The following is a 144,179-nucleotide window of genomic DNA, read 5'->3' on the forward strand; positions in this document are numbered from 1 at the left end:
TGTGGTATGGCTATTAGAGCCCTCCTGGTATATCATAAACTATTACTGTGATTTGTTTGGACATTAACAGTTATAGATGTTCCATGAGCTTGCCAGAGAGACTAGAAGCTGCATTGTTTGTAGTGAAGTGTAGTTTCTTTTACTTTATCAAGCCTAATCGGTCAGCATGTGCAGAACTTTCTAAAGTTTGACTTAAAACTATTGTATTTTAAACATTTCACAAATGTAATCTGCCTGTATCAGAGGGAAGATGTGGCTTAGTCTCTGTTGAGAGAGCTGATGTGGCCCATCAGACTGTGGGAGGAGGCATATTTTAAGTACATCATGGCAGCCTAGAGTAGGCATCTAAGCATAGTTCTGTGTGTGTGTGTGTGCGCATGTGTGTTATGTGTGAAGGTTTTGGGGGTACTGTCTATTTACAGCTCAGCCTGTGGGATATGTCCAAGTTCAACACAAAGGGCATGGGGGCATGGGAAGACCTTCTCTCTGCCTCATGTGTCATCCTCTTCTGTTGAGACTTTAAGCACTGCATGTAATGTTTGTGTGTATGTCCATGCACACACAGTGCTCCATAAGGGTTGAAAATAGTAGGAGAAATGACACTCTTGAATGCTCAGGCTCACACACAGTTGTTTCAAAAGTGAGTTGTCCAACAATCCTAATAAGGGAGAGCCTCAAGTACACTTGAAAACTTTCTTATTCATAGAAGTCCTGACTTCGAGGTTCAGCTAAAACAACAGCTGATGGTGATATTCACAGATATAGATGCACTACTGATGAAGGTTTAACCAGAATTACTGGGAAGCAAGAGTGGGTGCCCATTTCAGAATGCAAGGAAATACATCTTGGCATGGACTGTTGCTATCCTGCTGTGAGAAAGTTGGTGCCCAGCTGCTACTGAGTTCAGCCTCTTCTGTAATTATGAAATATGTTTAATATGTGACATTTTCAATTGAAAAGTACTGCAGTTAAGTAGAGGTAAAAATACATTTTTGTTGAGAAATTTTCCATTTCTCCTTCTCTCATGCACCTTCTTACACTGTTTTACTGGCCCCCACACTGTTTAGTGACCACATTTAAAGTTACATATAGAAATGTCTGTGTATTTTTTATTCTCTGCAATACTACATGTCATGCTATTATGGCATTGTAGCATTTAGCCAAATCAAGGAATTGTATTTATTTAGTTTTTTGTAATTTTCTGTTTGTCTCGGAATTTAATTATTCAGAAAGTTTTTTTTTACTTAAGATTATCTTTTAGATTAGAGGGTTTTGGCTAAGGACAAGAGGTCAGGCAATCAAATCCTATATACACATAACACCAGCTCCCTCCCTCTTTGCCTCCCACTCTCTCTCTCTCTCTCTCTCTCTCTCTCTCTCTCTTCCTCCATCTTTCCTTCTCTGCCCTCCTCCCTCCCTTTATTTGTTCTAGGGACAGAGCCCTAGTGTGAAGCTTCTTGTTCTTGTACTTTGCCGTGCGTTGCGGCTTTTCAGACATTCAGAATGAAATTGTTTATAGCAAATACCATGTCCATGCGACTTGGAAAAGCCTGGTTCGGTCCACTGTCTACTGCTGCTAAAAGCTCTCTAGGGTATATTTAGTTTTGGCCAGGCCACCCTGCTACTGCAACTATCATCAGCACCAGAAAGGATATCTGGGGAAGCTGTACCTAGCACCACCACCACACTTTCCTCTCTCTGCTGTTTCACTGTAAGTAAATCCTTTATAAAACAATGGTATTTCTGTTGAATTTAAGAGTGCTTTTGCCACTATAGAGGGAGCACAAAGGGATTAGTTGGGAGCAGTTACACTGCACTTGACATGCACTGAAGTACTAAAATTCTTGTAATCTTTTAGTGTGGTCCCACTTGAAATGTCCTCTCACTGGCAGCAGTGGTAAAAGTGAAGTTGACTATATGTTTCTGTGTATCAGAATGCCTTTAAATGGGTGCTTTTGTCTTTTTAATATTTGTTTTTGATATTGTGCTTCGCAGTGTGATTAAATAAGAATGCTACAGTTGGTACATATTTGTTTGCAGGGAAAACATTTATCTTATCCTTAGTTGCACAGGAAAGAGAGAAGGTTGGATTTGGACAACAGTTATGCTTGCATTTAACAGAGGAAGCAGGCAGGAAGACATGGAAAGTTTAAAACTGAGTCTTTCATCCCTGAAAATGGAAATTCAGAGAGTAGGCAGACATACAAAAAAAGAGAGACAGGATGGTGGGAACATCTGGAGAAACAAGACCAGTGCCAAACCCTGTGACAACATGAAGGGACTGGAAAGTCTCTGGAGATGGTCTTGTACATAGTCTTACAGAGTTACATACATGTGCACGTTGGAGATGATAAATCAGTGATTTTGCCACAGATTATGGAGATAAACTAAATGTGAGGTCAATGGAGTTCATCTGGGCTCTATTACATCACTGAATGCCCTTTTGTAGCACATATATATATATATATATAATTGTGTACTGGCCCCTTTTGGCTCAACAGACAGTTGCAGTGTGATTATGTATAAGTGGACTAATTGACGCAGTCGTCTGTATAGCTCACCTGTTCCAGGAAATTATATGGCTATATATTCTCTGTAAATGCTTTAAATCAAGTCTCATATGCTGTGGTTTTAAGCTCTAAAACTGCAGGGGGCTTCCTGTATGGCAACAACTGAACATATCATAAATTACCTCCGTTGCTGTGATTGCTTACCAATCTGTTACATTAATATTTTACTAAAATATTATTTGAAATGCTTACTTGATAAATATATTTTGTGCTAGAAGAGTTATTGGTTAGTTACAGCAGTCCATGCACCTAAGGAATAGATGTGCAATAGGTTGAGGTCCAAGGACTGAAAGACTGAGCTTTCTGACACCAGTTACCTGCATTGGAGAGTATGTGGTTGTGTGTGCATTTGTTACAGTCAATATGTCATCCTTCCTGTCCTTTACTGCAAGTGAAATAAAACTGCATGATTGGGTACTCCCACTTGCAGTATAACTCTCTTATTCTTCCTGTCTCTCCACTTTCACTTAGCCTAACTCCCACTTTTTCCTCTGCTCAAAGTCAGTCTTTTCCCTTCCTTGACTCTCCTGTACAGTCTTGCAAAATGTATGTGGATACTTCATTTCTACCTCAGCATCATGGTCTATTTCACAATGGAATATGTGAAATTCATTATGTTTCTGTCCTTTGCATCAAGAAGGAAATTTGTGGATTTCTGGTAATGTTTATTTTTAGGAGCGTTTGAGCAATCACTTAAGAGGTGGGTTACTACAGAATTAAAGCCTCTGTCTTGCTGTAGGTCTTGCTTGCTGTATTACTGCACAGTGTATAGGAAATAATGGAAAAAAACAGCTTGCCGTTTTCTTACACAAGTTTGAAGGAGTGAACGGAAAAATCCTGTTTGGTCAGTGGAAATAGCCCCTGAGAGGAAATAACTTGACCATGCTAATGCTGGGTTCAGAGACGAGTGTACCACGGCCATTAAAGTGCCAGGAGAGAGAGATACAATCAATGAACCCACGCACTCAATGCACCAAAGAACAGAGCAGGACTAAGCATAGTGAGGAGCTACCTTTGCTCACTGAGAGCTGCTGCTACACAGAAATTCAAGCACTCTGCCAATAGTCTTTGTTTCTGATGGGGTTGCAGGACTGGGACAATTTTGGCAGAGCATCACTACATTTAATCTGCCAAATCTTCCCAAAATAGTCTGCTGGCCCAATCTGGTTGTTGGGCTACTTAGTTTTATCATTGCTCTAAGTTAATTGATTGTATTGATTGTAGCTACAAGGAGGCATAAAATAACCGATGAATGGCATGGTGAAGAAAAAAGAGACTATGGAAAAGAACTTTAAGAACTTTATTCAACTTTCAAATATTTGCTATCATTGTACATGTACAACTACAAGGTCCCAATAGTTTAGATTTTATTGTTATATGTGCAATGTGAAATAAATAGTTACAGTACAGTTTTGGTTATTATCCACTAGGTTTATAAAATAATAAGAAAAATAGTGTGTAGCCGACCCAGTCTGGGTCACAGTAACTTAAGTAAAAGTTAAGTAAAACAGTTGTAACTACACAATCTTCTCAGTTTCAGTCCTAACTGTTTGAAGTACAAAAAATAAACTAAACGGAGCTAAACACAGTTTAATAGAAACCCAGCTGCCAACTTGCATTTTTTGGTTATAAATGCTCATGATGATGTGTAGGCAATGGTGGCAACAGATGCAACAGACAAAAGTCAAACATACGCATAGTAATTGGTGATTGGTCTCCACCACTGTGGATAGTTGAAGATTGGCTTGATTGCAAAATAAAGAAATTAACTCTGAAACTGGATGATCAGTTGTACTGTACTGTAGTCAATAGTGTTAATTTCATCAGTTAGGTACAGTAAATTTGGTTGTTTTGTATTTAGTTCAGTTTGTTGATCTACACCACGTCACACCAGTCACACCACGGTCCATCTTACCAGGCTACAAGCTATGTGATAGTGGGTTTTTAGGTGAGACAAGAGTGAGAGAAGCAATCTCTTTCCTCTTAAGGCAGAGGATGCATTAAATTGCCAGGATTTTCACAGTGGAGAGCACTCAGCTATATGTTGTATGCATTACCCATCATCTTATTATCATTACTGAGCACTATTCAGATCTGACAACAAATTAACAAGTAATTTATAAAATAAATGTATACTGTGGGGGGTCATCTGCTTGGGTCATCTTTCCAGTCACCCAATTAAGCAACAGCAATAGGGTTAATAAGAAATAGACACTTCGTACACACAGATGTGTACTTGATTTATATATTAACCGTTTGGAATTGCAGATTTAAGATTCTAGGCTACCACAAAATGCCATTGAGCATTAAGGCGATTGACACACCCCTAAACTTTTACTCCTTAACTCCACACAAAATTTCAAATGAATGCAAAACTGTTTTAGTAGTTGCTTGTGATGAACATCGTCTCCCATGATATGGGTAATTAGTTTTTTTTTAGTTAGGAACAGCTGATTTGTGCCTGCTGCAAAGCTGCCACAGCCACTGGAACTCTTTTCAGGTTTCTAAAAACATTGAAATAAAAAAATCACCTTTATTCAGTATCATTCTTCACCCATTTATCTTATGTCCATCCCTCTCTGTTTCTGCATTCATCCATTCCTTCCACTCTTTCATCTCTCATTTATTGATTCATCCACTAATCTAGTTCCCAATTTCTTTGCTTTCATGCTTACTTGCGTACAGTACATTATATGTGCAAATGCAATATGCAGTTTTTTGATGTGATCCTCTTTTTACTTTTTTCATCTTTAGTCTTCTCTCCCATCCTGTTGTGTTTGAACCTTTTCCTTCATGAATCACTGTGTGTGGAGCTTAAGATAAATCACCAAAATATACACCAAAAATCAAATGTATGTTACTTAAATTAGACAAAAGACCCCACCAGCTATTTCTAAATCTTTAGGTTTTCTGTGTATGATCTTATGGAGGTGATTATCAACCAAAAGTGTTTGTATTTTTTTTTATCAGTAAGACTGATCACTTTTATTTTGGATGACAGACTCAGTCAGTCTGACCGATCTGTCTGCTCTCATTTTTTTTGATGGACGCAGCAATGTCAGATGTTATTTATTAATGACTGCTACAGTGCTTTTTGTTAAGGATAGTATGCCCTCCAAAACACTACAGCAACTGTTATGGCTTAAATTCAATAGAGGTTCAAACTTCAGATATCTTATGTGTACAAATAGGTTCCTCAAAGCCATCTGGAAGTACTCGTAAAGGTTGTATGGATCATTTTAATCTGAGCTAATGTCTGAGCTGTGTACCTTTGTGGACCTTTGTAGTAGTCAGCTTCGTAGTCATAGGTTAAATGCTATATTGTTTTAGCTGCAGATGAAATCAGCCAATCTCTGATGGCTTATAGATTTGTCCCATTGCCCTACTCTATTATACGTTCAAGTTTACATCTACATCTACATCTTTATCCTTGCTATAAAGACAAACTTTGACCTTTACCCAAAACACAGGTACAGTGCAGTCCTTCATTGGTAGACACCATAACACAGTAATACTAGAGAGAAAAAGATCCTTGTTTTTGATGAAGCTGACAAGAATCCATGTTTGAAACACACATTTTCATTAAAATGTGAGAATATAGTTTTTACAGTAGTATTTGACAGGTAGCCTATAATTGCATCTTTAGATCTCAATGGTCCTTTTGTAAATACTGTTATATCATTGGTGTGGTTATGTAAGACATGAATCGCATGAATGGCTGGTTGATGACTGTGACTACTTAAGTTTAATCTAAAGATGGGAAGATACCAGCCAGCTTTCTTTCACAACCATGATTTTACTATGTGTAAAACATTTATTGTATAAACCATATAGCCAAAGGCATGCTCAGATGTTAGTCATTAATGTTTTATGTGAAAGGTCCGTATTACAAAGGCTTCTTGTCATGCAAAAAGCTGTAAATGAAAGACCCGGTTTGCTTTAGGTCAGACTTGCATTCTTTATAGTATATACTAACTGCTGCAAATCTCCCACACTGTACTTACTTACAGTGCTATGCTAAATATAGCCTTGATGAATGCCGATGAGCATTCTTTATTGGCATTACAGAGGGGTTGCTCATTGAGGTATGAAACGATGTTCAAGTTTCATGAGGTCATGAAAGAGATGTCACGCAAAAGCAAACCCATGGTATTTAAATGATTAATAATTTGATGGTGCTGTATCCATAATGCTGAGACTTAGGCGAGCTTTAAATTTAAGCAAAAGAGTCTTTACGTGTACTGCATGTGACATACTGAAAATTAAGAGCTCTATAGGGTGAGTAATTTTAAGTACATACATCTATGCACCAAACCATTATCATCATTTTCTAGTGTAAAATATAGGCACTATAGCAGTGGTGTGTAGTAGGTAGTGTGTTTGTGTGGTCAGTGTTCACTCAGCTGGTTTGGTCCCATTAAAATGAACTCTGATAGTTCTGTAGTGTGTGTTTGAATGCTGCACCGAAACGTTTATGACTCAAACTAGTGAATACTAAGCAATGCTACAGTAAAATAACGTTCTGCTTAATTTCAGGCTAAAGAAACATAACTGCTTCTTTGAAGAAACCCCAAAACACAAACCAAAGCAAACCAATCAAAGCACACACATAATTCCGTCATACTATTTCACATTTTTTTTGGCAGTTTCTATAGGAATTTCCTACATGTATTTATGTTTTCCATTTGTATCAGGTCAGTAGTCTGTATCGATCAATACACAAAGGCCGACCATTGCAATATGGAAAGAAAACATTGTATCAGAACGTAAATACTTAAAACGGGATTTCAAAGATTCCATATCGTGTATGTGTGTGTGTGTGTATTATAGGCTTGTGCAAAATCGTAATTAATCATCAGAAAAACTGTCACTGATTAATATTTGCCACTTATCGATTACGGCGATTAGTGCCTTGTCATGATGATGGTTTTAGCTTTCATTTTCCCTCTGATCTTTTTTCCCCTACACCATCTATTAAAATGGCTCTATACCGCCTCTCTTTAACCTACAACCACACCCACTTTTGTAGTGCTTAACCTTTTGTGTTTTACTGCCTAAATTGAACCGCAAGTGCAAAACATATGGAAGTGACGGTCATGAAGAACTTCACCAAAATACAGGGTGCCATAGGGTGGACCTGTACTGCTGTTGTGGGCTGGAGCCATCCACACTCCCTGTGGACACACAGACTTTTTCAACTATTTTCTGTGAAATGCCTGACATGTTGCAGACAAAAAAATTTGTGCAGATGTGCTTGAAACAGTAGATCACATTATGTGACTGTTTCATGTAATAAGATAAAACTGTGTTTTGAGGCTTGGACACATGCCATATGAGTCATGCTACATTTTCTTATGACTGTTGTCACAATTTGTTGCATGTATGTTGATGTTTGTAAACGTTTTAGTATGGCTAGACAATAATGAGCCAACAGTATGTGATTATGTCAAGGTTGGAGATATATTGCTGACTTTGATATCTAGTTTTAATGGTGTCATTATAGATTCATAACAGACATCTGTATCAGTTCATGGCATCGTTTTTGCTGCATCAGCAGTCTCATCAAAGTTCGGACTTCAACATTTTTCTATTTCCTTTCCTCCCTCTTCATTCTCCTCCTTTCCGATTTTAATTCTTATCTCATGATTGTCTTTCCTTTCTTTCCTCCCCCTCTTCATCTTTTTTTTCACTTCCCTCTTCCTCTAATCAGCCTGTCTTCTCACATCCTCTACCACATTGTCTTCCTTCTTCTTCTCTTTCTCCCTCTTCCCTCAGTTTGCTGCAGTGCATCACTAGCAGGCACATTAACATCTCATCTCCATTACCCAGCAATGCCCTGCCCTCTCCTTCTGCTTTTTAACTACCTTCCTTTTTCCCTTTCCATCCATCTGCACCATTCCTGCCTTTCTTTAATTTAAAAAATATCTCATGGTGTGTTTTTCTTTACACTATATGCTTTACTTTATCAACCTCTCCTCTCCTTTTTGTAGTGTCTCCTTTGTGAATGTTGTTTAAGGTTCCTCTTCTCTCTATTCTCCTCTCCTCTACTCTCCTCTACTCTCCTCTTCCTCTCCTGTGACGAGCTGTGCAGTAGAGTTTCAAGGGAGTGGATGCCCTTGGTGTGACCGTGAAAGAGATGGGCTAAAGCTCTGCAGCAGCAACCCAGTGAGAAAGCAAGTTGTTTTCACTGTGGAAAGAAGCACAGCTCGTGTGTGTGTGTGTATGTGTGCGCGGGTGAGTGTACGTGTCCTCAATAGCACCAGTCTGTGGTATTTGCGTAACTCAACCAGGAAACCTGGTTAACAGACAAGAAAACCTACCAATCCCAAAGGAGCCTCGTCTCTCCCCTTTCCTCCATCGCTCTTCATTACATGGGTCTTGGTTACCTAATCTGACTCTCCTCTTCTCTCTTGAAGGGAGTTAAAAGCTAATCTTGTTGCATTAGCAACATTTTTTCACTCATAGTGACAGATTCTTGTGTTGCTTATAAACACAGCAATTAAAGCATAATATAATGTTAAAATAACAGGCAGTAGATAGAAAAGAAGAACATTTTAGGCACTGAAAATGAGAATGCAGATTGTATATCAGGGACAGTCATTTGCAGCTCTTGTCTTTACATTCAAGTCTTCTCCTAAGGGCATCCATTGGAATAGAAATGGCTAATGACAGAGTGATAAATTTTATTACCTAAAAGGATTGGGGCTCTTGTCTGATTACTTCCTTGAAGGTGTCATTCAAGATTCTGTCTTTCTCCTTGTCCCTGTCTTCCTCTCTGCATGTCTCTCTTTCTCTCTCTCTTTTCTCAGTCTGTTCTGTACAGACTTGGGGTATAACTGAGTGACCATGAGGAACATTGAAAAGTGTGGTTATATATAAGTCAGTCTTGCCATAGCAAAATGTCACCTGATTTTGAACACCGACATTTTGTAAGAAAATACCAAACTTAATTGTAGTTATTAGTTGTTAGACACACAAAACTACACACACATGCAAAATGTAAACTGTACGATAAGAAAATATTTGCTACTATCATTTCTTAAAAGAAAACAAAGGCTAGTCCGAGAAGTACAGTGATGTACCAATTTGTATATCTGTACAATAGATTTTGGCCTGTCCTGTCTAAATGTTAAACCACCTAGCAGGAGAGAAAGAAAATAGCTGTGATGCAAAAGGCTTATTCAGTCAAAACGAATACAGATTAAAGATGTTTTATTCATACTGGCTTAATAGCCCAATCTTTCTAACAAGCACAGGATGTAGGTGTGTGTGTGTGTGTGTGTCGGTGTGTGAGCTAGCATTATTCTCAGTGCCAGGCGGATCAGTTGCATAGCAACAAGAAGTTTTTGAGGGCAGGAAATCTTTCACCAGTGGAATGTGTCAAGCACAAGAACAGTAAAAATGGAAAGAGAGAGATGCATACTGTACATACCCCAAAATTTCCATAAAGGTAATACAATGACTATTACAATACAATACAATGACAAGGTTTGTTGATGTCAAATGTCTGTAATCACATGACAGCTGTATTAATCACATGACAGCTGTATTATTAAGTAGAGCATAATACCTCACAAAAAACACAGTCGTGATTTTCATGATGCAGTGATTTTGTCACTGACTCCTGTTTTTTGAGAGCCCTGAAACAGATGTTAGTAAAACCATATTCTGTTGCAGCTCAAAGCTCATCCAGTGACTTTGTGTAAATGATTCAGCATACATAAGCTCTAACCTTAAAGGTGTAATGTATTGTACTTATAAATTGTTTTTTAGAAACAGAGGTTTAGTTGAGTTTTTTTTACAGACACAGACTCACTAGGAGAGAGAAATCAGGACACTGGTTAGGTAATCTCAATATTATAATTATTTTTTGTGTTATGGTGCAGTGATTGTGACATTTTAGAGTACATAAAACATTCATTAGGAAGAATTCAGTAATGGATGTAATGTGTCGGATTACTGTTCTTGATCAGATGTGAATGTATGCATGATCATGCACTAATAGGCTGCATTAATGTGATATTCTGTACTGTAAAGCTGGAGAGGCTGCAGTGAGAAGTGGTATTAATGACCGTGTAGAGTGCTTACCCAGCAGGACTTGTTTTTGCATTGTGTGTGTGTGTGTGTGTTGAATGGTGCCAGAGGTCAGAACAGAACTCAGTAAGACAACCTTGCTTGTTGCTGGAGATTATCCCCCTCCTTTCTGTACATCCCCTACTTATTTTCACCACTTTCTTTTCATTACTGAGACTGTGTGAGTTGTGAGTGAGGCTTGCTCTATCTTGGCTTCTTTGTATGTGTGGTTACTTTCTTCTTTTAAAAGAGAAATTGTAAGCATATTTTCTAATTAATATTGAGCAGAATGATTTATTTTGTTGAAACGAGTTAGTGATTTTACACACCTGACAGATTTGCATAATTTCATAACCTGACACCAGTTGATTGTCACAGTGTGACAGTGGATAGACAAGTGGGCTCACAATACACAATAAAGCCCCACAGACAGACAGTGGCTATGTTAGGTTTCTCAGTGCGGTCAGACAATCTATCTGCAGCTTATTTCCCCGTTTTAAACTTCACATCTCAGTTCATTATCATTAATTACAATGGCAACAACAGGAAAAGTGCCATTTTCTTTCGTGGTATGTATTTGGGATTTAAAAAGCAACAAAAGAAGAATTTGGATGCCAGCAGAAAGTAAAAAACTAGCTAATCCAATCACAACCTGTGTATGCAAAAAGACTTAACTGCGCTCTATGGAGAAAGTCAATTACCAATGTGGGAAGGAGGAAAAGTGAAAGCTCTGATGCAGGTGTCTCAGCAGTGAGCTGTAGACTTTCACCCCATAATTACTGTTCACCATAGTCCTCACAGCCTTCTAAAGACCAGTGTGTTTACGCTTGTTGTTTGGTGCTTAAAAATGGACCATTTAGTCATTAATATTCCAACATTGCTACAAATCCTGAGCCACTAACCTGTCTGTATACAGTGTCTTAGCCTGTTACCAGTTTGTTCAGATTTAGCAAGAGAGATTCTGGCAGAGAGTATCGAAGTTGCTATAACTTGTTTTCTCATTCAGTTACCAATTCTCTATCAACATCTTTGTGTGCTGGCTTTTGGCTGTCAAAATGTCTATGTGGAGCTGATGTTGTATCTGCACTTCTTTATACTGTTACATGTCATTCCCTCTACCTATGTTTTCTTTAGAGTATCCTTGAAGTGTCATCAGTACAAAGACAGATGAATACTTTTGGGACCTTCAATATCACAGAAAAACATTGTCACAGCCAACCCACCATGGGACACTGGAAAGAGCTATCAGGGAAATTGCTACAGATCATACAGTAAAGGATATGAACCTGGGATAATGTCCTTACATGACAGGCATTATAAATCTACACAGACACATTTAGAATTTATCATTATGGCAAAACTCCTGTATTAGGCATCAATGATGCAGCCTTAGTTTTAAAAGGTACAGTCAGTGTTTGCTGATGTTTTATGTACTGTCTTTTCTTTGTCATTGTGTCATGTCCTCTTCTCCTCTCTTTACCCTTGCCTCTGGGTTTGGTATGCATGAAGCTTAAGAGAATTTTAACTGAGTTCACCTCACTGTCGGACAACGTCTTCCTGTCTGCTGGCTCTGTTTGTGGGTGTGTGTACTTGGATGTAGGCATCTTGAGTTTTTCATCTGGTGTGTGTGTGTTTCCATTAGTCTTATGGCTTATACCTGTCCTTGGGGAGTTGGATGAAGCTCTCCGTCACTCTTGGAACAAGGGCTAAGACGAGAGAAAAGGGAATAATAACAGCAGAGAGAGGTATATGAGAGTAAAATGGGATAGTATGATGAGGTGCTAGCATTGCCTGTGACTTCACTTGTGGTATTTTGAGTCAGATTTGATAGTATTATTTACATTCACCAATTAAATACATTTGTTTTTAGTAAAAAAAAAAGTAGTAGCAAATATGAGTTGTCTTTTAAATCTGTCAATATGTATATTTGCTGCCTACCTAGTTTTAGTTAGAGTATGATGGTGCAGCATCTGGCGAAAGTCCTGTGAAACAGACTTTGGTGCACAATAAATATGCATAGACTATTACCTGACTATTCTCTGTGCAGTATATATAGTTCATCCTATGGCACAGTGAAGAATTGCTGACTGTGGAGCACAAATCAGATTAATGTCATCATGCAGGTTGGAGAAAATTGAACAGAAAATCTAATTAGATTGTTGATTTGCACAGTAGAGGTGCAATAAATCACATATGGAGACTTTACATCCTGATTGTTAGCTTGTGGGAATTCCTGGTGATAAACATAAGGACCAGTGGAGTTCTTTATGGGTATTAGCCAAGTTACTCAAATTATCTGTTTTTCTGACATACCATTGCTTCCTATGCCATGCTAAGCATTTACACTTCTGGGTCTTGTCACTAGGAAATATGGGCATGAGGTCTATGAGTAACATATTAGATAAGTGTGGTGGTGACCTCTCCTAGAGAAAGGTTAGAGACCTTTGGGAGTCATTTCATTAACTACATGCCTGTGTGCGTGCCCACACACATTGCATTGTCTTACTTTATTACAGCACTCAGGAGATGGTCGAAGGTTTCCACAATTAATAAGGCTAATGGTTATTGGCTGGTTGCTAGTGACGAGATAGGGGATTTGTGTGATTGACCTGAGGAAAACATTGCACTTTATGGGTTAACAGATCCCTTCTAGAAGGCTTTTATGGACGGAAGAGAAGACGCCGTTTATTGGGCATTATACTAATGTGTCTAATAGGTTTCTTGAATGACTGTCATTTAATTAGGATGCATAGCAAGATGCATGTTCCTCTTTAGCTAAATACATGTGTGTTTGCTTCACTGCGAAGGTGTGCCTGCAGCGTCTATTTATAATTGGCCCACCTGCAGTATTTGAGTGGGGGAGAAGCTAACTTCATGTTAATGAAGTGAGTGGTCATTTTCACTGGTTTAAGACATTGTGCTTTTTTAGCAAGAAGGTTATACCGTAGTAGAGAGTCTTTTTTTTATTATTCATAAATTGATTTTTACTCATGAAATGGAAGCAAGAAGTTTAGACAAGAGAATTTGCACAAAGTGTTATGATCCATGTGAATGGAGCAGGTTGGTGATATGTTGACTGTGCAGGACTCATACCTCCAGTTCTGGCCACCTGTGATGCTATAGTGCATCTCCCAAGTTCTCTGGTTTTGGTGCACTGCAGCCCTGAATTCTCTTAGACGTGCTGCATTGATATTCAGGGCCTGTTTCTGATCCCCATCACTGCCCTCTCTCTCTCTCTGTCTCTCCGCACTCCACTTCTTCTAAAGAATTAAAATCACCTTACAATGACTAATATAATCAGATTGAGTTAAAAGTTATCCACTTACAAAAAGCAAGGCCTGCTAAATTATATTCTGATCTATTCTTCATCTGCATCATGTTTTACTAATCCCTTCAGTCATTTTAGACACACCCATGCACCTCCCATTTACCTTATCTTCCCACCCACCTGAACACCTGTTCTTTCCCTCATCACCATGTCACTTTCTAGGTACTTCTTGTTTTTGTACAAATGCTGAAGCATATTAGTTTGCCTAAGTATGACCTGTACCTGGATCTATTTTGTTTTGTTCTATCATTTTGTTTCAGCTGGGCTGAGATTGTTTTAATTAGGATTAAGGCATAAATATGTTCACCTAAAGGATATATATATATTTAACTCAGAGGACATTCCAACATCAACAACAGGTAGGCTATTAATTCACAACTGTAGTCAGTTCGTAAGATGTGTCTTTATTGCCTGCAGTAAAGAGCCAGTGGTGTATTGGAACAGTATCATCAATAATGTGATATTTGCAGTTTTAGCTTTCTCAGAAATGTGGCGCTTATAGCTGAGATTAACTAAGGCAAAATCCATTCTTCTTTTGAACAGCAGTATTTCCCCCTTTTGCAAACATTGTGATTCATTTTCTCAAGAATGTACTCCTTCTCAAATGGACTGAGACATAATTGTGCAGAGGTATAATACACTCAAAACTGAGGCTGTAGGTATATCAGTACATTAAGTGTTTTGTATCTGTTGGATGTGCCAGGCTCAGCCCTGTTTTAGGATGCATTCATCCAAGAGGGAATATGCTGAAGTGGGGGAATGCTGTAAGCAACCTGTGCTGTCCGGCAGCTGATATTTACATAATATACAGACGGCAAAGCAGAGAGAGTGCGTGTTAGAGAAAAAAGACAGAAAAAAAACAGGGGATAAGCACGTGAAGACAAGGGGGGACACACCAGACTCCTCTCCTCCTCCCCTTTTCTTCCTGCATGGTGTGACAGGATGAGATGTGAGATAGTGATGTGACGGCAACATGACACAAAACTGTTATCCTCCCCTGTCATGGCTGGCTTGCTGAAAAACCAGATGACTGGTTGGAGCAGAGCAGGTGTCTTTGTATATGTACTGTATATGTACTGTATATGTGTGTCAGTAATGGCTGAGCGAGTCAGACACACACTCACAACTCATGATGTCCTGCAGCTGTCATGTCTACCGGGGTAAAGTTTGTATGTGTTTAATGGGATGTGCAGTTGACAAGCAGTAGCTCGAGAAAAATGCATGTCCTTGAAAGTTATCCGTCCCTCCGCTTCCTTATTTTTCTCTTCTCTCTTTTTTTTTGCTTGTGCCCTCACTTCTTTATTATCTACACACATTCTTTATTGTTTCTGCCTTTCAAGGTTTCTTCAGTCACCATTTTCTTCTCTGTTTTTACCTATTCCCTGTATTCCTCCCCTCCATTTCCTCTCATTCTTCAGTCATTTTTCAAATGAGGTTGCATGCATGCCTACATTAGACCTTCTGCTCTGCTTTGGGGAAAATATCAATGAGAGTGTGTAAGAGGGAGCCACAGAGATAGCAAATTTATTTTACAGTCATCTTTCCCTGTCAGCAAACCAACCTCTTCTTCCTTCTTTTACTCATCAATCCATCCATCGGTTTATCTTTTCATCTATCTTTTCCTCTATCCAGCCGTGTCAAGTGAAGAGCAGCCTTTCTGCTATGCAGCACTGTTCACACATACACACACAGATACACACGCCCACCCCTGCTGCCTGCTGACATGGTACAGGCTGTGCATTGAGACAGCCCCAGCTGAGGCAGTAGCAGTGAGAGTGCAGCTTAGCGAGTCTCCACACACACACGCACACCTACACTCACTCACCCACACACATACACATACACATACGCACACCGCTGTGGTGGCTAGTCCGCTGCTGCATGTGGCATCGCAATATTATTTTTAGGTGGGAGGATTTTCGTGTTATGGTGATGGTGGTGATAACCTTTCTGCCATGTAAGTATAGGTTGTTCTTACGTAAAATGTAAATGAATGAATAGCTCATTGGGGGCTTCGGGTTTCATTAGCTTCTGTCGGCATAAATTACCTGCATGTCGGGTGTCTGTGAAGCATGTATGTGTTTGTGGTATTTAGAACAAGTAAAATACTGTAATGTAACCAGCCTGGTTTTGGATTGATCTGTAAGAGATGAACAGGAGAGGTGAGGTGTCATGTTGGATGATCTGTTTGATGTGCATATGCATGATATACAGGTATGTAGTAAATCTACATCTAAAATACAGATGTATTATGCTAGTTGTGGGTTCATGCTCTGCGTTGAAGGAGAAATCTGATCTCCTTATCTTGTCATTTGTCTAGATGAAGATGTTTTATTGCACACCTCTTCTCTCTGGCCATCTGTTGGCAGCATGAAGTCTGCAGTATCTCTTCTCTGTCACACTTACTGACTGGTTCTGGCATAGCAGCAGGTTTCACTGCCGTAGCCGATCATGTGTGTTTGCTGTCTTATCTGCATTAGCCAACTGACTCTGGCATGGTGACTGAATTAATAGGGAACATTATCACCTCTCCTCCTTGATCTGTTCGCTGTCAGCTTTCTTTGCCTGGTTGGCTGGCTTTCTCTGTGGCTGATTATATTCAGTAGGTAGTGAATTGCTAATTTCACTGGCTGGTAAGTTGAATGTTGTCTTGCTTGTCAGATCAACTCACTGATCCTCACAGGAAGTGACTGACAGGGTCAATGGCTTGTTGTCTAGGTGGCTAACTTGTCAGTCACTTTAGTTAGTCAGTGTGTACATCCATATAAAAATGCTTTCAGGAAATTGACAGTCAAACAGCCGGTCAGCCATTTGCTTAGCCACCAAGCCATTCAGTCTTTAAGTCAGTTGTTCAGTCATTCAGCCACACTTGTACAGTAGACAGGCTGTCATAGAAAATTGATTGTGTCTCTCTTGGGGCTGGGATGACTGCGTGACCTCAACCATCAGCTCCACTGCACCAAGATAGCCAGGCAGCTCAGAGGCAGTGTCAGCCTTCTTTTAGCCCAGTTCTCTGTTCTTTTTCTCCCTCACTATTTCACTCACTTTTTCTTTTACATTTCCTTCTTAAGCACACACACATATGATGGGACGATGTAGAACACAGATTAAAAACTGATTGAGTGCCAGAGAGGGTAAAAATATATCTCCTCTTGGACTTCAGTTGTCACCTGAAACTGTATGCCTTTTTAAACACAAAAAACCTCTAAGCTTCTCTAGAATGTGTAGGATAACAGCAGCTGTGGCATATTCTGCCAATTTTACTTTAGGATTAAACATTACGTCTTTTACATGCAATTTGAAAATATCACTTTCCTTTTCCATGCTTGCACAAAATATGTTACACATTACATAATACAGTATTATATTTTAATGTTTTAACTATCACAAAGAAGAACAGATGTTTTTGATAAGGCAGACCACCCGAACCTTTCTCTACTCTCTCATATCTCATGTAGTCAAGAGTGGCGCACTGCATTAATTTTTGCTGTGTCATCATCACCTCTGTGTAGCATAGCGACAGACACAGTGTTACAGGAGCCTGACAGTCATTTTAACACAAAAAGAAATCTTACAGGTAAAACGGGAGGATGAATATAGGATTTAGTTGAGCGTGAATGTTAAATATCAGTCAGTAATCCTGTAGTGTTGTGGAAGAACATTTGCAAAGCTGTAAGGGTAGAAACAAGAGGGAAAAGAGGACATGTTAAAGGAGTGAATGTGTGAGGAAAATGACCCTGCAATGGTCCTCCGGAACAGAGGTTGTTTGTTCAGTGTGCTGGAGCTTGGATGTTGGGTTTATTGTGGTGTCTGTGCCCCTTTTTTAAACACCAATATAACTTTAATTGCTTGGATTTATAACTCTCTATCAAAGCCAAACTCAGGGATGATTTACTGGTGTCAGTTCTAAAGGTTTCTCAGAATTACATATATTGACCATAACCAGAAGTTCTTCATTGCCACTAACTTTGACGGCCACTAGCTTTCAGTGTATGTTAGTACTTCCAGCGTTTTTCAAACATATTTATCAGGTAAAAGATGTTGACCAGATCTGTTAAGGTAGGGTGGGAGATTTCATTCTGATGCACTTTTGTTAAATTAGTGTAACTTCTCTTTACAATCCGATAGCAACCAATTAGTTAGGCAGTTTCACCTTAAAACGAAGAATATGAATCATCTGTGGAAGCTATAAAATGCTAAAAACATCAGCCAATCCTCCGGGATGACCCTGCGCGGAGTATTGGCTGGTTGTCACTCTCTTCCTGCTCACAGTCACAGACCGCAGACCCTCGTCTTCAGGTAATGCGTGTCCATGTGATTGGGAGGCGTGGCTTTGGGGTGAGCTCCGAGAGAATGGGGCGTGTGTTTACTTTCGAAATCTGGCTGAATCTCACTGAGTTTTCAAAATCTCCTACCCTACCTTTAATGTCATTATATATTTGCTGTGGTGCCTATAGTGATTGGGTAAGATAAATGAGAAATTGTTTTCCATGTGTTGTTCCATTCATGTCTGTGACACTAGAAAATGCATTATAATCCATTCTTGTTAAATTCGCATTAGCTTTAATAATGGTTTAGGATTAGCAGTGTGCATTGTTTGTCAAAATGTCTTTTTTGATGCTACCACTGGGGGCACCGATTACAAAAACTGACAAAGCTTTACTCCCCACCAGGTTTCAGCATGTCATGTGTATGAAATATGTCTTTACTACATTAACTAAGTAGGTCAGTGCTGAGAAATAATAGAGTAACGTTGCTGTTGTGGTGGAGGTGGTGGTATTAGCAAAGATAGCATATCATCACCAGACTTTTATTGAACATTGAGTATATCAAATCAATATCTTTATCAATATTTTCTGATTTGATAAATCAATTAAACCTCTTTCTTACTCTTAAAATTCAAAGGCTGCTTTTCTTTAAATTTACCAGATGTTTCTAACATTGCAGATACAAGGCAGATATTAATCAGTTTGCCACGCTATCTTGCAAAATGATTATTGTATTAAGGAAAAGGAAAAGAAAAATACTAGTTGTCATCGTCTCTTTTCTTAAATTGTTTTTGTATGTTTCCTGCTCTCCTCTCCTCCCCTCTTCTCCGCCTTTAGTCTCCCTCTAGCACACTTAGCCTGCATGTGTTGAATTTAATTAGACCAATAACTCCCTTATGATTTCTACAGGCTCATCTGGAGCAAGGAAAGGGCCACAGCAGCCTTTTTTTTCTTTCTGTCTTCTTGTGACCTTGCAGTAGGAAGTTTGTGTGTGTGTGTGTGTGTTTGTGCATAGGAATTGGCACATAAAAGTGTATGTACATTGGAAATATAAGGTGTGTAATCTTGCTTGTTAAAAATAAAAAATGGCACTATGTATTCATAAATGAGCATTGGGCCATATTGTAGTATGATTATTGACCAACTTGGACTAATCTAAAAAAGGTACAGCTTTGGGGTTCTACTGGACAAAAAATGGTTACAGGTGAAGCTTTTCTAAGCAGGCTCCTTTGTTGCATACATACTGCAGCCAAAATTACACCATTTGAGTTCCTTATCTTCCTGTAGTCAGATGAATTTAAAGCCCTCGCTTTCTATTTCTAGTCTATCTTTCTAGGCCTCACGCCTGTTGTCCTAATTTTCAGTGAAACCTTGAACACCAATAGTCCTCCGTTTCTTCCTGTGCCTCAGCTGATGAGTTTTTTTTGTAAAACAATGATATAAATGTACAGTATCACCACATCCAGCTGTTGTCTTTGCTGTTGTTGTGGTTGCATGCAGTAGCCCTGCATGCTTGATGACATGATCAGACAGATTGTTTTGAGACAGTAAATTCTCACATGCAGTTGTCAGTCCCTGTCCAACATAGGTTGCTACCAGGCTCTAAAGGCTCCCCTGTAGGACTATTTACTATATAATAAACCACTGACAGGCAAAGGAGTAGTTCAGAGAATATACAGGCAGATGGACAGGCTGGTTTATTTAAATCCAACTGGGAAGCATGGTATATTATAAGAGAGGCATGTGGTTGTGCTGATCTGACATCACTCAAACTTTCTGATTTAGTGGCTGTCCCTCTAGAGTGAGTCAACACAAATCATGCAAATCATATTTGATATGTAAGACTACATCTAACCCTACTTTTGTTTATTACCAGTATTTAGATGAGACTGAGCGTCTATTATATTGAAATAGGATAAACCAACTTCTAAATTTGAAGAATAACAGCTTCCTATCAGTTGTACAATATTTAGTTTTATATGTTTTGGTAGCTTGTTAGTGGAAAGACTTACAAACCTAAAAAACAAATATGTAATCTGAGGTCAGGATTCTGACCCACAGGCTTTTAGGCAGGGCTTGAACTCTTTGAGTTTTTAACCACTGGAATTGATTAATAATTACTACGCACATATAGTGTAGGTGTTGTGACCAATTAAACTTAGATTCCCTGGTTGAAAACCACAAGTGTTTTTTCAGCTAGACTTAGCCTTAGCATTAGAAACTAAGAGCTAAAAAAATCCAGAATCTGTCTTAGGGCATGCTCATATGAATAGTGAGAGCCTTAGGTATATCCTTATTGTGTCAGACTTTTTCCCAAAACTAGACCCTGCAAGTTAAAATTCACAGCCTATGCCTTATGACACACAAGATTTGAGCATTCAAGTTTGAAAGTGAGGATGACTCAGTATTCTTTACGGGACCTTTCCAGGTTAGAAACCCTTCTGAGCAAGTGTAAGTCTCTTATTCTGTGAACCATAATACATATGGACTGCAGCATGTGTCATAATGTGGGGATTGGGAATCTCCTCATGAGCACATGTGTCATCTACTTGTTTAATGCATTATTCTCTAAAGGTACTGAATCTGAGGTTGTAGCAGATTAAAACACATTATTCTAGGTTTAACTGGGTTGAAGTGGGCAAGGTTATGCTAGCTGGATGTATGCCAGGCTCAGAGGGTGTGTAAATTCTAATCTGCATAAAAGACAAAAGTGGCTAAAAACTACTGGGCATTGTGGTGATGCCATTTTTCTGGAAATGTCTGTTAAGGCTGTTTTTGTTCTAATCAAATACCAGAGATATTGGCTATGCAGTGAACGTATAATTAGGAGAAAATAAAACCTTGGGTCTCCAGACAGCATGTTTTGAGCTAATTAGTTACCTCAGCAGACAGAAGTAACATGCATGTTATCATGCCAACGCTAATAAGAATGTTAGCAACATTTTTTGAACAAAACAACATTTTAACTCGAGGGCGGTGTTAGAGGATATGAGATCACAAACATTTCTGAACTCAATTGTCAACTAACAATTTCATAGCAATCTTTCAAATAATTGCTTGAAAACTTTTGTCCACATGGACACAACAAGCAATGACATCACCTGCTGGTTTACAGTAAAGCTGAAGCTAGTCTAAAGCTAAGTTGTATTTACTCATAAATGACTGGCAGCACTCTGCACAGGAGTGAAGCGCAGAATTTGACTTGAGACACATGTTTTTAAATAGATGGACACTCTAGAGCCTGTGTTTTCTTCAGTGATTTTCTTCATGCAGTTTTACCACCATGCTTTTTTTCTTAATTAAAAAATATCAAGTATCGATATTAGTTAAAAACAGAAGTGACACTTCACTCCCTCATTGTTTATAGTTTAACACAGCTCCACTCCCTTGAGTTTGTGCACATAATGATTGACATCTAGATGCCATGCTTGAGGGGAATCAGGCTGGGAGCCTAGTTTAATGAGAAAACTAATCAGTGGATAGGAAAATTGCACCTTATTTACAGAGGCTAAACCACATCTCGTTAAAGCATCACTGCCCTTAACACTGTTAAGGTAACACAGTACCATCATTTATTTTAATTATGTGCTGACACAGTTGGGTTGGCTAGTTTTCATTAAAAAATAATTCAGTAAAAATAATTTAGAATATAATATATAATATGATTTATAACATAATTGTATGTAGAATGACACTGCACACTCACCACACTTAGAACAAGTTATTAAGTTATTAGAACGGCCACAAAGTCAGCATTGGAGGCAAGGTGACATCTGACCAGCCAGAATTGAAGTGTTTGTTCTACAGAAGCTGAAAAGCAAAAGAGGCAGGTGGCAGTCAGGAGGCAAGTGATGGAGAGATGGAGTCGCCCACAGTGACACACCATTATACATTATTGAGGCACTACTTGTCCTTTTAAGGAGTTTTTTCATAGATGTGAAAGACGGGTTACATTAGGGCTTCTGTATTTGGACCAAAGGCTTATATCATTCAGTTCCTCATCCTCCGTCCTCTTACCCGGTCATCTCACAGCTATAGAATATTATCACCAGCTGTCACATTTTTGCTTCTTAATCTTCCTTTGCATTGACTCTCAACTTTCCCTGCAGCGATGGGAGTTGCCTAAAGAACTGGTTGAGTGAAGACAATAAATCAAGCACACATAGAAATATGCATTTAAACACATCCTACATTAGCTCCTACAGCTCCTACATTAATCACCAAAATAATCTTTTCCTTCAAAGGACTCTGTCTACGGCCCTTCGTTAGCCAGACAGCTGGTTTCAACCCAAAGACAAAGCACAGAGGGTGGCTGAGTGGAGACTTTCTGTGTGGCTGTTACATAACGTCAGCTAATGTGTCTTCCTCTCTTTTTGGTTGTGTGTCTATGATACAGGTATTGTCTGCTATATGTATTAGGGGACCCCCTGAACACTGTGCATATGCTGCTGCTGCTGAGTTTATTTAATTTGGTACATTGTTTCACTGCAGAAATAGCAACATCTATATTACTTTTTAGATGTCATGGAATTGTTTCATACGGCACTAAAATACTGTATATATGTGACTGCTTTCTGTTGAGTCATGCAAAAAATAGGGCTTAATACTGAGGATCTTTGCTGTCTGAAGTGTGACCGTACATCTGTGCAGTAACTAACTGACACAATGCTGTTATTGTTATAACATACAATGTAGAGCTTATAGTATTTTTAGGAATGTGTCAGCATTTGTAGTGTTGTGTTAATTGTGTCACAAATGTTTTGTGTAATTTGGTCCAACCCACGGAATGTGCTTATCATGGACATGCTTTGAACTAATGAGCATCTGTAAACCCATTATCTGAAAGTGCATTGTGCCATTTATGAGCATTCAAGACTCCAGATCAGTGAAGTCTCCTGCACTATTTTTTCTCACAGGCAGGGGGGGCTGTATGCCAGTGATGCTGGTGGTGATGATGCAGTGGGCACAGCTCATACTTTAGCTCTGCCTCACTGTGCTCAAGGACATTTAAAGACAGACACATGGAGAGTGTGCAAGGCTTCACTATGGAGGACAGCACACGACCCACAGCTTGTCAGGTCAGGAACTTTGCATCAAGGAGAAAGTAGCAATTATTAGAGCTCTCTTCATTATTAACACTTGTTGTGTTATAATTGTGGAGCAGAATTGAGAAACCCAGCAGACAAAACATGAAGCACAGTGTGCATAGAATGATTTAAAATGAAGTTCAGAATATAGTGTAGATTGGAATCATCTTCTCTAACACAAAGACTAACAATAACATGTAATCAAGATTCATCTCCATCACAGTGCAAGTGCTGAATAAGATTACTTGGGAGGACAAAAATACATATTACATATATAAATCCACATATATATATGTATGCTTCACTGACTGCACACTTGAAAAGTTATTGATTAAGGGTCCCACAGTGTGACTGTATCCTTCCTTTAAGTTCATGTATTAGAAACACAATTGCAGTTTAAGTTTAAGAAAGCAAGAAAGGATAATTTTGATCAGTAGGGCCTCAACTCAAAAATCCCCTCAACTTACAAATATGTCATAGCCATATATGTCATACCCTCATATAATACTAGTTTAATTGACTCTTCCCTGGTTTTTTCTTAACAGCTTGTTTTTCTCAGCTTTTTTAGCTTCCTCACTGTTTTTTCTGAAGGAATATAGTATAGCGGTCAGATGGTCTTAGCATCTGGTCCTGGAGCTTCACATTTGAATGCGGATGCCATATGGTGTTCAAGTTCATGAAGTCCCATTAAGTGTGTCTTGCACTTTAGGTAAAAGCTGTTTATTATTGTAGAATGTGCAATTCCTCCTTGAGTGTTTGATCAGATGTTACTCATTACTCACTGTCAAGTCATGGGGAGCATGCCAACAATTATGCAGATGAACTGGCATAATACTGTAAGGAGGGAGGTAGACGGAAGACTAGCACAGCAGGTTGTGTTTTAGTAAGGTACAGATAAGACAGGTACACAAGAAGACAACACAGATATTGTTCGACAGCACTCTACTGGTGGTAGTGATTAAGAAAAAAATAGAGCATAATGCTAACAAAATCCATAACATGTCAATTCAAAAACACATTAAGGACAAACCCGGTTATATCTGGGTTTCATCTGTGAAACTGTGAAACTGTGAAAAGAAAACAAATCAACTGACACATACTGTACATAATGTAACTGCATTGCATCTTTATGCAATACAGTATGCATCTTTACAAAAGTAGAGCATCATTTTATTTGTGCACCTCACCTCTGCGTTTTTTTTTTACCTTTGATTTTGTATTTCTCCTTCATGCCCTTCCTTCTGTCTCCACCTTCCACCATCTTTAAATTGTTGTTGCTCGCTTTCTTTATCCCCTATTCTCTTTCCGTCCGGCTTTGACACATCTCAATCTTTCTCACTCCTGCATGTTTTTTTTTTATTTAAAGATAGACAGCTGCACAGAAGCAGAAAACAACACCACCATAACCAACACCATCAGTCACTTACATCACCAACGTGATAATGTGGAGCTTAAAATGCACAGCCATACGTGGTTGGTAATGAGCAGATGTTGTGGGGTTGACCTGCACTGGCATTCTGTGTTAAATTAGTCATGTAATACTGCATCCACAATTATATTTCTTTATCTGTCTTTTAATATGCCTGATGGACAAAGTTTGCTTAAATAACTTCAGTTTGTAGTTTGTAGTTTCAGCTTTTATTACATGCTAAGATATTCAGGGACTACTGTCTAGGCAGATCCAGAATGATCGAGAACACTGTTATGAACCATTTTTCCCAGTTATCTGATTAATTGACTAATTAGTGGGGAATATACATAGAAAAGTTATATGATTCTAAGAACAGTACAGGTAAACTAGCATAAGTGGTGATAGTGACCGTGTCCCTGATTCTTCCAGGTGGTCCATCTGGTATAAAAAAACAAACTGTGTGATGTAGTTTGTCTGCTCAGCCAACTTGAAATACAATCACACAGAGACACATACACACACACCACATACACACACAATTTCCTGGGAGAGCATTTGTTTGCTTTCATTTGACGCTTTTGGAGGATCTGGTTGGCACAGATGTCTGCCTTGGCATGCAGAGTAGTACTGCCAACATTGATTGGACCTGATAGGCAGGCGAAGGACAGGGACAGCTTAAAAGGTTGGAGAAAAAACAGAGTAAAATTCAGTTCTGCTACGTGCTATATTTTATTGTTTAAGAAATGGATAAACTAGAATCCAGAATTATCCATCATGATTATAAAACAACAACAACAACTTAGTCCCTTTGTCACTTTATACAATGTCCAAGTGACATTGCCAGCTCTGTTTAACCTGGTAACTTTAGACCATGCTGGAGCTCATTAACAGGCAAGAGTGGATCCTGTGGAGTTACACAGCACCTCCATCCTACAGATGTGTATTCACATGTTGGCAGGGTCTCTCACCACCCTGCTGTGACAAGATTGTGCTCTGCTGTTTCTAAGCACTCAGTTGTGTCTGGTACTTGTCCCATCTGTGTCGTCACACTTGATATTTTTCACCGGACACCTTGCTGATTGTGTTTGTCTTGGCAATTTTAGCAGTGCATGCCACCTGTATTAAGTATTCATGAGTTGCTTTTATCTCCCCCTCTGTTAATTCACATTACTGTTTCCAAACTGGCAGCAAATGTGCAATTAAACTTGTAATGTGCTACCCTTTCTACTTATCTTTCAGTGTGCTAAGTATTCAAGTATCAGGGTGTCTTTTTTGATTCTGGGAATGGTCTTACAGAGAAATGTGCTGTGAGAGGCATAAATAATGCACTTTTGTTCATGATAGATGGGTAATTTATGACCTTTTTACTGCTTACCAACAACATTTTCTTTGAGATTAAAAGTACCAGCTTACTGTTCAGCAGAATTCACATATCCGTTTTAGGTTAACCAAAGCAATTAGTAGTAAGTAGTTCTTAGCTTTGCCTTGAGGTGGCTGATTTGATCTGCTTTCAGACATATCTGCATTGCTGCTATTGTGCAGTACAGATGATGAAGAGACATGGCATCATTTAGCTGAATACAAAACTACAGTGCTTTGATACCAGATCTCCCCCTGAGTGGGTGGGAGGTGATAAAGGGCAGTAAAGGTTTAATTTGGATAATAGTATTAATGATGAACCTTATTAGGTTTCATCCTAGGAGGTGTTCAATGCATGACTCATGATAAAAAAGAGTTACATGTAATCATTGGTTATTGATCAAAAGTATGGAAGCATGCATTGTATTATTATGTTACGCGCCGATAGTTCACTCTGTTTTGAACAAACTTCATGTGCCCCTGTTAACATTGGCCTTTTATTATTATTTTTTTTTAAACATTCCAACTGCACTGATGATGTGTTACTTCAATAAAACCAGCCTGGACACTGATGTTTCTTTTGAGTCCTGGTGCTGCAGACACTCGCCGGATGTCTTTTAAATCACACTGCTTTTTGGGTAACTTGCAAATAACTATATTGCCCCACTGCATTTAGGATACAACTAAACACAAATTTGAAATGTTTTCTTTAGTGCTGTAAATATTTAAGTTTTTAGTAGGAAGGATGGAATTGGGCTGAGTATGATAGATTAGCAGAGGCTAAATATTCAGCTTTTTCTGACACCATAAGGGAGTTGTTTTCTTAGAAATTTTCAATTTGAAAGACATTTGGCCAGCATATAAACTTACAAAAATTTCATTTTTCTTAATTCTGGAAATTACATTCTCAGTGAATCAAGTGTTGTGAGAGGGCAGGAGACAACAGATGGAGAGGAAAGTATCACTGAGATGGAATGACTGCTTGAAGAGGTCACTTACTGTAGAATGAGAAAGAATTAGTGATGAGATGGCAGCAGTAGCTCCACAGCTCAGCCCATCCTCCTAGTGACAGCGCAGCGTTACGTGCTGCCTCTCTGCTTTGTCGTCAGAGCAGCCCCAGCCTCCCCCCAGCATACAACTCCTCTCCGCTCTGCACCAGAAAGGAGCATTCTCTTCTCTCCCTCTCTCTTGTATCCTCCTCCTCGCTCTCTCTCTCTCTCTCTCTCTCTCTCTCTCTCTCTCCACCTCTCCCTCTCTCTCTGTCAGTTGGTGTGTCCTCAGAATGAGGTTAGCAGCACCAGTAGCAGCAGCATCAGCATCAGTAGATAGAGGCAGCAGAGAAACAGTTACTGCAGCAGTCAGGAGAGGCTGTCCTTCAGCTGTGCATCATCTACCGCTGCATTCACCCCTGCCCTGAGAACATAACGCTCAACCGTGTGCTCTTTTTCTGTGTCTCTCTTTTCCTGCTCCTCCCTCACCTTCTGTCTCCTTTGAATTCATCTCTTGAATTCACGCACCCCCCCCCTCTCTCTCTTGCTCTATCTCTCTCTTTCTCTCTCTCTATAGCATTGATGGGGAAGACCACCATGTAGAGACAGAGAGGCAGCGGAGGCAACAGCAGAATAGCAGCAATGGGAAGCCACACATGGAGCGGGTCTGGACTGCAGCCGTGGTGAGCCTGAGACCAACAGGACTTGCAACTACCGTCATTGCCCTTCTCAGGATCTGACCACTGGGGCTGTCCAACGCTTACCTGGATGCTCCCCACTTGTATTTTGTCATCCCCTCCTCTCCTTTTTCTCAGCTGCTCTCCGTCCTCTTCTTCTGTTTCTTCTCTTTGACGGTTTTTGATCTGCCGAAATCAGCCTCTACTGAAACAGAGAAGCTGCTCATCAGTTTATTACCTTGGATTTTTTTTCTCCCTCCTTAAGCTCTCTGTCTGCTTACTTTACCTACAAGAGGTATTGTTTCTTCCCCTTTCTTGGTTGGCGTTACCTGCTTGGTACCTATTTAGGATTTTTTTAATGAGACTGAGCTCCTGCAAGCTTTTTGTTTTACCTATAAGCAATAACAAACACTAATCTAACTGACTGAAATAGCCGACATCATGGGGGACATGTCCAATAGCGATTTTTATGCCAAGAACCAAAGAAATGAGGACAACCATGCGGCAGCTTTCGGCTGCTCGGTTATGGAGCTGCGCTCATTGATGGAGCTGCGTGGCACAGAGGCAGTGGTCAAGCTCCAGGAGGACTACGGGGGAGTAGAGGGACTGTGCAAACGACTGAAAACCTCACCCACAGAAGGTGAGTCCCCATGTTTGTCTATGAGTGTGTGCGTGGGTATCTATGTCAAACTGCATGCTCTGGTGTCAGGGACCTCAAAATGTGTCCTACTGAATGCACTTGATGATTTTACTGTACGCACCACCTGTTTTTATACTAAAATCTCTGGTCAAATTACACACATGCAGAAACCCTGTAAGGCACCTGGAGAAATGTGTAAGCACAAATGCACACAGAGGAGGGAGTCCCGTTTGAGGGGGACTAATGGAAATTCTTCTGAGCCAGTCAGTGTTAGACCTGTTTAGTATGCGCAGAAATCTCTCTGGACAGTTTAGCTGGCCTCACTCCCCCTCCCCTGCATAAAGCATCCCACCCTCCCTTGTCATCCTCCCATTCAGCCAATCAGCCATATCCTTATTAAGGAGCAGGTCGCTGAAGCAACACAGTAAAGGTTTTTGGCCATGTGGGATGTGCTGTGGTGTCTGCAAATGTAGACTGGGCATGGGGGGAATGAGAAAGTAGAAAATAATAATCAGACAGGTTTCCTATTCTTTATGGTCAGTTTAACAATTAGGGAAATATGTACACATGCTTCATACTGTGTAATGCCAATTATTAAGGTAGTATACTATATAAATTATAGCCCTATTTTCTTCTTCTTCTTCAGTCAAGAAATGCACAACAACATGGGTTTTTTCTCAAAATTAATTGTAAATGTAATGGAGTGAACCAGTAAACTTATTTAAATGTGCTACGTTCTCTACATATTGTATTAAGGCTTTTCTGTTCTGTCAGTTCCTGTGAGCATACAAAATGTATCTTTCTAATAGCTACACCTGTGTATTGAATATTTATAACACAGCTGTAATCATTCACCTCCACTGACGTTGGGATCGTTGATCAGTATTCATGTAGCGTCACCTCTGTGACATCAGACGTACCCAGTAACCTTATAGGTTGATAGTCAAACAAGATTGTGTTTCTTCTAATCCCCAGGTGTCTACTTCTAGGTCAATTTGTGGCAATGGTTACATCATAACAATGGCAGAATAAACTACATACAGCCTGTCACACATTCATATTACATAGTTATGTAAAGAGTCAATGGAAAAATAAATCTAAATGGGTTTGGAAAGACGAACACTGTTTTAGATATAAGACTGGTTCTTAGACTTCAGTTTTCTTGGTAGCCTCGTTCCATGTACCTTATACCTGTACTCAGGATGTAGTTACCTCTGTGCAGCCGTGTAGGTGACTGTGGGGTGAAGATCTAGCATTTCCCTCAGGCAGCCAGCAGGTGAATGGCATGAGTCATTCAGAGGCCAGATGGGTTGTCAGGCTGCAGCTTAGTTTCCAAGAAGGAATGGCATTGAGCTGCTTGGCAGATGACCTGCTTCTCTTTCAGATAAGAGAAAAAGAGTTGGTCACTGCCCACAGTACTACTATTTTGTCAAGAGGCAGCAGAGAGCTCCAACACATTTGAACTCTGGGTCCTTCTGGGCATGGAGCAAAGAACTGTAAGAGAGTGTTAAGGGAGGAAGACAGAAAGGGCAATCAGGGCTTTGATTAACTCTGACGCTGTGGCAAGTAGACAGATACATAAACAGTGTAAAAACCATGGAGGCTGACTTCTTTGGCCTTTAAGACATGACATGATGAAGTTTATATATTTATTTGTTTTTTTTATAATACTGGGAACAAAGCCTGTAATGTTATAACCTACTTATTTTAGCTGTAACTGCCAGGTACGACAAGCGGTGACCATTGCTCATCACCATATTTGGAGCATCAGTGCGAAACAATGCCTGCAGTGTTACAGCACTACTAAAATGAAACTGAATTTGAATTAGCAATTAAATTATCATAACAGACATAAAATTATAATTTAATTTCCCTATTCTTGTGTGCATACTGATTAGATACCAAACATTACAGTCTATCAGTGTGAAAAACACTAACCCAGGATCACAGCCTGCAGACATATAAAAATCAAACTTTTGTAATTATTAACATGCTTTCTGTCATGGATAATTGCAGTTCTTTAATCAAACATTTCACAATACCATCTTTATTGTCTTACCTATACTATATAACCTTAGTTAAGAGCAAAGTTCTTCTAATTTAGATAGAAAGTACACATATGTCCAAATGCTGTATCACGCTAGTAACCATAAAAAGAATAAAAATGGCTCTGAGGAGCAGTTTTGGTTCTGTTTAAAAGAGATGCTGCATTAATCAAAACACAAAAATCTCAAATGCCTTTCTATTAATTGTTGTCATTCTTGAATTTGATTAACAACAATACATGTGTGTATTTTGTGACTTAATCTATTAAACTATTGTCATAGAGGTGCTTTAGTATCATGTTTATTTTCAGTGGGTTAATCCATTTAACAGTTTATACAGTTGGAAAAAGTCTTGCACCTCTGGTAACTAGCATTATCCTTTTCCCCTTCCTACCCCGGGTAATAATAATCTTTTTTTTCACTGGTTCAGTTACTAAATGAAAACTGAGTATTCAGTATTCATTTGCATTAGTGATCCTAGCTGTTTCTATGTTTATGCAATGTGGGCCCCCCTGTGAGCAGTGTAAACGCTCTACAGAACATATGTTACCTCAGAAATATGATCGTGCAAATGATCCTTTAAGCTATTCTGTAATGTTTGCTGTCAGCATGTTGTGTGTGTGCTGCGCATGAGTCTCAGAGGCCTCCCCTTGATGCAAAGAGACCCAGACCATGCTTGACCTTTTAGCCCTGAAATGTATACTGTGTCCTAACCAGCCCTTTCACATGCGACTAGCACTTCATAAAGGGCCACAGAGCATGATGTAGCACAAAACCATAGTGGCTCTGTAAACATACAAATACAACGCAGAGGTTGCACTCTGACACAAATTCAGACCCTACAGGCACAGGGCTGCTACTACATCGTAGCTAGGGATCAGAAGAAAATGGCACAGATGGCTGCAGTTTGGTGTAGGACAACCTGGTAACTGTTATGTCTGATAAGAAATGCTTTTTTTACATTATTATATTTTAAAATATATAAGACGTTTATGGCTGCTGTAGGATACACAGGATAACATTTAACAATTGTGGATTCCCTGTCCCTCTCTTGTTCCATGTACTGTATATCTGCACCCAGGATGTAGTTACCTATGTGCTGCCTTGTAGGTGAACGTGGGGTGAAGAGCTAGCGTTTCCCTCAGGCAGCTAGCATGTGAATGTCATGAGTCATTCAGAGGCCAGATGGGTTGTCAGGCTACAACTTCTTTTCCGAGAAAGGTGGCACCAAGCTGCTCAGGATACAACCTGCTTCTGTTGAGATAGAAGTAAAGACGTTTGGCGGCTGTTGACACTGCAGCTATTTTCTCAAGAGACAGTTGAGAGCTGCAACACATTGGAAGCTTCTCCTGGGAGGGGAGTAAGGAATTGTGAGAGCGCGCTCAGCCATTCCTCGAGGGTTGAGAAGATGGAGTGGTGCTGAAGGTGTTTATAGTTTTTCATGTTGTGAGGGAGGGTATTTAGCTACATCTTTGCAGAAAATAAGGAGTAAATATAGATGTGTAGAACTTGCTTTATAAACAAGGAGTACAGTGGCGACATTTTCAGTCAATTTATTATTCAGGAATTGTCATTGCTGAGTATTACTGCTTTTTCATAATTTTCAGTGAAGTGCCTGCAGATCAGTATGATTTTACTCACCCAGACAATGGTGAGGGCTACAGTGTCTTATGCAGATGAGACCTGTCACGAAAAAGCTAATTAATATAGCAGAAATGTTGAAAAGGCAGGAGTTCAATCCAGATTTAAGTTTTCTATTTGAATACCCTGTATTATTACTAGTCTGCAGCTGAGCTATTTTATTTCAACCAAGATCGCTCAATTTTATATTCATTTTGTCACCCTTACCACTTTTTTCTTTCTTTGCCCTGTATAATTTCACTATCACGCCTCATTTCTTATTTCAGTATCCATACTACCCACATCTCTCCACCTGTCCTTGGCCTGCAGCTTGCCTAATGCGGCTATTTGCGTACACACACACACACACACACACACAAACACACACAGACACACACACACCTTCAACATTATCTCTCCTCAACCGCCGGAGATGGTTTTACTCCAGTTTTTCATGGAATCTAAACAGGATGCTTACCTTAACCGCAATGTAAATCTACACCTTATTCTCTCCTGATTGGTAATGATGTGTTGCTGGCAGACTAAAAATATTAACACCTCCACCTCATGTTTCCCATCATGTCTCTTTTTTCTCTTCTTCGCCTCACAGAACGTTAATAGAGCTATTTCAGGCTTGCTTGGGCAAGTGAAAATCTAATTTATTCTACATAGACAAATGGAGTTTTCAAACGAAGGCACAAAACCAGCTAATGGTTAACAGTCCAGTCAATAGTTAAGGACAGAAGTTGACTACATGTCACTGTCTCATTGCTTATAGCAATTGAGATGGAAAAGTAGGTTTCATGATTTCAGGTTTTGGATTGTGGCTCTGTTTGTGATCAGTTAAATGTTCTGTTTCCAGCTGCAACCACAAATCAGGACAAGGCAATGAACCTTTAACTCTAATGTAGGCGAGCATTTACAGTATTTGCCCCTTGAATACTTCCTAAATATAAATTTAGATTTTGAAAAATATTTACTCGACTTTGTAAACCTATCGTGGATGTCTCTTATTAAATGTTATTCTTGATTCTTTGTCCCTCCCCATGTCTTTTTTCCATCCCCTCCAGGCCTCCTCCTCATCAACCCTTCCACCTGTCCTTTATCTCTCTCCTCTTTCTTTCACCACTCTTTACCTCTCCTCCTTTCCTCTGCTCTCATTTCTATTTCAGTGTACTGGTCGGTCGCTGGTATCCCAGCGGGCCACTGTACAGCGTAGCCTAAATAGACCTGCTCTACATCTATAACCTTCATCATCATCTCTTCTTTTTCTTCTCTCACTTCTTTTTGTCAGTAACAATGCAATGGTGCTGGGAAAGTAGCACACCATTTTGTTTTTCTCTAAACTATTAAAAATTAAAAATTTAGTAGACTTTGATTTAAATTAATATGCCTAACAAAGATACTACTTTACTGTAGTTGGCTTTGAGCTGATTTGCCTGAATGAACACAGAACACAGTAAGCTTTGGTAAGAAGAAAAAAATGGCTTGCACAAATGCAGGTGACTAGTTGACTGAGGACAGATCCCAGAGGAGGAATGCTCGTGCACTGACTTGTGTGGCAGTGACATTGGTGGATGGCGACCAGATGACACATCGACTGTGGTGTGTTTGCCTGTATCATGTGCAGCGTTGGTTGATGGTTAGTGTGTACACACTCCAATCTCCAAGGTGAAAGCTCAGCATGTACTTTAAAACCATGCAGTACACACATCTCACATTAAATAATATAGGGGCTGTTAATAAGAATGTAAACTTGGTGGGACTGATATTGAAGTCATACCACTGTGATTGGCTAAAGTAATTTGTAGTTTGGCAGAAAATGTAGGGAAATAAAAAACCTGTGTCCTCAGTTCCTTTCTGGAAGTCTACAGGACCAAAGTGGGAACTAAGCCGTTTCCTGTTTCCCCTTCTTTCTTCCCCAGTCTCTTGCATTCACATCCCGATCTTTTTCATTCTAGTCTGTGTATTAGATTATAGAATATACAATAACATAATCCACATTTCTACACATTCCTTTTTTTCTTCTGTTCTTCTCATCTGTTTGTGCCACCTCTCCTCCTTGCTCCCTTTCTTTGCCATGGTCTCTCCATCCCTCCCTCCCTGATGATCATACTAATCACGTCCTCCAGTCGCAGCACCGTGAGCGCGTTCCCATCTGACGCAGTCTATTTAATCTCTGTCCCACAAGGGATCTCTCACATGGAACTGCCGTCTCTTTAATAAGGACAATTTCTCCTGCTCTGCAACTCCTCTGCTCCTCCTCTTGTATCTGCCCTCCCTTCTCATGCCCTCCCCTAGTGACTCTCTAAAAAGGCTAGAAGTGGTAGAAAGAGAGAAAATGAAATAGGAGGCAGTGAAGAGGAGAGAGAGAGAGAGAGAGAGAGAGAGATGGCTCTCAAAGGACAGATTATAAATGATACACAGCCATTTTGCTCTGTGAGGAAGCAAAACCAAACTGTGGGTTAGACACACACATGCATACACACCAATACTTGCACAGGTGTTCTTTTGCAGAATAGTGGCAGTGACCTTGAGGCAAACCGAAGCAGTATTGTAGGGCAGCAGTCAATCACAGCACTATATATGCAATATAAAGATGATTTAACATGGAAAGGAATGATCTGTCTGAAGGAGTCGTCCATGTCGTTGCTATGTCTTCAGAAAATATGTTATTTATGGTTAATAAACATGGAAGTAATGGATTGGCAGCCTCAAGTAAATGGGCACAAACCAGTTAGCCTAATTCAATGTAAGTTGAGTCTCCAACCTTGATATGTTGGTCTAACCTGAGAAGTCAGTGACTTACAAAAAAAGCAACCTACTTTACTATTAAAACCCATAAACCATTTTTGTGCGTTACAGCAAAAGCTGTGCAAAAGTTTTTGTTTGTGTAACAACATGAGCCAAGCCATGTGAATGTATCCGCTGGGATGTGTTGTAAAGTGCAATCACTTCCCCAATGCTTAGACTTTCATATGAGGCATTGGTTGCTGTCTCTAGAGAAGTACATTGTGGGCTGGTTTCCCTGGTAGGGATTAAGCAAGATCTCTGATTAAAACAAAATGTATGTCCATTAGACATCCCCTGGAAATCATACATATGATTTGTATTTGAGAAACTGACCTTGACTGTAGATGTCAGGAAGCCGTATTGCCAATATCCTGTATTAGAAAATAACAGAGTTAACAAAAGGAGTTATTTTGATGCTATTTCAGGCAATCACTTCAATGTGTGTGTTGTGCTTGTTTTGTGTTGATGTGTTTACAGTACAATACTGTGTACAGTAATAATGTGTACATATACACCAGTGTGGGCAGACACACAGATGCTGAACATGAACTGAGTGTACCAAGAGATGCTGACTGAATTAAGAGGACAGATGCCAAAAACCAGACTCTGGCCTGCTCCGTGTCTGTGTGAGTGTATACTGTAGTGTGCTGATTGTATAGACAGTAACAGTAACAGTATGACTGACAATATGCACTGTAGCATATTTTTATTTTTCAAAAATTAATAATGCATAAATACACATAATCTATTCATTTATTGTCTGACAAGTGGCTTTAAATTAAAGAGGGATCTTTAATTTCTAATCCTTACTTTTCATATGATATAGCGTTTAATACATTTAATCATTGCTTTTTTATTAAAGTACCAGAACCTCCCTTGATGCTTCTCTGTCGCAGGTTGCTGTCACATAATAACATCCAGTTGTCGTCCTCTGAAGAGTCCTGAATCTGAACTGGCTGGTGGGAGCCAGGAAGTATGGATAGTGAGTTGACAGGCGTGGTGATGCTTTTAGCTGTATATGCAGAGTCCTGGTCTATAACCGGCTTGTTTCTCTCCATGTCAGCTCTTTTCCTGAGTTGACCTCTCTCCTCTCTTTTCTCCTGCTGTGGGGCAGAATAAGGGTGTTGCTGTTGCTGCCAACACAGACAGAAAGGCATTTCCTTCTCAAGGGCACATAAACAGATACTGTCTTGAATCAGATCCAGCCCTGCCTTGCCCAAGGGTGCAGAACAGCTGTCTCTCAACTTTGAGTTTACACATGCTGTAGAGAGGAATAATCCATGACAAACCAGCCACACAGAATGAAACAAGGAACACTGACTCTATTTTTGGAGTTCTACTCCTTTTGCTTTGCTCATTGGCATTAAGGAACCAGAAGCCCTTTTAATCCCTGAGGGAAATAGTGATACTGCTACTGAGATACTCTCATTCACCTAAGGGCACAGGATCAAAGCACCACAATCAAACGATGCCTGATGTGCAAACACATAATTTCAGCTCCTTGTACTAATTTACCCCTCTTCTTGTGAAAGTGTCATTCAGCTCGTGTGGTTTTATCCTGTAAGTACATTCAAAGCAGGTCAGGAATCACTCTTTACTGAGGAATAATCTTTAAATAGTTACATAGCAATAATACACTACATCTTTATGTATCTAACCAAATTTACTATGGTTTGATTGCTCTGATTCTGATCCTAAATTGAGTATTGATGACTACTGGTGGTCAGACAATGCCGGATAACTTTGGGCCTGGGAATATGTGATGAGTATTTTTTTACTTTCAGGACATTTTACATTTGATAGAAACTATTTATTGAATAATCAAATACACATGCATTTCCCTGTATATAGTCTTCTAATTACTAATATTCTACTATTGATATCATAGCATTTTTCTATGCAATTACAGTAAATAAAAAAGGATTCTGTCATCAAAGAATTTGTTGTATGTGGAAAAATCAATGGGCTTAAGACAGTTTAAGAATATTTGTTTAACGTCAGGAGATGCATTCATTTTTGCATCAGATGTGTAGACGCAGAGTTTTTTGGATAGTCACAGTCACATTACAGTTCAGTCAAAACTCTAGGCAGAGATCAATATTGTTTCAACACTCTTGCCACAGAATTAGTCTTTGTCAGGTTTTATTGCATCAGTCTATTACGTTGAAATATTTTATTAGTATCTTTTTAATTTTATTAAGCTCAGCATTAAAAGCATTGTTTTGGTATGTATTGTTTTTAATTCAGGTTCTGTTTCCCCGTATATTATCACCAGCATCTAACCCAAACAGTGTTTCCCCCTGCAGTTCCAAGCAGACAGATAATGAGGGGCGCATTAGAGTGTGTTGATTTCCCTTACCTGTCATGACTATTTCATGACTCTCTCTGGTAGTTTGAATTTTAATGGCTGTCCCTATTGTGTCCGGAGCTTATCTGAGCCTCTGGGCGAAACCAGAGCCTGACACCCAGATGGGAGACAGCAGATAGACCACTGTCACTCTGCCTTTCAGCCTCTTGGCCCGGGATGCTCTCCCTTTTCACTCCCAGGGGGGCAGGATTGTTGACTTGTGTGAGTGTGCATGCACTGTGTTTGTATTAAATGTTTGTGTGTCTTTGTGTGTGTGCGCTTCATTTACCATGTTAGCTAAAAAAATATTTATATATATAATAATTGGCACAAAATTATAAATTGCATTTTTTTTCATCAGAATTAGAATCAGAATCAGAAATACTTTAATAATCCCAGAGAGAAATTGAAAGCTATAAAAGTCTACTGGGAAATATGTTTAAAATTTTAATTGAGATTTTGATGTGCAAAAATCTGCTTCTATTTCTGCAGTGATGCATACAACGGCTCATATATAACTGCACCAAAAGCCTGGTCACACATGAGAGGAGTAGAGAACAGATGTGTGTGTTCGTGTGTGTGTGTGTGTAAAAGAAAGTGAGAAACTCAGGGGGCTGGGTTGTTACAGTCAGCCACAGCTGTTTAATTTTTTTTTTCGAGTGTCGGTAGGTGAATAAGAATACTATAGCTATGGCAAGTATTAATACAAATTAAGCTTATGTTAACTTTAGCTCAGTTAGCTCAATATAATACAGTATATGGATTGTTGAATGAAAAGAGAATGATGGAGGGATGAACAAATAGGAAGGATGCAAAGATAGATTGCCTGATTGAATTAATGGTTGAACAGTCTGGAATTACAGGATAAAGTTACTGACCCTATTACTCTTTGCACCTTATGACTAAGCAGTTGTGTCTAAACGTGCTTGCATTCTCTCACTGCCTCTTTTTAGAACACACACACACATATCCTCACACACAGACTATAAACAGATGTCTCATTAATGTTGTGTCCATATCTCGGCATTTGAGTCTCAGAGTCTCAGATGGTGGAAAAGATTCACTAATTGAATTATTTTGTTTTTGATTGCCTGCTGTGGATTGAAAAAGAATGCCTACAGACACACTGAAGCTATAATTCTGGTCAGAGTTAGTTTTTTTTGTTTTTGTTACCATAAAACATACATCTTTCATGACCCCGGTTAAATTGCAGATAAGCTATAAGAAGAAATTTGAAGTCTGGTTTGATGGAGTGGATTTATCTACACAATCTAAACCTGTTACAATTATAACACCACAATGTGTATAGGATGATTAATCATGCAGACCTAGTGGGTCACAGGACCACACAGTCCCATAGATAGGCTACATGATGAAACCTCACCACAATAAATAATCATCTAATGAATTTTGAAAGGGACCATATGCACTGAAGCCTTGATCCCATATGAGTCACTGTCTGTTTCTGCTTTTTTTCCTCTCAATGCTGCTCTTGATAAAGATTTTCAAAGAGGTGTAAATTAAACCTTTGGGCATTCAATTTTTATAATATAAGCAGCTTAAGTACTAAAATATATGTGTTTTTTGTTTGGCTTGTACTATAGGTTTGTTTTTTCCCCTTTTTAACATTATGTAATTTGCTATTTCTCATTTTGAAATGAAAAGGAAGCTGTAAAAAGTTAATTGAAACATAAGAGCTTGTCTACTTTGGGTCAGAGGGTAATAGCTTTAAAATGAATGTGGGATGCATTATTTAGTCTTTCACACCTGAAGATTTTGTTCCTTCTTCATGTATTTGTCACTCTATGATTTTCTTTCTAAAATTTATGCTGATATATACTGAAAAGTAAGAATGCTGCTGTAAGTAATTATCAGTTATCCTACAAAGTGAGTTGTGTGTATGTGTTAGTGAGAGAGAGAGAGGCTGTGAGCTGTTAGCTGTGTTGTCTCACTCCACTCTGCCATTTCTCGCATGAGTCAGACTTATAGAGCACAGTGCCTGACAGCAAAACTCACCCACTTGTACAGCTGCCCCCACAGACACACACACAAACATGCACACACGCAAACACACTCGCACACAATTGCATATTTTATTTTCGGCATTACAACATACATTTATTTTGGTTGGAGATTGTTGGAAACGGTTAAAAACCGGCTCTGGAATTAGAGTCGTATTCTAGAAGCTGTTTCATCAGAGACTTAAAATGCAACATTTTTTTGTGCGTTTCTAATGAGAGATCAAGACGCTTTTAGCTCGTACCACTGTCACACTTACCGTTTCGGGGACATTTGGGAAAATACGGTAACTTAATAGAGTGTTTGTAAATAACTTTTATAGTAGACCTAGAATTTGTTAAAATAATAATTAAAAACAACATAAGAAGTATACAAGCAGATTTAAACTCATCCAACACTCACTCAATTCGCCTGATAGCTGGATCAGCTACATATTTACTGTAGAGATGTTTGTGTCATCAAAACAAGAAACACAAATGTTGTTACATTGCTTTTTCCTATAAATTACCTAAAATAATCACTGATCATATTTTTCCTCTAACATAAAAGGCTTTGTTGTACTATGGTATCATACACATACTGTGTAACCATGCACATGCTGACATACAGTACACTCTGATGGGAAAGGCATGGTGTTAGAAATTGCACTGTGTCACTTTCCACACCATTAACTTTTAGATGGGACTGTCCGTAGGGGAATGAATGATCTATGTGTTTGTGTGTGTGTCCGTGATCATGTATGTGTGTCCGTTTGACCCTGTGACTGTGCATGAAATCACAGTTGTTTGTTTACATACAGAACAGTATGTGTGTTTGCATGTTTGGCCTGTGAGAATGTGGCTGCTTAGTGGCCTGTGCATAACACATTGCATGCGTGTTGCTACACTGAAGACACGTCACATCAATTCCTTGCAGAGATAGCTTGCTGGCTGCCCTGGCCTCTTGTGCTCTGAATCATGACAGGGTGTATGCAGCACTCAGGAAATTGATGCACATAAAACCACATTGCAAACCCAGCATAAAGAGCCAAAATAACCCAAATAAGACAATGACCTAACCTCCCTGGACACATAAAAACATGTGTGTTTTGGCAGCAGCAAAGTGGCACAATCAGCCTGTTCAGAATTTGTTTCCACTGTGGTAAGGAACACTTGGGCTTAAGAGGTCACATAATAGAAAGCCTTGTTGAGTTTTGTCAATCTGCCTTGAGCCCCACTCCAGTTTTTAGGCTGCTCAGAAGTACCAACCCTAGTACTCTTTTCTCCCCTGAAAATAGCACCAAAAAGGATTATATAAAAAAAAAAGTTGGAAACAGTCATGATGTGTAGTCTCTAGGGTAAAAAAAAACAGTGGCTGGTTCCTTCTGTCCATCTAAGAGCTGCACCACTCAAAAACTTTCAATCACACCATGAAAACCCTTTTTAAATGAAGACATGTATTTTATTTATGTGTGTAATTCAGTCCAAATGAGCATCCAATGACATTAAAATTAATTTTGTGCTGTTGCTCTTTCCCCACCTATCACATGACTAAATCACATTTATTTGGATTTGTATCTGTATAGTATTCTACCATGATTTAGCCTGACTCCCCCTGTGTTTGGTGGAAGCAGAGGCAGTGGAGGGGAGTGCCATTTCTGGCATGGGTCAGCAAATCTAAATCCGTTTTTTACCTACTTCTGTCTCTTCACATTATAATTGCCGTGCTTTTTCTCTAAATGTTGTTTTCGTAACTGTTTGTAAAAACCTTGAAAGCATATTCAGAAGGTTGAATCAAGGCATCTGGACTTGCAAGATGCTTTGCTTCACCCTTCTGAATGAATATGACCTGGATGACTGAGAATCTTCATCCAACTTGAAAGCATATGCACTGCAAGAACTGTATCGCCTTGGCAACTGAACTTATATATATATTAAACAAAGTCAGTAAACCATGAACCATTTACATCACAGTTTGTACACACAGGAAAACTGAATCACAGTTCACTTGATTGAACACATACAGTAAATCAAGCATACGGGGTGCATTCTAAAAAAGATGATTATTAAGCTTTTTTCTGTGCTGTCCCACTCCCACCCGTTTGCATGATCCATAAATGTGGGCACCATACTTTTCAGTCTTTTTACATCCTCTCCTTTAAGCCATTTTGCTATTCTTCCTTTGTGGATATGGTAACAAGCCTCTCTTCTTTTATGGCATAAAATGGTGTCATTATTGTGGAGGTCATTCTCAAGGACGCTGTGACACATTTCTCCATCAATCCCTCTTCTAATAGGAGCATGATAATTACCCACCTTTTAGCCGCTGATGGGTTATTATTCATAGAGTTACTCCATATCCAGCCTACTCTCATTCTCTGTTTCAGTCCCCGTCTCTCTGTCTCTTCTTCACACTCTCTGGTGCTCTGTGAGTCACACTTCAACCTGCTCTCTCTCTCTCCCCTGCATCTTTCTAAAATGGTGAAAGCTGAGAACACATTTTCACTATTGATTTGCTGCAGGAAAAAGCATCAATATTTTGTGTCTTTATGATAATGATGATGATCGTTGCCGTAGAACCCTGTTGCCATGGCAACTTGTTTTGGACACTGAAGCACATAGTAATGTGAAGTGGAGAAAAAGTTGAGACAGATGGATGAAAAAAAAATCAAAGGGAGAGCCCAGAGAGATGCCTTTTAAAAAAATAGGCTAGATCAGTTCATTATTATAGTTATTATTTTTTTTTCATAAATGCAATTTATCTTCTACACTGCTGTGATGTGGTAATTTTACAAGGACATTTAGAGGTCATCACTTTATTTAATCTATAATGGACTTGTCTATGTTCTTATATGGATTTGCACACATACAAATGGATATACATGCATCTTCTTGGACAGAGAACACACACATATAGACACACACTTACTTATTCATATTCACACATTTTCTGAGGTTCAGAGTCACGGGTATTTCCACTCAGCGAGTGGGATGCATAGTGTTTCCATGGAGATCTATTTTAAGCTGCTGACAAAAAACTGCAACTGTTAAAATATGCCATCATGTCCCCCACCCCGACTAAAAAAAAAATCCTGTTTCATCTTGTGCAGAGAGGATGGCGTAACATTTTTTTTCTTTTCATGTTCCTCTCCTGTCTATTTGGAAACAGGATGTTAGGCAGGTACCATTTGTCAAAGCACATGTTGATCACAGATCCTGCTATTACCTGCATTACATACTATTAATAATAGAGTAACATCAGTGGGGTAGCAGAATTTCATGTTCATATTTTAAAGAATGTCTGTCAATGTTTGGTTGTAATATTATTTTGTAATCTAGTAAGGCACAGTTCAGCCAGGTCTTTTAGACAATCAAGCTTAGGCATTTAAAAGGACTACAGTGGCTGCATCTAACTACACACACACACACACATTTCAGTAACACACTAAATAGCTTTTACTTGAATTTGCAAAGTCACCATGATGCTCACTGTTTCTCTTACAGTATATGATGATGATCTAAAATTGATGTAATCTAATACTAAAAACAGTACATCATTTAATATATCATTTGTCATAGGTGGACTCATATTTCCTTTTGGAAAGCTTCTGAATTATTCCAACCTTAATTAAAACTATTACAAAGTGCTTTGCATTGAACAATTATAAATACTATTATACATACCCACAGACTGATCCTCTATATACTGTGCTATAAATACATGCAGAGGACATGAAGTTAGTTTCTGTGAGAGAAACAGGATGCCAAAGCTGGGTGAAACTAAACAACCACTCCAAAGAATAATGGCACAGCACAGGACAGTCACCTCCACAGAACAACTGTTCAGCTACACCTCAAAGAAAAGGACACTAATTTGAGGACAATAATGTTCACATTTTAGAGACATCATCTTTCTGCTACATAAAATGCAGTGCTTCCATCCATTCCCAGAAAAGTTTCACTCCAAGTCACGTGCCCAGCAAAAATACAACTTCAGATGTATCCCCTCTTTGCTGCAAAAAATGCAATCATCCAGGTTTGTATATCTGTGCAATAGACATCCAATTGAGTTGTTTTTTTGTGTCAGGTTTCACTACTAAGTAATGAACTCTCACACAAAGGCCTCTGTGCAATCAGCTTTAATCCTTCCTAAGAATGTTGTGACTCATCTGTTTATCACCATTCTTTCTGCATCTACCTCCTCAAAATCCAGTGCCAGAGTGGTTAGGTGGGCTGACAGTATTTAGCCTGCAATATTTCATAATCTGGCAAATGAATCTTTCTCAGTAAGCAGCACTGCAGTTAGAAAGGCTTGATAACGTAGCAGACGGTTTTCCAGGAAGCACTGAGCGTTTAAATGGTAGAGATTGATTACAGTGTAGCTCACATCTCAAGGGCATTTAAGGAGAATGTAGTTAAAATATTTAACAAGGTTAAATGTTATTCTCAACCTATCACATAGCAGTTAGCATAACAGCAAATGAGCTAAGATGCTGCACTGTATGTTTTATTGTAATGTGAAATGACTTCTACCCCTTTGTAGAATGGTGTATTTGCATACTATAACTAGCTCCTGAGCTCTGGACTGATGGATTCAAAATGTGGAATTTAAAATCAGCATATGTATCTGTTGCTTTATCCGCTGTGGAAAACAATTCTGAAGATGTGGTGTTGGAAGTAATATAAGTAAATGCATTGAAAGCAGTAGGGTTCCTGTGTTTGTGTATTCATGTGCAGCACTGAGGTATCTGTCTTTAAGGGGTGTTTGTGTCCACCCAACTGGAACTGGCTAAAGACCGATTATACAGTGTGAGCTCTAGTTATATCATGTGATTGTGCAAGCAACCACAGGCTTGCTTGGCCAGCCTTAGTACACACACACAAAATCATGCAGGCAGTCACGACTCACTAACCATGCGCACAGAATCATGTTTGTGTGGTATGCGAGGCAGGGTGCTGTGGAGATCAATGGGAGAGCATGCTAGGTCTTCTCACAGAGACAATTAAAAGAGAATGGATAATGAGGCTATTTATAGACTGATCTATTTGTAACCAGGGCATTCTCCAGCGTAGGAGCTGGGAATTGTTCTCTTTTAAGCCTGCCTTCCTTCTGTCCTCACCTTCTCTTGCAGTCACATCTGAAGCATTGTCATGCAGCAGTAATGTTATCAGGTGCAATCCAGGGCCACTCCTGGGAGACCCAGTGACGCACCACGCATGACATAATGCTGTGGTAATGTCTGCGGTTGTGAAGGAGAGAGAGAGACAGAGCGAGCAAATGTGAATGCACACTGCTTATGTGAGGAAACCGATAATGGCATGGCACCCAAATAGAATAATGTAGCTTGATGTTTTACGTGATGTTTCACGTACATATACTTTACATTTTTTGAAACCTAAATAATGAAGGTTATTATTGTAACTCTATTGCATTTTAGAATGAGGAGATCAGTTTATATAAAGTACTAGTTTGCTGATATATTCCTAAATAATTATTTATTTATATTTGTTTATTTATTTATTTGGGTGAGGACTTGAACACTTGATACAAATACAAAAGCATAAGGCATAAGATGGATGGATTTAGCTTGAAGCTAATTTCTATCCATAGTTCTATATAAGACCATTATGACAGACAAACAAAAAAGAGATATAGACTCAAGCACAGGGCAGTTATGTCTGATCCTTTGAACAAATCAATAAAATCTGTGCAGTGAACCTTTTTTTGCACAAAACAGAAGCACTGTCCTTCTAAAATGTGACTGTCACTATAGATTAATCATTTATTCAGACAAACAACAAGCAAAAATAAAATCAAGGTTATTTTTTCAACTATACAAATTCTGCTGGAACAAATAAATATGCTGCAATACAAAGAAAAATAGTTTAGTGAAATTGCCTCAAATATAAGCTTCTTCAACATAATGTTGTAGAGTATAGGTGTACTGGTAGACATACATTCTCCATAGATTCTCAGTACCCAACATTTTTTACCGTGTAAGATTTCCGTTTGATGTGCCCTGTGATCCAAACATTAACAGTGAGAGTCTATTTATGTCTGCTGTATGTTCTCACACTCCCGGAAAGGAAACTGTAGAGGATGAGACCCACCTGGAATGTTTTGGCAGTATACCAGTTGTTGTCAGTTTTTTGCATTCCATTAGGTTTATCCCATAAAGGTGTGAAGGCACAAGGCGTTTTTAATTATTCTTGTACAATGTGTTACCTCACAGCGCATGTTTTAATTGACCTTCCGGCACAGCAAGAACCTGCAGCCATGTCTCTGTTCTCATAGTTCACACTGACTGCAGCTCTCTAGGCTCTGGTAGACAGCATTTGAGTTACTTAACCATTCAAGGTGGCCATTTTCAAAATGCTTACACTGCTGTGTTGTAAAATACAGAGCCATGACCCAAAAACTGAGAAATAAAGTTATAAATGTTGTGTATTATTATTTCCTTTACTCTAGAAACAATATCAAGACAAACAGCCATGTCTCACACCAACTTAAATTACAGCCATTGTCAGGATAGCAGTGAGAAAAATGCATCATATACACAAAAATATGTACACACTGGATTATAAAACCGGAGGATAATTTTCAGGAGATCTAAAAGTAGTTGCTTTGAGCCTGTATGTTCCACATAAAAAGGTATTTATATATAATAGTTTGTGGTGGATGAGAAGGTGGATAAGGTCAAAGCACAAGGCCCTCATCTCTGAAGCAGAATTATATAAGGAATGCAGGACTGCAATGACTCAAGCTGGCAATTAGAGATTGTTACTGTGTGGTTTGAGAAAGAAGAAAGGCAGAAAAAAAGAAATTAAAAAAAAACATTTCAGCTGAGGTCTAAGCTCACTGTTTTGTAGGGGAAAATGTCAACATTAAAATTAAACAGATTAAGGTTTTGTGACATTAATTTTTAATAATTAGATGTTATATAAAGTGTCTTTGGTTTTTGATATGCTTTACTATAATTAACTCTCCATATAATGACTTTCCATGTCTTCCTCCCTTAGGTCTTGCAGGTGCCCTGCCTGATCTGGACAAGAGAAAAGACATATTTGGTAAAAACCTGATACCTCCAAAAAAGCCAAAAACCTTCCTGCAGCTGGTATGGGAGGCCCTGCAGGACGTCACCCTAATCATCCTAGAGATCGCTGCCCTGATCTCCCTGGGCCTCTCGTTCTACCATCCTCCTGGAGAGAGTGGCGGAGAGAGTAAGTGAACCAGCTGCCGTGATGTCACTTTCTGTAAAATCTTCTTTTTGTTATTCATTTCAAGGTCTTCAGATAGACAGAAAAACATGCACATGCGCATGCACACACACACACACACGTGCCAGTATCTTGTATATCTTTACTATTGCACAGAACAGCAGGAGCTGTAATTGTGTTGGCCTGCTGACATCACATCCTCTGACTGGCACTGACATAGTGTGTGTGCATACATGTAAGTGTAACCGGTCACACTCTGTAACTGATCGAGCACAGGGTCATTTTTTTGTGTGTGCGTTCCTGTGCCTTTGTGCTTATTATGGCTCAGTTAAATGTGCATATGAAAGGTACTGGGAAGGTTAATGAAGTGTTGAGTAGAGAAATAACCTTGAGATCTCAAGGCCCATACATCAGCCCTGCGAGCCGTGAAACAGGAAATGAAGACGGAGACCATAACGAGATGCTGAGTCAGCGACATCGCTCATTGCTCCCTGTGTTATCACAGTAATGGAATTCAGTTATCCTGCCAAAGGGACCAGTCATCAATTTAGGGGTTCTAAAAACTCATGAAGCCCAAAATACCAGAGAACAAAGAAAAAGTTGCCTCTGCTTCTGTAATATGCTTGACTTCGATAAAGAAAATTCGAGTTAATTATTATTAGGTGTTTGATTGTGATTTATAAGGTCAAGATGGAGTACAGTAATGAAGTAATGTAATCTTCCTCAGTTAAGCAATTTTTGCAGTAAACTTCATTAGAGTTTGTTCATCAATTATACCTACAGACATTGCATTTCTGCATTGCTTCATGAATGAGCTCTTTGAATCAGCAAGTCCAAATAAAGCAGGGAAAGCCAAAGGCACCAAAATGCTAATACCTATGTCTGCACAAACATAATCAAGCTTTCCTTTAACTTAAGGCAGAAAAGGTGCCAATAAGCAAGTTTATCTTTTCATATTTGTAATCATATGTATAATGTGTATTTATAATATGAATATCAATCAGAACATAAACTGCTGCAGATATGAATAGATATGAAGACCAAAGCAAATCAGAAAGATATAAATGCACAGCACTTTAAATCAGCATGTTATTTGGAAAAACATCAAATGGCTACATGCTTGGGTGTTGCAACAGAGAGATGGACTGCAGACGACAGGACATGGGACATGTGATGCAGAGTGGCATCCACAGACAAGGTCCCAACAAATACTGTACAAGCCGTTTGTGCACATTATGAAAACCACAAGTGAAGAGTGGTATTAAGAATAATATATCCAACTAAAGTAACAAATTATCACAAGCTGTTGGGATGACTTTATTCTTATTTAAATATTAGGGGGGTTTGCTGCAGTTGAAGGAGGAGGAGAACTGTAAAAATATAAGGATTTTTTTTTTCTCAGCTTGACTGTCTTGTTGGCACTTAAGCACCATGGACAGCTATGGACAAACTCTCTTTATGTGTGCATCTCTGTATGAGAAAGACATATGTCCAGTATGTTTGGACTGACACGTCTGGATGCCCAGAGCTGAACATTCAGGACCACGGACAGCTACTGCACTCACTGTATTATTATGCACAGGCACAGGCCTCAAGCTAGACAGGTTGGTGGTTTGGTTTAGTAGCTCTTTATTAGATAATATTTTTCTCATGCACTAGTATATACATTTATAAATGCATTAGTGCTACCACTCAACTAGTGTACATTCCAAATGTGGTGCATAAGCTCAACAACACATATTGATCAGAATCCCTCTGTAGTGTAACAGTAGGTCCAAATTGGTTCTTGAGAGACTAGTTCTTGGTTAAATCAGATCCTGCATCTGTGTTGTCAGTAATATGGGCGTCTGTGCCTGTTCCCTTGTGAGCTGAGCGCTTTACAGTCCAGAGCAAATCGCTCCACTCTGGGGTTTTTTGAAGTTGGTTAGCCAGGACTGTAGAGCCCAACGACTCCCTATGCATTACATGACAACAGCACAAGGTGGACTGGAATAGGCCTTGTTTAATTCCCATATATTACCAAGTCAAGCGCACAGCCAATATAATGCAGGGCCTCAAGTAGAGCAAATAAATGAAAGGATGAGGTGAAGTGAAATCTCATAAGGTCGTTCCAGCCAGAGAGTGTTTTTTTTACTTGTACTAGAGGGATGTGGTGGGTTTCTAGGCTCTAACTTTGTCCAACTTCAACTAGCAAACTTTGTCAACAAGATGTAAGGAATTACAGTACTTCCATACCTCAAAAAATAAGTTAATTCAGTGCCTACAGGTTGATGTTAAGGTCAGTTGTTATGTCAGCAAGCAGCAGCTTCAGTATAGTTTTTAGGTTAACAGTCTTCAGAAGCATTCAGCAACAGAATAAGCACTAATGGCTTGAATACAAAGAGTGTGGCTGCACTCAAGTGGTCTGTCTTACTGCAAGCTAAAGGGAACATGATTTGATAATTGCTCAGACTCAGGCTTCACTTCATGTATATACACTATAATTACATGCACAGTCACAGCTGTCTCTTTCTATAGCTTTTCAGTCCCCAGTGTGAGTGAGAGCTTTGATTACATCCATTTTACATCATCTTTTTTCATCACGGTCCATACTGTAATATAACTGTCTGTTGATTTGAAATAATAGAAGTGTGGCTATGCAACATTTTACTCTGTATGTAAATGTAAAACATTTATATAATTTTCCTCTGTCTGTTTTGAAGGCTGTGCCACAGCAGCAGGTGGAGTGGAGGATGAAGGTGAGGCAGATGCAGGCTGGATTGAGGGGGCCGCCATCTTGTTGTCTGTAGTGTGCGTGGTGCTGGTGACAGCCTTCAATGACTGGTCAAAGGAGAAGCAGTTTCGTGGACTGCAGAGCCGCATTGAGCAGGAGCAGAAATTCCAGGTGGTCCGTGGCAGCCAGGTCATACAGCTGCCGGTGTCTGACATAGTGGTTGGGGATATCGCACAGATCAAATACGGTAGGTGTTAGAAGACCAAAACTGACCAAACAAATATTTTGATAAGTTTGCCTGGGTCAGACTTGTAAACGTGCCTCAACTGGCTTGTCCATTGTTCTGTGTAAAGTAATTTCCATGGTGAGTGAGCTGAAAATAGACCACCACCTCATTTCCAAAGGGGGATTAAAGTTATGAAGTCCACCTTAAGCAATTAAATATATTTCAGCTTCAGTTGAGTAATTTAATTAGCTTTAGACAGGACCATACAGAGGGCCTCACATGCACATCCAGTCCATCATGTACCAAGTGGCTCTGTCTCATATGAGCTCTTGAATAAATTCAGCCATATATATGTTGGTGCAGGTGATCTTCTTCCTGCTGATGGCGTGTTGATCCAGGGCAACGACCTGAAGATCGATGAGTCATCACTGACCGGAGAGTCTGACCAGGTCAAGAAATCTGCAGACAAAGACCCCATGCTGTTGTCTGGTATGTTGCTCTCTCTCTCTCTCTCTCTCTCTCTCTCTCAGAATGTAGACAGTCCTGTTTTCCTGCTGGCTATGTTGTGAATTTTGAAGAGACAAAGGATTACAAAGCATAGAAAAATGCTTCGCAATCTAATGGCAGGGAAACCACTGGGCTGGCACAGATTTGTCATGCTGCACCTCTACTGAACATGAGTGAATACAATAGGTTAAACTTACTAGCCACAGCCTTTTATTTGCATCCTCTTTCTTCAGATATATCACGGAAACAAGCTTATAAAAATAAAGCAGCAAAATAATGTTGACAGTTATGATATAGTGAGCATTAAAATAATGAGTTCTGAGTTCTTTTTATCCTCACTATACTACATGGTAAGTTAAAAGGCTTGGTCTGATAGCACACTGGACACATTCAATCATGTCATTACTTCAGAGAGGAGGCAAAAGTCTATAATGTGAACATAAACACTGTTTTTAATCAAGCGTTTCTTTTCATTGGTTTGGTATTAACAGCCATCAGAGACATCAGAACTTGCAGTCGTAGGATTCTTGGAAATGAAGAAAATCACAGATAACAGAAATATGGGTTAATCTGATCGCACATCTTAATATTTTTTCCTGTGGTTAATTAGCTGTGTGCCTTTTTGCTGCCTTCCTTAATTAGCCTCGTATTCACCCATACTGCCTTACTCTCCCAAAGGTTAATGATTTTCTGTGTATACCATTCACATACAGAGGCACAGAAGTCTAATGTAGTAGACATGTGTACAGTGACACATTTTCACTTTGGTTTGAAATTAGACATTGAAAGAGGTTATATGCTATATAGGCTGAAATTCTAACAATGCTGAATGATTCCAAATGTAATCAATACATGAAGAACAGGATCAGCTGGTCAGCTTTTAGAGCAAACTGACAAGTTCTTGGGACTGTCATGTCATGTCATGTGTATTATTGCAGTAAGAACATGCTGATATTATATAGGGTGCTATCACTAAAAACTATTAGTCAGTGAATATATTTGTAGGTTATGTTGTTTCAACACTGCTGTGCTCTCCTCAGGGACCCATGTGATGGAGGGGTCAGGGCGTATGGTGGTGACTGCTGTCGGTGTCAACTCTCAGACTGGAATCATCTTCACCCTGCTGGGGGCTGGCGTAGAAGAGGAGGAGAAGAAAGAAAAGAAAGGTACAAACATATCCTCAAATAGTCAGCTTATATATAACCTGCTCTGTAGGATTTTTTTTCTGCACTTGCTTCAGGAGTACTAAGGTAATTTGTTTTTTGTCACTGTTGCCCAGCAACGTACCCTTGAAGACGAGCCCTTGTCATTTCATTACCTTATTGTATGTATGCTCACTGCATTATGCCAACATCCTCAAGGGTTCTAAACGTATATGTGAACAAGTATTCACCTGTTTAATTTGTGTAATTTGTATGAATATTTTTGTATTCATGTCTCATACAGTATGTGACACTAAGTTGAATGTGTATAAATGTTGTATGAGATAAGTATTGGTGATAGAGTTGTGAGCTGCAGTATCCAGCTCTTTGGGTTCGGGTGCATCATTGTCCTTACTCTCTTATTGTTCTAAATTTCCTCGAAGGAGAGGCAGTGGAAGACGGACACCAGAATACAGGTAGAGTATCACCTTTCTCTGACCACTCGGCGTGGTACCTGAGCCATGTGACCTTCAACCCCAAATGATTCCCAAGAAACCTTCTGTTCACCTCATTGTGTAGCCAAGCACTTGTGCCCTAGTTTAATACCTCACTTAAAAAGAGAAGCCTCATAATCACAACACTGCATCTTTTTAAGTGTTGACAGATGACATATTTCACAATGCATAATCCTTTCTCCTTATAACAGGCACTGCACTCATCAAACTAACTAGCTAGCATCCAACATCAGTCCTGTTTCATATACATGTTGAATGCCATAAATAAACAAAAGGCTCACAGACTCATCTCATTGCTGTGTTACAGAACAATGACATGAGAGCGACAGCCTTGTGGGTGTACAGCACATGTACCAGCAATAAAGTAATAATAAGCTTTTGTAAGATGTTATCTGTGTATCTTATGTATATAGCTAGCTATACAGATTTTAACATGAGTCGTGTTTTTGTTCCCTGAGCATAGTAGCTTGCATGGAAAACTGATTGTATGTTGTGAAGGATTTTACTTACACGCTGTTTCAAATTGTCACTTTACAACAGTAAAGACCTTCCTCTGATCTGAGCTAGAAAAATGCTGTATGTTGTCTTGGGTTTACAAATGCTGTAACTGTAGGGTTTGAACTTATTTCAACTTTTGGCTTTTACAGTACTAATGTAGTTATTTTTCATTCTTACAAGATTGATGTCTGATCAATCAATCCTAGCAGTACAATGCAACATCTAATCATTTTCAGATTTAGCTATCATTAACTGAAAAGCCTTTTGTGTTAATGTAAAGTAGTTATACATGATTTCTGATTAGTTGTTATTTTATTATTGTCACTCACTGGTAACAATGATATATTTATATATATATATATATATATATATATATATATATATATATATATAAATATTGAACTTTTGGATTAATTGGATAACTTTACTAATACAACATCTCTCATGATAACAAAAATGCATCACAAATTTAAAATCACCTACTTACTGTGCGACAAAGAAGAGCATTTGCTTCATAATTACATAATAACCAAAGTACAGCATTGAGATAAATCCTTAGAACATATGTGATAATCAAAAACCAAAAGGACACAAGAATATTCATTTCTGAATATCATTGCTGTCACAAGACATAAACAACTCTTAGCAAGATTAATTTCTTCACTGAACTGGTTGGCACATGTGTGTTTCCCTTGCTAATAAATGCGTCCCTCTTATGTTCTGTTTATACTGCACTGGGGAGTTTATTTTGAGAATTGGTTATGCAACACCTTTCAGCTTATTTCTTTCAGATTTTTGGCTCAAAATATGATTTGGTGGTGCTAAAAATATTACCTGAATAACATGGTTTAAATGAACTTCAAATTAAAACATTAATAAATAGTTTATATATAAATAATCAGACAGAGGTAAAGGATAGTCACTGCAAGAACAGAATATAGTCTTACACACAAACAGAGCTGACATTAGGCTTATCTTGTATTGTAGTAAATGTTTTCTACATGTTATGTTCAGATTTCATGTTTCATGTCTGTCCACTCTTACGCTTGTGTTTATTGACGACACTAGTAGATCACATTAGATAATAACAAAAATATTCACACCTGTATTTACACACTAGAGGCCCCTTTCACACATGCAGTGTGTGTCATGCAAATGTCCAACTCAGGTACATTAAGCAGTCTAAATCTGCTGGCTTCCTTGTACAAAGTCCAGCTAATGTCAGATTCAGTTCAAGCTTTGCAATCATGGATATGACAGTGGACAATGTTCTGACCTGATTCTCTGGACTTTACCCACAGTTCATGTGTGAAAAATGCTATACATACATACATCAGTTTATGTTTAATCAACACCGATCCCTCTCACGCACAGACACACACACACTCAGTCTACATATTTTGAATCTATTAAATGTGCTATAACCATGTTATTTCTGTTCACTGTTGTGTGTGTGTGTGCGTGCACGTGTGTGGGTGCATTTGTGTGTGGATGTGTGTTTTTGTTCATTTATGTTCGGCCTTCATTGTTACTGGCTAGACTGCTCCCATCCCCCCATCCACCCCATCGCAACTATAGCCACGGATGGGGCTGCAGGCATTAATGCCCCTGGCAGTGCCAGCCTAATTAATGGTAGGTTGACAAAAACCTCTGATCTCTGACCTCTTTTTGTTGTGACTTTTGATTCCTCCTACGTCTTCCATTCTCCAACTCCTACTGTGGGTGCTCACCTTCTGCTCTGCTCTGCCTTCTCTCTTAGTTGTTTTGGACCTATCCATGCTGTCAGTGCATGCCCTTTTTAGTTGTCGAAACGGTTTCTTGTTCTCTTCGTGCTGGCTTTTGTGTTGTAGAGCTTTTATTCTATAGTATGATACATAGCTCTCATAGAAACATGTTTTTCACATTATAGTGAAGTGTAGTGAAATCCCATAGACTCCCTTAGAGTCAACCATGATATAGTTTGACAAAAACTTCTGCAGAACAGTCAACATGCACATTCCCAAACTTTAAAACCTTCTTTTTCTCAAATATGGACTAGTAATTAATATTACTTTAGCTTTCTCACGTGATATGAGGTAAAAAGGAGGTGGGACAAAATCATACTGTAGAGGGCCATCTCATTTGGATGCGTGTCCTCTGAGACAAAGAAAAAGAATAAGTTTGTTCATTGCTCAGCTAGGTTCACTCTTATCTTTGTCTCCTTGGAGAGCCGCCCAAAAGTGTTTGTACTCAGGGAGGGGCAAGGTTTGTGCTATAATGGTGACCTTGTGCTGTCCTGGGCTGGAACAAAGCAATTTGTCATCTTCAGCTTTATTGTGACTCCAGGGAATTCACTATGGAATTGTAGGTGAAATGAGCCAGCACTGGTCTGCTGGTCCTCCAGCTCTGCGTTACCTGAATAATTTTATCAGTGACATTTGTGTACAAAGCGTTGAAAGATCGATTGTATAGAGTCTATGGTCTTCCTAGCGCTGACACAAAAGGGCTTGTCCTTAGACAGGGAATGGCATCAGCAGTGTGCTGTGTAATAATGTTTTATCCTAATAACTTTGTATGCATTTGGTTTGTGCAAAAATCTTATATATATATATTTGTGCTTCTAACATGGTTCGTAGCAATTATATAATGACTGCTGAAATTTGGAAAAAACATGTTTATGATTTGAAATGAAGATGAAATGCATATTTAAATTAACTTCACTCTATTGAGCAGAATACAGTGGCATAATACATTCCCTGTTCATGAACTTAGAGTTCTATTTTCCTCTAGTTGTTGTTATGTAACACCATGTGGGAGGCTTTTCCTTCAGGCCCTCTCTCTCGCTCTCTCTTTCTATATTGTTCATCTCCAGTCTGCTCCCTCTATGTGTGTGATCTTGCATGTGCTTTCTGAAATTTCTTCTTTTGCATGCGGTGTCATGTTTGTGTGTACTGTACTTGTGGCGTTCCCTCCCTCACTGTTGGTGTTCAGTGTAATGCTGTATCTGCTGTTTATCTCATTTTATAAGCTGACCATTTGACTCATATTGATAATAGCATATGTGGAATTACCTGTGCTCATAGTGTGAGTATGTTCAGATTCAGTATAAGAAATCAGCTGGAAGTCATATTTTTAAATACCTTTTTTGTAACTATGTAAATATTATTAGGTTAAAATACATTTTAAAAAAATGGAAGATCCTCACACTTATTTACAAGATCTGCACATTGCACCATATGTGTGATTTATTTTAAAGGGACAAAATATTTTTTTTAGTTTTACACCTTACCTGTATGGCATCATTTACATATCACAAGCTTTTCTATGTGACTGTCACAGAGATGTTGTATTAAAAGTCATTTTCCTGTCTCCCTGTTTGGTTCTCGCTGTTTGTGTTGTCTCTGTGGGGATAATTTGTTGACTTGTCTGCCTTGGTTATTTTTGTTGTTATTGTCTTGTATGTCTCCATCATAGGTAAAATGCAAGATGGCAATATGGAGAGCAACCAGATTAAAGGTAACCAAACCATATCTCACTCTCTCCTCCCCGTCTCCCTGTCTCTGCTTTTCTTCCTCTTCTCATTTCTTCCCTTTTATGGTGTGTGATGTAAGTTCTGGGTCAAATGCAGGTGGCAAATCCTACTTTACTGTATTTCAGCCTACACCATTCTTGTATTAATTCCGAATGGATTAAGGAAAAGACTAGAAGGAGTCAGACCCTTATTTGACCCAGGTTTTACCCACAGTCATGTTAGGTTAGAAAATCCCCCCTTTTCCACTTCCTCACTGTCTGTCACCGATGTGTCGTCCCTGGTCTGTTGTTCTGTTTTTGTTGTTGTTTTGTTTTTGACTCGTCTTGTTCCCTCTGAGTGAACAGCAACTTCCCTCAGTTATTGTGTGTCCGCCTCACTCGGGTTGCCTTTTCTCCAGAAACACTGTCCTCCTTGTAGTTTCCTACTTTTTATACCCTTTATTTTCCTGTTTTATGAAGTTTGCCTCACACAATTTCACATAAATTTGTGTGGGATTAAAGGGATACTGTGTTCTGTATGGGTAACTAATTCTTGTTGGTTTACACTTAAATACCTCGATAAGCAAAACCCTCAAGCATTTATATTCTCAAATTATAAATCAGAACAGGAAAACCAGTTTTCACATTTCAGAAATGTTGCACAAAAGAAAGGAGCAACGTGGTAATGAATGCCTCTTTACCTTATTTATTTATTTATTTATTATATATGAATCCAGATCAAGCACTTTAGTGTGTTTCATTTCCATGTGTTGCCCGTCTGCTGCATGCAGCCGGTTACAAATGATCCACTGTGTCTCAGATCATTTGTAGGGTAGAAAAAGCACAACCAAAGAGTATGACAGCTGAAGTGATATGTCTTTGCATTATAGGCAAGAAGCAGTGTGTGTCTGTCATGAAGAGTGGTGTCTTTGAGGACGGGTTTTACTGCATGATCACTTTTTACTGAAGACCTTATATTTGGTACTACACAAGAGTCCTTAATTTATAAAGCAGATAAAAGAGGAATATGTCTAAGTAACATAATCTGAAATGTTCTCTAACAGCCACTTAGGTTTGGATTCATCTTATTTCCAGTCATTTTTGTGTTTCAGGCTACTCTCTAATTAAAGGGTTTATTTAAGAAAAATGTTTTAACATTGTTACTGGATTAAATATTTTCCCACATTAGATTCTGAACTGTTTGGGCAGCAAATAAACTTTAAGCAACACTTTTACCTAGACCTGTTGTTTTGTTTATCACTTACTGGATTCAGACGATATGCATGCATTTTTTGGCATGAGTTAGAATATGAGTTCTTGTGGTCACTGGAAACTGGTCTGCAAAGTTCCTCAAAGTAAAAACTAATAAGATATGAGTACTTGAATGTGTTTTAATAGACAGACTTGAGACTTGGTAAAAAAACAAAAACATTTTCACTGTATCCCGTTTAATCTTTTTGTTTCTTTTCTGGTTGTTTTGTATTATTGTGAAAAGAACTTTTATTTTTCCTTGTGTGTATATTAGATGTGCTGTATGAAGTTTCATTTTTCTTGCCTTGCTCACAATGTTCAGTAGACTGTGAACTTACACACCTTTAGAATTGTGTGTTTTTACTTAAAACATTATAAGAATCAGAATATTTCTCTTTTACAGCAAAAGAAGTGCATAGTTTAATTTCCTTACTCTATGCAGCAAGTTGGTTCAAGGCCTAAATTATCTTACCAAGAAAAGCAACGCAGGGAGAAACATTTTTGATATGTGAAAGCTTTATACGCATGTTTTCTGCTTTTACATTCTATGTCACTGCTGAATATACTGGAACTACTTCACACAAGTGTCAAAGGGAGTCCCTCTTCTTCTCGTTCCCTTGTTCATATCTTTATTTCTAACACTAGCACTGCCTGTTTTGTTGTTGTGGTGTTTACAGTGAAAAAGCAGGATGGAGCAGCTGCCATGGAGATGCAACCTCTCAAGAGCGCAGAAGGCGGAGAGTCCGATGAGAAAGAGAAAAAGAAAGTATCAGTTCCAAAGAAGGAGAAGTCCGTGCTGCAAGGGAAGCTGACCAAACTGGCTGTCCAGATTGGCAAAGCAGGTACAGTCCATCACTCAGTCAGGCAAGATAAATCAGGAACAACAAGGCACTCAAGCATTATCCTGTCCGTTGAAGAAAGAGATGTTGCACTGATGAGGCCCACTTTTTAGTTGCTGGAAGCAATCAGTTAGGAAGAAGGCGTCTGAATTATAGATCTGCCTTTGGGGACTCTCTGAATCATCGTAGTGGGAACAACTTAGATTCCGTTAAGCAGCTTGTTCACTTTTGCGGTTGGTATCACAACTACTTGTTTGTAATACAATTTAAAGCTAGATAGGACACTGAGGTGATGTCACGCATGCTTGCAGCAGGTCTTTACACCTAGAAAACTGGACTAATCTGGATGATTTCTTGGCTTTAGGATGATTTCCTTGTAAGCTGTTTTGGGAGCTCAGGAAAGAACAGCCATTTGCTTTATTTTCACTATGTTAGACTGTTGGCCTGTGATGGAATGGGGACATGGTGTCAGAGTAATGGACTACTGTGGATGGAATAGCATACGAATAGCACTTTAAAGACATATGGCATTATGCTAAAAATGTTTGGACTTACCACCTTCCTGACAAAACTGCCCCTAATCTGGAGCTGGCTGACATTGTGGGTACCTTATATGGGCAGCAGTGGCTCAGTGGTATAGCAGGGTTGTCCAATAACCGGAAGGTTGGTGGTTTGATCCCAATTCCTCCCTAGTCAATGTTGCTTGTCCTTGGGCAAGGCACTTTACCTGCATAGCCTCATAGGCGCTCTTTGCTGGGCTGCCTTAAGCAATTTCCCCATTGTGGGACTAATAAAGGTTTCTTTCTTCTTCTTAGTTATTAAAGATGTAATAGTTCTTATTAAATTGGAACATAGTGTGGTTTGTGTGTTTGACAAGTTAGATTATCTGTTTTGTCAATATAGATCCATTTAAGCCATTTAGAGGTTATTACAACAGTTGCTCTCCAGCACCAGACGAATTACCCTACCCTGATACCTTTCCTACCATTCCCAGGTTTGCTTATGTCGGCCATCACAGTCATCATCCTGGTCCTGTATTTTGCCATTGACAACTTTGTGATACAGAAGCTCACTTGGATGCCAGAGTGCACGCCTATCTACGTCCAGTACTTTGTCAAGTTCTTCATCATTGGTGTGACTGTGTTGGTGGTGGCTGTGCCAGAAGGGCTGCCGCTGGCTGTCACCATCTCCCTTGCATACTCTGTCAAGGTACGAAAGAAAAAATAACATACAGTACATGTATTGCTGTTCATAACTTTTAACACAAAACATTACATGAACATTGGTTCCTGCAGTAAATAGTCTATTTTGAAATGATACTACATTTGTTCTACTGAAATTTAGGCTGATTCAGGCATTCATATGGCAGTTTAAATGTTTTTAAACAAAACACATTGTCTCCTACACACAGAAAATGATGAAGGACAACAACCTGGTGCGTCACCTGGATGCATGTGAAACGATGGGCAACGCCACGGCCATCTGCTCTGACAAAACAGGCACGCTAACCACCAACCGCATGACGGTCGTTCAGTGCTACGTTGGAGACGTACACTACAAAGAAATCCCAGATCCTGGAGTTCTGCCACCTAAATCACTGGACTTATTGATCAATGCCATCTCACTCAACAGCGCCTATACCACCAAGATTTTGGTAAGACACCGTGTCTATCGTTTATCACTTTATCACCCCAAATGCAGGCCTAATAATTTTATGGCATACATAAATGTTTGCACTATATGACAGCCATGTTTACAATATGTTACGTTAGCTGCATAGATTTCAGCTGTGTGACCGGTGAAACCATATGATGCCGAGCAGCTCTAAAGCAGTGAGACAGATCTGCAGCGCTTCATCTTGGCGAAGCAGGCAGTCCATGTCCTTGGCTGCTGCTTTAGATTCATCAGGCATTCACTCAACTTGTCACCTTGAGAATGGTTGTGTAATTTTGTCTTATCTGATATTCAGAGCGTAGCAGACTGTAATTGAATCCAATCTGTCTAAGTGCTGAGGATGGTCTCATGTTTACAGTGAATGCAGTGAAGAGAGATTTGCTCAAAGCCAATTACACCTGCATGCAAATACAAGTAGATCGATACATGAACATATGGGCTCAAACTCATGTTTTTGAGGCCGGTGTTGCATGGATATCTATTCGGGCCACAGGTTTAAAACATTATCTACCATAAAAAAGCACTCGGTCAAATATGCTAAAAGATTGCCAAGATCACAATGTCTTCAGCCTGTTAGAACAACATGCCTGAGTAATCCTTTTCCTGGCATGTATACCCACCTGTGTATGCACTCACACACTACACACACACACTGTTTGTACCTGTCTGTGTGTCACCATCCTTGTAAACTCCTGTAGAGTCTATTCATCTATGGCTGACCACCTGACAAATGCCCTTATGGAACATGCAAGGGAAATGAGCTGAGCAGGCAGGACATCTGCGATTGAAGGATCCCACAGATTTCGCTTCCTACCCCTCAAGGCACGATAACAGTTTTGATGAATACAGTGTGTTGGTCACTGGGTTTTTAAGATGAAGAGCCTGTTCAGGTCATCTTGGGTTCCTTGGACACAGTATAATGTAGATACGTTTTTGGTTACACCTGGTTTCTTTCAGATTGCACTGTGATTTGTTTTTCCTTTTAGTTTTTAGTTGCAGAGCCCCTATCTAAATATATAAAATGGCAACAAATTGATCCTCATAATACACCGTTTTTCTCATGATTCATTATACAAATGAAGGCCTCTTGCATCTTGCCTTAGTTAGGTTGAGAGCTCTATCACCTTGGGAGCAAAGAAGGATAGAAACAAACAGTAAAATGATAGACAAGACCAAGATATATTAAGTTAAGGTGTTAACACTGTAAAAAGTGTGAAAAGAAAAACAGAACCACAAACACTTGATATGTTTATATATTCTTATTTAAACTCTCAATTTCCATTTTACACTTTGTATTTTTCTAAACTATATTGACAAGATGTTATCCCCTTTGAAAAACCTGGAGAAATGCTGTGCTGAATTACATCAGACCATTGTGCCTCTATAGCTGCTTAGCTCAACGGAATTAAGCACCAGCAAAGCACAGCTTAGACTTTGTGGATTAAACAGCACATTTACGAGTTTTTAAAATCCCTTGATTCATTAGAAGAAGTTACCTCTTGCATCTAAGTAGAAATTAAACTTAGGTTAACCTTACCATGTGCAACCTTCAATCTGCTGTTTGCTAACCTTTCAGAAGCGTTGCATTCTTATGCATTCATTCTCATGTACCTACACCAGTTCATTCATATGTGCAGTCATATAAATATAGTACAGGATATACGTGAATGGTTGATAGTAGAATATATGTTGTGAGCATTTAATGAGAGATTTTATTGTGTTGAAGGAAGAAAAGGGGCATGTGTGATGAAGGGGAACAGATGAAATTAATAAATGAAGGGAATTTAGGAAGGAGGATGCAGAAGGGAGATTTCTGAGGAATATTTAGTGCATCCCTCTTTGCCTCCCCCAGCCGCCCTCACTCTCTCAGCGCCACTCTAGCCCTGCAGTATGCTTGCTGGTGTGTTCTTATATAAGAGGCCAATCCTGTGGGATGCCTGGATGGCTATGGAAGTCTTTGATGGCCACCACACAAAGACACAAAGGCAAAGAGGCAGGCTTTGATACCAATATCAGTCCCCCTACTGCCTCTCTGCCTTGATAATACAGCCAGTGGTATAGTTCTGCCTTTTCTGTCATGTCTGTCACATACAGACATACAGTACAAAGTGTAAAGAAGTGTCATCCTGGAGGGAGAAATTCACACAATGAAACCATGCACTCAAATGGTATGTTCACACTCATGCTGTGGAGTACATGCACATGCTCATGGATACTTATTCACAGAGTTTCAAAAGGACGCATGTACACATGCGCAGCTAGATAACACATTAGTTTGCCTTGCAGATAAGTCAAGCATGTACATACACTAACAGTTTGTGAACATCATATAGTGACGTCAGTATACTGATGTAATTTCAAAGCAATGTGCGTCAACCCTTGTCTAAATAGCCCTAAAAGATTAAGCTGTGCTTTTGTTGTCTTTTTCTTTCATCTTCATCTTTATCTAGTTTTTTTTTCATTATGTGCATCACACATAAAAAGATGAAGACTGTCGAAGATGCTTGGTGCACACACACACATATCACACACACATCTGTCAGCATGTCAGACACTGTAGGAAGTATTCGGATCATGGGTGCGTGTTCTCACAGGACAGTGGTGTGTGTTTAGCATGGCTATATGAGTGTCCTGGGAGCTCAGTTTCATGTGGCTTCAACCACCTGCTCAGGTCATTATTTCGGTCAGGGGACAAGAGAGACAGATAACACTCACATACACACAAACAGGTGAGTTCTGTTCCAAAATGTGCTTTTTTGAAAGGAAGCTCACTGTATGTGGTTTTAAAAACAATCAACAGAATGTGTCTGTTGGGTGGTAAATAGCACATGTTACCCTCGTCAGTCTACAATGAGTAGGATAGAGTTTGTAATTAAAATGAACTGCCGCACTTTTGTTCAGTAGCAAGTAGTAAGGTCTTGATATAATTAGCTGTTGCTCACAGTGCTGGTGTCATCTGGACATTGTGTGCTTGTTTGTTTAACATGGAAGGGTGTCTTGGATGTCTCCACTGAGAAACCCACAGCACAACTGTGTGCTTCTCTTCTCTTCTCTTCTCTTCTCTTCTCTTCTCTTCTCTTCTCTTCTCTTCTCTTCTCTTCTCTTCTCTTCTCTTCTCTTCTCTTCTCTTCTCTTCTCTTCTCTTCTCTTCTCTTCTCTGTGTTCAGCACTTGCTAACTGCTGAGCTGGCAGTGAAAGAGACGTTGTCCTCCTATTAGTATAACAGTGCTTTGATGTTTTTGAGACACCAAGCTTCAATGAGTTGCTAGCATTTCCTTCTTTCATGACATGATGGAGTTCATGATTGCAGACTTTAGTTGGTTGACATTGCCGGTAAATGTGAGGCACAAAACGTGATGGTGCATAAATGACAATTTCATGTTGTGGCGTTTGTATAGTATTTTTAGTGTTTGGGAGAGAGAATGATTAATAGTCCATATTTGGTGTACCACATTGCTATGATAAGTAAAAACAAGAGACACAAACCAACACAAATCAAAGTGTCTTTGTCCTTTGACTTTGGAAAGTCATATCAGATGATATAGCGAGGCAAATGACTAAATGGTTAAGCAGGTTTTGTAAAGAGGTAGAAGGAAGCTAAGTAAGGATTAGTGAGGAAAAAAGGAAGAAGAAAAGGAGACATGAGAGCAACCATACTCACATGACAGAGTGTCCCCATCATGGACTGGAAAACCATTGCTGTCCTCCAGCATGCCTCCAGGCCGTGGCCCAGTTGGCTGGTACAGTCCTGTGGAGAGCTAGAATATCATCTACATGTAAAGAAGGAAGGCTGTGGCATGGGAGGTGGAGCACCTCAGGGAAACTGAAAATCGAAAATGAAATGAGATTTGAAAGAAGATGATCAATGGACAGACAGTGAAAAGGTTGGGCTGCAGGGTGAGTAGTAGACAAATAAAGAAAAAAGTGAGGGAAGGAACAGGAGGGATGGATTAAGGAGAGCCCCGGGTGGAATAGGAAGTAAAGTTGCCAGCTCTCCCTCTGGCATATGTCCTTGCCTGCAGGAACACCCAAGGACCAGGGACCAGGGAGAGGGCAGCTGGTCCTTAGCCACGTCCAGACTAGCACTTGCCAACAGAAGGCTAGTTATGCCAACACTGGGCATCCCGTGCCAGCAACTGTCCTTGTGCGTAGAAAACCACGTCAAGCTAAACCTCTGCGGAATCTCTGAGAAAAAAGGGCAGCAGCATTTGTGTGTGCCCATTTATTATCAGTTTATTTATTGCTCTTCTTCCTGTCTTGTTTTTTTTTTACTGCAGCAGCTGTCGACCGCCTCTTTGACCCTTAAGTAATATTATTCCTTTGTGACAAAAGTTGTGCCACTAGCTAGGTTTAATTAACATGAGAAACTCTGTACTACAGTAATTTGTTTTTAATTCTGTCAGCAGTATGTCAGCTTTTATAAGAGACAGCAATGACTATTTATTTGCACTGCCATTACACTGAACTCAAATACAATAATGATTATATCTATTCTCCACTACGCTAACCAGCGAGACACCATCAGTCTAGTTTGTCTACAAATTATCATTTAAATCTATTATACTGGGTGTTCATTTACATTTTGGTGGTTTAACTTGATCTTGTCCTTTGGCTGTGAGCCTTTTCTCTCACGCACTTAGCAGACAGTGTAGATGAGGCCATTTGTTCCATCCTCTCATTAGCCAATGAAAGGCACTGTCTTCCTGATGTAATCATTGGTCATTAGGAAAAGGCATTAATTCTGTTATTTACCACAAACTCAGTATAAAGTATTTATACTCTTGTCTGTGTCTGCGAGATACACAGCTGGACAATAACCAGATATGTTCAATTACAAGGTGAAGATGGTTCAGTGCTTCTGATTGGGTTTTAGTGATTAATGAGATTTTAGATGAGTTTTTCTCTCAGCTAGATTCAGCGGTTCTCAGCAACAGCAGAGGGAGTCAAATATGTCTGATAGAGAATATATCAATATTCATGGATATTTAAGGAATATTGAGCCACTAGAGCAAACGTTGAAAGTAAATATTTTTAAAAAAATCAGATGAAATAAGCAAAGGTGTTTCACAGATTTCTTAAGAGTCTTTCCAGGGTATTTATTTCATTGTCATTCAATTGCATAGTCCCAACATCACTAATTTGCCTTAAAAGGCTTTATAATCTGTTCATCACAGTCTAGCTTTATATGAATGCTTAGAGCATTTGCTCAGATAAGGGACATTTGCCCCTAAATATAACTTGTAACTGAGGAAAAACAAAAGAAGTGGGAGGAGAATGGAGGAGAAGCAGAGAGGAGAGACATACCCCTCCCTCCCTCAGGACAGAAAGACCTGCAGTATACAGTGTGTGTGTTGCAGTCACTATTGTGAAATACTGGCAGTGTCAATAGTCCACTTCTATTAAATGTTCTTATTAAATCTTATCTGTCAACCTCCTTACAAAGGCACATTAACACTGTTTATTAGCATGTTAGCTTGTGGACAAGGGCAATCTTTAGATGGAGAATGTTGAGTGCATCAGTTCCAACAAGCTGTTAATGTGATTAACTATACTGCCAACACAGAGTCTTTCTCAACACATTGTGACAAGTGCTGAGTGAAGAAAAACAACAGCTGTAAAGTCAAATACAAGCTCTCCTTTTAAATCTAATCGTGGTTGGAGTTCAGACACAGAGCAGCAAGCCTGCAGTCAATCTATTTTGGGGCAAATAGCACAGACTGAAGGTGTCTGCTTAGCAGCAAGGTGGAAGCATTATGTTCAATGCGCTTTTGACATGCTGCTGCTGTGTGTGTGTGTGTGTGCGTGTAAGAGAAAGAGAGTGTACCTGACAAGCTGTTCTTTAGCTGTGAGTGTAGGTGTCAAGTGTACTGTAGGTACTTTGTAGCAAAACCCCAGGGACACTCGCTGTCAGCTCAGTGCCAGCTAATAGGGATCCAAATGAAGCAAATGTTACATGTTGTACAATCAAATAGGACTGAGTTCCATAATGTTGATTAACAGTAGTAATGATTTGTTTATTTAAAGAGTGAACATGAACAGACTTTTCTATCCTCAGTTTAAAATGAAAACTCAGCTTGAGAGCGTGTGATTATGTGAAAAGCCATGGTATGGATAATGACAGGAAGGACTGCACACTCCTTAGATCTGTCCAGAAGAATGAGCATCATTTCCACTGCAGTGGTCAGTGTGTGTGTAAGGTATTGACACAAATGACATTTGTTGTATCTCTTCCTAATTGTTTTTTTTTCTTGTATTTTTGTTTGTTAAATTTGGGCAAAAATAGTGTCTAAATGGAAACTGTATACTAATAAATATGTCCAGAGAAAAGGCAAGGAGGGTCAAACAAACACACACACAGACACACACAAATGGAGGATGTGTGAAATGAGATGAGTGAGAATTCTGTAACAGAATCACAGCCAGCGAGTAAGAATCCCCGAGTGGCGGCGAGCTCACCCTCTCTCTTTTTTCCCAAGTCTTTTCTTCCAAGTGTGCTTTGCCCGGCGTTGCCATGGCAACGGAGAGTCTTCGACAAGCTGACCACACACTTGCGCTCTCTCACAAATACTGTACAGCTAGTGTGTATGCAGTTGCACGCATGTGATGTAACACCTGACCGCAGATTTGAACAGATACTGTATTGCGTGCGCACAGATCCTCTTGATAAAAGTCTGTGCTGATAATCACACAGCAGCTGAGAGACAAAGAGAGAGGGAGCGCTGCTGATATCCGAACATTACCATATGACATTTCCTACTTGGATGTGAACACACACTGATTAATCCATTGTCAGCAATTTTATAGATTTTAGGTGTTCTTTAAGCAAAAAGTTTTTAAAAAGAATGTTTTTTGTAATTCTGATCAAAACTAGTGCATAATGACTGATGTCAGATTATAACACATACACTGTACTCCTAAAATATGTAGTAGTAATAAAAACACACACACACATCAGGTATTGTCATATAAAATCCTCTGACATGTTTATTGAACCAGAGAAATTCATGGTTCTAAGCATATAATTATAGCATGCAGAGGGGCTGAGCTGCACGCCTGAAATAAGAATGTCCAAATTTGATTCTGTCTCTCTCCCTCTCATCTCCTGCTCTCCCACACAGAGTAACCTTTCACCTGGTAGCTGGTTAATTATCACTAGCAGCTATTTCAAGTGTTACATTTGTCGCACTGCACTGAAGGAAGGAGAAGCTCATTCTCTGGGTGTAATTAATGACAGAACAGACACTTTGGATCATGTTTACTTAAAACATAACTGAAGACTTGAATCTACAAAGCTGGATTATTTTTATTTACTGTATAAGAAAACCCAAATATAGATAGATATAGATACTTCTTACTACTTAATGAGCCTCTACTGATAGAACAGAAGCATCATCTTAAATTATACTAAAGCATTTTCAGCTCCCTTAAAATATTTTCATCTTCCTCTTTACAGCCCCCAGATAAGGAAGGTGGTCTGCCGAAGCAAGTGGGCAACAAGACAGAGTGTGGCTTGCTGGGATTTGTTCTGGACCTGAAGCGGGATTACCAGCCAATAAGAAACCAGATCCCAGAGGAGAAGCTTTACAAAGTCTACACCTTCAACTCTGTCAGGAAGTCCATGAGCACTGTCATCAAACTGCCTGATGGGAGCTTCCGTATGTACAGCAAGGGAGCCTCTGAGATCATACTCAAAAAGTGAGTCTGATTTTGCGATTAAAATTACAGGATAATAATTAACAGTTGGACCGAATTTTATTCTGTGCTGTATTTTTACCAAATGTATAGCATCATTCTTTTGGCAGTTACATCATGTGTTTCACTGCCTATTGCACATTGTCTCTCCATAGAGTGTCCGTTAGAAGATCTCACAATGGAGTCATTTTACCATGCATGTGTTACCATAACAGTGCAATAATAAATAACTGAGAAAGGCATGATGAAGATTTTTTAAGCTTTCTCTCTCTCTCTCTCTCTCTCTCTCTCTCTCTCTCTCTATATATATATATATATATATATATATATATATATATATATATATATATATATATGTATACATTATCAACACATTTAACACTCAGATGTAACTAAATGTAGATTAACTTGTGGGTACAGAACATAACAAGCTAAATGCACCTTTTTTTCTGACCTGACAGAAGTCCTAAAATCAAATTTGCACATATTATACTTGATGTTGTACAGCTGTTGAATGTGTCTCTATTCCAGTACACATTTGTTTATCATTTGTATGTTAATTTAATTAGCTCATTAGAAATCCATTCACTGTTTGTCAGATGTGAGCACCTTTTGGCTGCAGCACTATATTAATTTAGACAATAATCTAACTAAATTTTTGTGCCGCTCTCCTGGCCGACCAGTCAGACACGTCCCCTGAAGTGTTTGACCACAACACGTGCCTCATTCCATTGTTTTCTGAAGTTACCATAGACCTCACTCACACACAATGCTTCATCTTCAGATGCAGCCATATCCTGAACGAGGTGGGTGAACCAAGGGTTTTCCGTCCACGGGACAAGGACGAGATGGTCAAGAAGGTGATCGAGCCCATGGCGTGTGATGGCCTGAGGACCATCTGCGTGGGGTACCGTGACTTTTCCAACAATCCTGAGCCCGCCTGGGATGATGAGAACAACATCCTTACTGACCTCACAGCCATCTGTGTTGTCGGAATAGAGGACCCTGTCAGGCCAGAGGTAGGACCATGCAAGATATTTGTGCTATCAGCAGTGTCACTTGATGTGCCCTCGATGTAACTTTGGAGTCCTTCTTTTCTATTTATATATATATCATATTTTTGCAGTTTTATGTGTTCCCATGTAGCATCACACGCAGAGATCTCAACATGTGGAGGTAAAATAACAAGACTGTAGTGACAGAAGCACCCTGCTCAGTAAGCTGACAGCAAAAGCTCATCTGTCATGTGAATGGCTTGGTGCTAGGGTGTGTGTATGATTGATTGCTTTGTTGATGAAAGCTTCACTAAATTATTATTGATTTATGAAATGTACATTTCAGACAAGGCCAATCAGCCTTAAGCCAACGTGAGAACTCTAGCATGCACTGCTCAGTTTTCATACATGGATAGCATTTTTAACATGTAGCTGCTGCTACATTGTGTTGCAGCTAATGTGGTACAATTAATAATAAATAATAATATATTGTGCCCTCTAATGTGTACAGTGCTTGATGGATACACATTTCTGTGCTCATGCTTAGTGACATTCTGCACTGTACTCGACACTGAGGCATGAATATTGAGTTTGTTCAATATTATTCATTGATGAGCTTTTAAATGCCACAGATGGTACAAATAGGGTACATATATTAGTGCCTCTATTTAACTCAATTTCTATTTTTAGTTTACAAAACTAGCAATCATTGCTTACTAAATGCATGGTTACATTTGTTATCGAATGAAGCTATTAAAAAATAAAATAACAAACCGAAGACCTCCTTTTTTTAGAGTTAAAGGTCCATCAGTCTAACCATTTCACAATAACACCATAGAAGAAACACACCTTAGTGCTTATGGATGTGTTTATGTTATGGCAATAATAAATTTTTTTTTGTGATTAGACTAGCAATATCTTGGAAGCTGTTGATGCCAGCGGCAAATAAAATTGGCAGGATTTCTTTATTATTTATCTCTTGTTTTAACTGAGCTTATTAGATGGGGAAAATCACTCAATCAAGAGTGTGCTGTGCTGTGCTGGGTCATAAGCAAAAGTATCATTTCCAGGAACAGATTTTGTGTGGAGTGGGCACAGTCGGATGTGTCAAAATGTCAAGTTTTCCAGTTAGAGACAGCTAAAAAATTCATTCCTACGCATCAAATGGAACTCTAAAAATCCACACATTTGGACACATGGTCTGAATTTTTGCACTCACAGTGGCAATGTGACGCAGAATTTCAAATCATAAACACTTAAAAAAATAGTCAAACTGTACTAACACCACATGACAACAATAGAAACTATGCATACATATTTTACAGAATCTCAAACAGCAACCATTATTAGAAATTCTTTTGATGCTGGGACAGTTGACTTATTTCCTTACAGATTCCAGCACTTAAATTGCTGCCAGAGCTTTAAGAGCTTTATATAGAATTCGATCCGTCTCTTTCATCATTTATCATGATTTTTTTTCTGTGGTAAAATCTTGATGAACCTCACATATTTAAAAGGAGTGTCATTATTGGAAGAGAGCGGTATCTGTGTACAGTTGGAAAGCTGACCTCACATGACAGCTCCGTTGCAGGTAGAGGGAAGCATGAAACTGTCTCCTGCATTATTCAGCTTCTTCCTTTCATCTTTTTCCATCCCCCTCCTCACTGTCTAACAGCGTATCTCATTCAGCCTTTCCCCAACTTTGTTTTCTGCTTTCCACCTCTCTCTCTGTGCATCATAAGGCCCAACTTTCACCTTACACTGCATGCTCTCTTGTTTCCTTTGACTTTCCTTGCACGTACTGTATTTTATCTCTCTTTATTGTGGCTTGCTCTCTCTTCCTGTCTGAAGCCAAGTTATGTAAGCATCTGAACAGACCTAGGATACAATGCATAGAAAATATAGAAACTCCAAAACAGCAAGGAATACAGGAAAAAGTAGAATATTGCATTTTAAACACAGTAAAATATATTTCTACAGATGCAGCATGATTTATGATCTATACTACTTCACCCTTTGAAGTAAAGTAAGCTGAATCCCACCCACCCCCCACCCCCATTTTCCACCCCAGAAATAACTTAGCATGTGACATTTTCAATAACCAGTGTGTGAAAGCTGTGCACAGAATACTGCTGTACCTCAGCAGCATCTTTCCTGGCCTCCTCCTAAGACTGGCTAATGTTGTAGATTAGATGGCTTTCCCCTCTGCTAAAAAGGTCACACACAGTGGTAAACATGTTTTTGGTTTGTTTATTAGTCTCTAATTTCTTCCTCCAGAATGCGATGTTCTTTTAATAACTGGCTGCTCTGTAGGGTTGCCTCCAGAGAGACAAGAGAGAGGAGAGGGAAACGGAGATAAAAGAGAGAGAGGACTGAGAAAGACAAACAGATTCAAAATCAGATTCATGTCAGAGGGATGACAGAATGCAGGAGGTGGACAAGGATGAGGAGGGTAAGGAGAGAAATGGAGGAAAACAAGAGCGTAACCAGATATATATTAGAGACACCAGAGGCTTGTTTTTCAGTCTCACCTACTAGCATCCTACCCTCTTCCTCTGCCTGGCCAGAGTGTATTTTTAATAAGCCTCCACTCTTCTCTTCACCTCCTCTTTTGGATGACCAGTCAACTAGAGCAGTGGGAATCTGAAGAACAAATACCAGGGATGACAGACAGGCAAACAGAAGCCTGATATCTTAATAACAATGACTCAGTGAGAAGAGATGAAGCAGAATGCAGTAATCTGCTCCACTTACCACAATATTAGTAGCCAGAGATGCAGTTATTGTCAGCAGATGTATGCACAAGTGCAACAATATCATTATCAGTTAGGAAATGTAACAAACTTATGTGCTCCAAAATAAACCTTCTCTTGTCTTACTGTCATTGTAGGTTTTTTATGAATTATCTTTCCATGGTCAGTATCTTGTCTTGAGCAAAAGTTTCTACAGTATGTAGGCTAATTAAAGGCTTGCACTCATTTACTGTATAGATTTTGCTTATAATCCGCTCTTTTTAGGTGAGTTAATTCCCATTTTATTGTACAATACTTACTACACATTGCAGTGGTGGATTCACATGCACGTGTGGGTATGTGGGTATCCCATGTGTTTATCGAGTGTCAAGTAGAAAGCATACATATTCCAGCCTCTGTGAGTGTGTGTGCTTGTCCCGAAGCAATATCTGTATTTGTTTGTATTTAAGAGCGAGAAACATGCAAGTACAGGACTGACCGTATGTGCAAATTGATGGGAGTTGTTACTGTATGCGCACACATTTGTTTATGTGTGGGTTTAGAGAGCAGAGCTCGCCCACACTGACCTTTGCCAGGAAGAAGATGTGTTTCTGAATTAATGTTCTGCTTTCACTAGCTGTCAACAGCACGGATCAATCTCCATATCTCACAGTTAATTTAACTAGACTACTCTCTAGAGGAGAAGTTAGATAAATGCTTCATTATGCATCTCATTAATGCAAAGGCAGCAAAATAGTGCTCTGATAAAATAAAAATAAGATATGTTTACCTCTTAGTTTTTTGTCAAAATATCCCCTTATGATTTCTTTTATGTGAAAGGGATCATTTAGAGGCCAGACTGCTTCTTTTGGTAATTAAGCACCAAAAACCCACTGTACTAACACCACCAAATGGGTGGTAGACACAACCAGTAATCCCCTCAAGAGATGCTGGAGACCAAATCTGAAAATGAGTGGTCTTAAATTAACCTTATTTGGCTCAGAATAAGAGATAATATCTATGTTTCTGCTGTTTTTTCCAACATTTAAGGTAATGATGTTTTTCTGCAAGCCCTAAATGGAGAAAATCCTCTGTTGTGTGTCTTTATAATTGGTGTTTTAGGTACCCGATGCCATTCGGAAGTGCCAGCGTGCAGGCATTACTGTGCGCATGGTGACAGGAGACAACATCAACACCGCCAGGGCTATAGCCATCAAGTGTGGCATCATTCACCCAGGAGAGGACTTCCTCTGCATTGATGGCAAAGAGTTCAACAGGAGGATCCGTAATGAGAAAGGAGAGGTACGGGAAATACTGTCAGAGTCAGAGGGAGGCAGAGAGTGACAGTGACAGAGGGATGTCTAGAAAAAAAAACAACCAAACTGCAACTGCTTGTCCTTCTATTTCCACTTATCCATCTGTCCAGGTGGAACAGGAGCGCATTGACAAGGTTTGGCCAAAACTCCGAGTCCTGGCTAGATCATCTCCAACCGACAAACACACACTTGTCAAAGGTGAATTTACATATTTATATAATATGTATTAACATGACACACACATGCAGAGATCCTATATGTTTGTGCTGTCCTTCCTAGTTTTGGATGCATTATTCAGCGTATATGCACTTCAGCATTTGCAGGTTTTGTTTATGTGTCTGTGTGTTTCTGACAGGCATTATTGACAGCACTATGGTAGACCAGAGGCAGGTGGTGGCCGTGACAGGAGATGGAACCAATGACGGACCTGCTCTAAAGAAAGCTGATGTTGGGTTTGCCATGGTAAGCGACCCTTCTGTTCTTTTCTCTTTTGTTTATATGTTTACCTCTCTCTCTGCTTGTTTTCTTGTGATCTCTGTCAACATCTGCAGATGTCTTCTTCACCTCTGCAGTATTTTAGGTTTCTTTTCTGGCAGTTTGCCCTGGATGTTTGAATTAGGAGCTCCCCCTAGTGGATTTCTGCTGTCATACAGTTTTCCTGCAAATCATTAGACCTTTTTCCCAGACGATAAACTCTTTAAAAATGAAAAGAAAAAAATATCCTCTAGTTAATCTCAAAACCGTTTCTTCTCTAAAACACATGATAATTTATTTGCTTTTTCTGTTGATGTTCTGTTTCCTTTAGCTATTTAGACTATGATTTAAAATACATGAAACCATTTATTCTCTGCTTTTATCTACACTATTTGACTCTCTTACTAATTGGCTGTTTTTGTAAGGCCTTTTTTAACCAGAATACTGTACTCCATGGGATCAAAATGCCCTCTTACCTTGATTTCTCATTGCAAATCTCTCACTTAAGATATAAACCGGTATTACTTTCCAGGTTTATATGGATGTAGATGGTATTTTCTTGGAGAACAATGCCTCAGGCTGATATATTAAAACAAATGGAACATTCTATATGCACATATTATAGGGATGTAGTTTCCTGTTTACACACTAATATGCACAAAAATGCAGCACACCCTGCCAACAAATAACAGAATATCAAGAGAAAGTTCTGCTATTCCCGTAAATATGGAAGCCTCTGTCTTCAAACCACCAACCCTGACTTCTTTGTTAGTCTTCATCATTATCAAACATCAGAGCTCGCTCATGTCCAGTTCTCTCAGCAGTTTGATGACATAAATGATCAGTAGACCTGTGAAACTGGGACCCTGCATAGGTGTCTGATCACAGTTTGTCATTTCTTTTCCAGGGTATCGCTGGAACTGATGTGGCCAAGGAAGCATCAGATATCATTCTTACTGATGATAACTTCAGCAGCATTGTGAAAGCAGTCATGTGGGGCCGAAACGTGTATGACAGCATCTCCAAGTTTCTTCAGTTCCAGCTTACCGTCAATGTTGTGGCCGTCATAGTGGCTTTTACTGGTGCCTGCATCACACAGGTCAGAAGGATTAAAACTCGGCAGCATGCTGTAATGGAACAATTCCCTATTGGGTTAACTTAACTGGCAGATGGTACTAAACTACTGTCATCCAAGCAAACCACTTCTTATCTTAGATGGTAAAGATGTTTGTTGTTTTAGTTAAAGCCATTACCTTGATTGCTGCATTCCTGCTTGTGCTAAATTTCTTAGAAAGTTCTGTTTCATTTTCCAGGACTCTCCCCTGAAAGCAGTGCAGATGTTGTGGGTGAACCTGATCATGGACACTTTTGCATCCCTGGCCCTAGCAACAGAACCTCCCACCGAGTCCCTGCTCAAGAGAAAACCATACGGTCGCAATAAGCCTCTGATCTCCAGCACCATGACAAAGAACATCTTAGGCCACGCTGTCTATCAGCTTGTGATCATCTTCACACTGCTCTTCGCTGGTACCTGTAGTCATTTTACTTTGTGATAATGATGTGAAGCAACACAGGTCCGAAATTAATCACATCATCTTTTTTTTTTCCATTCTAGGCGAGAAGATCTTTGACATTGACAGTGGCCGCAATGCTCCTCTCCATGCTCCTCCATCTGAACACTACACTATCATTTTCAATACTTTTGTCATGATGCAGCTGTTTAATGAGATAAATGCACGTAAAATCCATGGCGAGAGGAATGTCTTTGATGGGATCTTCAGGAACCCCATCTTCTGCTCTATTGTTTTTGGCACATTTGCTGTACAGGTAAGCAGATGCAGATTATTGTCTTTCCATAAATAGGTCAAAGTAATGTTTCTCATGATTTGTGTTTTGTTTTGTGTAGATTGTGATTGTGCAGTTTGGAGGGAAGCCATTTAGTTGTCAACCTCTGGATGTGGAAAAGTGGATGTGGTGTGTTTTCCTCGGATTGGGAGAGCTTGTCTGGGGACAGGTAACAAGCAAACTCATCTTTTTCTCAGTTTGTTTTTCTCACCCGGCTTCATTCCTTGTTTCTGTTATGATTTGCAGGCACACTGTCTGTGCTTCTTTACTGTTAGCATGCCAGGTTTCCTCTTGACTGTGTGCTCTGTCTCCTCTGTGGGTTAGGTGATAGCCACCATACCCAATAGCAGGTTGCGCTTCCTGCGGCGGGCAGGCCAGTTAACTCAGAAAGATGAGTTACCAGAAGAGGATGTAAATGAAGAAAATGAGGAGATCGACCACGCAGAGAGGGAGCTGAGAAGAGGACAGATCCTCTGGTTCAGAGGACTCAACCGTATCCAGACTCAGGTGAGGACATGTGACAGACACATTTGATTAAACAGATTTTAAATGGATTCATTTGACCTTATAGAAATTAAAATACTTTCTTTTGGTTCAGTAAAACAATAGTAATGTAAACTTCACTTTGATGCTCTGCGTACATTTACTCTATGTTTGTCTTTGTCCTCAGATCAATTTTATGTAAGAGACAAAACCTCAGACATGACCTGTAAAACTTACCCATAGAGCAAATGCTAGACTTTGTTATATGTTGTTTCTGTTAGTCGCAGCCTCAAAGTCATTTTGTCTCAAGATGACTTATTTAGGAACAGGAAGATGCAGCTTCCCTGACCGTCGACGACCACCGGTGTGGACTGCTCATTGAATTGTTGTCACTGAATTGTTGAACTCTGCAGACCGGTATCACTGTGATATTCCTGACAGTTTTGCCTGTGTGTTGGATCGGTTTCATCTTACCGATGTGTCACTGGGGGTCCTGGGTGAAGCTGTTCACGGCATGGTACTGTGGACACATGCAGACAAAACTGAATACTGCTGCAGTCAGAACTCTGCTCTGTTGGCAGAAAAAAAATAAATTAGCTTTGATAATAGTAACTCCAGGCAGTGCATATAACAACACTTTAAGCAATTAAATTGCTTAGTCCCACAACAATCCCTGGTTGTACCAAAACTTATCTCACTCTGTATCTGGCTGCCACAAATCAACATGCATTCGATAATTATGTTGCTGCACCTGTATATTTTCATTGTATATTTATTTTAAGTCCTCCATCTGCATTTTATTTTAAATTACAGACCACTAAACGGAAATCTAGCCATGCAGATAGCTCAGATTGATCCATTTTTACTTCAACCTTTGGTGGATGGTCAGCTCCCAGAATTGGGAGTGTGACATTGATGCTTCTGAGTGTGCATGTGATGTTAGCGTGCTAGTCATCAACTGTAGTGCAGTCTGACTTGAGTGGATAACAGCAACTAATGCTTTGAGTGCCTCCAGAGCAGGATGGAGGCTCAAATCTCAAAAACTGGACCTGAAGCTATATGGCTACCATTACAGGTAGAACATTTTACTTTATTAATTTGGCTTCACCAATCTTATAAGTAGGGTTCACCCTTATTGTTGTGGGGATACTATACTCTGAACTTTAGCCAACTCTCCCATCGTGTCATATCGGACACTGTACCGCCGAAGTCACCCAGCCAGCCAGCTTGTGTTGCCATTTGGTGTGTGTCACTCTGAGCAGCCATTTGTCCTCTCCTGTCCCGCTCTCCTCCCACAGATTGAAGTAGTCAACACCTTCAAGAGTGGCACCTCCTTTCAGGGGGCGGGAGCTCTGAGACGCCAATCATCCACCACCAGCCAGACCCAGGATGTAACCAATGTTTCTAGTCCTAGTCACGTGTCCTTGTCCAATGCCCTTTCCTCTCCTACAAGCACTACTGCTGCTACTGCTCCTCCCACTACTGGCCGTGAGTCAGAACTCTGTCAGTCTGCTTCTCTGCTCTCTTTGCTTCAGGGGTGCCATCCTGTTACGGACAAAACCTTTCTTTTAAAACAAATCACAATGTTTAGTTTGAGGTTGGCATCTCTGAAGGTTTGTCTTTTTCTTTCCTGCTATCTGCTTTTTTTCATTTCCTCTCTCTCTTTTGTCTTTTTTGCTGTTCATACTGGATTTCAAATTCATCTTGATATCTCCTCCCATGGTCGGGTGTACTGTCCTCTCATCGGTGAATGTGTGTTTGTTTCCCCAGAGTGCTAGGAGCGCAGGACTAAGGGTGATACCCACGGCGTGACATTTCAGGTTGTGAGTTTGTCTCCCTCTGCTCACCCCACCCACTCCCATCCATCATCCCATCCTTCAATCCTCTCACGTTGACGTTGTGACAAACACTAACGTGAACTAATTACAAGCAACTCAACAAGAGTCTGGGTGAACATTCAAGTATAAGCTGCCCTGTTGTCTCATTTTATATGCGAGTTTGCTGGCAGTCAGATCTTACCTGCTGTGTTATGTAATTTCTAGCGGACATAATATCTGAAATGAGGAAGCTGTGTATAAAACACCTTAAAGATTTCTGTGCTTGCCTGCTCTCAGTCAAGTTGTTTGGTCCAAAATGGTCCAATAATAAACTCAAGAGGGCACTGTTATTTCTCTCTTTCTCTCTCTCTCTCTCTCTCTCTCTCTCTCTCTTTCTGTCTTTATATAATCGATTCCTGCTTGATTAAAAAAAAATCTAAAGAATTGCTGTGTGTTAGATGTGTGGACTGGAAATGGGATGGGGATACAGGACAATCAACCTATAACCTAAGGCAGCACTGTACCAATAATCCATCCCGTCTTGTCGCTTCATACTGTCGGTGTAGTTGACTTGTCATGTTGCCATAGTTACGGACATAGATCTTCTGCAGCACCAGCAATGTAAATTCAACCCCCCACCCCTCTTCTGACACCCCATCAGTGTTACTTGTCAGACATTCTGTCACATGCACCCATCCAGACAGGCTCCTCTTATGATTCTGATTTTCTTTTTTTCTTTTTTTTTTTCTGATTTTTATCCGTTTTGTCTCCTTATACACTACTGCACAGGAACTATACCACTACTGCAAACATTTGTATTATGCAGTTGTCATTTTTAAAGCAAAACCCATGGAGCTAAAAGCTATAATAGTATTCAGTCGTTAATCAAAGTGTTAAGTGATGAACAAAAATATAAGATTAGGTTTATTAAAAACAAGATCAATTTCTAATAATTTATTATTTAAGTTTTGTGATTAGATTTTGATTTTGATTGAGACGTGAAACACTGCTGATATATACAGTTACTTTATGATGCTACCAATTTGTGTTTCACTATTTATTAGATGACATATTTTAGTAGCAATGAGACAAAATGTTGCTAAAATAATTAGATCATCAGATTTGTTTAGAAAAAAACAACAAGCACAGAACACTGCTTGCTTTTGATTCCTTTGTACAGTTTATACCGCAGGTTTGCTGACATGGTTCAGCTACTACCTTCAATATGCTGACAGAATTCTGATGTAAACAACACATACCTGAAGGGACTGATGCTGAGGTCGTAGTTTAGTCTTATAAAAAGGCTCAGTAGCTGTTTGGGACTTATACTTGAGTGTTTACTTAGAAGTGCATGGGGTTGAGAACGGGCTTCAGCTGTCAGACCTCTGACTATAAAACTTACTTCCATTATCCACCTTCACGTGTTTTGTGTCAGCAGTCTTTGTGCCTTCTCCGCCATCCTGTTGTCTTGTTGCATGTCTTTACCTCTTGTGTTCATAAAATTTTAACCTGCTGCTCGTTGTCTAATTGCCACTTTGTTTTTGTTTGTTTTTTTTGGGATGTGTTGTTCTGTTGTGAGTTTTACACTGCAATGCAGACTTGACTCCCTCCATTGCCCTGTATGGGACCATGCTTTATCCACCCTGTGCTATATTTGTGTGTTTGTGTGTCCCATTCAGAGTCTGTGGATATTGTCCCAGACGGTGTTCTGGTGCCTCCAGAAGTTTTTTAAACCACCTGATTGGATCTCTCAGATCTAACCTCCTTCCTTTTTACTGACCTCGTCCACCAGATTTTCTTCAAACTTGCATGTGATATTCTCCTTTAATTTTTTCTGTGAGCATTCCATTTATTAACGTGGCTTGTTTCTAGGTATACCGCACATTGGACTAAAGCGTATACTTACAACGAGCGTTTGTGTTGCTTTGGTATTCGTTTTTCTTGAAATGTATGATTTGGTTGTGTTTTTATGATTGTGTTCCTCACAGTTTTCCTTAGTGCACGCCAAACTTGAGTGACTTGTGAACTATAGTCATCATGTGAAAGCAGAACACAGACTGCAGTTGCCTCCTCTCTTGCTTCTCCTACTTTTTCACCTCTTTATCCTCATGTTAGAGGATCCCTCTCCTCCTCTGTGTCCCTCCTCTTCTTCCTTCTCTTGCCTCTTCCCCTGAGGGTCCCTCCACCCTTCTGTTTCTTCTCTGTCTTCACCTCTCATCATGTTTTTTTTCTTTTCTTTCGTCCCTTTCCACGGCAGATCCGAGTTGTGAATGCATTCCGTAGCTCCCTGTACGAAGGCCTGGAAAAACCAGACTCCAGAACATCCATCCACAACTTCATGACACACCCCGAGTTTAGGATAGAAGACTCAACGCCCAACATCCCCCTCATTGACGACACGGACGATGACTCTGCTCGGAGGAGGAGGAAGTACTCCAGCCAGCCCTCGTCCCCCAACAAGAATAACAACGCCATTGACAGTGGCATCAACCTCACCATCGACACCAGTAAATCAGCCGCTTCCTCCAGCCCCGCCAGCCCACTGCACAGCTTGGAAACCAGCCTCTAACCCTGATCCAGCTTTTAACCTTTAATGTCATTTCCTTGCAGTCTGGGTGGCACCTCCTCCAATTCCTCCAGACATCTAACTGTAAACATACACCCCAAAAATTCACATTCAATTCTTTCAGTTTAAAAAAAAACCATCGCCTACAGTACACAGAGCAGGTCTTGTTGGTAAAATGATCTCCCCAATCCTTGAGCCCCCTAACGCTCTGCACTCCTTTCAAAAATTTAATAAGGCAAAAAGAATAAACATACAATCAAAAAAGCTCAGAAGAAAGCCACAAAACCTACACAGCCATCCTGCTTTTGTGGTTGTATGTGTACGGTGGCAGCCGTGGTCAGTGTGTGTGTGTGTGTGTATGACCACATGCTTGTACTGGTTAGCATGTACTGTATAAGCGTGCGGCTGACTGCACACATTTATGAACTGTGTCTTCAGTGGCACTAGGGGGAGGAGGAGGACGATGAGGAGGGAGACTGCAAAACCAGGACAGACTTTTAACTCCCCTTACACTCTCCCCTCTCCTCAGCAGCATTGTTAATACTGATAATAGTTTAAATTAAATTGAAAAACATTGTTATTATTCTAATTCTGATTCTGATTATTATTGTTATTATTATTGTTGCTCCTGCATGAATGTACATTACCCAAGTTTTATTTAAAAGGGTTTTAATTTTATTGGAGTTCTTTGGTTCTGATGGGCTAGGCCTGCGCAGCGGACTGCTAATTTTAAAGACAGCTTCTCTCAGTTCCTGGCCTGCAAAGTTCCCTCTTTTGTGTGGCATGAACATGTACCCAACTGTAAAAATTTCTTTCATCCATAAATGGAAAATGTGTATCGAGGTGGTAGGGCTCAACTTGCACAGTAGTTTTGCACCTGTCGGAAAAAAGAGGAATGCAAAAATAATAATAATGATGATAGCATTTATGGGATATATTCTATAAATACATATAAATATATTTAGAGAGAGTTTATCTTTGTTTGTTGGCATGTTGCCTTGTTCCTGCTTCAATGGCTCAAATTTCTTTTGACTTATTTATGTCATGAAGAGAATGTAATTTGTTTACAACCTCGTAGAGATAAACTTCCTGGTTTCTAGAAGGAGGGAGATGAAGGCGAAGCTCAGTCGGTGTGTTATTACTAAAAGAAAAAACGAAACAAACAAAAAAAAAAACGTGTGCTGGAATTTGCCTGCTATCTTGTCAAATAATGTAGATATTTTTAGAGGATTAACAACGAAAAGAAACCAAAATATAACGGGATACATAGTAAATGTGGAATCTTAGTATTAACTCTGTATGATTGTTGGGATCAAGTTGGAGTGGCTTGCCTTTTCTGAACGGAGGCCTCCTTTTATGTGACAGAGGGGGATATTTAATTATTTTTTTCACTTATTCTTCTTCTTTCTTTTTTTAATTATGTTATTTTCCTGCTCTGGCCTGGGGTCAGGGCTCGAGTTAAAAAAAAAGAGGCTGATATCAGGACCTTTATAGTGAACTGTCTTCTAGATAAACCTGCTTATTGGAAGGACTTGATGTTTTAAAAATATGTGTGACCATCAAATGGCTGCACCTCGATCATAATAGAAAGTTATATTTGGCTTCTCTTTACCGCACGGAAATTCAATTTTATTTATTTTTCTTTTATTGAAAGGATTTTTTTTCAGACACACACAGCCCCACGAAGCTGTTGGCATTTTCAACATCTAAAAAAAAAGGAAAAACTGACAAAAAATAACAACTTAATTACAACAAAAATGGAATGTTGCTTTGAATCTTTTTCTATATATATATATATATGAAGAAAAAAAAGATTTTCTGCACTATCTGGTTATGAATGAAAATTTCTGTGGTGTAATTCTAGATGTGCTTTTGTGTGTTTTAACCAAGCTTGTCTTCCTGCCGTCACAGAATATACAGTACTCTAAGCATCTCAACTGTACTCACTAGTTGTAAACTATTTATTGTGCTTTGACCAATCAGACAGAGAGAAGTTACGTACAGAAGGCACATTTACCCAGACTTATTGCACTCAGAGGGATGAGGCCACCTAACTAAGCCTGTACTATCGTTATTTCTTATTACTAACCGAAGACATTGGCAAAGCATGGCGTGATAGGCTCATTATGCAACTTGAGAAGAGTTTTTCTACTTTAAAAGAAATCCTATACACTACTACAGTATATACAATCATTTATCCTAGCAGTCCTGTCTGTTTTATATCTTTTTATTTTATTTTATTTAAATTGTCCTCCTCTGTCATTTCCCCTGCCGATCCGTCCATCTGGAGAGGGTGCACAAGCTTTACCAGTCAGCTCAGGCGTGTTGAGAATGGTTCATTTGAATAAATCTGTCTTATTTAAGTTGAAGGAAAAAAAGAAAAAAAAACACAGTCTGGATTCTGATATTCTGCTTAGAAGCTGTTGATTTATTTTGTTTCCTTTCTGATGTTTAAACTTGACAATTTATTTGTTTATTTGTCTGTAAAAAAATTAAAAACAATAAACAAGACAAAAACATCATAGCATTTTCAATAATAATAATAATTGAAAAAAAAAAATGACTTAAGCCAACATTCTCCAAACCACTTTTACATCCAGGAGGACATTTCAGCTTTAAGAAGAGTTTAAAAATAACCTTTGTAAATACAGCAATGAAGTCCACTGAGGACAGAATGTGGACTGGTGTATAAAAGAACAACAAAAACAAACAGGAACTTCCTGATTACATCTACCATCATGCACCACGACGAGTCATACTGCCGACGCAGCTGATTGGCTGTATGTAATCAATCACTGCTCCTGTCAGAAACTTCGTGATTACATCTGAATCAATAACATGTGTTGTAACAACCAATAATTATTATGTTGATCACGACAGCGGTGATGATGATGAAAATGATGATGATGATGATAACTTCTTGCAATATACTCTCACCTGCCTCGATGTACTGTATTTAGCAGCATGCAGTTTGTGGAACAAAGAAAAAGAGAAATGCCAACAGATAACTTTTTGGCATACTTAGCCATTCATGGGTAAGTGATTTAAGTGTTCATCTTGTTTTTATGATATTTTTTTTATCTCTACAATAATTGTAAATAAAGAACTCAATGTCTTTGTTCATTTAATACTATGCAAAAAGTCATGCTTTTTCTGATTGTTACCCACCCTTAATCCTAGAGTGTGTTGCTGGAATGTTTGTGGTCTCAAGTCAGTAAAAACAATGTGATGTAAATTATTTTCTAGCCTGAGGAAAAATGAAATTATTATTATTAATTATACCATGAGGAGGATGGAAATTCTGGTGGTGATGATGATGATGATGATGTTGATGATGAACTGTGACTCTTGCTGCTTTACTGTCCCATTTACCACACTCCTGACAGGAGCGCAAGTGAAAAACATAATAAAAACGGAAAAAAAGAAACAAAACAAAACAAAAAAAAGGAAAAATCACTAAATAAATCTCCCAGAGCAGCATGACCCAGCATGGTGTGTCCTGGCCCCGTGTCACATGTCCTGTTCTGATTCATTGTGCTTTGCCTTTTTATGTTTATTATGATTGTTTGATTGTTTTAAAGGTTTTGATTATGACAAATGTCTTGGGTAACCAGCTCTCGGTGTGATTTCCCTCCATCTTTGACCTCTTTCAGTGAGGCAGCGCTGCAGCATCAAAGCTGATGGTCTTCTTAATTTTTCACTCGATCTCCATCGCTTCTTCTCCACCTATTCCTCTCTGCCTGAATACTGTTAAACGCTGGAGTTCAACTCAAAAAAAGAAGTGTCCTTTGTTTGAATAAACAGTTGGTTTGCTTAGTAATTAGTTCAAAATCAGATTATCAGGGGTATTAATGAGCAGAAATGGCATATTTGTGTGTATTAGTGTGATTAATGAATTAGTGAATTATGTTTTGTAAGCTTAAAATGATGCCTCCCTGTTCAGCAGAAGGTGTCACGTTGGTCCAGTATGTTTTCTACAGTAGCCTAGAGTGGACATATGACCGTACAGTCTTTCATGTTTTTTCTTGTTGGCAGCCACTGTAGATTTCAGTACTTGGTTCATAAATGGATGCAATGAGGAAGGGGTACTACACTGTCTGCCATAAATCCTGCCCACTGGTCTTTTAAAGGTGTCTTATGGAGTTTTCTTTACTCTTACACAGCCATGAATGCTTGATTCTGATTGGTCATTTGAAACATCCTGCAGTCAGTTATTTCTATAGAACAAACTGTTGCTGAGCAGAGCTGGCTGTTGCTATGGATGCTGATCTGACCACTGGGGGTACCGTGCTCAATCTGCTATATACAACATGTCATCATACATAAAAATGAGTTGATAGTCAGTCACTCCTAAATGACCTATATGAGTGTTTGCAGATTTGCTGATGATTGCCTCAGTATACAGAGCAGCGTGCTGGCATGTAGGAGGAATGTAGAAGGCAGAAGGTAAGTACAATGCTAACGCATTTTCTAATGTTAAAATATTCATGTGGGTCTAAAAGTCTGTTTACTAACAGGAGAAGAAGGTGGACATCTTTTTGAACTATTGCAAAAACTAACCACAAGGTAGCGCTGCAGCACCTTCACACTGACTAAAGCCCCTTTGACTAACAATGTGTAAGGCACCTTCTGAATAACTGCTGTCATTTGCAGTCACACTGGGTTCTGTTTCTTTGATATTCAAAGATGGCAGACTGTCTGCTGAGTCTGTATAAGTATGTATAAGTGTATAAGCCTATAAGTATAAGTAACATTTTTCAGCCCTTGAACTATCAATCAATTTACTGTTTTCTTGTGAGGTCAGGCTACCTAAATAAGTGTTTTAAATCATCATTTTGTATAAAATTATTCATTTGTTTCTGATAAAATGTGTTCATAATGTTTACAGGAGCTGATATCAGAAGTCTGGTGAGGATGAAACATTGCAGCTGCATTAGGTGATGTACAGGACTGCTCTTATCCAGGTGTGAGGTGAGTCAGAAGAACATCAGAAAGCACATTTAATCCTACTTTACACTAATCATGTAAATGGTCCTCTGGCTGTCAGTGTCTGTATGATCCTGGATAGTGACAAAGTGGACCTGGCTGGATATTTGATGTATAGTAGACAGGTAATGTTTAATGCTTATCTGATAATCTGTGACCACTGGGGGGCACTATTTCACCAGAGATTACAGAGGACACTGTCACATTCTTGTTTGTCTTTTGAGCACCAGTGTTCTTTCACTATATCTGTAAGAAGACATCCTTAAGTTCTTATGAGAGGTTCAAAGGAGAACTGTCAGAACCTCTGTTTAACATGATTCACTCACATATGCAGCTTTAACCTTGGTACACACTCTAAGATGAAGTAAGGAGTAAAACAATTTGTTTCTTTTGATGTTGACACAATTTGAAAAGGTCAAACCTACATTAGGAGAATATTTGATCACTAGGGAGCAAAGCTTCTATTTATGTCATTTTTAGGGTTAAAACATTCACAATAACTTCAAATGTCAACAGATTGTGAAAAAATAAACAGCTATGACAAAGACATCTAAGGACATAGGACATAGGACAACATAGCTATCCTATAATGCCTTGGTCCTCACCTTCAGCCACAATCACTCAGGCCCCTGTTGAGGGTGGTGGGCCTCTACCCTCACTTATGGCCACGAGAGAAGATCAGGAGATCCTCCATGCTGGTGGAGCCAGTCGAGGTGATTGGTGCTCCTGCTTCAGAACCAAGATGTGCTGAAGAAATTTGATCTCTTGGTCTGGGTCAGTTTCCTCCTGGATGAGCCAGTAGCTGGGTAGAGGAAGGTCTACCCAGAAATGAATGGATGGAGAGATGGTTGTCCCCAGTGGCAGTCGCCCGGGGCGGCATCACACAGGGGGCGGCACAAGCAGTTGGAAAAAATCATCTGCGCTGCGGTTTTCTTATGTGTATTGTGAGTTGTATTATGTGTAGATCACTGTGTGAAAAATTGGCAAATTAGCGCCCCCTGCAGCTGCAGGCGCCCCTGATGCTGAGAAGCTGCCGTACAGAAGCTGTGAGAGGAGGAAAGGGGGCGCAGGGGACAGCTCACCTCTGGGTCTCCAAACGGAACAACAGGGAGTGAAGGAGAGAGGTCTCACTCTGTCCTGATAGCATGCGTCACTGCGTGTTTGTGTATAGTGTGAATAGCGTGAATTATCCGAAGGAGTGAGAGGTCTTACCGTTAAGATAGAACAGCAACATTATTCCATCATGTAAAACTACTGTTTGCTCTTCAGGAACCAGACACCGACGGCAAACATGATCAAATATTTATACAAAGGAGGGACACCTCTGTATTTACTGTTGTAAACCACAAAGGTATCAGAATACTTAGAGCAATCAAGACGATTAAAATAGCTCAGTTCCAAGCTTCTGATGTGTTATTCCAAAATTCCTTGTGATGTTCCTCTTCAAACACAACTGCAACATTATTTCATAATAATGCCACGCCAAGCCTGAACATACAGCTGGAGTCAAAGTTATTAACTCCATAGAAAATATCATTCTTTTTCTGATTAGTCCCCTATTCTGTTGAACAAGTGTTTGTTTGTTTGAAGTTTCAAGAACTGAGAGGCATCATCAAGAGGTTTAAACAGAGCAGAACACTTTGAGAGGCTCCTAGGAAAACTAGTGAAGGACAACAGCTAAGATACTTGTGAACAGTTTAGAAAAGTCTGGAACTGAAGTAAACTGAACTCTGGAGTCCTGCAAAGGAACGGAAGATGTCTGTTTGAACAGGAGAAGGAACTGGTGAAAGACAAATATATCATTGGGTGTTTCTGTCAACAGCTTCAGATTTCATATGTAAGGTATTAAAAAAACATGTGTCCACTTTCCTGGCATACGTGTCAGTATTGCAGTGGTTATTTATGATTATTTGATGTGCGTCCTGCTGTCTCAGCCTATAAAAGTAGTAATACCATGACATCAAAGCATTGGAACAAACTGAGTTATATTATTAGTAAACTGAGTTATATTATTAGTAATAAGTAATATATTATTTATATTCTGTTTAACAAGTGTCTGTTAGTTTCAAGAACTGAGAGGCATCATCAAGAGGTTTAAACAGAGCAGAACACTTTGAGAGGCTCCTAAGGGAAAACTAGTGAAGGACAACAGCTAAGATACTTGTGAACAATTTAGAAAAGTCTGGAACTGAAGTAAACTGAACTGTGGAGTCCTGCACAGAAAACCCCAAAACTCCACTTCTGCAGAAAAGACAGAGTGAAGAGTGCTAGGACTTGGAGAAAGATTACACATACTGGAAGAGTGTCATTTAGTCAGATCTGAACAAGCTCTGGTCTGCATCTGTGGAGAAGTGATTTCATGATCTGTGGATCATGAAAGTCTTTAATTTATGATAAAAAATAACAGTAATGTGACAACACTTTAAATGATGTCTGAACAGGAAAAGAAACTCATGAAAGACAAATACATCACTGGGTGTTTCTGTCAACAGCTGCAGATTTCACATGTAAGGTATACGTGTGAGTATTGCAGGGTTTATATAACCCTATAAAAGCAGTAATACCATGACAGGCGGGCAGACGCAAGGTGACCGTGAGCTGAAGTTTTAGAAGAAGTGATTTCAGGTGAGTTCAGATCAGGAGACATCACACTTAAGAGAAAGAATATTTACTATTTAACTACTTTATGTTACCTTACTTAATTCTCCTAATATCAAATATTCAAATATTCTCCTAATGTAGGTTTGACCTTTTCAAATTGTGTCAACATCAAAAGAAACAAATTGTTTTACTCCTTACTTCATCTTAGAGTGTGTACCAAGGTTAAAGCTGCATATGTGAGTGAATCATGTTAAACAGAGGTTCTGACAGTTCTCCTTTGAACCTCTCATAAGAACTTTAGGATGTCTTCTTACAGATATAGAGTTGGCTGGTTGGCTGCTCTCTTCCTGCTCTGCGCGCACCAGAGGTACGTGCATGATGGTCGAAGTCACAGACTGGTTGGGAGGCGTGGCTTCGGGGTGAGCTCCAAGAGAAAGGGGCGTGTGTTTACTTTTGAAATCTGGCTGACTCTCACTGAGTTTTCAAAATCTCCTACCCTACCTTTAACATGAATATATAGATATTCAAAATGAAAAAGTACACGCTTCATGACCTGAAAATACTTTTCTTTTTATGTTCTTATCTCTTAGAGTGTTAATCCCTGGAGACAATGACGGTACACACACACACACACACACACACATTTGTGAACTTCAGCACATGTGTCCCGGCAAAACTGAGCATCTGTTGCACTGCAGCTGTTGTTTGTCATCATCCTCATCATGGATCCATTGCTGAGCAGTGGCAAGCCGATTGCGGTGACATCTACCAGCAAGACAAAAGCAAACCCAGCGGAGTGTACACCATCCATCCCACGGGAGAGAGGTCTGCTGTCCAGGTACACTCTGGGACACAGGCTCTGATGACATCAAAGCATTGGAACAAACTGAGTTATATTTCCACCAAGGTAGGTGTACTGTGACATGGTTACAGCAGGAGGACGCTGGACGGTGAGCCTGTGTCGAGTGACTTTTTTAACTTGATACAAAACAATCCTGTTACAAAACAAACAGATGTATTGAGTCCGTCTGTCCTCCTGCAGGTGATCCAGAGGAGGATGGATGGATCAGTGAACTTCTACAGACCCTGGGATTTCTACAAGATGGGCTTTGGTAGTGCAGCTGGAGAGTACTGGCTCGGTGAGTGTGTTTCACTCATTGATCAACAGCTGCCTACAAAACAGTTCCTGTCTCTGACAGTTCTGTCTGTGTGTAACATGTAACTCATTTACCAACCCTCTGCCTGGAGATGGAAAGCGTACGACTGAAATCCACAAACACAAATACCTCTTCTCCAAGCTATGGAGGACGCATGTGGAGATATGGCAGCTGATGCTTTTCATGGCTGGATTCGCCATGCTAAGTGATAGTTCCCCTGCTGCTTGGCCAGGGAAAACATTTCTTGTGATGTGGATGAGGTGCTGTGGCCAGACCGCAACAGAAGGGAGGATGCAGCATAGTTTTTGCTGCAGCTGCTGTAGCCTCAGTTGCCTTCCCAGGTATGTGAAGGTCCGTACCCAAACTAACTCAACAAAAGCCCTAACAGAGTCTTACCTTATGCTCAGAGTACACCTTTATACTCCTCCTAAAATTTAATATAAAAAAGACTGTAAAAGCAAAATAGTGTGACTACACCTTTATGCTACTAGGTGCAGTTTTTACAGGAAGACAGACGGTCTAATTATACCAGGCCAAGGTGTTAATGGCTCACAGACTCCATGCCTCGGTGCATACAGAACTCCTGGTATGGCTAACTGCTAGCTGCTGAAGGGTGAAAGTATTTACTTTGCACTGTGTTACCATGTAGCGTGTGTTCACATATATTGAAGTTTGTTCCTATTCATTTTTATACATATACATTTATATTTGTAAGTGTTTATTATTCAATAATGTGTTTTTTATTAGTTTTCATGTTAGGAACTTTTATAGAAAATGAAAGTAAGTATACTGAATGTATTAAGTGTGGAATGTTATTCTTCTCATATAACTTAGATTTGTAGCTGACTCTCTCTGTCTCTCTTGTTTTTCTGCTCTCTGGAGAGAGCTCTGGTTGGTACGAGATGGTCATAAATTCAGGCCACGGACAGCAGTACCTTTGACCTGATAAAAGCTAGATTCTAAAGGAATGTGTTTTTCTCCTGAGTGCCCCATGCTATGGTCATCCCTACATCAGCCTCACAACCTATGAGATTTAAGGAATTGAAGTTTTACCTTATTTGCCAGTAAACACTAATAGTCTATTCGCTGTATGAACCAGGGTCTGCAGGGGGATAGTAGATGCCCCTGTGGGCCGGCAGGCGGGAACGCCCATGGGGTATATCAATGTGTGAATTCCATGTCCAGTGGTGGTTGATGAGTTGTTCTTGGTTGTTCTTGCCTTATTCTTTGTATCTCAACAACCCAGAGCTCTGCGACTCAGAATTTGCCTCAAACTAATTCAGGGGGTGAGCAGAAGGAAACAAGGGGATTTTCACCCCGACAATTTGGCACCCGAACAGGGACTTGAAGGAGTGTGGGTCAAATGACATCTTGCCTGACTGAGTGATCACAAAATATACAAAGACAAAAAAAGGATCATGAGAAAAGAGAAGAAAATATATAGCCTATTGTTTAAGTTGTGTTTTATGTATTGAAAATTGTGGTAAACTGTTTTGACCTTGCGCCGTCGAGGAAAGGTGTTTACTCCGCACCGTCGGAGAAGTGAGTGTGTGTGTGTAGGCCTAAGTGTGTGTGTTGCAGGTGGAATGAGTGTCTGTGTGTGTATGAGAGTGTGTCTCTGTGCTGTCAGAGTCAGATTGAGGAATAGAAGAAGGCACATATAGGAAGGTACATTTTTAACATACAGCAGGTACGCAAGAAGGATTTGGTAAGTGGTAATCATGTCTATGTGGAGGACAATTGACGAGCAGATGAGTAAGATGTTGAGCCGTTGTCACAGACAGGCAGGTCCGGACAACAAGAAGAGAGCAGCTGCTGACATGCAGGCTGCGGTGTGTGCAGCTTTGATAGAGCAAGGAGTGAAAGGAGATGATAGGAAGCCGCTGAAGAGCGTAATCGCAACAGCGGAGAATAACATTAAATTAAAGCGAGATAAAAAATGAGGAGAAGCGTAGGACAGTGAGTGTGTTGGAGAAAGTTAAGTGGAAGAAGGCAGTGAAGGCAGATGAGGAGAAATGTAAAATTCTATACCAGGCATATTTGTGTTGTCTTCATGAGGACTGTAAGGAGTTGGACACTACAACTGACACCAAGCAGGAAGTAGAGAGCGAGGGAACTCAGGGGGCGGAGATACCGCCTCCCTATTCGCCCGCTTCTATGGTAGCCGCTGCCCCACCTCAACCCCCACCTCAGGCCCCATCTCTGGGGATGTACCCTATTATAACTATTACTGATGGGAGGGTGGAAGTAACAGACAGACAGACAGGCCAATCCCTTTTAGGCTCAGTGCAAAGGCCTGGTGGTAATCCCCAGGCCTCACCCATACAGCTTTCATCCACTCCCCTTCCAGAAGATGCATTTCTATGGAGAAACCTTCAGGAGGCAGGATCTCCAAAACCTGTTACGCCCCAGCATTCTGAACACACCACAAGAGCTAGCTCTCCAGATCTTTCTTGTGGATCATACACCTCTCTGCCACAGACTTCATCCACCAAAAACAAAACAGGAAGAGGAAGGCAGGTGGTAGTGACTTCTCAGTTAGCAGGAGAGGTGGTAGATACAGATGATGATGATAATGTTGACATAGTAAATGGTAATAGTAGTACTCACACCAACACAACTGATCTGCTGCAACAGATAGACCAAACCATAGTAGAGGTGCAGCGCCAGATGAGTAAGTCTGATTTGCCACGGCGACATACCATGTCACTTAGATCTCACACACAGCAAGATAAGCAAACCCATCCGGCTGAGTCTGTTTTTCAGTTTCCATTAGTACAGGCAGGCTCATTTCTGCGCTATAAGCCATACTCAGTAGGAGATGTTAACACACTGGTGGAAAAAATGCCGCCCCCTAGTGAGGGTGGAGGTTTATAGATGGATAAATTGGCTGAGATGACAGCTGGACAGACCCTAGCTCTAGGAGATTTCAGGGCTATTGCTTCTAGGATGATGTTACGCAGTGAGCTGCATGAGATAGCGACACAGTCAGGTACAGTTGGGCATGGTGATAATGAGACATTTACTACATACAGTACCTGTATAGGGTTCGCTATGCGTGAATTGTTTCCATTGCCAGTGTCCAAAAGTCCAAGGTCCAAAGTGTCAGGGTGTCCAACAGCAGTGGTTCAGGAAGGCAGTAGAGGAGGGCCTCCCAGTCTCTGTCCAACAAGCTTTGAATAATAACCCAGATCTGCCTGGAAGTGCGTCCAATGTGTGGGAGCGACATGTTACACATCACATGGAACAACACAAAATAAAAACAGACCAAGAGAATGTTGAATTAAAAGGGATTCAGGCTCAGTTATTGAAATTCTACATTATCATCTACTGGGCAAGACTACTGCCTGAATCTTCTGCAGGGGGCGGTCTCTTGAGTTTGTTTCACCTGTGGAAGCCTTGGATAATGTCTCTTCGACCAGAAGAAAGTGTGCCCCATGTTTCATTAGCCCTTCATCCAAAACATCAAGCTAAAGAGTTGGGCCCAATGGTTAAGAAATGTAAAGCAGCTTCTGATTGGCAGCCATCCAGATTTCCAGGTGTCCAGTATTCATCATCACTTAAGGCTTACCAGATTACCATCAACACTACTGATAGCTCTGCTTTGGAACATGAACAGCTAGACAGATGGCATGGTAGGGAAATGACTGACCATGATAAGGCTCAGGAAATGTTAGCCACATTGCCTCACCACTTATGGTCTTCCTCCCCCACAGATGTAGGTTTTTGTGACACCAGTATCATTCACAGTCTCCACATCTATACCCATTTGGAGGCCTCAGTATTCTCATAAGCCACAAGCTGAAGCAGGGATAGCAGACACTATTGAGGGTCTACTCCAAAAGGGGGTGTTAGAACCCTCCTACAGTAGTTGGAACACTCCCATCCTCCCAATACAGAAGCAGGGGACTGATAAGTATCGTATGGCTTAAGGTGTGTTAATGCCATAGTGACTACTGCTACACTTCCTGTTCCTAACCCATACACCGCACTGTCCAATCTCACTATTGAACAGAATTGGTATACATGCATTGATTTGGCTAATGCTTTCTTTTGCATTCCACTACATCACAGTTGCAGAAATATCTTTTCATTCACATACAAAGGCCAGCAACTGCGCTACACGAGGCTCCCACAAGGTTTCAGCCTGTCTCCGGGTCTGTTTAACCATGTGCTTAAAGACATGTTGACTGGGTGTGCTCTCCCTCCTGATACAACTGTAGTACAGTATGTGGATGACATTCTTATTGCAGCAACATCTGCAGAGAATTGTTTAGTTGCAACCCATTCTGTTCTGACTAGGTTGGCTGAGAAAGGGTTTAAAGTGAGTAGAGAGAAGCTGCAAGTGGCCAGACGACATGTGTAATTTCTGGGCCGTACTCTGTCAGGGAAAGGATCAGGCGTGTCCCCATTACATAAAGAAAACATTTTACACCATCCACGTCCAGGTACTGTCAAGGAAATGTTGACATTTTTAGGGTTGACTGGTTACAGTAGACATTACATTCCAAACTATGTAACTTTGACTGCGCCTCTTAGAGGGATGGTTAATGCCAAAGGTATGAGAAACCTGTCTGCTTCTCTGGAGTGGACAGCGGCTTCGGAACAGTCATTCATTGATCTTAAAGCAACTCTGGCGAGAGCAGTTGAGTTGGCTCTTCCTGATTACTCAGTTCCGTTTCACCTTGATGTTTCTGAAACAGGTGGAGTTGTGAATGGTGTTCTGTTTCAGAAAAAAGGGGGTAAGAGACAGGTGTTAATGTATCTGAGTTTTCATTTGGATGCAATGGAGAAAAGACAACCAGAGTGCATCAGACATGCAGCAGGAGTGGCTGAAATGGTGCAGAAAACAGCTCATTTAGTGATGGGACATCCTCAATCTCACCTTCACTCATGAGGGCATCAACATGGCAGATCAGATGGGAAAAGGAGAGCCACACACATGTCAAGCTAAGATTGAGGTTGAGATTAAAGCCAGACCAGACCTACAGACAGAGCCCCTCCCACAGGCTGAGGATGTGTTTACAGATGGCTGTTGCTTCAGGAAACCCAACAATGAGCTACAGGCAGGCTATGCGGTCGTTAGAGAACAGGGTTCCTGACTGCAGATGAGAAGCCCATAAAACATGAACAGGAGATGAGAGAGCTGTTAGAGGCTCTGCAAGAACCACAGGCAGTGGCCATTATTAAGTGTAGAGGTCATAGTGGAGACAACACTTTGATAGGCCGAGTAAATGAGGCTGCAGATCAGGCAGCAAAAAGAGCAGCAGGATATGTAAGTACTCTTCAAATGGTAACCACAGAAAAGATACTGCCAGAACTCCTCCCTAGACTTTCTATAGATGTGATATCAGATGACCAGAATAAAGCATCACCACAGGAAAAGACAGTCTGGGTGCAGAGGGGGGCAGTAAAAGGCCAAGATGTATGGCGGTCCCCACAAGGAAAGCCTGTGCTTCCACCAGGGCTCAGGAAAAGCATTTTAAGCGAGGGCCTGGTCATGTGGGACACAAACAGATGTTGAGGAACTTGGTACACTGGTGGCATCCATTTATGCCAGAGATGACCAAGAACTGGGTAAAAGAGTGCAAGATATGCACAGAGTATAATCCCAAACCCAAAGTGAAGCCAGACATGGGAAGTTTTCCACTTCCAGTTGTCCCTGGACAAGAAATAGTCATTGACTATACAGACATGGTGGAAAAGCACCAGGGATGTCAGTATCTCCTGGTGGCAGTAGAGTCATTCACAGGGTGGCCAGAAGCGTGGCCTGCAAAGAAGGAGGACAGTGCTACAGTGATAAAGTGTTTGATTAACTATTACATTCCACAGCATGGATTCCCAGAGCGGATCAGATCAGACAATGGATCTCATTTTAAGAGTTCAGACCTGGAAAAGGTGGAGCAGGCTTTAGGCCTAAAACACAGGTATGGTACAGTATATCACCCACAGTCACAGGGAAAAGTGGAAAGGATGAATCAAAATTTAAAACAAAAATTGGCTAAAATCTGTGCACAGACCAAATTAACATGGGTTCAAGCACTGCCTATTGCTCTAATGACTGTCAGATGTTCTGTTAATGCTGTCACACAGTTTACACCCTATGAGCTTCTTACAGGTCGACCACAGTCATCAGTAAGGTCAGCTGTTGAGAGGAAGGTCTCAGGAGCAGAGGTTTTGGTTCCTGTAACAAGAAGACTCCGGCTGACAAGATGGGACTGTGGGGTAACTGGAGGGTGTTGGGAGCTTGTGTTTTCATGTCTGTAGTTATTGTATCTTTGACTTTATTTTTGTGTGAACATAATTATTTTGTAGGTCTTCCAGGATCCAATGGTATGTCAAATCCAGGGCCCAGCACACGCAGGGTGAGAGCACCAGGGACAGGAGGAGATGCATGTGTGAGAAACGGAGGAGGTATAGAGTTAGATTACTATAAGGGTTCAGAGTCCTCTTTTATCTTTGATTTGTGCACAGTAATCAACTGCGGGGGATATAATGCGTCGTGGAGACAGTATGGTGTCTATGTTTGTGGATTGGGGTGGCCAGGGGCCTGGAGATGGTGTTCTTCATGGGAACATGTATGGCAGCACACAAATTGGGCACCTAAAACAGCTAAAACCACCTCAGGTTCCGTATACAAAGAGATTGGAGCTGCACGCAGAATCCCATTATGTTATCAATTATTGGCCTGGACCACAACCCTTATGTTAAACCTTCCGGAGTGCCTGGCCAATGTTGGGACACCAAGCCCGATAATTTTTATATTGTCATGGGAGTAGACGTGAAAGGCAGGGATCCCGTAGGATTAATTAAGATTAATTTGCTAGATAAACCCACATTGATTAACCCATCGCCGACCCCTCCTTTTCAGAAGGATATTGTAGTCCATGATTACACTAAGCTCACCCCGTTCGATTCATTAGCATTATCTACCGGTTATGAGGATGATAATATTTGGCTCAGATGGATGGTAAAACAGGTGAGGGAGCAAAATATGTCAGATTGTGTTGCTTGTGCATCAGCGAGGCCCCACCTGTACACTGAACCTGCCCCATTATATCCAGACGATGCATGGGGATTTGGTTGTATTATGGCCATGACACGTGAAGTCTCCCCACCAAATTGTACTACGTTGTCCTCCTTATTTCCGCCAATTAGTGAGCAAACCAAAACTGGACCCTTCAAGTCATGGAAGGGTACTGGTTGTACATGTTTCAACATGACGGGCACAGGAATGGTTAATAATGGGAATATTAACATATCATGGTGTGAGACGGTGTTGCAGCGTAATACTTCGGTTTTAGGATCAAAGGCTAGAGCAGATTTATATTATTATTGTGGGGGGCCTCATTTGTTTATTTCTCTGCAACTAGACGAAAAGGGTTTATGCTATATGGTTAGATTGATGTCTCCCTTGCAGATAGTAGGTGAGAAAGCTACCAAGGTGCCATCCCAACAAGGAGGAAACGCTGACTCGCAGACGGCGGCGACATGTCATCATGAAGCGTTACACAAGTCACTTTGACTTATCTTTAGGCAGCCCCACCTACATAGATGCAATAGGGGTGCCCAGAGGCGTTCCCGATGAATTTAAATTGGCTGACCAGGTTGCAGCAGGGTTTGAGAACATTCCTATTATCTCTGCTTTATTTCCAGTAACTCCTAAAAAAAATGTCGATAGAATTAATTATGTGCATTATAATGTCCTCAGGTTGGCTAATTTAACTTTAGAAGGTTTGAGGACTCTTTCCAGTACGTTACATGAGCACTCAGGGATAGATAACCCTGCATGTGGTTGTTGTTGTGTTCCTTGTGTGCGCAGCTTATGTAACAGGTTAATTGTGTCAGCAATTGGAAAGAAGGATTCAGATTTTCATCCTCCTTCATACCAGATGCCTCTGCTGGCAGCAGAGGTGCCCGTGCCAGATGATGATGAGGAAGCTTCGTTGTGAGCTCTTAAAAGAGCTCAAAAGAGGGAGTTGAAGGGTGAAAGTATTTACTTTGCACTGTGTTACCATGTAGCGCAGCGGTCCCCAACCTTTTTTGCACCACGGACCGGTATCATGTAAAACAATACTTTCACGGACCGGCACAGAAAAAAAAAAAAAACAAAAAAAAAAAAACAAAGTGCATAAACAGACTCTTACTCTTATGCTTAATTAGTGGGAGCCTTTGAGCTTTCTCAGCAATGAGGCGGTCCCATCTGGGGATAATGGGAGACATGACACCCGAAGTGTGTTTCTTATGTCCAGTCCACTCCGTAATTTTGTTTTGGCCGTCATTAATTGCTTCAGTCGTTCTTGTTCATGTTTTCTTCCATGGCTCGTCTTTTAATGCAGGGTGCTCGGTCTCGCAGTTTTGAAGGCTTCGTTGCCTCATTTGCAAGTCTGTCGCCACATATCATTCAGAGCGGACTTGGTGTGTGAGAATCACCTGTTGCAATAAATCCGTATTTTAAATAGGACTCCTGATATAGTATTTTAAATGCGGGTTTCTTTTTCTTTGAAGGGGTAGGCTCCTCTTCTTCTGTCTCCTCGTTAGGCCTTTTCCCCTTTCCGAAGAAGCTCTCCAAAGACGTTTGTTTTTTATTCATTTTTGCTGCTTGTGGGCTTAATTTTGGGGTTCCATATCCCGTGACCGAGACAAGCGTCTGGGCAGGTGCTTAAAGGCACAGGCGGATGAATCTGATCGATTTATAAATGAAACAGCTGTCAGACTCAGATAATGAATAATATATGTTTTGCTCAGTCTTTCTGTGCGGCCCGGTACCAAATGACCCACGGACCGGTACCGGTCCCCGGCCCGGTGGTTGGGGACCACTGATGTAGCGTGTGTTCACATATATTGAAGTTTGTTCCTATTCATTTTTATACATACATATACATTTATATTTGTAAGTGTTTATTATTCAATAATGTGTTTTTTATTAGTTTTCATGTTAGGAACTTTTATAGAAAATGAAAGTAAGCATACTGAATGTATTAAGAAGTGTGGAATGTTATTCTTCTCATATAACTTAGATTTGTAGCTGACTCTCTCTGTCTCTCTTGTTTTTCTGCTCTCTGGAGAGAGCTCTGGTTGGTACGAGATGGTCATAAATTCAGGCCAAGGACAGCAGTACCTTTGACCTGATAAAAGCTAGATTCTAAAGGAATGTGTTTTTCTCCTGAGTGCCCCATGCTATGGTCATCCCTACATCAGCCTCACAACCTATGAGATTTAAGGAATTGAAGTTTTACCTTATTATATATTTGGCAGTAAACACTAATGTGGTGGTTGATGAGTTGTTCTTTGTTGTTCATGGTTGTTCTTGCTAACCCAGAGCTCTGCGACTCAGAATTTGCCTCATTGTTTAATAAATCATAATTTTGAGACCAGAATTTATCCGCTCCTTCCTTACAAATTCAGGGGGTGAGCAGAAGGAAACAAGGGGATTTTCACCCCGACACTGCCAATGTCAGAGCCTTGTGATTTCCAGTTAGACATTAACAAAGAGGAGATACATCAGTGCAAAACTTGGATGCAACATCCTTTTTCCTTCGTCAAACCTGAACAGTTCTCCACATTGCTGACATCACATGCTCCATTGTCATGTCACATTTCCCTCTTAAAAGATCCACCTGCACAACCCCAAAATCTATCAGCCAATAATGAGTGCCTAGAAGTGACCGTGACAACTTAAAGATCAGTGGGGTGTGTAGTTTTTCCCACAACTGCACAGTTTATTCTTAGATCATTCTGTACTTTTGGCCACTTTCTTTTGTTTTGGTAGTTTTAAGTTCTATAAACTGTGTTACCCTTTTCTCCACTTCATTTTTAATGATTAATTTTTGACTGCTTTTTCACTTTAAGGAATAGAGAGGCCAGTTTTGTAATGAACTTGTGTCTTTAAAACATCTGGATGTTGTGTTGGAGTATCCTGTTTGTTTCAGTATTTTCATGTTCATGGTATTTGTTGTTTTTGTTGTTGAGATAAATCTGCCAACATGTTAGAAATTCACTAATACTATATCACTACTAAACTGTAGTCTGCCTATTAAAGGCGACCTGCTAAAATGAAAATAGAAACTTTTTTTAATTGAAGAAATCTCCTGTTTACAGTCAAACATGACAAAACCAGTTGGTCTTTCTGTGACATTACACAGATTTAAAAGCTCCACTTCTTTTATTTGTCTTGAAATGTTTTTGAACTTTTATGATTTGACGACACATGCTGACACCTGAGCTGTGAACATGCCAAAGCAGAGACAGTATTAAAGTGTGTGAAGCATTTATTTTTTTATACCACGAAAAGGAAGATTTCATATCCAGACACTGTTTGTATAGAGGTGTGTTAAAATTCTCTCCATTGCTGTAATTGACCTGGAAACATATGCAAATCTGTAATGAGCAGAGAGAATTGTGGGTATTCTTGAGGGTTTTCATGTCATAAAGGGGAAACTTCTTTGCTTAATCGTCTTGTTTCATGATCCATAATTTCCCCAAAAATAAACACAATAAACCCTAAACTCTACCATGTTGTTTGTTTTTGTTCATTATATAATAAAGTATGTTTAATTTGACAACTAATGCAAGTAAACATGCAGTTCCCTTATTGGCTACTGCTGTCACTATTAACAGGTGTTTAAATGAATGACAATAAAAGTTTATCAACACCTATAAATGATTTCAGAAATGTGAGTGTTTAACAGCAACATTATTCCATCATGTAAAACCGACGGCAAACATGATCAAATATTTATACAAAGGAGGGACACCTCTGTATTTACTGTTGTAAACCACAAAGGTATCAGAATACTTAGAGCAATCAAGACGATTAAAATAGCTCAGTTCCAAGCTTCTGATGTGTTATTCCAAAGTTCCTTGTGATGTTCCTCTTCAAACACAACTGCAACATTATTTCATAATAATGCCACGCCAAGCCTGAACATACAGCTGGAGTCAAAGTTATTAACTCCATAGAAAATATCATTCTTTTTCTGATTAGTCCCCTATTCTGTTGAACAAGTGTTTGTTTGTTTGAAGTTTCAAGAACTGAGAGGCATCATCAAGAGGTTTAAACAGAGCAGAACACTTTGAGAGGCTCCTAGGAAAACTAGTGAAGGACAACAGCTAAGATACTTGTGAACAGTTTAGAAAAGTCTGGAACTGAAGTAAACTGAACTCTGGAGTCCTGCAAAGGAACGGAAGATGTCTGTTTGAACAGGAGAAGGAACTGGTGAAAGACAAATATATCATTGGGTGTTTCTGTCAACAGCTTCAGATTTCATATGTAAGGTATTAAAAAAACATGTGTCCACTTTCCTGGCATACGTGTCAGTATTGCAGTGGTTATTTATGATTATTTGATGTGCGTCCTGCTGTCTCAGCCTATAAAAGTAGTAATACCATGACAGGCGGGCAGACGCAAGGTGACCGTGAGCTGAAGTTTTAGAAGAAGTGATTTCAGGTGAGTTCAGATCAGGAGACATCACACTTAAGAGAAAGAATATTTACTATGTAACTACTTTATGTTACCTTACTTAATTTATGAACAGATTATGGTTTGGATTGAAAAATGTATTTTACATCTCTCACCATTATCAAATTTTTCGTTTTCTTTTTATGTTCTTATCATTCAGGGTGTTAATCCCAGCAGACAATGAAGGTACACAGACACACACATCAGTGAAAATCCAGACTAACTTCCACATCAATGTGTCCTGGCAAAACATGTCATCTGTTGCATTGCAGCTCTTGTTTGTCTTCATCCTCATCATGGCTCCATTGATGAGCAGTTGCAACAACCTCAACCAGCCGCTGGACTGCAGCGACATCTACCAGCAAGACAAAAGCAAACCCAGCGGAGTGTACACCATCTATCCCATGGGAGGGAGGTCTGCTGTCCAGGTACACTCTGGGACACAGGCTCTGATGACATCAAAGCATTGGAACAAACTGAGTTATATTTCCATCAAATGGTTAATATGATGTTGGTCAAGATGTGTGTGTGTGTGTGTGTAGGTGTACTGTGACATGGCTACGGCAGGAGGACGCTGGACGGTGAGCCTGTGTCGACTGACTTTTTTTAACTTGATCTCCTCCTGTTACAAAACAAACAGATGTATTGAGTCCGTCTGTCCTCCTGCAGGTGATCCAGAGGAGGATAGATGGATCAGTGAACTTCTACAGACCCTGGGATTTCTACAAGATGGGCTTTGGTAGTGCAGCTGGAGAGTACTGGCTCGGTGAGTGTGTTTCACTCATTGATCAATAGCTGCCTACAAAACAGTTCCTGTCTCTTCATCATCACTGTGTGTGTGTGTAGGTCTTGACAACATGCACTACCTGACGAACAAACAACAAAAATATGAATTGCTGGTTGACATGGAGGACTTTGAAGGGAAGAAAGTGTTTGCTCGCTACTCTTCGTTCAAGGTTGGCGCTGAGTGTGGTGGATACATACTGCAGGTATCTGGATTCACCGATGGAGGGGCAGGTGAGTTAATAACAACGTATACTGAGACTACATTTAATGCCATTGTACAAACTCTGTGTGTTGTTTCTGCAGGAGACTCTTTAATTTATCACAATGGGATGAAGTTCAGCACTTTTGACAAAGACCAGGATCTCTGGCCTGAAAACTGTGCCAGAAAATTCATGGGGGCGTTCTGGTACAATACCTGTCATTATGCCAACCCCAATGGTGTTTATCGCTGGGGGGCTGACAACTCCCTCTTTGCTGTGGGAGTGGTCTGGCACCACTGGAAGGGATACGACTACTCCCTGAAGACCATCAGCATGAAAATCCGGCCTGTGCAATGAAAGTAGAGCAGAACATCAGATGTCTGTCATTCTCTGCTCTCTTTTCTCACTCCTGTCAGTTGTTGATTGTGAGCAGCCTGATGACATTTGATGGAGGTTTCTGATATCTATCATTATCTGTTGACAATAAATGGGAAGCAAACAAAAATGCTGTGATGTCACTGTGTCTTTAGCAGCTACTACATGGGATGGTGTGGTCTGTATTAGACTACTATGATTCAATTTAATTCAATTTTATGTCTATAGGGCATTTTACAACTCAGACTCAGACTGCAGGTCAGCATGCAGGTCTGGAGACCTGCAAAGAGTATGACAGTACATTCAGAGCATCAGCGGCAGCCACCACTAATACAAGCAAGACTGCATGACTTAAGAGGTCCACTTTAGTCAGCCAACTGTCTTTATGTGAACACATACACATGCATACACTACCAGCCACTGATGGTGCAATTCAATATTGCAGGTAACCACCAGGTGTTACCAACCCCTAGTTGGTCTTTGAGGCTTTGTAACTTCACCAGACAACCAGGAGGAGGCTGCAAAGCTTAACCTAGAATCTTAATGTTCAGACACAGAAAAAACAAATCATAAGCACACGTAACTTTGCTGCTGGACTAAATAAATAAAGTAACACAAACAAGGAAAGAGTGCAATCAGGCAACAGCATAGACTGGCCAAGCCTTCCTGATCAAGGCGTCACGGAAAACAGAAAAAGATGATCTGATCAGGAGGGCTGGCTCTGCCATTGGCTACAGACAAGGGGTATCTGAAGCAGTGGTGGAGAGGAGGACACTGAACAAACTGTTATCCATCATGGATAACCCCGATCACCCTCTCCTCCCTGTACTGGACAGACAACGGAGCGCCTTTTCCAAAAGGCTCAGATAGCTTCGTTGTCATACAGACCGCTACAGGAAATCTCTCCTACCTCGTGCAATACAACTGTACAAAACATCATCTCTGTGACAGAGATAACACAGACTCACTGCTTTAATGGACAGATTTTGCACAAGGTTTAGGTTTCAACTTTCAAATTGCACACTTGTTTTTGTACTTATATCTTCATACCAAATTGCATCTGTTTACTTATATTTATACCCATTTCGAATTGCAGACTTCTGCACCTATGTTTATTTTTTATTTTGCAGTAAATAATGTATATACTGTATTTTTACCATTAGAGGTATATTTTTTGTATGCCTGTGTGCCTGTATACTACTGATGTTTCCCAGCTTGGGATAAATAAAGTATTCTATTCTATTCTATTCTATTCTATTCCACCAATGGCCAATAAACCACCTTTAAATGTACCAATTTGCTGCAACTGGAAAAGAACCTTTCTTCTAGCTTTACTGTGTGGCCATTACCAGGTACATCATCAAAGGGGAACGGCGTATGTCATATAGCCACCTATAGACACCTTTGTGTCAGATTTCTGTGCATCTTGAGGATTGGTCTTTATCCCTCACAGCTGTTCAGTGAATGTTACTTCAAACTGAAGAGTTACTTTCTTCACTAGAAAGTTTTATTAACTAGTAGGAGCACTTTTTTCATTTTTACACCATGGTGTAATACATTTTAGAAAACAAGTCATACAGACATAAAGGTCTGTATAAATAAGCCAGCAGTTTACTTAATAATAGGAATTATCAAATGAATTAATAGATGTTCAATAAATAGTTCAACAATGTATCAATAAATAGTGTAATGAAAGTATGAATAAACAGATCAATAAATATTTACGTTACACAATGTGCAATAAACTGTATTAAATATTCTGTGGGTTTAGTTCTTTCTTATTTAAACTGGTTTAAATAGATTTAATTATCGGTTTTGCTCTAGTTAGGTTTGTTTGTCTTAGACCGGCCTTTTATATTCTAAGTAATGGCTAATTTTAGAAACAGCTGCTTTAGTTATTTTCCACCAGTTTATCTTCATTTGCTTCTATGTTTCCTTTGAGTTAACTCTTTTCCTTCAGAACAGGCAAGTATATAGGTGTGCTTAAGTTAGGGTGGTTGTTTAACTTTAACAGGAAAATATAGAAGAAAAATAAATACATTAACCATATCACACATCATACTTTTACCCATTCACACTTCAACAACTTCAAAGTCTTAAAGAATTGTGTTGAATATCAGTTCAGCCTGATTCGATGAATAGCTCGGTTCAATGTGTTCAGGTCAAATTGTGTTTCAGTCTTTGCAGGTTCGATTTCCTTAGGTAGGCTCGCCATCTAGTGTTGACTTTGGGTGTTTTCACACCTGGTCCCTTTTAAAAGAACCGAACTCAGTCCTCATTCAAGTGTATCAACATAAAAACAACTTAGTTTATTACAAAGAGGTTCTCTTTTTGGTCCAGTTCAGAGCCTCAGTCCTCTTTCTGTTCAAACCCCCACTGCACTGAACACACTTGTTTTACTTTGTCATTATGAGGTGGTGTGTGTAGAATTGTGATATAAAAAATGAATTTTGAAAAATTCAGTTCACTTTTTGAAAAATGAAAATTGTTTAAATGAATTTAATAAATTTTGGAATAAATGTGTAAAAAAAAAAAGCACAGCACTGTGAACACTTTCTGGATGCACTGTGATGTACGTGTGAACAATGGCAGCAGTGGTGTGCTGCTTAGCACTGTTGCCACTTAGCAAGAGCATTCTCTGGTCAAAATCTGTTTAGGGATCTCCCCATGCTTATGTGGGTACTCCAGCTTCCTCCCACATGTCAAAGGTGTACCCTGCCTATCACCCATTGACAGTTGGGATAGGCTCCGTTGTGACTAAGGACAAAGTGTGTAAAAAAATTTGGATGTTTGGAGACAAGAAGACAAATAGATCTTTGGGTGGTTTCCATCCATCTTCCATTAACCCGCAAACCTCCCAACACTACTTCCCAGGTATGTAAAGGACCCAAACTAACAACAACTAACTCATTTTGTCATAATTTGTACGTTAGCTGTAAGTTTGAATTTATATATTTTTGTTTTCTAGTTTTATGTTTACAACACATGTTTCTATTTTTACGCAGACTATCCCCAATACACTTTCATAGTCAACCCCACAGTCCCCTATGATAGCTCATCACCTTAATGGCTCCCAGACTCAGTGCCACAGTGCATACAGAACTCCCGGTGTGGCTAACTGCTAGCTTCTAGCTGCCAATGTCAGAGCCTTGTGATTTCCAGTTAGACATTAACAAAGAGGAGATATATCAGTGCAAAACTTGGATGCATCATCCTTTTTCCTTCATCAAACGTGAACAGTTCTCCACATTGCTGACATCACATGCTCCATTGTCATGTCACATTTCCCTTAGAGGATCCGCCTAGAAATGACCGTGACAACTTAAAGATCAGTGGGGTTTGTAGTTTTTCTCACAACTGCACAGTTTATTCTTAGATCATTCTGTACTTTTGGCCAATTTTTGGTTTTTAGTTCTATAAACTGTGTCACCCTTTTTGTCCCCTTCATTTTTAATGATTAATTTTTGACTGCTTTTTCACTTTAAGGAATAGAGAGGCCAGTTTTGTAATGAACTTGTGTCTTTAAAACATCTGGATGTTGTGTTGGAGTATCCTGTTTGTTTCAGTATTTTCATGTTCATGGTATTTGTTGTTGTTGTTGAGATAAATCTGCCAACATGTTAGAAATTCACTACTACTATATCACTACTAAACTGTAGTCTGCCTATAGGCGACCTGCTGAAATGAAAATAGAAACTTTTTTTAATTGAAGAAATCTCCTGTTCAAAGTCAAACATGACAAAACCAGTTGGTCTTTCTGTGACATTACATAGATGTAAAGCTCCACTTCTTATATTTATCTTGAAATGTTTTTGAACTTTTACATTTGACGACACATGAGCTGTGAACATGCCAAAGCAGAGATAGTATTAAAGTGTGTGAACAGTGGCGGTTTTGGGCACGGGCAGACCGGGCAGTCGCCCGGGGCGGCATCACACAGGGGGCGGCACAAGCAGTTGGAAAAAATCATCTGCGCTGCGGTTTTCTTATGTGTATTATAGATCAGCGGTCCCCAACTTTTTTTGCACCATGGACCGGTATCATGTAAAACAATATTTTTACGGACTGGCACAGAAAAAAAAATAAAAATAAAAACAAAGTGCATAAAAAAACAACTTACTGTTATGCTTAATTAGTGGGAGCCTTTTTCTTTGAAGGGGTAGGCTCCTCTTCTCTCTCCTCGTTAGGCCTTTTCCTCTTTCCGAAGAAGCTCTCCAAAGACGTTTGTTTTTTTATTCATTTTTGCTAGCTTGTGGGCTTTATTTTGGGGTGCCGTGTACCATGACCGAGACAAGCGTCTCGGCAGGTGCCTAAAGGCACAGGCGGATGAATCTGATCGATTTATAAAATGAAACAGCATTCAGACTCAGATAATGAATAATATATTTTTTGCTCAGTCTTTCTGTGCGGCCCGGTACCAAATGACCCACGGACCGGTACCCGCCCCCTTGGCCCGGTGGTTGGGGACCACTGTTATAGATCACTGTGTGAAAAATTGGCAAATTAGCGCCCCCTGCAGCTGCAGGCGCCCCTGATGCTGAGAAGCTGCCGTACAGAAGCTGTGAGAGGAGGAAAGGGGGCGCGGGGGACAGCTCACCTCTGGGTCTCCAAACGGAACGACAGGGAGTGATGGAGAGAGGTCTCACTCTGTCCTGATAGCATGCGTCACTGCGTGTTTGTGTATAGTGTGAATAGCGTGAATTATCCGAAGGAGTGAGAGGTCTTACCGTTAAGATCATTAAACAACACGGAAGTTTTGGGGCCATGACAACAAACCGGACAGACAGCAGAGCTGCAGGCAGAGACAGAGCACTGTAGCCTGATGCTGGACCGAGAGTTTGATGCTGCGCGTCCATCCATGATGCGCTGCTCTGGCTTGTCGGTTAGCTAACAAGTTAGCTACTGTCTGCTAACATAAGTCCGTCCATCAATGACGAGCTGATTAACGATAAACTAAAGTAAGAATACTGCTACTGTCAGCGTGTTTATGAGTTAAATACAGGGTAAAAAGTGGGAATGATTATTTTTCATCCATATTTATCATCCATATTTATCATCCATATTTATCATCCATTCAGCCTCTCTTCACTCGATGCCCACAGCCTGGACCATCACACAGGTATCAAAATGACTAGTTGCCCAAAGTGTGTACACATTACAACCTTTATGCTGCTTACTGAAATCTGAAACCACTCATCATTGCTAACAAAGAATTATATTTAAATGCAGTCCTGTTTTAGTACAGTGAAATATTTTTGTTTTGTCTGAATAAGCAAGGACATATGTTTGATTAATTACAGCTGTAGTGCTCTAGTGTACATGCCTTAGTAAATATTAGTTTAATTTTAAAAAATATAGAAAATGGGGAATTTTTTATACCATTTTTATCATATTATTCATTTTGCAACCTGTCATGTTGGTTCCTCTGTCTCGCCTTCACCCTCTCTGTCCTGTCTCCCTCTTCTTCTCCTCTCCCCGGCCGACTGTCAGCAGGAAGGTTCTTCCTTATGAACCGGGTCCTGCTCAAGGTTTCTTCCTGTTAAGAAGGAGTTTTTCCTGACACAGAGGGGGATTGGCGGTCTCGCCCGGGAAGTAATTCAATGTAGAACCGCCACTGGGTATCCCTCTCAAAGCTTCTCTACACACACACATACACACACATACACACGCACACACTGGCTACCCAGAGACAATCACAGTCAATTTAGTGCTGGCAGCGGATGGACAGGTCTGTGATTACCGTCCCACCTCTAAACCTCACAGGTATAATGGCTCCACTCCTCCTTTCATTGTGTCGATACCGAGATGTCAGGCGGCGATGGGGGGGGGGGGGGGGGGGGTTGGGGGTCTCGCCCGGGGAGTAATTCAATGTAGAACCGCCACTGGGTATCCCTCTCAAAGCTTCTCTACATTCACCATTTGTCTGTCTGTTGCTCACCATGTTCTGTTCTTCAGTACAGCTGTGAGTGAAGCAGAGAAAAGCGATAAGTAAAGATAGAAAACTAAAACAAATAGCTGAAAAATACTAAAATGGGAAACTTTGCATTAGTGTGTGATGCTCATTTGACAATCTCATGTATAGATGAATGTACAGGTGTTAGTTACCTCAGCCCATTAGCTGTGGGCCTGATGAATCAAGTTGTGCCATAATTGAGATGCAGGCTTTGATCCTTTGAAAATAAGATGTGGATTATTAATTGACTGCTGCCAGGTTAAAATCATGGCGAGCAGAAATCGATCCAGGCTCAGAACATTGTTAATGAGGCGATGAGAGCAGGGTCAGTGTGTAATGATAACGAATTCCGTTTTTTTCTACAGATCAATAGATGGAGATGGAGATGACTGTCATCCTTCACAGCATTAACCTCCACCAAAAATAGTGAGTGACCTGGACCTATATGTGTGCTCACATGAGTGTGTAGTCCGGTCCACTCTGTTGCTCCAAAAAAACATATTTAATTTGAATCATTTTATAGTCACTTCTAAGATAAGTTCATGGGCTCTTTAAAGTTTAACAGATATAAACCTGTTATGTAAGACATGTCGACAGACAAATACAAATGTATTAGCGTTAACCCTGTGTTTGCCATAGCATTAGCTCTACGGTGTGTGTCGTAGCATCAGCATGCATGGCTGTGCCTGCTCGCGTGGTACAGGCTGTGAATATAGAGTGGGCTCCCACAGCTCAGAAGATTAGCGTCGGAGTGCATTCAGGTCCATGTGCAAGGGCCGATTTCCCGGAAGAATAGCCCTTTATTGGGCCCCAAGTTGAATCCTGCTGCTTCCCTTTGGCCCAATAGAAGGCTGCAGTAACTGACAGTCCTTTACAATCAGCCAACACTGGTGGAGGTTTGGGGCTCTCATTCTTTTTCACTCTTTTTCTCCAAAAGGATTGATTTTGAAATTACTCTTTCTCTGCCCAGTGTGTGTGTGTGTGTGTGTGTGTGTGTGTGTGTGTGTGTGTGTGTGTGTGTGTGTGTGTGTGTGGCTGTAAAACGGTTGGTATATTTGTGTGCATTCGTCCGTATATGTGTGTATGTGGGGATGCACACACACACACACGCGCGCACACCTTTGAATGCCAGTCTTGGCAATTGTCTTAATGGGATAAGGGGAGACTATGGTTCCTGTTGGGGGGATGGGACTGTGGGAATGACATGGGAAAACACACACACATTGCACAACAGATAGGTTGTTGGCTGATTCAAATCAGTAAATGATCTGCACACCTTTTGGCAGGACTGAAACTTTTAACCTGTAAAAACACGACAACAGAATCAAGAGTTTTACAGTTTTGTGTCATTTTGGTGTTACTAATTATTTCACACTTGCAAAACTAAAGGTCATTTAAGGAGAATGAAAGAAATGACATCAACACATCACTGAAAGGAAGTTTAGTTGTTAGTGTTAGGGCTGCAGTGTGGCGTTCTGACCAGTAGGGGTCATCTGTGGCACAATGTTACATTTGCTATTGGCAGAAGAAGTATTGAGATAATCTACTAAAAGAGCACAGCCTTGCTGTTTGCTCCACATGTACTCTAAAGCACTTTAGATTCCTCTATACTCGTAAATACTGACTAATGCCCCTTTGACTAACAATGTATTCTCATCAAGAGGCTGATATGTGCACAGTCATGTCCTATGATACTCCTCTGTGGATGGGGATGCTCAATCAATAGTGTTAGTCACAAAATATCATTAAATTGTGGCGGCCTGTAAATAACTGAAAAATGAGCAAATAAATAAAGAGGTCTTGATTTACTTATAATTATTAAGTATTTGTCAGGGCATTAAAAAGGACAGAAATTGTATGATAATGGCCTTTAGTCGAGACAATGGTGACAGTGCTGTAAAATGTGTTTCTAACCCCCCTCTTTTAATGCCTATCCACAACTAGTAGTTTTTTTATAATGCTAAATCTAGCCACTGTTAAAAATGATACGTAACATGGGCAAAAACAAAACAGCTGCCAGAGTCAGGGGGTCTCATCCACAGAGTCCTGAGTGAAAGTCCACTGTGTGGCATCATCCCCAACCTACCTCTGTAGTGTAACTTTTGCGGTTGTATACTTCCCATAATGAAGTTGAGCAATATGATCATATGTTCTGTTCGCATTAACGTAACCATTTTTGTTTAAGTGTTAAACGACACTTCTGAGCAGACCTGATGGAATTAATTAGTTAAAAGGAAGTGAAACAATTGATTTAATCACACAGCAGACAGCAGTAGAAATAATAAAAACGTCACATTTCTGCCCTTACACACACACATACACACACACGTTGGCTACCCAGAGACAATCACAGTCAATTTAGTGCTGGCAGCGGATGGACAGGTCTGTGATTACCGTCCCACCTCTAAACCTCACAGGTATAATGACTCCACTCCTCCTTTCATTGTGTCGATACCAAGATGTCAGGCGCCGATAAGTGAAATGACAAATTCAGAGGAAGATGTGGGGGCGTCATATTTCCCAGACTGATGAACATTTCATCTTGATGTAGGGATGAAGTGAAGAGGAGGAGGATGACGAATGAGAGTGATAGACAGTGGTGGAGAGAAAGAGACCAACAACATCCATCATGCGTATGATGTTCAGTTCAGTTCAGCGAGGTTCCGTTTGTCTTCATTACCCACGGTCCACTGCACTCTGGGATACCTTGTGCATCAAAAAAAGGTTTTCTGGCAGGTGAGCAGGGAGGCAGACTGAACTAAGAATAGCTGAATGTATAATTGCACATCAGGTTTGATATCACCGGTCGCCCAGGAGAAATCTGCAGGGCTTTAGTGGAATTATTACTGTGCTCATCAAACCTGTAAAAAAGAGTTATCAGTACTGACACATTAGTCTACATGACGTTTCTGAGGACAACAATACCCTCATTTTCAGTGAAATATGTTAGCCGGGGCTAAAGAAGTTGACATGCTGCTACCTCGCTGTTTTAATAGTAAAAATACATGTGTCTCCAAACAGCAACTTCCATGGTGGAAACTGTCAAAACCTGCAATGCCCTACTACAGCCACTGGAGGCTGGTTCCGAAAGTGAATCAATCCCCACAGACCTCGCTGTTTAAATGTCCGACCTCACAGCAGAAATAACCATATTTACACTGTTGGTGAGTTATTTTACATGACTACTGTATGCAAATGTTTATATAACTCAGACCTAAAATCTAAGTGATTTGAGTGACAGGTGGGTGGGTCCCACCTTAGCATCATTCATGCTCCACCTTTTTGCCCTCCTGACTGTGACACTGCTCCTCTTGTCAGAACGCTCTGGGTAACGTGACAGACATCACCTATAATTATTTACAGTCTATGGTTTGAATCGTCACGCACTGCCAAAATGGCCGCCGCCGACACCACCACTACACTAACCCTCAAAACTGCTGCACAGAGGGGAATGTCGTCATCCATTTGTAACACAACTCCATGCAACTTCAGTGTATCACTAACTGTTAAAGACACATGACAGAAAAGTGAAACTTCTGCATCATTTATGACATTTTTAAAAATCTAACCAGCACTCTTGTGTCCTGTGTGTATTTTACTAGTTTGTGGAGCAACTCCAGAAATGCCCCGTACATCACTGTGATCCCAAGAGATGGAAACATAAGCGCTCATCATTAAAAGCACAGTAATTATCCTTAAATATTCAGCATACAAATATCAACTTCCTCAGCTCCACGGGCCAGAGCCTGGGGTGCAGCTGGCAGGTCTCTCTCTCTCACTACTGGGTGGCCTGGTTGGTAGCTGCTCAGCGCTTCTTTCTTGCCAAGCATAGAAGAAGGCTGTTGGACTCTCAGCCGGGTGGTGTCAGAGTGTGTGTGTGTGTGTGTACTGGTGAGTGTGTGTAGCTGAATTATCACATGCTCATTGTTGTCCTACTGATACTGCTTGTCTGTCACACTGTTGTTGAATGTAAATATTACCTTGTGTTGGACACCAGACTCATTGTTGCACAGGGATGAGAGGGAGACGTGGGCTGAATAGTCACCGTGGATTGGCTGCAGTCAGTTTGTTGAACCTGAGTTTGGGGTCTGTTGCACTGGGCTCTTTGTCTTGCGTTTTCCCCGGCTTCCTTTTCTCGACGCTTTCCCTCGCTGTTTCTTTTTGTTGTTGGTGAAAATTGTGGATCAATGCAGTCTAAAGCTTTCTCAGTGAAGTGACCCGTGTTTAAATGTTCTGGGGGCGTCTTGTTGAATTGCTCAAACAAATTGCTGTTGATATGAAGATGTGGGGTGGTGTCTCCATTCAGACGGAGGGTTATACACTTGGCGAGGTTTTGGCATTGCAGGGCTGCTGAGTGGCAGATCTGGCTGAAGTTATGACTTTGTCTTTTGTCAGTCAGGCGAGTGAACTCAATCCTGAACATGGAGGACAAAACAAATGCAAATGTTTAGAGGAATTCCATTCAAATTTCTCTTCTAGAATAATACTTAAATGATTCAAACTATCTATAGGTGTGTTTTGACCCAAGGAAGGTTAAGCTCAAGGTGATGCAAGGAATCGCAAACACTTCCCTGGTCAGCACATTCTGTGTTTGTTTGTGTTTCCACTGCAGTGAAAGATCAACTGGGCTCACGAGGTGCCGTGATTCATCACTAAATCGACATCTCTTGACTAATAATTGTCGCATCAAGCTAACAAAGCCCTTGTTTATCAAGTTTCAGTTCTGCAGGATCTTTGTGTTGTCAAACAGAAAAAACAAACCGAACTGGATCGGATGTGTTGGGGAAATGTCTGGTGGTGTAACCAAGGCTCAACAGTCTCTGTGGTTGAAACACACCTGACATCTGGCATTAAAGAAGCAGAACCAGAGTCCACACACCACTGTCTGCCATCTATTCCACCTCTTCTGTTTATATCATTGATTATAATATATATATCCAAATATATAAATAAACACAAACTTCCTGTAACATCACCCAGAGGACCCTGAGGGGGAGGATCTTGTAACATAGAATCTAGGGATTGACTCACTTTTGGATCAGCTCCAGAGGCTGTAACTGCAGCTTTTGACACTTAGTTCACAAATAGCACATCTTTTTCTTGGAAATACTTCCTCCTCAGTGTCCACAAGATGCTACATTGGCTCACTAGTCTACATGAGAGTGTGGTCCACAGCTAGCTGGTTTGCAGGCTCGATGTCATTGGTGTATCTGCATTACGTTCCCCCTTTTTAAAAGCATACTTCCAAATTATTTAATAAAATTCACCCTGGAGCCACATGCGATGGATTTGGATATCAACCTTTACTGACTTCAGGATAAGTAAAAAAAAAAGTGTACTGTCTCCTTTTTGTCAGCTGATCGTTCGGCCTTACAGTCCAAACAGATGACCATTTAAAACCACACAGAGCTGCTGAAGTTGTTGTGAAATTGGTCGAAAATAAAACTTTGCATGAGAAGACATTTGCTCCAGAAACAAACGGAGCACCAAAAAGCAAGAAAAAAAAACAGTTACATAACATCATGTGAGAGGAGAGAGATGCAGGGCGACAGCTTTAACCACTTTCCTGTCTCATTTTTCATTCTGCTTCCCTCCACTCTATCTTGTCCTCTTTTTTTCCTTCCAGCTCTGCCTCTTACACACTACAGCTCTATTTTCTTTGCTTACTTTCACTTGCAGCACCTTGTAAAAGACTGATGATAGGTATCCTAGCAACAAGTCTTTTCTTCCCCCTCCCGCTACTGTCCTAAATGGACAGCAAAGTGACTCTGTCCTTCGTGACTCCAACAACCAATGAACAACAACTCTGTATGGCTCTTCTGGAGTGGAGCAGCCAATCAGTGTAGCATCTTGCCTGTTTTGGAGTCAGTGGGCCAGAGGGATAATGGTGAAGTAGAATGACCTGCAGCTGTCTTCTGTCTGCATTTCGTTTTGTCTTTTCCTATGATGCAGAGTCATTTGACTGCAGCGACATGCAGCCGCTAATCCAACCAAGAAAACAGAAACCTGAGTCAGCATGAGACCATTTCGTACATTTTCCGAGTTTCATCCTTAAGAATTCACCTTGTGATAATGTTGTGCAGGGAAACATCAATAAAGGACTTGACTCTGGCCTGAAAAGCCCAGTGAGCATTTGCCAGCCGCTTTGGGTGGCCATACTTTTTATGCAGGGCACTTCCTTTAAGCTTCTAATGACGGGTGACCCTTGCGTGAAGGGATTCTTAGAGACTAGGTCAGGCTTTTAGAGTCGGGGGAGTTCCTAGTGCAACGAGTCTATCACGCCTGGAAACCAGGCAATCAACGACCCCGACAAGCTTTAAGCCCGTGAAGAAACAACTTGTTTCTCAAGCAGCATGGGTTATTAAGACTTTATGACAGGCTGATCGTTTATCATCAGCTGCTGTTTTTTTTGTTGTTTGTGTTTTTTTTTAATGAGGAAATGCATTGGTGCCCTCTGCTCGAGTGCAGAATGACTTCCAGAGGGGGACAAAGAGGTGTGAGTTGGTATGCGAGAGAGCGGAGGCGCTGCAGGAGCAACAAAAGGAAACCAGACTGTTGACATCAATTCATAAATCAAATGGGGTCACTGCCTCTTTAAGAGATGAGGGTTTGACTTCCCACAAGTCAACAAACATCTCAGGTAAAAGAAGTGTGGAGCCCTGTTTATGTACACGTCTGATAAAGATGTATTAAGAATCATTTTATTGATGCAGCAGCTTTATAAACAGAGTTTGTAAAGAGCTTTAAAAAGCAATCCAAGAGCAGAGAGGAAAACAAGAGAACAGTTCAAGTTAAAGAAAGGCTTGTTTGATTTGCACAAAACTGCAAAGGGGTGATTAAATGAATACAAATAATCAAAGAGCTGATGACAAAGGTGTGGTCGCCACCTTTCAATGTAAGCCTTGAAAGGTGGCGACAGCACAAGTTGAACACCTTACAAAACTTCGAATATTATTTTCACACCACATAAGCTGCAAACATGACCCAGTAATTAAACAGGATGCAAACACTGACAAATACTGAGAATAAAACGTGTGATTCTGTGAGATTAGGCAGGAGTAAAAATGGCAACAGGATGTTAAAAATAACAAAAAACTGTGCACATTTCAGCTCATGTCCAACAGCACTAAAAAGCCTCACAAGTCACACAGCATTAATGATTGCTGCAGATTTCATATTTAGGATGAAAGAACACATTTTATTTTGATGCGAAACTAAATGTTGTATATGTGCCAAGTATCCCAGGAGTGAATGTGCTGCTTTATCTTAACACACAGGTGCTGGTTTATCTGATGGGTTTTACTGCAGACTTGGTCCTGGTCTTAAAAAAAAAAATCATGTTGTGATGGGTCCATTGTAGTAATGGATTTGCGTCATGGATTCAAATGTGCCTTAATAATACATAACTTCAGTGTCTAAACTCACATCTCCCTGACTTTTTTCTCGTGTTTCGCCGTCTCCCCACGCCACCCTTGCTCTCTCTGCGCCGTGGTAACGCAGCTGTGAGAGCTAGATTGGTTACCACATGGCTTTTATCCAAGTAGAGGCGCTTGAGAGTAGACCGCTTGGAGAGTGGGAGCGCAGTCGCAGGTTATCCATCGCCTGGTGCAAGTACAACTACCGTCACTGTGCCACGTCTGGGATCTTCCTTTATATATAGACTCGAATAAAAACCACCGCACTTCAACGCGGATCCAGATTGTTTTTCTTTTTCCTCCTTTCCCCCCTCTTTTTCTCTCTCTCTCCTCTGCTCACCCCCCTGATTCAGGCTTAACCGTCCTGCGTTTTGTAAAAGGCAATTGTTAGTGCGCATCATCGCGGGAGCCAAAAGGAGGTTCGCCACTGTTCCATAGGACACTGGTGAGTAGAGCGTTGTGGTTACTTATTCTAACACATTTTCATGTCATTTTACATGTGATTAAAACTTCTTTTTAGACTTCTAACTTTTATTTAGAACAACAACTCAGGTCATTTTTATGTGTCTTATTTCGTTTGTGGCTCCTGTCAGGGACTTGTTGATCGTCCCTTCTTATTGAGTGGATTAAAGGGTCATTCCGCTGCATAATCAGCAAAAAATTCTTTCACTTAATTTGAACCTTCACACACTGCACTCATTGATGGGCGTGGTTTTGCATTAATTGGACAAACATTCACATTCAATTGTTCCAGTGAAGATAAGTGAATCCATTTAAAGTTATGAAGTGACCTTAAAGAAGAATCTTTTGTCTTTGTGTTGTTTGTCCTCCCTCAGCGGGCTGCTGGGGCGTCATGACAGCTGAGAAGAGTGGGCCCGTTATAAACGGTAAACCAGAGGATGGCAGAGACCCGGAAGGGTCCAACTCCAGCCTGGAAAACGGGGAGTACAATGAGCGAGGCCACTGGAACAACAAGATTGAGTTTATCCTGTCTGTGGCTGGAGAGATCATCGGCCTGGGCAACGTGTGGAGGTTTCCTTACCTCTGCTACAAGAATGGAGGAGGCAAGGAAGTTTTCCTTTATCCCTAGAAACAGATTGAGACACCTCACTGAGTGTATTTTTTATGAAAATTAGATAATAAGATGTCCTTTAGTGCATCATTCATTATGTACAGGGATGTCAATATAAGAGGAAGGTTACCTCGTTAGACCGCACAGCATGGATCCAGCTCATGATCTGTAAAGGTCATCCTTCAGTGCAAAGTGCAGCGTCATAATTCATAATTTCATTTAAATTTGCTTGATTATTTAAAGTTTAATGCAGGTAATTAAGAAGACAATCGTGATCCGTGTGTTTGTTTTTGTGTCATAAAGGAGCTTTCTTCGTCCCATACGTCATCTTCTTCGTGTGCTGCGGTATCCCTGTGTTTTTCCTGGAAACCGCTCTGGGTCAGTTCACCAGTGAGGGAGGCATCACCTGCTGGAGAAAGATCTGCCCACTGTTTGAAGGTGAGAAGACACATACTTTATACGTACACCACCTACACAACAAGACACGATTACTTGAAATGTTCAGGTGGTGCACTTGTTGTGAATGTTGCCCTTCTTCTTCTGTGACTCTTTCCAGGCATTGGCTATGCGACGCAGGTGATTGAAGCTCATCTAAACGTGTACTACATAGTGATCCTCTCCTGGGCCATTTTCTACCTCTTCAACTGCTTCACCACTGAGCTGCCGTGGGCCGGCTGTGGGCACTACTGGAACACAGGTAGGAGGAGAAAGGAGCACTGGATAAGAAACTGAATTCTTCTTCTTCAAACATCTGAGCCAGACCTGCACTTATGCCTGCTGCTGCTGATATTATAATACATATATTTACAGAAAACTGTGTTGACTATTATGGAGAAAACGCCACCAACATCACAAACCCTAACGCAACCTCTCCAGTCATTGAGTTCTGGGAGTGAGTACACCGTCTTTTCTATTCTTTTCTATTTCACCTTCACACTGTGTGTGCAAAGCCACATTACAGAACCTACCATAACCATGCTGTTTCATCTCTGTGGGTTTTTAAAATATTTATGCAATCACTGAAGCAGCTTTTTCTGTTCAGGCGGTCGTCAACACTTAATGTTGCCATATTGTTGAATAGCTGACAGCTCCACACTGTTTCACTGACCCCTCTGTCCAACCTTACCCCCAATAATTAGTCAGCCCTTTTCATATTTGTGTGTCAGCAGGCCCTGGTAGGCCAGCTGTCTCCCAGCTAGAGCCATGTGTGTGGCAGCAGATCAGGCTTTGTCAGTGTGTAATGCTGACCACACTTCCTGTCTCACTGCCAGTAGCTGTGGTTACACTACCCGGTCAAAATCTGATATTCAACCTATCTGTGAACCTTTTAATACTTAATATTTAAAGTATTAAGACAACAAAAATACTTACACATACTATCCAATACAAATACAAAACTAAATAGAGAAATACTTACTTAAATAATGTGGATTACAATATCCACAATCAGGAGGGATGAACTCTTGTTTGTAGTGACACCTGTGGCCATTAAGAGATCTGCAGTCAGTGTTGTATATAGAAAACTTTAGTCTGCTGGCAGTAATAAATCTACATACCTGCATTTATCTAGTGTTTCTAGATAACTTGCAAACTTGCAAAATTACAAATGTCATAGAGTGGTTTTGCAATTATCCACTCAAACAGGATTTTGTTAACAATAAACAACAAATCTTAGCCAGCTATCTATAATGTAGCAACACTGCAATTAGCTGATAAAGTAATTTGATAACCACAAGCTAACACATATAGTGGTAAAATCAGCCCTAGAGACACTTCTATCCATTCAGTATTAACCTAATTTAGCTACCAAAAAATAGTCTGGTTAGCATCACTAAAATCATTTAAAATGTTAAGAAGCATTAATGAACAATGTCCTTGTGGACATATGCTGCACCAACCACTCATTCACATCCAGGCATATTTACACCTATTAGTGTTCACATCGTGCCCTTTTGGGTGACCATGGAAGGACCATGGTCAGGGGGGTCCTGTGTTGGACCTAGCCTATGGCCCTCCACCAAGAACATGTCATGATGATCAATGGCTGGTCAGGAGCCCTGGGGGTGAACTTGGTGGCAAAGATTTGGCAGCACCATGTGGCTCTGTGGCTCTGACCTCCGCTTCTCATCCTCCATCAATGCTGTTGCCTGGCTGTGTTTTAACAAACAGGAAATGCACTGTAGCCTCACTGCTATGAGGTCGTTGCTAATAAAAGGCCTCATATTTTACACTTTTAGACACAATATATAGAGCCAATTACACACAAAAGTGTTGATCTGGATCTGGTTATCTGTAGTACCCAGATTTGTAAATGGCCATGACAATACTGAGTGCAGGCTGGTTGGCTAATTTGGTATCTAATGCTGTCAAGAAACCTGGATGTTGTTCATAGTGTCATGGTTAATAGTGACCACCACAGATGTTTCAGAAGTCTGTTGAGATGTTGAATGACATGCACCACATTCAACCCAGTTTCCAGATGCCTACTTTTCTGGATCTGGTATTGTCACCCAAAAGACTAGGGTGTGCTCAGATGTGGAAATCATATTTTTAATTTTTTTATAGACTTTATTCTTTTGTCTTTACTCTCTGCTTACTTTGGCTTTCTGCCTTCACTTATTCGCTGGTTAGAAGTGATTTCACGACTTCAGTTGTGTTTCATTGTGAATTATGCTGATAAAAAACAGATGAATGGTTTGACCAGATCCATGAGCTGTGTGTACCTGAGACACTGAGCAGTTATATTGGAAATCCAACAAGCAGTAAAGTACAAAAAAGAGGCTGTGCCGCTTGGATGCTTAGCCACTTAACCCTGGGCTCGACAGTGAAGTGCTTCATGTAAATGAGGATACATTTGTGGATTTAGTTTACCAGCAGCAGAAATGACATTACTGTTTATCCTGGGCCACCTCTCACTCCTCTCTCTGTGTTGTAACTTATTTATTCCAGAGTTTGCACTTAATCACTTCGAGTTAAGAGCAATGCAACAGCAAGTCTGTGGAGGTTTCACCTTAGAAACCACCATGAGTATGAACGTAATCAGTAATTGTATGTGTTCTGTGGGCCCAATCAGACGCCGGGTACTGAAGATATCAGATGGTATCGAGCACATGGGGGGCATGCGCTGGGAGCTGGCCATGTGTCTGGCTTTGGCCTGGTTCATCTGCTACTTCTGCATCTGGAAGGGACCCAAGTCAACTGGCAAGGTGAGGCCGAGTAATGCATGTTGTGTGTCTGAATGTTTTCACATGGTAAATTGTATGCATAATGAATGTGGAATATGACCTTGTTTACCACCGGTGTTAATTAGTGCTGTTTTAACTTCACACTCACGCAGCTTCCTTTGCATGCTGGCTGCCTGCACCATGCACTTCTTCTACCTTTCCTCCAAGCACACTCTTCATTCCGTATGGCTCTTGTGGGAGTCTGGGGGGGGGGGGGGGGGGGCAGTAAGGACTCTGCACCTTGCTTTGTGCATTCAGCAGCCCTTAAAAAACCCCCTCACAGATTCAATGAGCCAGAATGAGTAGGGAGATAGAGTGAGAAAAAGAGAGGAGAAAGAGAGTAAAGAGAAAAGAGGAGAGGTGTGTGTGTGAGGAAAAATTAATGGGTTCACATTCTACATGACGTGGAAAAAACTACTAGGAGGCAATGCCTATATCTCCATGAAGTGTCTTTTGTTTGCCTGTGAAGTAAGAGGAGAGAATGCTTCTTCATGGCTGGGCTTTAGCAGCCGGTCCAAGATTGATTCCTGTATTCAGTGCAGGAAAGGAGAGCGTTCATGAGGAGCATGCAGAGTGTATCCTCAGCCTCCATCTCTGCTATGTCTCTCTCTCTCTCTCTCTCTCTCTCTCTCTCTCTCTCTTCCACTCTCTCCTGCTATGACAAATTAACCACAGCTCTCTCGTTGCAAGAGAGAGGTGCTTTCTTTTCCACAGCCCCTGCAGACCATTCAGTTCCGACTCTGCTAAGCTGTTTGCTTTTGTTGGCCCTGTTTGCCAGCCATTCTCACATTTAAGCCCTCCTGTTAGATTTACGGCAATGCAGGGGCAAATTTGACCAGTAAATTTGTGGTGGCTTAAATGTTTACCCCGCGGTGAAGCTGGAAGGAGCATGTGGAGCATCAAAAGTTCATGGAGAGATTGAATATTGTCCTTTTCATCTCCAGAGAGATGCAGAGAGAAGGTTTAGGATGTGTAATCGTTTTACTTGACAAAAATAAATGGAGGGATCTGCCGGGGAAGAGACAAGTTTTCCCACACTTTTCCCTGTAGGCCACAGTGGGATTAACAGAGCTTAAAGTGGACAGCATAATTAGGAGTCATGCATGTTTACTGTTTACACAACCCTTTGGATTTTTGTGTTTCTACACCTTTTGATTCAGGTTTTTAATGCTAAGGATGTTCAGGATGTCTGTACAAGTGTGTCAAATACACACCCAGTGTCCATTCATGACTCCTCGCAGCAGCACAGTAATGTGAGGTGTGTTTTTTAAAGCCAGGATATGTGAATGGTCCATTTTATCTGTGTCTGTAGTATGTGCACACCCTACTCTGTGTTGTGAATGAACTTGTGTGTGGGTGTGTGTTCGTTTATGTGTGTGTGTGTGTACTCTTACACTTCTGTGCGGGCTTCAAAGAGAAGCACATTTTCCCACACTGCCAGCATCACTCCTCTGGGCTTCTCCTGTTTAGGAGACAGGGCCAGAGGAGCCCTCTTTTTCTTTTCAGTCTCCTGGCCCGGCTCTGTTCTGCCCTGTTCTGTCCTCAATTGGACTTTGACTGAGTGCCAGAAAGCCAGGGGATGTATGTTGCCCGCCTTTGCCTTCCAAGAGGCCAGAGTCTTTGTTCAGTGGGTTTCTAAGAGTCTTGAGATGTTGAGCACAAACCTAAAAGAGAAAGAGAGAGAGAGAGAGCTGGTTTAATGGTTAGCAAGTTAGCTACTGTGTAGAAAGTACTCCTAGGCGTGTATATCTCTGTAATTTATATGATGGCCAAAAGAAGGAAATGTTTGTTTTTTGGAGGGAGGATGTCACAAACCTGACAGACAGATAACACAAACTGTTAAACATGTTTTATGAGTTTCCATGACAGCTACCATGGATGCTTTTTAGATACTCATTGTTATTATAATGTGTCTGAGAAGGCAGCATAAAGATGAAGCCAATGTGGAAGTGCAACAGGCTGCAGTCCTTCAAAGGACCACTAGAGGCCAGTCCAAAAAGTGAATCAATCCCCAAAGACCTGCTAAAAATTAACCCATTCTATTACAAGTGTATTTAACTCACCAAGATAACTTACCTATTTAAATGGTATTATGGTTTAACTAGGCATAATTAAGTGCAAGGCAGCCAACCCTGTTAGTGGTTACCCTGTTAGTGATGTCACTGAGGATTCATCTGTCTTTGTATACAGGTGTATAGTCTTTTCAAGAAGGTCTTGGCATCATCCATTTTAAAAAAATAAATGGAATTATATAAAAAAATGTAGTAAATTCCCAACAGAAGTACAGTGTGCTACATTGTGCTACATTGTGAGAACCAAGACTTGGTTCTCACAATGTAGCACACTGTGTCTGTGTGGTGACAAAGGTGTGACTTGCAGTGCTACACAAAGAATATTGTTTGTCTGGTTACATTACTGTTTCAGTGGGTTTGGGTCTTCACAATCATGTCTTATTTTTGTACCAATAGCACAAAACTACCAGCTTCATGGTTCTTTCAACTTTGTGTCTCTCTGATGTTGGTTTGGCTTCACGTTATGTAAAGACATTACTTTAAGTTGTTATTTTTACAGTATTTTTCTGTACATAATTTAACATGTACATGTGTATATGCTTGCGCCTGTAGGTGGTGTACGTGACAGCCACCTTTCCATACTTCATGTTGTTGATCCTGCTGATTAGAGGAGTGACGCTGCCCGGAGCGTTTGATGGCATCAAGTTCTACCTCTACCCAGACATTTCACGTCTCTCTGACCCTCAGGTAGGCCTGGATCTTTAATCAACACACTGGGTGTTGTCTCTGCTGAGATTTATGTTATTTTTCTCCCCTCCGTGTATTGATTGGAATTGCCTTAATGCCAGATTAATGCAGCATCATGTTCACTGTGTTCAAACTGTGAAGGTTTAGTCAGAAGGTACAAAAGTAAAGCAGGAGAAGCTAAAGACACTGATGGGCATGAATTTATACCCCACCTCACACCCACCTGTTTGGAGCTGAGTAGCTGCCAGAGGGACAGGTGGTGTTGTTGTGACAGTAAATGCAATGGGAACACAGAGCATATTTATACCTATCACCATCTATGTACTAAAGTCTACCAAAAGCTTCATTCAGAATACATGATCATACATCTTATATGATCATTTAAACAACATTAAAAGTGGCCATACAACCACTTGGCTTCATTTACAGAACCCACTGTGGTGGCATTGATTCCACTTTGGCTTAATGTGGGCTGACACCTCCTGCTGGTGATGACATGATCAGGGGTCAGAAAAACACTGAGCTGTGAGAACCTGCAGGGTTGAAGGATCAGGGATTAGATGCTAATAGGGGAGGTGCAATAACATAGAATTCATACCGACAGTTACACACACACACACACACACACACACACACACACAAACAGAGACATCTTGACCTTGTCTGGAAAAAGCAGACAGCTCAGGTCGCTAGGCAACAGAGCACTAGAAACTGTAAGTGGATGGGGTGTCATGACAACATGAAATTTGAAAGATGAAAAGTTTGAGTGAAAAAGAGACAGACAGACAGATAGATAGATAGATAGATAGATAGATAGATAGATAGATAGATAGATAGATAGATAGATAGATAGATAGATAGATAGATCTACAAGCTTGCTGAAACTACAGTAAAAATCTTCTTCAACATTTGCAGACATATTGCTACATTTCATGATATTTATTGCAGCAATGTGATCCTTTCCTCTCCTATCTATATGCCTGTTTAACACTCTTCATGGCAACAGCCGGTCCATGAGGAAGGATGCTCTGAAATGTGATAACAAGGAAACTTTGTTGCCCCCATAATTAACTAGAAATTCTCTAAGTGTAGAGACAGACGGGCCAGTCTGTTTCACACAACTTGCCAGGGAGGAAAGGTGTTAAGAACATACAGTATTATTGCATAATCATCAGATGCTGTTGGATATAAAGGCTCTCCAAAACCTAAAGCTCACACAAGGTTTAATTATTATTTTGGCTTCCTGTTTAATAGTCCTTTATAAGTGTTTAGGCTTCTCCAGCTGCGGTCATAAGGTCTGTGAATTTAGTAAAGCTGCCGTCACCGTGAGGGGAAAAAAAGGGCCAAACACACAAACAGCAGCACAGACGGACTAAAGGAGAGTAATAAAGCAGCACTGCTGTTTGGCAGAGGACAATACTTCTGACACCACTGTTAAATTAGCTTCCTCAGGGACAATCAGGGCTCTGTTCTCTTCACCAGGCTGTGTAGAGAGTGTGTATGTGGCTTGGTGTTGTCCTCTCTTTTCACACCATTGAACTTTATCACGCCTTCACTATTCTCGTCCTTCCTTTCTCCTGTGGCTGTCCTCCTCTCCGTCACCCTGCACTCAGCCCCGTGGATCACTTTGCCTCGTCGCACACTTTTCTTTTCAGATGGTGCAACTGGCAATGTCTGTTTAATAATGTAACACAGCTCTTCTCATACCAAGACTTGTTGTCATAACTTTTTTCTACTTGGTATGCTCAGCCAGCCTCACTCTGCCCTCTGGCCCCTGTTTTCTTGTTATTAAATAGGTTTTCAGGGTAATCTTTGACAGCAGTGCATGTCCGTTTAAGACCCTGACATATCAGGATGCTTATTGGATGAAGATAAAATTACATTCACTGATGCTCTGTGAATTAGTTAGCACATTAATTGCCACTAATTTGAGTCCAGTACATATAGATCTCATTCATAAATAGAGCTGGACGTGAGGAGCACTGAGAGTGGAACATTTACATTACAAGAACACTATCTTACAGCCAGTGTGATCCAGCTTTCACACAGTAGAAAAGTTTCCTGGAGCCACAGTCCCAACATAACTAAACACAAGCCGACCAAATTAGGCACAACATCAACAAGTGATTCTCTCCGAGCTTGGGCCCTGTGCTGTGCGGCCATCAGGCGAGGGTGAACTAAAGGGAACATTAATGAACATTAGGAGAGAAAGGCCTGTTCTTCCCCAGGAACAGTCCTGTGTTTGTGAGGTCACAGAAGTTACCGTGGTTACTCCCAGGAGGGAGCGAAGACCTTGCGTTTGTTAATTGTTTTTCGGTGGGGAAATGAGATTAGTGGCTGAATGGTGATGTGAGAGAGTTTTCAAAGAGCCATGCTGCATTAAGTTTGAATTCGCTAGCACCCCATGCTATCCTGTGGGTACTGGGATCCTGTGTTGCGCTACAAACTCGTTTCAGAATGCACGTTTTACTGCTGTAAGGAATGCTACAAGAGTGCGACACATAAGGAGCTAAATAACATAATCCGCTGTGGGACGGAAGGAATTGTATTACGGTAATCTCTTTGCAATATTTACCACTAAATATTTCCTGACAATGTCCTAACTTTAGTGTTGTTTATTCAGTATATATATGAACATTAATAAATACACAAATGTATTTATAAAAAGGGAATTAGCTGTAGAGTAACACCTCAACTTATTTAAATTATTATTGAGTTGGATTTACAGTAGTAGTAGTAGAAAAACAGCCTTTAAAAGGCACACATTGACACACATCCTGTCTTCTACCAATATACACAAATGCATGTTTAGCTCTAAATTTGCCTCTTTGCTCTAAAACTTCAGATAAACATAAATGAGAAGCTGTAATGGTTCTCTGGAAGAAGTGCCTCTAAGAGGCAGCTGGTGACATGTTAATGTACACTGACAGGAGAGCCACACTAATGAAGGTTAATATTTCTAATATGAGTCTTCTGATGTAGTCCAACAGCTCAGTGTTTACAGTCCGGCATGGTCTGTGAGAATGATGTAGTTGGCACATGATGTATGATCAGACGGTTTACCCTCAGTTAAATGGCTTTATTTGAGAGTGATCTCTTCACTAATCAGACAACCAAAGTCCACTGAAATGTGATTTGCTGAACATGGCACAAAACCCAGAAGCACTTCTGGCTCTAAAATCAACTATTAAAGATTTTTTATAGCTGTTAATTACAGATACAGATACAGATACATTTGCTTTTATAATAAGTCCAAGGTCGGTAAATCTGGAAAACTGAGAACATTTTAAAGTAGCACCTCCTCAGGGCTTTCTCCAAACTTCCCCTCTCCCATCAGGAAAGGTTACAAAGCTACATGAGCACGCATGTACACTGTTGCATGGAAACCTCATATTCACAATTACATGTCTCACAGTGGGCAGGCTGTACTCTGTTGTTGGGTGTGGATACTGATCAATCAGGGCCTCGAAGCAATAGGTAGCCATTGTTACAGGATTACAGCAGCTACTGTCGTGGCCTTCCCTGGTCACCCCGGATTGTCAGATTCCGTCTCCTGTATTCAGAACATTGAGTGAAAGAAAATACCCTGGGTTTTGTAGTTTCGCCTTTTGCAAAAGGGAGAACACAGTGAACACAGGCCTTTCAGTCTGCTTCACTCCCGTCCAAACATGTTCTGCCCTTCCCCTGGACACAGGCTTGTTTTATTGAAAGTTGAGGTACATTTGCATAATAGATAAACAGTTCTTCAAGACCCTCGTTGGTATTCCCATATTGGGACATGTTGCCCCTTTATCTCCACCTACTAATTATCATAATTGGTCTAACATATTTATGACTATGAAACCCTTTGTCCCTTCTATGTTGGATGATTTATCTTAGTCCATGCCTCCTAGTGCTTCGGCCTTCACCGCATCAAAGAGTTCCTCCCTAACTCTCTGTAAGAGTTATAGATGTGTTTTTCTCTAAGTGTAAGCTTATATAATCAAATACATACATGGTCTGTATCATGTCATTGCGTAAATAACCTTGTATACTTCACAATTCACATGCTTGTGTTATTTTTGGTGCCATGTCTTAGCCTTACTTTAGTTTTAGCCTTACTTTAGTTTATTTACTTAATTTTAGCCTTACTTTAGTTTATTTACTTAATTTTATTTTAGTTTTTATCTTATTGCATGTTAATTATTATATGTTCTTTGTATGCACCAATCACTAAGGCAAATTCCTAGTAATGTGAACCCCCTTCACTTACATGGCAATAAACATGATTCTGATTCTGATTCTGATTCTGATTCTGATTCTGATTCTGATGTCAGGGACTATGGGAAATAGTGGCTACTAGATAAAACTGCTAATCTTAGCTTTAAAGGCTCCAGCCTAATGCAATGGATGACGATATTCAATGGAACTACCTTCCATCAAAGAAACAGTCCCTATTAAAAGAAAAAACTTTCTCAGTGTGTTCTATGGGGCAAAACTTGAAGTTTTTAAATTAGAATTTTTAGTGGTTTGGCCTCAAAACTCTTTTCACCTCCATTTATTGTACTGTCACTACAGTTTATGTCAGAATGATAGGAAAAATGTTTAATTAAACTTTGATCTCCATCTTTAATCCAACCAAACCGTATTTGAAGAGAGTTAGTGAAGCGTAATTTAAATATTTAGCCAGTAGAAGACTTTGTAGCTACTTTTAGGATTTTAATCCATGATTCATGCAGCTCCACTGTGTGAAGGGAAAGAAGACAGCTGAGCCATAGTTTCATTACAAACTGGGATGATTATAAACAATAAAAAAAAGGTGAGGTGTAACAAAGGAGAGGTGGGATTTCATTAGAGAAGATAAAGTCACCTCTTGGCATATGGTAATCTCTTGTAAATGGAAAAGCACATTCTATCCATTTTAATTCTGTGGTTTAATTAATTCAGTCAAAAATAAACATTCATGATGATGTGATTAAGCTGGATCAGAAACATGAGGATCAGAGCAGAGGTTTGTGAAAGTTTAAACTGTGGATGAGTTTGTAAAGTGTAAACACAGTTTCTTCTCATCGGGGGAAATGACTGCAGTGACTGATGTTTCCTCATGTTTTTTCATTAAAATAACTGAAAGTAAAATCTTTCACAAAATAATACAGATGTTTATTGCAGTTGGGAAAAGTTTGCAGTGTGTTTTTCCTAAAAACAAGGGGCATGATCTCAGGTTTCTGAATGTCTGCAATTAGTTAGTTTAATATGACTAGTTCAGTCCACCTCCACCACTTTTTACACTAGACTTTAGGAACTTGATGTAAGTGATGAACACCAATAGTGACCTAAAAGTGAAAAATATAGTTTGGTTCATAAAAACATTAAATTCAAGTTCCAGTTCATTCAAAATTATGTCTACATAGGTTGGACTTAATCCTCTGTAATTTTGTTTCCCTTAATTAGAATGAAATTAAACCTGGCAGAGATAATGCCCACAAGCTTAGCTACAGCTTGATATAATGTTGATGCTGCAACTGCATCATTTCAAGAAGATATTCATTGTAAAAGTGAATTGTTCAAAAATTGTTCATTTTTGCTTTGTGACATCTTAATTTACACAGAGACAGAGGCATACAAACTAATATTACACAGCTGAGCAAATCTCCCAGGTGTTCCCTTTATTATGACACGGAACTTATTTAAATACACCTTGTGGTTGCAGAGATACATTCTCTATATATATTTTTATATTAATTATTTGAGATGCCATTTTCAAGCTGAGGCCTTAAAAATAGGCTTGGGGTGGAAAGGTTTAATATGACCATTTTGGTCACCCTTTTTCTGAATTTTATTTGTATGGCATTTTACCCAGCACACACTGAAAGCCAGACAAACAAGCAAAAACCAGAAGAACTGAGCCTCCGACCTTACTCACTCTGAACAGCAGACTCCTTATTAAATATGAACATGCCATTAAAATAAGTTATGAATTCATGTGAATTTTATGTTATGGACTTTACTGTTGGCATCACTGTCGCTTTTGTCAGCAAATGAGGCACTACATGTTAAACACTAGGGGAACTGAGTCCTTACTATTCACTTCAGGTATGGGTGGATGCAGGAACACAGATCTTCTTCTCCTATGCCATCTGCTTGGGGTGCCTCACCGCTCTAGGAAGTTACAACGCCTACAACAATAACTGCTACAGGTAAGGATTAAAACTAACCAGCGCATTGGCTCAAACTTTCTGTTCAGTACACAGAACTGAATGAGGCAGGAAGTCTGTTTGTGTTCCATCCATTGACAGCTCTTGCAGTAAGTGTGATCTCTCTTTTTTTTCTGTGGTGCTCCTCAGGGACTGCATCATGCTCTGCTGTTTGAACAGCGGCACCAGTTTTGTGGCAGGTTTTGCCATCTTTTCTGTGCTGGGCTTCATGGCCTACGAACAAAATGTACCCATTGAGGCTGTGGCAGAATCTGGTAAGAGTCAAACAGACAATATTGTGTTCCGTTTATGGATAAAAACCTTAATTTGAAGCAACTTTCAGAACTCAGCAAGAAAACGGCTGTATGAGTCCTGGTTCTCTGATTCATGATATTGTGTTAAAATGGATAAACATGGCCACTTATATAACTCCACACTCTTCACTTAGGCTCTTAGAGCACTGCATTATGATTTATTCAGTCAGTATGAATGATTTAGTGAATGTGACAGAGCAGGAGATTTGAGATGTTTGTCTCAGAGCTTAGTAAGAACAGGGCTTAATGCTTCACATAATGTGTTTCTCTCGGACGGTCACTATATAAGGGTCTGTTAAATAACACAAAGAGTTCAGAGACCCTCACTTTTCACACACTTTATTGTGTTGTAGATTTCACTTTGGATGGAGTAAAGTGCCATTTTTGCTCATCATTCTCCACCCAAATCAAAGAGAAAACATGTCACATCCTCCCCCCAAAAACATCTCTAAAAACTGTCCCTAGTTTTTGGCACCTCCCAAGACAGACCCTGTTCATTAACCTCATGCACCAGATGGTGTGTTGCACAGAAGCACCTGGGGAGTCGTCCTTGAAAATGATTTAGAAAAGTGCAGCAATTCTCCAAAAGTACCTGGGAGGTGATTGAATGAACCACCTGTGCCTCACAAACTAACACCAACCAATCATATTGGATGTCACAGTGACCACTCCATCATATCTAACACATGATGATGGTGGTTAAAAAAACAAGAGTATACTATTATTATTGATCACATAGAAAACAGTGCTGTCAAACACTTATGACAACAATAAAAATGTGTCTCATCTGTTCCATGCAGGTCCTGGTCTTGCATTCATTGCGTACCCCAAAGCCGTGACGATGATGCCTCTGTCTCCCCTCTGGGCTTGTCTCTTCTTTATGATGCTGATCTTCCTTGGCCTGGACAGTCAGGTGAGGAGACCTACGGTTGTAGTGAATTTGCACCTCCACTCTAATTGGCCCAATATAATTTCCATCACATATTCCCAATTTATTTTTTTATTCAAAATAATTAAAAAAAAAAGAAAATATTGATTCTCGTATCAGTGTGTTTTTAACTCACTCCCTGAACACCAAAGGGTTTCTGGTGCATATGTTCATGTATATAATGTCATCATACTGTACAGACTGACTTGATGCTGTTTGTGTCTCAGTTTGTGTGTGTGGAAAGTTTAGTGACGGCTGTGGTGGACATGTACCCAGACACCTTCAGGAGAGGCTACCGCAGAGAGCTGCTGATTCTGGGCATGTCTATAGTCTCCTTCCTCATAGGACTCACCATGTGTACAGAAGTAAGGCTACATCTGATATAAGATTAAGATTAAGATTAGGAAAAACTTTATATATAAGTAATGTACAGTATGCTGTTAAGTCAAGTCAAGTTTGCACTAATATATTTCAAATGTTAAATTGAAGGATTCATGTCTTTATTTTTATGTAGATCATCATCATCATCATCATCATCATCACCATCATTGACAGCCTGAGCTAAACTCCAGATACATTTTAGCCATGCAATACATCTGTTAATTATTCAAGTATTATTTCTGACATTTTGTACTTTAAGGTACTGTAAGGTCTCTGTGGTAAAGAGCAACACCATTCAGCAACCCAATATTCAGCAATAATGGAGGAGAACTCAGTTCTTCACACTGTCCTCCATCGACTAACAGCTTTTTCTGTCTCTGCATGCACTGTACTCCCTCCACCACCCACTGCAAACAAACTGGACTGTTCTTTAGTGCTGCATAATGTGGAGAGAGGATTTAATACAATACTGACGTACAGTACTTTGTCAGTCTTCTAAAGAGCTGTGATGTCCACTGGTTTGATCTCAGTTTGTCTTTGCCCCTGCTCCACTACATGAACATTTCCTCTGCTTTTACTAATCTGCCCCCACTCTGAACACTTTAGTCCTTTCAGCTGCCAAAGGGCTGTCATGAATAAAGTCACAGAGAGCCTGCAGGGGGATTAAACTCAGATCAAAAGGTCTTCTGGGAGTGTAGTTGGCTACTCTGGGCATTGGAGATATTTGGATGATATTCTTAGCTGTTTACTAGCTGTGATGTAACCCTACTCTCCCATTGATGTGATTTTTTTATTTATGATGAGTCTTTTAGTAGAAGGAAAGAACGGATGAGTGAGTGGTCTTGAGTGCAGGTAGAGTACTGTAGGTAAAGTGGATGGCCACCAATAGTAAGACCAAGCTCAGCCCACAGTAGTTGTTGGAAGCACAACCATTTGGGCTTTGGCGATGACATTTTGAACTTAATTAAACAAGCTGGAGTAATTGGTGAGCTTTACAGCTGTGAGTAGAGTGTCCTGTTCAGAAAGCAGCAGACACACTAACTGATACTCTTTCTACGACGATCGGTGCTGATACTGACCTCGGGAAATGTTTGATTTCTCTTTTCCATCAGTCACTGACAAGCATAATCAATCACACCTCACTGACTTCATATCTCGTGTGTGATGCTCACATAGTAGCCGCCACAGAAAATTGACACCTGTCTCGTCCTATCAGGGAGGAATGTACGTCTTCCAGCTGTTTGACTCGTATGCTGCCAGTGGGATGTGTTTGCTGTTTGTGGCCATATTTGAGTCCATATGTATCGGCTGGGTGTACGGTAAGATGTAAATCCCCACCGCCCTCTTTTTATTGCTACAGTTTTTATACCCTTAAACCTGGTTTTGCACAAGGTTTCATCCTGTTTTGCTGTTTTAGTGTCACACATGTGACCACAGAACAGGAGCCTTGTATCCTCCTTGCTTCAATGATATTTCTTCTCTGCCCTCTGCTGGAGAATAATCTTAAACACAGGTTCCTCATAAAGCTGCACAAGGCTGTGTGTATTGTTATATGTAGTGTTGACTTTCTTCACTGAGGGCCTGATTTAAGCATTATGGTAGCTGGATGCATTTAACATAAGCAATATAGAGTCCTCCCTCAGCAGCTCTGTTCCACACGCTGTCTGAAGACGCAGGAACTCTTCAGTGACACATGTTTGTGTTTCAGGTAGCGACAGATTCTACACCAACATCGAAGACATGATTGGTTACAAACCTGTCTTCTTCATCAAGTGGTGCTGGATGATCCTGACCCCGGGCATCTGTGCTGTGAGTCCAATATAAAACCAAAGGGCTGCAGCAGTAGACCCAACGACACATCATGTCGATGAGCACAGAAATGATGAGGGACAGTCTCATGCAAGGCATTCATGTTTGTTATTTGGGTTTTACCTGGTAGCTGAATTCAGGGATGTCTTGTTGCTGCAGCTCACAGCCTTTTATTTGAAATTTTGGGAATTCAGAACTTGAAATAACATGACTCAGAAGCAATTATTTTCAAACCTAATGCGTCTTTTTTTTCTGCAGGGAATTTTCTTGTTCTTCTTGATCAAATACAAACCGCTCAAGTACAACAACGTGTACACCTACCCTGACTGGGGTTACGGTATCGGCTGGTTCATGGCTATGTCCTCCATGGTGTGCATCCCTCTGGGGATCATCTGGATGATTTGGAAGACTCCTGGCAGCTTCAGTGAGGTAAAGCCGTGCACATGGATGAACACTGGTGCATTATTAGAAATCTTCTTCTACATGTAAGATTTTTGTTTCGAGCCTCTCCTTAGGCAAAAGGCGGTCCCTTGTCCCACTATATTGCTGTAGCTCTACAAAGCTAAACATTTCTGCTATCCTGTGTATTTTTATTTTTAAGTTTTAATGAATCACCTGCATACAGTAAAGATGTCAAGAGAAAGCTTGAAGGATGCAGCGGTGGTATCTCATCTCGTCTGATTTTCCCAAAGGCATCATGACAAATATGTTAATTGCATTTTGCTGATGTAAGGAGATCAATAGTGGCCTCTGGCTTTTGGGACTGTGAACACCAAGAATGATGACCCATAGAAAAACGATATTCTAAATAAGTCTCTGTGACAGAAAAAAAACATCATTCAAGCATGGACTGAGGGCCACACATCACTGGGCCTGCATGTATATATACATGCTAATTATGGATAAATATTACATTGACAGCCATAAGGTCAAAGGTCAATCTCACTACAACATTTACTGTTAGTCTTTATTAGATACAGTAGACTGTTTTAGGCCACGGGGCGTTATTTCTGACTATTCCCTGCTGAGAGATGACATTTTTTCTCCTTTCTCTGTCTGTATCTCTGCAGAGAATCAAGAAGTTGACCACTCCCAGCCCGGACCTGAAAATGAGAGGGAAGCTTTCTGCTCTCAGTCCTTACGCTGCAAATGATGCGAAACTTAAGGATGGGAAAATATCCACCATCTCAGAGAAGGAGACGCATTTCTAATCTAAACCATCACCCAACCAAGCTGCCTGCTGTCCAACAAACGAACACCACGGGAACGTCATCAGCCACCACACAACACAGGAAGGAAGTGACACAAATGACTTGGAGTGTTATTTTTGTTTTGTAAAAAAAAATATGGGGAAAAAAAAGAAAAGTTATCACGTGAATATGTAGTCTGCTTCTGTTTTTGCACAAACCTAACACATGTTGTTTTTCGATTAATGTCGTAACTAAAGCAGCTGTTTCTTTCTTTTCTAACCATTAATAGATATATATTTTTTTTGGAACCTTTTTGGAACCTTTTTTTTGGTACATTTTATGGTTAAAACCTGTCCTGGTACCTTGTCAGTACTGGTCACAATAGTGTCTGTGCCTTTACAACAATACCAGTATGTTGTGTTGTACAAGGCTTACGCTGTACATTTACTGGCAAAGTGCTATGCCTCTCTATTAGGTACTAGGTACCCAAACGTCATCTAAAGATGTAGCAGCTTGGGGAGTATTCTACATAGCTTTGTGTGTTAAGAAAGGAAACTGCAGTGTGTATTAGTACTGAGGCTAGAGGAGCACACCACACACCCTTTCAAGTTAAAATTTAAAAGAGTCTTGCCATTAAAATCTCAGATACAGCTGCAATCTTAAGGGCTGTGAACACTTAAAGGGGTTATCTTGTTTACTTGAATTCACTGCTGTTGCTAAGCAACATAAGCATGAATGTAATCAAGTGATTATCAGGTTAGTGACCATTGTATTCCTACCCATCAGGTCCTGTAGAGGGTTTCAGAGATTTTTCATGGCATCACTCTGTCTAAATGTTTGGGAGGTTTACAGAACCTTAACGGGCCAATTAAAGGAGATCCGGTGTTTAAACACCCCCTCACTTATTGAAATCTTTTAGTTACATGGTTACAAATAGCTGCGTGCGACTCGCAGGCCGAGTCTAACAGCAAGCCTCCTCCAGCCGCCCTCCTATAAGTCATGGATATCTGTCGTTTCACAGTAATTATGCTGAGCCTAACACAGAGTGACAGACAGACGCGCTTCCAACCCTGCTTTTTTTATTTTCCTGCTCCGCCTGTGGAGGAGAAGACGGACGCCCATCAGAGGGGCATTTCAAACCTCATCTGTCGTCTCGTCCTTCCCCCCCCTTTGTTGTTCCTCCTTCCTTATTTTTTTTACCCCCCGCTGTCTTTTCTCCTCATCTTCAACTTCGGCTTGTCCGCCTCTTTCAGTATTTTCCGTCACACAGAGCTGGCAGTGACTGAGGTCTTGATGACATTTATGCAATAGTTTCTGCAACCTTTCTTCTGACAAATTATAGAAAATCAATGGTTAAATTTCTGCAGGAGTAAAAGCACAGTCTGATCTTGTCACTATTGTTATTGTGATAGGATACAATGAGCCGGCATCATTGTTCAGATCAGTCTCTGTCCATTAGAACCTCATCCCATCAACACCGGAACTCCCGTCCTTGCTTTGTCCAACTCTTTCACTTCCCTTCTTTTCTTTCCCGCGTCCTTGTTTCCTGATGAACATGCAATCAGAGGAGAGCATCTGAGGGAAGGAAAAATGTTCTTACAGTTTTTCAGGAGGAGGCAAAGAAATCAGGGGAAGAATAAGGAAGTGATGAGCTGAGGAAGTGTGTGTGTGTGTGTGTGTATGTGATGGAAGACATAATGAGAGAAATCCAGGAAGTGTTTATCGACCGAAGCTCCTCCTGTCTAAAGCTGTGACATCCTCTTAGACATGTGATTGGTCCCTCTGGTGTGGTTGCATTATGACATTATCACCTCCTTACTTATGTTTGTGCAAGTTAATAATGGTGTGCATCAAAAATTTATAGCCTGCTGTTAACACTGATCATGTTGATGTATATTTTTACATTTGTATCTAGAGATCTGCGGTCTGTTTCTTGAGATGAAAAACATGTTGCTGTAATAAAATGTTTTGACTTTTGATATGCTCAAAAGATCTTATATGTTATAGGAATATAATGAAAGGTGTTTTACTGTTCTGTACTGTTCTACACACATTTTGGTATTCACAGGACACATGAACTGTCTGCTTACTCATTTTTAAGAATAAATATTATGAAGGAAAGTGGAGTTCAGATTCTGGTCTTTTTTTATTGAACTTTGCTCCAAATTGTGCGCTTATCCTGAAAAGAAACTGCACGGACATGTCCGCCTTAAAGTCTTCTATGAGCGGGGTTTAATTAACGGTTTTTGTTTTTTTATTCAATGCTTCTAAACACTATTGAAGTTTGAGCTGTGTTTTTGTTAAATCATCCTGTTCCATCATAAAACATGAAGCAGAAATCTTCCAAGAAAGACGTTCTGCACAGAAACAAACACTTCACCAACACAGCACCAACTCATCATTCTCACATGTGGGCCATGTGGCAAAATACTCAATCAACATGGCAACATGGTCATCTGAAAGCAATGGGTGACATCACAAAAGGTTTCTCAATCTCTCTTCACAGTCTAGACCTATATGGGGGGGCACACACACAGCAGTGACTATGACTACCTTATTGCTTTAAGTTAAGTTTGTCAAAGACAAACCTGGCTGTGAGACAAACAGTAAATTTATATTTGAGCCCCAGTAATAAAGATTGTTTTGGCAAAAAAACAACAATAATGGTCAAATGTTTACTGCATGTTATGACCCCTTGTTGAGTTGTCTTGATTTTCATTGTGATCCTTTTCGCTAGTTATTTTAGTTCTGATTCCTGGGTTCTGGTTCTGGAACCTGTTTTATTTTGAAGTTCCCTGTTTCCTTGTATCTTCCTGTCTGTTTTACTTCCTCTTGTGTTTCCTCTATTTTTGATTGCCTGCTCAGCCCTCACCTGTGTCCTGTTGACCTTGTGTGTTTGAGCACCAGTTTGTCCTGTGGGCTTACCTGTGTTGCTCCAGTGTCTCCAGTGTTCCCCTTTGTTTCTAGTTGTCATAGTTGGCATTTCTGTTCTTTGGGTCTTTTGTTTGAACTTTGGTTTTGATTGCTTTAGTGTTTGCTTTTGGGTTTTTGTCAGCTTTATTTATTCAAGCTCGCCTTTTAAAAGAAGAAAATTGTCTTTTCGGTATGTTTGGATCCTCCCTAAACTGAACTACAACATCACTCATCACAGCAGGCATCTAGGGCAACATTTGCTTCTGTTTTTGTGATCTGAAACTAAACATTCTTCACTATGTGATTACTAACAGATAAACAAACCACAGCCACTCAGACTGTGAAGTCAAACAAGCGCAGAAAGGTGGCAGTGACACCAAAACCGAAGAAATATCAGGAAAACAAGATTAATTACAAGCAAACACACATTATTACTCCAACAAATACAAATTCACTCAATAGACAGACCACTTAAAGACTGACAAAGGAACTCAGGACAGCAGATAGAAGAGCAGGAAAATAGAAAAAGCCACTTTCTTGCCTTGCTCGTGCTTATGGAGTAACAGATTAGTTGAGTCACACAGTGTTCTGGGGCGGTGCTTTAGGACAAAGCTGAGATTTAAAAAAAAACATGTACCATCGCCAAAAGTCAGCGTCGCCTAAAGATCACAGCAACCTAGATTTTTATTCTGATCTCTCTATAGGCAGATGAATGGAAATAAAAGTGCAAGAAAGACACTTCACTGCAAATCTGTAGAGGATACAGTCAATATTATAGCGAATTGTATCACAGCAGTGTGTCCGTGTGGCTATATCTGATATAAATAATCATCTTGAAATAACAGGAAGAATGCACATGTTCATGAGTGATGAACCTGCTGAGACATGTTCAGGAGATACATTTCATGGCAATGTTATGTTTCCTGTTTTATTTTGAAAGTCCTGTTTTCATTGTTTTTTTCTTCCTCCTGTGTTTCCTCCATTTGTGATTACCATCCCCGCCCTGATTGTGTTCACCTGTGTCTTGTTAACCCTTTGTGTATTTGAGTCTTGTGACCCCGTCCTTTGTCCTTGTTTGGACTTTTCTAGTCTTTGTTTGGACTTTGGTTTGTTATTTGAGTCTGCATTTGGATCCTATCTGAACTCACACATAACACAAAGGGGAAATACAACCAAGCTGGGGTTCAAACAGACAAACTGATGGCTGATAAGGACGCAGAAGGCTGATCAGACAAACTGCATTTGCATCTGACTTAGTTCAATAAATTCAAACAAAGAGTATGAGGAGAAAATAGACCAAACATGTGACTCTTTCTGTTTTTATGTTAATCAAAAAGAAATGAAACTTCCTTTATTACTGCAGATTTCTTTGGCTTTCACGGCTCACAGCCTGAAATCAGCTAGAGGTCATGTTATTGGTTCTCTGCTTTAAAAAGACTCAGTGAATTTAATCATTTTTTCCTCTCTCTCCTTTTTGATCTCATGCTGGTGAGACACGAGGCTGGAGTTATTCCTTTAATTTCAGCAGGGGGCAGCATATTCCAAACTACCATGACCGAGGGAGCACCAGGTGAAAATACAAAGCTATACTGTGGTGTGTCTTCATGCATGTTTGTGCATCTGCATCTCCTGAACCTCGGTGTCATTTAATGAATGGTTTCTCAGTGCCTGACTGCTTCATTTCATCTGTGTATGCGCCACAACGACAACGTTCTCTCTCCTGAAACACAGATAAAATGAACAAAAGCTCAACAGGACGACCTGTTTCTACATGCAGACTTTAAATGTGCACCTTCATGACCTCCCAGGGTTCCACACAGAGACCACTCCAAGTGTCAAAGGAGAATGGTGGTGATGGAGGACAAGTAGATGACCAATAGAGGGGAAGAAAAAAATAGCACAGAAGAGAGAAGGATGGGGGAAAGGAAATGGAGAGGGGAGGGGCACCACTGAGAGTAATCTGGTGTGTAATGAAAGGAGGCAACGCGGGGAAAATGGTTTCTGTACCTGGTGAGAGTAGAGAGGTTGAACAGGAAGCTGCGAGGTCAAGAAGGCTAACAGTGTTCAGCGTCCTTTTTATGGAGGAGCCACACACGGCTCCAAATACCAGCTGATGAAAATATCTGCTTTTTTTTACTGACTTGGTGACAACACGAGCATCACTGGTGAATCCTTATTTTCAATCATAGCCCCTCCACACTGTTGTTAATCCAACATGAGAATAAACAAATGTTCAAAATATGGAGCACACTTTAGTGTCATGTTCATCTTGTCTTTCATTCTCTGCTTGTTCAACATCAACCAATATCTCAAAATTCTCATTGCCATTCTCATTAAAAACTAATGTGAAATGCTTCCATGGCTTATCAGACCCTGACTGTGCTCACAGTCTTTCTCATGAGGGTGATAAATAATATTTTATGAGTTATTGTGTAAGGGTCACAAACAATAGGCTCCTCCCTTTTACCAAAAATGAAAGAAAAAGTAAAAAAATAAAAAGTCACCTGCAGGTTGGACCATTGAGTGAAATAAGCACTCTATGGTGAATCATTCAATGACTTAATCGGTAAACCACTAACCTTCAATGAACTGACACCATTAATTACTCATTAATAACAGTTGTAAATAAACAACCAAACACTGAGAGATCACATGCCATATTTTCAATATACACATATTGTATTAGATGTTTGTCCTGCAGTGCATACATTTGTGCTTACAAGTGACACATTCATTTCCACTGATGTCATATTCAATCAATGAAAAGCTATTACACTGCTTGGTGAACTCTGACCCACATGTCAACATTGTGTTTGTACAATGACGGTACAGAAAAGCATTTATGTGTGTGTGTGTGTATGTGGACTGAGTTACATGGGCGAGGATGTAAAAAGGGCGCCACCACGGCACCTTCTCTGCCGTTGCAGACATCTTTCTTTTTCTCAGCTGCTGCAAATGAAGTGTAGCCTAAAATGGGGGCTGAGCTTTGTTTTTTTCATGCCTGGTTGAGATCTAAATTTAATACTGTTTGCCACTGAAAAGGTTTTCAAATCTCAGAAACAAATTTGTCTTGGGTTGTGTTGAAGTAAAGCTTTCATGTATCTTTTTTTTATTGAATTACACTGATGTGTGAAGAGAGATGTGGCATGACTGCGTGAGTTTCTTTATTGTGTTTAGTCCATTTTGTCCAATACATAGGGTGTACACACACACACACACACACACTCACTCACACACACATGCATGTGCTGCAGTTCATGTGTGTTTGCGTAGTACACTCAATGCCCATTGGGTAGGCCCTGTGTTACATGGTTCTGCAGTAATGGTTTTTGGCAGCTGTGTAATTTCTGTTGATTTATCCCTGACCTTGGAAAACTCTTCTCCTGCAACGGAGGTGTCATTCACACACACACACACACACACACACACAGATTACTCATATTTAAGCATACACCCACTACTTCGCACATGCATACCCAGTAGCTCACATCTGCACATCAACCCCCACCGACCTCACTGCAACCACACAAACACACACTTAGTGTTAGTGGGTCAAGTCACCATTCAGGAACCAACCAATCAGAGTGTTTCCAATTTCACTGTGAAGTAATGTGGTTGAATGGGTCACTGGTTAGGTGGGACACCAGCTCTGTATTTTAGTACAGGCTCCAGAGAACACTGTTTATTATTGCTGTTAGCCTGCAGGCTTTCCTAAACTGTAGTTAATTCACACAAAGACGTGAAAGTTACTCTGCAGCTGACGGTAACAAATATTGAATTGTGCACTGAGGACAAGTAAAAGCATCATTAGAGGAACTGAATCAGGGCTGTATTGCCTGCAGCAGTAAGTCAGCAGAATATGACTGAAATATTAATATTAATACATAGTCTGCATATTAATATTCCAAGACTCTTGTGATTTGACATTAAGAAGCAGGGCACAATGGGAGATCAGTGTATTGCTGTCATGTTGTCTCTTTTATTGTTAAATCTTTTCTGTCCATTGGTCAGCAAAGTAGCCAATACATTCTTCCTCCTGGTATCAATACTTTACCACTTCTCATTGCTGACATGGCGTCAGTGTGTGTTTGTCATGGATGTGGTGATTGTGAGTGCCTGGACAAAAACAATATACACCATTTACTGACTATACACTGACTTTAACACTTCATGATCCCAGGTCCTGTTGGGGTTTTTTTTTTTATTTCTATCCTTGTTTCCCATTGTATTGATTCTGATATTATCCTGGGTTCTGGTTATGCTTCCTGTTTTATTTTGAAAGTAGTCTCACTTAAAAGCAACTGTCTTGCTTTACCTCATGTATTTAAGTCTTGTGCTCCCCTTTGTCATGCTACTGTGCTGTCTCTGTCTCCACGCTGCGCTCCCTCTGTGATCCTGTAGCTCCTGTGTGTTCCAGTTCCCTGGTCTCTTCGGATCACCTTTGTCTTGGTTTGGTTGGTTTCTGTTGTTTCCTTTTTGTGTCTGTGTTTGGGTCCTCCCTGAACTCTCTCCTGACAAACCTGGAAAAAATCAGCGTTTTCATGGTGCTATAGAAATCATTACTACTACTTCTGGTTACATACAGGAACATCGATGCAGCAGCACAAGAAACTGCACACAGACCCGGAATTTGCACATTTATCCTGTGCACATGGTAATTTCAGTGTAAAAGGGGTATTATACACACAAAGTCACACTTTATGTATACATCTAGTCATATATCTATGTGTATTCTGTATATATGTGTCTGTATATGCACAGCATATGCATACATTATCTGTTCATTGCAAATTAGCTTTAGCTATATGTTTTCAGAGGTCACAAAATTGAATGAAGCCAAAGGCAACAAAAAACTTCTGTAGACTTTACAACTACAAGGGATATGTTGTCATACTGTAACAACAAGCATGTCAACTGAAGAACTGACGGTGCTGTTGTTTAACCAATCAGCTATATTGGTTGGTGTGATGATGATTTGTTAAAAGAACAGAGATATAGAAAGAGAGAGAGAGAGAGAGAGAGAGAGAGAGAGAGAGAGAGAGATACTATCGGCCCCCAAAACACCTCCGGCTATTCTAAAATGAAACTCCTCATCATTGCTGTGACCTCTGGCCCCTGTTGTAAAGCATAGGGTAATTGAGGTTAACAGTCTAATTTGACCTTTGAAGCTTCTGTGTGGCTTCTGTTGGAACATTTTTTTTCCAAAACTGTGAAAAAATGTAAGGAGGTGCCGCCTTTTCAATATTCTTATCTGCAGCTCCAGACAGATTGTAGCGTAAAAAGCAGCATATTAAATCCATGCCACAGAGAGAGAACATCACACAGAGGGGAGGCAAAATAAAATGGTCTGTGAACTGAGAGTTATTAACAGATGGTTCTCTCATGCCCTCACATTAAATGGCGCTTTGTGTTTAGTGTTAAAATTAGTTTTTCACTGTAAATCATCCACTCACATTTTGTGAGCCTCTTTCCATTCACACTCTCCTCTCTCCTCCCCCCTAACTCCCTCTTATTTTCTCCCACCCGAGAGGACAATTATAAGCCGGCCTCTGCAGAGTGTGCGCCAAAAGTGCTTTAAGAAACCACACATCTGGAAAAACACTACACAAAAGACACCCAGAAGGACTGTTCACACCTACAAGGCCACCATGAAAAACACAGAAACACCCTGCATTGATTGTGTAGCACCGAGTACACAAATACACACTGATACAGACATGTACACACCAGCACCTTTTCCAGAGTCCAGGGACCTTAAAACATGCATGTCGATGAGTTTGGCTGCAGGCAGAGACACCTCTTTGTGGGTCCCAGCGCTACACAGCTCCACCATTTAGAAAGGTCACCAGCAAAGAAAAAAAAATCAGTTGTTCCTCATGGCTGAGCTGAGCTTTGGGTATGTGCTGTGGACTCGTGTGTGCATGCATGTGAGTATAGCTGTCGAGATAAGCGACAAGCTATGTTCATTAATTATGTTGTAAAGGAGAAGATACTTTAGCATGTAAGTATATCTGCATTGCTGGAGGAAATCATATATCTACAGGGAATTACAGGATTACTAAAGCACTCATTTATACTGTAGTTTAGATAAGCACAGAGAGGTGTGGACAGTAATGAGCCTTTTAAACCTACACATACACCAAACCCAACGTTTGATTTCATGAATTAATCTCAGGTCCTACATGCCTCCGACATGTTCTACACAAACAGGTGGTTTCTCCATCCTATTGCAGTTTGTTCCATAATACACCAGCTCTTTCACAAGCTGAACATATTAGCCTGCAGTCAGTTACAATATTTAAAGGACCAGTGTGCAGGGTTGAGTGGTATCTAGTGGTGAGATTAGAGATTACAACTCACTGAATATTCCATCCTTCTCTGGCTTTCCTGGTTGTTGTTTTTTTCTTGATTTATTTATTTTGTTTCCTGTTTTATTTTGAAAGTCCAATTCCTTTGAGTATCTGTGTTTGTTTTACTTCCTCCTGTGTTTCCCTCCTTTGTGATTGCCTCACCTGTGTCTTGTTACCTGTGTATATAAAGCTCACTTGCTGTTGGACTTGTTTCCCATTTGGGTTCTTCCTTCACTCTCACATAACCATAGTGACATAACTCTGAATGTATTTAGAGTAATGTGTTTTGTATGCGGGTGAACATTCCATGTCACCCTTTTTGTGGCGTCCTCACTGACAAACGTTGATCTGTCTCCATTCAAGAACATTCAGATTCTGTGAATACATGGATGCAGCTTTTCTAGGATTTTACTGCCTTTTAAAAAGTAACATCATTCTAAATATAACTGTACATTATGTTTATATATCCCCTTAAATCAAATAGTGTACGAGTTTTGATCCACTTCCTGTTTTATTTTGTCATGTGTGTTCAGTTTCCTGTTTGGTCTGTGATCCCCTGTGCTCCATTGATTGCCCCTGTTCCCTTGACCTGTTAAACCTGTGCATACATGTAGGCCTTCTTCACCCATGATGTGGCTTTGCCAGATTGTTTGTGCTACCTGAGTGTGCTGTACTTTCCAGCTTTTCTCCAGTAAGTTTTTTCTGTGAACAGATGTTGTTTGTGTTTCGACTACTGAATCTTTGCTTTACCCCACTTGTACTGTTGCATGATCCATTTGACTGTCTTTGGTTTTGAACCCTGCCTGCTTTGTTTGGATTTTGATTGTTGCCTATAGTCCCTGCCTGTACGGTTGCCCTTTTACAGACAGTGTTTTTGGATTTCTGCTGCCTTTGGTGTGTTTGTGTCAACCAGTCTGTTGGGACATTACATATACTTTGATGCTTTAAAGTTGCTGCTCAGTGTAAATATGCCTCACTATACTACTGTAGTTTTTATGAAGTGTGACTAAGTGGTGAGTCAGAACTGACGTAGCTCAAAAACACCAATATGGCTAATTAAACTGAAAAATATGTTAAGCTGTAATGCTACATCCTCTGTTAACCCTTAACCTTCTGTTTGCATTATTTGCAGCATGTTCAGTCAAGTCAGTTAATCATTTTCCTCCCATCTCTCTCCCTCTATCTCTAAAACCTTCTCCCACACATGGCCGGAATAACTTGTTAAAACTGTGAGCTCCAGTGGGTAATTTTTTGGGATTTGCCGACACATGTCTGGTAAATGAATTCACATGTTAATTTTGTCAAGTAAATTAAAAACCCCTCTTAGTATGAGAAACTTCCAAGATGGTTTTTAAGGGGCATTAAGCCCGTCTTTTGGAGGATTAAACTTTAAAGGGAATATGGCCATTTTGAGATGAGTCTGTTTGCATGAAAGCAGAGATTGAGGAGATGGCGTGAAGATGGATGCCTCCCACGGTTGTGTTCAGCAGCTGTAAGGACAGTAAAACTACATCAGGGCATCATACCAAGAGGTTAAAATGAGATGGTTTTTGTGGGGCAAATCTGTGATGATTTTGTGTCTACTACCAGCAACAAAGCCCGTGGAGCAGAGAGGGGATGAGTAATTCCACACCAGAAAAACTCATTTTGGTGACTGTCTGCTTCAAAAAGATAGGGTGTGTGTCAAAGACTTTTTCCTCATGAGATGTCACTTAAAACCATCTTACTTCCCTCATCAAAGGCAGGATTCAAATTTTTACTTTTGAATAATTTTTTCACCAACCTGAATATCGGTTTTACTTGAGTTATAAAATTCAAAAAGAGGAGGGCCAAAGGTGCCTCCAGTCTCAGGAGGGGGAACTGAAGTGTGTCTGAAATGTCTGCCAGGTCAGAGGAAGCTTCAAAGCTGCAGAGGAACGTCTCATTTCATTCATTTTCATTTTGCTTCCTTACTCATTCCCTGTTTTTCTCTTGCCAAAATTTAAGTAGTATAGACTGATATACTTTATTAATCCTGCAAGGAGAATTGTTATAAGGCATCATAGTCTTGTTTTGCTTACTTCTGTTAGTACTCTCACATGTTGTGAACTGTGTACAGTGTGGTAAATTAATATTTTCACTGGAAATGTCTGACTAGCCAATCGACTAAGCTCTCTACCAAGAGACTAGCTGCTCTTAATCGTTGCAGACTGTTAAACATTTAAACATACTGATGGCTGCTTTCTGACAACAGTACAGTGACCTTTAGTGGATGTAAAATGTGAGGTTTATAGAGTGGTGTTTCATAATGGCATTGTACTCGTGGAGCACTGCATGTTGTCATGCTCATTAATAACATTTCACTGTATAAAGTAGATGTTTCCAGTCTTTGGAAACTACCACTTTGGATGTATCTACCGCTTGCATGTGTTGTTGTGGAAGGACTACTAGTATTTGAAAATGGCAGGCTGCAAAAGGGAATGTGTGTGTTGTTCTAAGATAAACCATGATGTTTACCAGAGCCTACCGTTTTTAGCATCTAGCCTTAACCATAGCATGTTTAAAGAGGAAACATGATGTATGCATGTGCTAACAAGGCAGGCTAACTAAAGTAAAGAAACGGTGTCTGGACATACACAAATCAAACCATGGCCTGGCCAGATATACCCATTCACTCAGTAAAAAGTCTCTTCATGTGACACAGTAGAAACCTTTTGTACCAATCATAACCATTTATCGTTCACAAATCTCTGCTTAATTGCTAAAAACGATTTTCAAGTTTTTCTAACAATACAACTGCAGTTTACCTGCTCTGCTGCATCTTTTAGGATATGTCTTTTGTTGGCTCGGGGTGTTGCAGTCTTTATGTCATGTGCTCTGTTTCTTGAGTTTATTTAGTCTCTGCTGGAAATCCAACTCAAAAAAACCACAGAGACCAGATTGAGTCTTTACAATTA

At 40.2% G+C, this 144,179-nt stretch overlaps 3 protein-coding genes and 1 long non-coding RNA gene across 7 annotated transcripts; all 4 read left to right on the forward strand.

Moving 5' to 3' along the window:
* The first annotated feature begins 15,786 nt into the window (after window positions 1–15,786).
* On the forward strand, window positions 15,787–82,572 carry atp2b2 (ATPase plasma membrane Ca2+ transporting 2). 4 transcript variants are annotated; one of them, XM_028406365.1, is made up of 25 exons: window positions 15,787–15,928; window positions 27,663–28,402; window positions 46,225–46,425; window positions 49,125–49,382; window positions 49,725–49,850; window positions 50,909–51,034; window positions 51,454–51,486; window positions 53,563–53,655; window positions 55,477–55,518; window positions 57,441–57,605; window positions 58,597–58,811; window positions 59,014–59,256; window positions 66,730–66,971; window positions 67,753–67,987; window positions 71,818–71,997; window positions 72,122–72,209; window positions 72,367–72,473; window positions 73,393–73,584; window positions 73,799–74,012; window positions 74,101–74,312; window positions 74,392–74,499; window positions 74,655–74,837; window positions 76,112–76,204; window positions 76,584–76,633; window positions 78,888–79,017. In XM_028406365.1, exons 2-24 carry the CDS (start codon window positions 28,204–28,206, stop codon window positions 76,623–76,625), a joined length of 3,597 nt encoding a protein of 1,198 aa, XP_028262166.1. In that variant the 5' UTR covers window positions 15,787–15,928; window positions 27,663–28,203; the 3' UTR covers window positions 76,626–76,633; window positions 78,888–79,017. The 4 variants fall into 4 exon arrangements, with proteins under 4 accessions (XP_028262166.1, XP_028262165.1, XP_028262169.1 ...); XM_028406364.1 differs by having other exon boundaries at window positions 76,112–76,301; window positions 78,888–78,979; XM_028406368.1 differs by lacking the exon at window positions 76,584–76,633 and having other exon boundaries at window positions 78,888–82,572.
* Window positions 82,573–87,552: 4,980 nt separating this feature from the next.
* LOC114436761 (uncharacterized) lies at window positions 87,553–87,918 on the forward strand. Its single transcript, XR_003670736.1, has 3 exons — window positions 87,553–87,621; window positions 87,695–87,733; window positions 87,826–87,918. It is a non-coding gene; the product is annotated as an uncharacterized LOC114436761 (long non-coding RNA).
* An 11,437-nt stretch (window positions 87,919–99,355) lies between these two features.
* LOC114436183 (microfibril-associated glycoprotein 4-like) lies at window positions 99,356–100,867 on the forward strand. The gene is made up of 7 exons (XM_028406319.1): window positions 99,356–99,389; window positions 99,562–99,587; window positions 99,674–99,829; window positions 99,944–99,982; window positions 100,071–100,167; window positions 100,248–100,418; window positions 100,491–100,867. Exons 2-7 carry the CDS (start codon window positions 99,582–99,584, stop codon window positions 100,742–100,744), a joined length of 723 nt encoding a protein of 240 aa, XP_028262120.1. The 5' UTR covers window positions 99,356–99,389; window positions 99,562–99,581; the 3' UTR covers window positions 100,745–100,867.
* A 13,423-nt stretch (window positions 100,868–114,290) lies between these two features.
* On the forward strand, window positions 114,291–134,102 carry slc6a11b (solute carrier family 6 member 11b). Its single transcript, XM_028405002.1, has 15 exons — window positions 114,291–114,575; window positions 114,967–115,194; window positions 115,506–115,640; window positions 115,759–115,899; window positions 116,013–116,094; window positions 118,276–118,408; window positions 121,051–121,185; window positions 127,258–127,361; window positions 127,509–127,633; window positions 128,473–128,585; window positions 128,828–128,965; window positions 130,198–130,300; window positions 130,690–130,790; window positions 131,049–131,219; window positions 131,861–134,102. The coding sequence occupies exons 2-15, from the start codon at window positions 114,984–114,986 to the stop codon at window positions 131,999–132,001; spliced, it is 1,833 nt and encodes a 610-aa protein (XP_028260803.1). The 5' UTR covers window positions 114,291–114,575; window positions 114,967–114,983; the 3' UTR covers window positions 132,002–134,102.
* The last annotated feature ends 10,077 nt before the right edge of the window (window positions 134,103–144,179 follow it).

This window comes from Parambassis ranga, chromosome 5, assembly GCF_900634625.1.
Source record: "Parambassis ranga chromosome 5, fParRan2.1, whole genome shotgun sequence".
Classification (NCBI taxonomy): domain Eukaryota; kingdom Metazoa; phylum Chordata; class Actinopteri; family Ambassidae; genus Parambassis; species Parambassis ranga.

Coding starts and splice junctions, on each gene's coding strand:
- atp2b2 (XM_028406368.1), top strand. CDS start 28,204: ATGGGGGACATGTCCAATAGCGATTTTTATGCCAAGAACCAAAGAAAT. Junction 58,812..59,013: donor CCCTTGCATACTCTGTCAAG/GTACGAAAGAAA, acceptor TCCTACACACAG/AAAATGATGAAGGACAACAA. Junction 74,838..76,111: donor TCAACCGTATCCAGACTCAG/GTGAGGACATGT, acceptor CTCCTCCCACAG/ATTGAAGTAGTCAACACCTT.
- LOC114436183 (XM_028406319.1), top strand. Junction 99,830..99,943: donor GAGGGAGGTCTGCTGTCCAG/GTACACTCTGGG, acceptor GTGTGTGTGTAG/GTGTACTGTGACATGGCTAC. Junction 100,168..100,247: donor AGCTGGAGAGTACTGGCTCG/GTGAGTGTGTTT, acceptor GTGTGTGTGTAG/GTCTTGACAACATGCACTAC.
- slc6a11b (XM_028405002.1), top strand. CDS start 114,984: ATGACAGCTGAGAAGAGTGGGCCCGTTATAAACGGTAAACCAGAGGAT. Junction 115,641..115,758: donor GATCTGCCCACTGTTTGAAG/GTGAGAAGACAC, acceptor GACTCTTTCCAG/GCATTGGCTATGCGACGCAG. Junction 115,900..116,012: donor TGGGCACTACTGGAACACAG/GTAGGAGGAGAA, acceptor ATATATTTACAG/AAAACTGTGTTGACTATTAT.